This window comes from Oryzias latipes, chromosome 7 (assembly GCF_053564925.1).
Source record: "Oryzias latipes strain Hd-rR chromosome 7, Olatipes_Hd-rR_3.1".
Taxonomy (NCBI): domain Eukaryota; kingdom Metazoa; phylum Chordata; class Actinopteri; order Beloniformes; family Adrianichthyidae; genus Oryzias; species Oryzias latipes.
Window position 1 is genome coordinate 30,695,732 of NC_136243.1, and position 144,179 is coordinate 30,839,910.

The 144,179-nt window shown below is 40.3% G+C and overlaps 2 protein-coding genes and 3 long non-coding RNA genes across 10 annotated transcripts; 3 read left to right on the forward strand and 2 right to left on the reverse strand.

Annotated features, from left to right (window-relative positions):
* Window positions 1–1,967: 1,967 nt before the first annotated feature.
* ntsr1 (neurotensin receptor 1 (high affinity)) lies at window positions 1,968–67,638 on the reverse strand. Its single transcript, XM_023956402.2, has 4 exons — window positions 66,819–67,638; window positions 30,847–31,048; window positions 21,097–21,181; window positions 1,968–3,181 (listed from the first exon to the last, which is right to left on the reverse strand). The coding sequence occupies exons 1-4, from the start codon at window positions 67,473–67,475 to the stop codon at window positions 2,926–2,928; spliced, it is 1,200 nt and encodes a 399-aa protein (XP_023812170.1). The 5' UTR covers window positions 67,476–67,638; the 3' UTR covers window positions 1,968–2,925.
* On the forward strand, window positions 4,280–5,986 carry LOC144993930 (uncharacterized). Its single transcript, XR_013657230.1, has 3 exons — window positions 4,280–4,593; window positions 4,762–4,854; window positions 5,278–5,986. It is a non-coding gene; the product is annotated as an uncharacterized LOC144993930 (long non-coding RNA).
* On the forward strand, window positions 7,221–30,990 carry LOC111947645 (uncharacterized). The gene is made up of 4 exons (XR_013657229.1): window positions 7,221–7,368; window positions 7,472–7,532; window positions 9,720–9,866; window positions 30,851–30,990. It is a non-coding gene; the product is annotated as an uncharacterized LOC111947645 (long non-coding RNA).
* Window positions 67,639–100,201: 32,563 nt separating the features above from the next.
* On the forward strand, window positions 100,202–123,426 carry LOC111947644 (uncharacterized). 4 transcript variants are annotated; one of them, XR_013657241.1, is made up of 7 exons: window positions 100,202–101,286; window positions 101,610–101,676; window positions 116,114–116,199; window positions 116,278–116,329; window positions 116,440–116,594; window positions 121,560–121,617; window positions 123,389–123,426. It is a non-coding gene; the product is annotated as an uncharacterized LOC111947644 (long non-coding RNA). The 4 variants fall into 4 exon arrangements; XR_013657240.1 differs by lacking the exons at window positions 116,114–116,199; window positions 116,278–116,329 and adding an exon at window positions 113,129–113,325; XR_002873507.2 differs by lacking the exons at window positions 116,114–116,199; window positions 116,278–116,329 and having other exon boundaries at window positions 100,206–101,286; window positions 116,443–116,594.
* Window positions 103,803–131,993, reverse strand: slco4a1 (solute carrier organic anion transporter family, member 4A1). Of its 3 annotated transcripts, none has more exons than XM_020704464.2 (12): window positions 131,810–131,993; window positions 118,917–120,001; window positions 116,835–116,925; window positions 116,455–116,576; window positions 116,259–116,370; window positions 114,623–114,777; window positions 113,082–113,340; window positions 111,526–111,688; window positions 110,115–110,290; window positions 109,707–109,771; window positions 109,474–109,622; window positions 103,803–107,687 (listed from the first exon to the last, which is right to left on the reverse strand). In XM_020704464.2, exons 2-12 carry the CDS (start codon window positions 119,770–119,772, stop codon window positions 107,517–107,519), a joined length of 2,319 nt encoding a protein of 772 aa, XP_020560123.1. In that variant the 5' UTR covers window positions 119,773–120,001; window positions 131,810–131,993; the 3' UTR covers window positions 103,803–107,516. The 3 variants fall into 3 exon arrangements, with proteins under 3 accessions (XP_020560123.1, XP_011475116.1, XP_020560122.1); XM_011476814.3 differs by lacking the exon at window positions 131,810–131,993 and adding an exon at window positions 131,334–131,728; XM_020704463.3 differs by lacking the exon at window positions 131,810–131,993 and adding an exon at window positions 121,828–123,323.
* Between the last annotated feature and the right edge of the window lie 12,186 nt (window positions 131,994–144,179).

Consider the following 144,179-nt stretch of genomic DNA (forward strand, 5'->3'; position numbering starts at 1 on the left):
GAGGAGCGCATACATAGGAGCAAAACATAAGCTCTAGTGACCAGACTAAGCACCATCAGGGGCCATGAACTGGGGAAGAATGCTGGAGCTGGATCTCCTTATGAAGGGCTGGTGGATGACAAGGTGAGTGGTCACAGCTAGTACGAGTCAGGGAGCAGAGCAGAGGGGGGGGGGGGGACTGCCAGAGGCACCATGGCAGCACAGGTAGGTCTTGCAGTTCCCTTGGCGCTTTTTGAAAATGGAACGTGTGAAAAAAAAAACATTTTAGAAGAAAAGGAAAACAAAGTGTTTAAAAATGTTGTTTAAGACATGAAAAATATGTTAACTATTCATTTAGTTTTTTAAGATCTAAAAAAATAATGAATTTAAGTATTAAGAGTATTATTTGAATCATATTTAGTTAGTTTAAAAAATCAATAGGGAACTTTATCAACGTTTTATGGGATGATAAATTATAAAGTCAAAATCCAAATCACACAATTACAAAAAAGTTAATTCTAGGTATAAAAACCGGGGAACTTCAATCATAATTGCAGGTTTTACAAAAGGTTTTCTGAACAAGCAAAATTGGACAAAGTTTTAGAAAAATTATAAAAAAAATAAAAAAGGAAAATATATTGTAGCGACCTGGGGGTTAGCCCCGCCTTCTGCCCCTAAGGCTCATGGGAAGTGGGGAGTTTTTGGGTGAAAACCATGAGTGAGAGGACTGGCAACAGAAGTGACTTCCATGCTGTTTGGGCTGTATGTGTGCATGATTAAACAGACTTGATGCTGAAAAGGAATCTTTGGTTCTTTTCCTGTTTAATTCTGCTAGAGACTGTCCAGGGTCGGTGCGGTGAACGGGGCATGGACAACTCTCCAATGAAGCCTCTTCATCTTGGCTTTCGCTTCCCCACTAAAGTGATGTCCCGGATGGGTTGTTACAATGTAAACGAATTAAGATACACTACATTGCCAAAAGTATTGTCTCACTCATTCAAGTGATCAGAATCAGGTGTCCTAATCACTTGGCCTGGCCACAAGTGTATAAAATTCATATTCATTCGTTCCAAAATATTACGCAGTCAACTGTCAGCTCTATCTTAACAAAATGGAAGACAAAATGGAAAACACTGAACAACAGCCATTCAGCCACCAAGTGGTAGACCACATAAACTGACAGAGAGGGGTCAGCGGATGCTGAACAGCATAGTGCAGAGAGGTTGGAGCATTTGGGACTGCATTGTGCCGAGTGTGACGTTTGATGGAGGAGGAATTATGGTGTGGGGTTGTTTTTCTGGATTTGGGCTTTGCCCTTTAGTTCCAGTGAAAAGAACTCTGAATGCTTCAGGATACCAAAACATTTTGGATAATTCCATGCTCCCAACCTTGTGGGAACAGTTTGGAGCGGGGCCCTTCCTCTTCCAACATGACTGTGCACCAGTACACAAAGCAAGGTCCATAAAGACATGGATGACAGAGTCTGGTGTGCATGAACTTGACTGGCCTGCACAGAGTCCTGACCTGAACCCAACAGAACACTTTTGGGATGAATTCGAGCAAAGACTGAGACACCAACATCAGTGTGTGACCTCACCAATGCGCTTTTAGAAGAATGGTAAAAAATTCCTAGAAATACACTCCTAAACCTTCCCAGAAGAGTTGAAGCTGTAATTGCTGCAAAAGGTGGACCAACATCATATTGAACTCTATGGGTTAGGAATGGGATGGCCCTTCAGTTCATATGTGAGTCAAGGCAGGTGAGCCAATACTTTTGGTAATATCGTGTAACTTTAAAAATAGGGATGCGTTTTTAGATGCACAAGCCCACAGTCTAAAACTTGAAATTTGATCTTTTCTGTTCCCCTAGAGACCGCAGAACCTTCTAAAATCAAAAGTATTTTTAAAGTTGTGGAGATCATCGGTTAAGTTTTTTTGAGAAATGTAATGAGTGTGAAATTCAATTTTATTCAACTGAGGAAGCTATACAATTTCTTAAATCCTTTATTTCCATTAATGAAATTTTATTCCTTTGTACATTTTGTGAAACCAAGTATTCATCACCAGGATACAAGACAGGAAACAAATACAGATGTTGAGGTACTGAAATAACCAGAACCTGCCATTGGTGGAACCCACCCAGAATAATTTGAAGTCTGTTTCATTAATGTGTCACTTCTCACAGGTGTCGTTAAAAATGCTGAAAGTCAATGAGAATGACGAAAAAAGCCAGATTGGCTTAGCGTTGTTGGGAGTCCCAGGATGTTGAGGAAGCTGGCAATGGTGTGTCTTTACAGTAATCCTCCTTTGAGGCTGTCACGTGCCTCAGCCAATGATGAAATTAGGTTCTTCCCACATCTTCCTATTAAAGGAAACCTTGGAGGCACCAGTTCCTAAAGTGATCCCTTATTATGTTATTTCCATGTCACTGAAGCCATCGATGTGTTCAAAAAACAATCAACATTTATTTTCAGAAATTCGACGATTTGTACAGGTTGATTTAAACACAGAAAAACTATTTATATAAAATCTTCTCACTTATAAAATCAAAAAGTAAACATCAGTCTTTTGATAACCCCCACCCCCACTCCCATCCCTCACTGGAGGCAAAAGCTTTACTGCAACAAGACATAACAATTAAAGGCATTATCACACACTGATGTGAGCTCAAGCCAAACCTGTTTCTTTGCTTTCTTACATCAAAGTCAGGTTTCTCCACAGTTGCTCACTCAAATAACACAAAGCGCAGTTATAGTACCTGCTGATGACTGATGAGGTAATAGTACAGTTTCACAACATTTTTTTTGGATTGAACAAATATTTTAGGCTGAATTGTTGGATCAATGGAACACTAAATTCATTCCGAATCAAATACAAGCTTTTTATTTGGGTGGACATGTCAAGCGAGTTGTTCCTGGCATTAGAGGGTTAATGGCAGCTTGATTTTCAGTATGCTGTTTCTTTAATCATGTGGGTGGACAGGGTGTGGTTGCTGGAGATACTGATGGAGTGGCGGGTCAGAGGATACAGCTGCCTTTGGGGGGCACGGCGACACGGCATGAAGAAGTACCGCAGCGTGGAGAAGAAGATCTGGCGGTAAGTAGCAGACACCAGGTTGTAGAGGATTGGGTTGATGGCTGAGCTCACGTAAAACAAGACGTTGGTCAACATGTAGAAGTAATGGTAGAAGTCATACAATTCACTGCAAGACAAACAGAAGAAGAAAAAAAAGTTATGTGGTGTTGGTTTACAGTAGTACTTTTTAAAAATGTTAAACATTATCAGTGTCAACACAGACTCTGGGTAAAACACCAATGTTAATGCTTCTTGATATGAGTGCAGCCTTTGGCATGGTGGATCACAAAATCTATCCATCCATCTTCTAAACCCGCTTTAGTCCCGTTGAGGGTCGTGAGGGTGCTGGAGCCTATCCCACCTACTGAAGAGCAAAGAGTTGGGATTGAAGGTATCAGTTCACTTGAGAGGGAACCGAAGTCAAGGATTGATCTATAGGAAGGTTATATGTACACAAGCTCTCAGATAACTCCACCTGGGTAACTCAGCTTTCATTGACTTATGTAATGAAGACCAGGTGGACAACTTCAGCTCACATTGCAATACGGAAAATACATTTATAAGAAATGTCTAAAATTGTTCAACAGGGTCTGAGAAGGCACAGGAGCTTATTAATACAGTGTTCCTCCACGTTTTTGCATTTCTGTTTTTGCGTTTTTCTCGTATTCAAGATTTTCTTTTCAGTTACATTTCTCCTGAGGTTCATCACAAAAACTTGACTCAAGACGCTTGTATGAGACTTTTGTGTCCAAATGAGGTGCTGTGGTTAATAAATACATAGCAAATGTTAGGGTGAGGATAGGGTTAGGGTTAGGGTTGGTTAGGGTTAGAGTTAGAGTTAGGGTTAGGGCGAACTGCCATTTTCTTTCACATATGTCTTCCCCTGTTTATGTTAGTCTAGGGAGGTTAGTGTTTTGTCATTGATTTCCCTTTTCTTTCATTTACAGGTAAGATTTCAGATTTCAGTTAGGTAGGGTTTTGTTTGCTCTTTTGGCCTTGGGTCACCCTGAAACCCTTTTGCTTCAACTTTAAGTTATTGTTGTTTGATATTTATTCATTTCTAAATAAATATGTTATTTTTGTATGGAGACAATCTTTTGGTGTTTTGTTATTAAGTTTAAGTCAGGGCAAAACTTTACTTTTATGTTATGCTCCTCTAGGTCCCCCCTGGACATAAAAAGGGGAGTAACATACATTTATGTTTACGTCCAAAAGAGGACGCAACACAAAAATGAGGCTCCATCTCCCTCCAGTCTCAAAAGCCAGCACACTTAAAGCAGGTTAAGAGATTTTAACTCATAAAAGCTAGAGTATTTACTTCAGAGTGGACCAGCAGTAACAGTGCTGAAATGCATAACAGACGCATAAAAAAGAAAAAAAGAAGAAAAAAAACAGAAAAAGAAAAATTCGCTCAACTATTTTCATATCTACAATTATAAGTAAAATAGACTTTCATATGTTCTGAATATTTTATGTCTGCTGAGGCCTGACAGCAGCAGGGAGGAAGGACCTGCCGGACCTTTCTGACATGCCAAATGGGTGAGTAAGCCAATGCTTTCCGGGGCTCAAACAGTTTAATATGGGGGGAGTCACTGTCCATGACAGCTTCGCCATCATACTTCAGTCACTCACCACCCCCACAGGCTTTAGCCTTCAGCCCCTGACAGAGGTTCAACGGTTTATTCAGTTTTTTCCTTTCTGCTGCAGTGATGCTGCCTCTTCAGTGGACCATACTGACAAATATGACTACAGTAATGATGGAGCTGTGAAAAGTCTAAAGACTCCAAGTCTGTGGAAAAGGTGAGGTCTGTTTTTGGTTCTTCTAGTTGCGCGACTGATTATTCACAGTCCAAGTTCATGTGTTTTTTCAGGTTAACAACCTCTAGCTCGATGTCTCAATGGTAGGGAGGATTTTAGAGGTCTATACTATTCTAGTATAAGTGCAACTAGCCCAAGTTGAGAAGAGAAGCTGGCTGCAGACAACAACTTAACGCCCAGATATCACAGCCGGAAGTGAAAGTCTGAAACAGGTATAGCTTATGTCCTGTCTCCCCCTCTCCATTTTAACTAATTTAACTGCTGACACTGACAGTTGCGTTTTTTTCCTGTTTTAGACTTTAAATCTTTAACACAGAAGATGTCTCTGTTTAAACCTGCCATGCTCTGACCATAAACCCTTAAGCAAGCGATGTGAATCAAGCCCCTGCATGGGATGTCCCACAGGACCATAACTGAAGTGGCTGAGATCAAGAAGTCCTACCAATGGCTAGAAAGGGCTGGCCTACAGATCATCACTGAAGCACTCATCCTGGCAGCTCAGGAACAAGCCCTGAGCACCAGAGGCTCAGATCTACCACACCAGACAAGACTGTGCAAAGAGGTGCCTGAAACAATCCAACACATAACTGCAGTGTGTAAGATGCTGGCAGGTAAAGCATACATGGAGCGCCACAACCAAGTGGCTGGAATAATATAAAGGAACATGTGTGCAGAATATGAACTGGAAACCCCAAGGTCAAAATGGGAAACACCTACGAAGGTGATAGAAAATGAGAGGGCAAAAATCCAGTGGGACACTATCCATGTGAAGCAACATGCACATGTTCACAACATCACACAAAAAGACATTTTTGTTTGTCTTTAAGAAACTTTGTACGGAGTCATGTCCCTAAACCTACTTAGATTACTCAATCGGCGATGCAGTAGGTCTTGCCAAGGCCTCTTAGTGTCCTGTAAGTAATCAAGATTGACTGCAGCTGGTAGCTTCTCTTTGCCAAAAATAGAAATTTAAACAGGAGCTCAATTCAGCTGTGAGAAAGATTGTGGCCTTATAGAGCTGAAGAAACCCTTGTTATATCATCCATCATTTCTACACTCAGAGAGAAATATTTAAATACTTTAGAGTAACAGTGAGTTGGATGTGTGAATTACTCTGCTGTCATTCCAGGAAGAAGAAACAAACCCTCACTCTCAGATGAAAGGAAAACTATCTTAATGCGTAAAATGAACTCCAACTGATTAAATGAGCTTTGGAAGTGTTAAAAAAAAAGCAAGCAACACTTAGTTTGTCTCGAGACAACCAGAAACGGTTTACTCTCTGCACTAAACTTCAGTCGCACTTCAAAGCTTTGAACAAATATTAAAGCCTCACAGTAACAACTCTCTGTGCTGTCTCTGTTTCGTTTTAGTCAAAGAAGGTTGTTTTTTTTTCTTAAATCTACTGAAGCTGCAGACCGTTTGTTGCAGTTTGTTTAACCGGTCTCCAAACTTGAACGAAAATGTGTAAATGGCTTTAGACGCTTTTAGAGTTTGTTCCCCATAAAAACAGAGCCAGGATAATATTAATTGAGAGAGCGTGCAGTAAAACACTAGAAAAATCTAAACACACTTTTATGGATATGTGGAGACATTTTTCTCCAAAGACCAAGTTCTAAACTCTGACCATTTGTGGATATTTGAACCATGTAAAAACTGTTTAATTAAATCTGTGCCTTCTCCCTCAACTATGACCCAACTGTAATATTAAAGTAACTTGTTAAAAGGTGAAACACTTTAAGTATCTTGTGCGGAAATCAAGTTCCAACTCGAAATGTTGACCTTCTTAAAGATTACATTATGGGTGTTTAGCAACAGTATAGTTTTTTTCATGTACCAATCAAAAAAAAATCACATATAACCAGTAATTATGCTAGAAGTGTCCATGTAAGATAAAGTTTTTTGATGTGGACATGAGGTCACAAGCTTTCATCCGCTGAGTTTCATCTTCATTGGATAACGGGGCTCTTTTTGCTCATAAAAAATTGCCACATATTCATATATTTGATAGTGGCAAGTTAGAGGCTTATAGCCATCTCGCCCCAAAAATTTAAATATAAGAAGCATTTTCAGGAGTTTTGTTATACATTTCTGATTCAGATCAACTTTTTGACACAATAGATTAGCAGCTGGGTAGCTCAGTTGGTAAGGTGAGAGGCCACAACACAGGACTCCAGGGTTCGATTCCCAGAGGGGGATAAACAATGATACTGGGTCAATGTTTATAGCAAGCAATAAACATCACCCAGTGAGGGTCCTACTGCCTCCCAAGCACAGTGAGGTGCAAATGTTAACATATGTTTTTTTTTAAACATAAATTAGAAAATAAGCACACACTCTCACTGGCCACTTTATGAGACACACCTGTACAGCTCGTTAATAAAAATGCATTTAGTCATGGTCGACACGATCTGCTGCAATGAAAACCGAGCATCAATATGGGGAACAAAGGGGATTGAAGAGACTGCCCTGCAGGTGTAGCTGAAAGATGCACTCATGGTCTGTATGCAGGGCATGAAGGATTTGGAATAAAAATGAACCTTTCTGCTATGTTTGCAAGAGAAATAATTGAACATGTTGTACTTTTTTTTTATCTTTACAGCAAGGTTTGAGAAAACACATTTTTGCATGCCGGGTTGCGACTTTAAAAGCTACCATAGAAGGTAAGGAGCCTCGAGATGTTAAATAAACTCTGTTGTAAACTCTACCCTCTTCATCTTGTATGAGCAAGCAGCAAGAGTGTGATGCTGCACACACAGCTGCCAGCCCGTGTTATTCTTTGGCCAAAATAAAAAACCTGCACACAGCTCACAGAGAATTTCAAGTAGAAAAAAAAAACAGAGGAAATCAGTTTCTTGCAGTGAGATATCATCTTCATCCCACTTGAAACTAATCTAGTAAAACTATTACTACTCATTTTAACTAAGAACCTCTTCCAATAACATATATTTAAGGGTGAACTGTGGCTTGCTACCAGCCTGGGGCTTTATTAATGCTGTCAAAGCCCCTGCAAGAGGATGGAAGGAAGAAATGTTTCATTTGCAGGAATTAGACTGACTTCTGGGCTTGTACAATTCTAATCCTCAGCTTGATGGAAATGGCACGTGCATGGATCACCATACCAGCAGCTCAGCAGCAGCTGAAAATATTGATCAGGTTTTACTGGATGCGGTCCACAGTGCATGCGGGGGTCAAAAACATTTAACTATCTGACTCTAAACTCAAGAAAAGGGATGATGAAAGATGGAGCCGTGCAGCAGAGAGACATTAGAAAATGACATTAAATGGATCAAAGAAAAGAGGGCAAGGAAAAACATCTACAAGCAGAATATGAGAAAAATCAAGCACATGCAGATGCAAAAGCAAAGACTTCAAAGGGGATTTCAGCCTTAGATTTAACCGGGGGCTTTTCTCACCGACCACTGCATGAAAAAAAAGTTTAAAACTTTTTGACTCAACAAAACAAACTAAGCTGGAAAATATATTTTTTTTATTTGATGTAATATTTCTCATCTTAATACATTTGATGAAACAGGTTTAAAATTACTTTGTTGCACGTATGAAGTGGAATTACGATTTGACACAGTACACGTGCCTCAAGGCAGAGGGCACTAGTGACCCCAGAGAATGTGACAGCGCACCTAAAGAATAATAGAATTAGTGGTAGCAAGTCAAGTGCAGCCGTTCAGTTATTCTTTAATATTGTTTAGCGTAATTTTCTAAATGGAGGATTAGTGTCTAAACACAGGAACTTATTTAGACACATCTCTGGCAGTGATTTCCATGGAGACAGAGAGACTTTTAAAACTGAAGAAAGAAAAGGAACAATCCTACAAACGGGTTCTCCATGCGTTTCTTCAGAAAGCGCGGCGCATGGACTTCACTTTTAAGGAAAAGTAAGTCAATAATAATAGTTTTGGTGATTTTTTGTTTTGTTACAGTTTGTAGACATAAAATGTAGAAATGTAATTTTAAACAACACATTTTAACTTTTGCCAATCAAATGGTGATTATGAAACTCTCTAGGGTTCTTCTTGTTTTTTAACTTGTCCTGTCCAGCTGTTGGACATATTTTACTGTTACAATAGGGAGGGTATGAATCTTCTGACTCATAAGGTGTATAGTTGAGTAAACCCCTTTTGTAATTCAGGCTAAACTTTATTTATTTTTATATTGATGACATCTGTAACCGTTTTTTGTTGGACTGGACGGAAAAGAAGAAGAGGGAAGAAGAGAGAGGAGGGGGGTTAAGGGCATAAAAGAAGGAGAGGGAAAGGGGGTCAAAGAAATAGGAGGATGAATATAGAAGGGCGGGGGGGGGGGGGGGGGGGGGTAAAATCATAAAGCAATAAGCACCAAGTTGTGGAAGTTTCTATAATCATTACTGTCAGGTGAAAGTGTTAGTCAACACGGGCTGGGCCTGTCCACACACACACGGAAATTTTACCATCATACCTGTTTGCTCCAAAATGTTCACATACAGTCATGTCCACAAGTACACAATAAAACTACAATTCCCATGCATACTTATGCAAACAAACCATCACATGTCAAGCATTTCATTCAGTCCCGCAGTGTCAAATGTAGTTTCATTATGAATTATTGTTCATCTGTGAGCCTTCATCGATTGAGTCCATCTTAAACAGACTATATCCATACTTATGTTTCATTTTATAAACTCCTCCAAATCCTGTGCACCAGGAGCCTGTTGGTACTGTTCACATGATGAATGCACAATCCTTTAGGGTGGTCTGACATTTAGGAATGAGAACGTTAGCCTTACAAATACTATCAGATACACTTACTACAGCATGCCAATTAAATGTTCCATTTCTTGACATTCCTTAAAGGGGCTCAAGGGAATCACCTGCGCTCCTCTTGAGATGTTGCCGCTCCTGTCTATGACCCTCCAACAAAAACCGGCAGCATGTGAACTACAGATGAAACCCTTTTGGTGGATCAGAAAGTTCAATCGAACCCCAATGAAGACCAAACAAGTAAGTGAACCCTGATCTGCTGGACTACGGAGGGTCCAATTATGAATGTACTCTAAAGTGGTTACAGCTTATTTTCTTGCTTTTATACCATTCTTGGTTGGAGAATATCGTTTTCACGTGAGCAGCATTTAGAACTTTAGGACTGTTTGGTCCACATCTGTCTTTGCTTTACTTCTGAGAGCTCCATGTGTGAAACTAAGCCTAATCACGCAAAAGACAGATCCAGACAGAGTCCACTGGGCTATTCTAATGCCAAAGCCACCCTAAATATGATTGCAGGTCCACATTTTAGGGATCTGAGACTTGACCTTCAGATAATCTCAAATGCTCAAGACTTGGACTTGAAAAAGGGTAAATGTAAAGAGCATCTCTGGCATGAGAAAAGTGGTTTACTCTATTACACCTCAGGCCTGATGAGATTCCGTGCTCTGCCTCTTGAGTAATTGGTGCTTCTCTGTCTCTTTAAAGCCAACCACAGTTGCTTCAGCCGTAATTAAACAAAAATGTGTTCAAACTGCCTTTTTTCCTCACACCTCCATGTTCCCCAATGAAAGTAAAAAAGCAGTGATGTGACACACAATATTTTCTTCTCTTAGTCATCTTTTGATTTTTTTTTTTTTTATCAGGCTGTCATTTGAAAATCTTTGAAAATGTTGATTATTTTTTCTGTTTTTACATACCAGAATGAAAAAAACATTGTTTATCTGGGACTCAGGCCCACAGGGAGCAGGTTTAGCTGCGTTTGGACTCTCATCTGTTGCTTTTGAACAAAATTTCCAAACTAAACTTGTGACTAAAGCACTTATGATTCAGAATATTCAGCAAAGGCTTTGAATTCTTTAAGTACCATTAGTACAAGTCAATTTCTGGGACTTATAGAAGGGCGGAGTGTAGAATCATAAAGCAATAAGCACCAAGTTGCTGTATTTTTTATTTTTTAGTTATTACTGTCAGGTGAAAATGTTAAAATGTATATTAATAAAGCCCTGAGATTGTGTAGAAGCCCACAGTTACCCCTGATTGCATGGTCCATCTGAGGTGCATCTGATGCATCTTCGTTGCGTTGCGTGGGGAGTCCGTCTCACGATCGTCAACTAGTTTACATTATCTCCGTTGCGTCTCCGGTACATCCCCGGACTGGTTTGTCCTGCCACCACCATGTCAGGTAGCTCGCCCCGCTCTCTTCGATCATCCTAAATTTCCAAAGCAATCAGGCCCCATGCCCTCTTCTTCCTCTCAGTCCTTGTAAGAATGCATGTTTCTGTAAAAATTAAATTTGTCCCAAAGAGAAGCAGGTATAATTTCTGTGTTAATGTACGTTATTGTGTGGGCATGTCACCATAAACAAAATTGTAATTTGACAACATTTTATTTTTAAGTACAAAATAAGTTTGTTTTTTGAAACCCAGACCTGTTTCCTGTCTCTATCTTTTTGCCGCGACCTTGACTCGTCAAACAATTGGAAATAAAACTCCAGCAAAAAGATGTTTTGTGGTGGTGAGGGATGGACGTGAGACGCAGATGTAGCAGAGGCCATGTAAACATTCCTAGTGAATAATGAACTATTTATTTTATTTTATTTTTTTGTCAACGCAACCTAGATGAACCGCAGATGAACCAGTGGAAATCAGCCTTTATACTGTATCTGTGAAGTAGAGCTGCAAACATTTTTAAACCATTTGGCTCATGGGCTGAGGAATCATTCTCTTCAGAGTTCTTCTTTCTCTTTCGGCTTTTCCCATCAGGGGTCGCCACAGCGAATCATCCTTTTCCACCTCACTCTATCATGAACATCTTCTACCCTAACATTAGCCAACTTCATGTCCTCTGTTAAGACATCCATATATCTCCTCTTTGGCCGTCCTCTTGCCCTCCTGCCAGGCAGCTCCATCTCCAACATCCTTCTATCAATATATCCACTATCCCTCCTCTGAACATGTCCAAACCATCTCAGTCTGGCTTCTCTGACTTTGTCGCTAACACAGGCAACATGAGCCGTCCCTCTGATGTACTCGTTCCTTATCCTGTCTAACCTGGTCACTCCTAAGGAGAACCTCAACATCTTCATCTCCGCTACCTCCATCTCAGCCTCTTGTCTCTGTCTCACTGCTACCATCTCTAACCCATAGAGCAGAGCTGGTCTCACCACTGTCTTGTACACCTTTCCTTTGAGTCTTGCTGACACTCTTCTGTCACACAACACTCCTGACACTTTCCTCCACCCGCTCCAACCTGCCTGCACTCGCCTCTTCACCTCTTTTCCACACTCCCCATCACACTGAACTGTTGACCCCAAGTACTTAAACTCCTGCACCTTCTTCACCTCAGCCCCCTGTAACCTAACGCTTCTACCTTGATCCCTCTCGTTCAGACACATGTATTCTGTCTTACTACGACTGACCTTCATGCCTCTTCTTTCCAGAGCAAACCTCCACCTCTCTAGCTGTTCCTCCACCTGCTCTCTACTCTCACTGCAAATTACAATGTCATCCGCAAACATCATTGTCCAGGGAGATTCCTGTCTTACCTCGTCTGTCAGCCTGTCCATCAGCATAGCAAACAAAAAGGGACTCAAAGCTGATCCTTGGTGTAGTCCCACCTCCACCTTGAACTCCTCTGTCTGACCTACAGCACATCTCACCACCGTCATACTTCTCTCATACATGTCCTGAACTACTCTGACATACTTGTCTGCCACTCCAGACGACCTCATACAGTACCACAGCTCCTCCCTCGGCACCCTGTCATACGCCTTCTCTAAATCTACGAACACACAATGCAGCTCCTTCTGACCTTCTCTGTACTTTTCCATCAACATTCTCAAAGCAAAAATGGCATCAGTGGTGCTCTTACGGGGCATGAAACCATACTGCTGCTCACAAATCTCCACCTTCTTCCTAAGCCTGGCTTCCACTACTCTTTCCCACAGCTTCATTGTGTGGCTCATCAACTTTATTCCTCTATAGTTGCTGCAGTTCTGCGTGTCACCCTTGTTCTTAAAGATCGGAACCAGAACGCTTCTCCTCCATTCCTCAGGCATCTTCTCACTCTCTAAAATCCTATTGAACAACCTCGTTAGAAATTCCACTGCTGTCTCTCCTAAGCACTTCCATACCTCCACAGGTACGTCATCAGGACCAACGGCCTTTCCGCTCTTCATCCTTTTCAGAGCCTTCCTAACCTCCTCCTTTCCAATCTCTGCTACTTCCTGCTCCACAACAACCACATCTTCCTCCCTTCTTTCCCTGTCATTTTCCACGTTCATCAGCTCCTCAAAATACTCCTTCCATCTTTTCTGTACACTCTCCTGGGTTGTTAGCACCTTTCCATCTCTGTCCTTAATCACCCTTATCTGTTGCACGTCCTTCCCATCTCTGTCTCTCTGTCTGGCTAGCCTGAACAAGTCCTTTTCTCCTTCCTTTGTGTCTAACCTGTCATATAGCTCATCGTAAGCCTTCTGTTTGGCCTTTGCCACCTCTCTTTTCACTCTACGCTGCGCTTCCTTGTACTCCTGTCTACCTTCCTCAGTCCTTTCTACATCCCACTTCCTTTTACCCAACCTCTTCCTCTGGGCGCATTCCTGTACTTCCTCATTCCACCACCAAGTGTCTTTACCATCTTTCCTCTTTCCAGATGACACACCTAGCACCTTCCTACCTGTTTCCCTGATAATCTCTGCTGTAGTTTCCCAGTCCTCTGAATCATTCTCTTCAGAGTTAACATCTCTAATTAGAATAATAATTACTGGAATAAACCAGGTCTTAACTTTCTTATTTTTTGAGTGAAATTTTAGGACTCACATCTTGAAAGTGAGGTCGGGTTTCAAATTGAGTCAAAACATTTCTGAGTAAATGGGTAAAAAAGTCTAAATAAGTTTTATGACTCCGGAAGAAAACAAAAATTGTAACTCTCTCAAAGATGAGTCTCACGTCCCGCCTCATTTTCACTTTCAGTAAATCAGATATGTCTATCAATTGATAAATGGACAATATTGTGGGCATAAATCCATGGAAACATAAAGTAAGACTTTATGTAGCCAAACTCATGTCAGCAGGCCCACTGAAGCAAAGCAAAATGAAGTTTGAAGAAAAATCTCATTTTCTAAACCTTCAAGTTGATTGTTGACAAGACAACTGCAGAGAATGTAGGCTTTTAAAATTGCACACAAGCACAATTTCAAAATAACAGCCCATTACAGCTGAAAATGAAGACTGCTGCCCTATAATACTGCGGATGCTGAGGAGGGGGGGGGGTGTGACTCATGTGTTGTTTATGACGCCAACATGGAAGCTGTTCCCTGCTGCTTCCAGTGTGCTTGTATCAAAAAACTATTTGCTCCTCAATAATAACTTTTCTTGCAGTTATATTTCTCAATGCAGTTTAAGCAAATTCAGTTTCGCCGTGCAGTCCGAGGGAATACAGCTCCTCGATTTGTCGCTCCCCACATGGCTGTGATATTTAAGTCACACAGAGGTGATTAAACCAGTCTGTGAATGAGGATGAGCAGCTGAGCGATTAACCTTCAACACTACAAATCACAGAAACACCCTGCAGAGATTTCATATAAAGCGTAGATTTCAGACACTTTTTTTTACAGCTTAAAGTAGAAGCAAACAACATTGTAATTTTCCATCTCACTTGATGCATGTAATTAAAATATCACAGCTAAGCTAACCTCTTGCTAAAATACAAAGACATAAGGTACTGACAAGACAGAGCTATCATCTGGAAGCAGGGAGATAAGAAGTTTCAAGGTAAATTTGCATCAGACTTTGATGATTAGTGCTGTAACAAATATCTAAACAGTTGGATATTTGCGATCTGTTTCCAGATCGCTGATTAACAATCTTTATACATATACATGTAGTAAATTACAAACCATATGTGCCACTGTCATCAGACATGAAGATTCTAATATTAAAAGCTAGACTATCAAGGGTTTTTTATAGTTGGAAAAACATGGGACTGAAGTTCAGTTTACAAAACAAAGTTCTGAAAACTGATTTTGTTTTGAATATAATCGAAAATTTTGATTAAAATATATACAATGAGTATGAAATTAAGTTTTACGAAAGATTCAGAAAAAATCTAGGGGTCATGTGACTGTCCGCTAGCATGGCAGAGAATCCGTACCATGACACGTCTGTAAAATATTCATCTAAAGTGCGGGAGTTTTTTTTGTATTTCCACGAAAGATGAAAAAACTCAGTTTATAAAACACGTCTGTTGGAAAAACTGTAGTCAGTTTAGATGAAAGGACTGTGAGTGTTTTCTAGTTGTTACTTTTTTATTTATGTGTCTCTTTGTCTCTATTTACTATCTTCCTGTTATCGATCTACTGGAACTTGATGAAGTAAAAGAAGAAGTTCGGTAGGGCGGTCTACCTCTAATCAGATGATTGCAGGTTTGATTCCCACCTTGCCCGCCCAAGGTGGGACATATGCCAAGTGTCCTTGTGGAAGGTTAGTCCCAGTGTTTGACAGCGGCGGTGCCATCTGTGTGTGAATGGGACTGTGTCTGTAAAGCGCTTTGGGGCTTTAAGGATAATAGAAAACCGCTGTACAAGTATACGCCATTACTCTAGAGTTCCTCCACTTTACACATAGATACTCCAACTGCTGGTGACCTTCATTCCTCTCCTTTCCAGAAACCTCCACTTCTCTAGATGGTCCTCCACCTGCTTTCTGCTCTCACTACAGAACACAATGTCATCTGCAAACATACTGGTCTACAGAGATAATGTGGCCAGGCTGGACATAGTATACTGCACTGAAATTTGTTACATTGTCAAAATTGGCAGACAAACTTAATAGAAAATTTTAAAAGAAAGGCCATTGGGAATATGGAGGTTGTCTAATTCCCCTTTTAACTCTGGTTTGTATATACGATTTTTCCTGTAAGTGAAGATTTAAAAAAAACTTTGATGGCAAAGCAGCTCTGAACAACATTCCAAGTGGTATTAAGAGACTTAATCTGAGCATCAGCTGCATGTCTTAGAGGATGTGTTTAAGCCTTTAGAAGCAGAAGAGCGGAAGCTGACCAATATTAAGGGAGAACAGCCTGTAAATATGTTGCTGCAAAATTGACTTCTCTGGTTCATTGGTAAAAACATTACATTTTGTTAAATTACAAGCCTTAACTATGCAGTGCCTAATGGATTTCCTAATGTCTCTTTGAAAATGGTTGTCAGTGTTTTTTTTTTTGTTTTTTTTTTTAACGCAGACTGTTTTTCCCTTCGTGACACATGTTATCTCTCGGTGGAACAACCTGTCAATGATAATCGAAGATTTGCTTCAGCAAAACAAACAAGCTGAATCAAAGCTGATGCATGGCACCAAAGGGGAGCTAAATGGACTCTTCCTCCTAATGGAGTCCAGTGACTGTGAAAAGAGCATGAAGGCATTAGAGCAGACACACTGCAGCCTTTATGCTGATGTCAGGAAAAGTGGCTTTGGGAAAACCAAAATGCAGAAAAAAACAAAATCTTATAAACAACCACTTAAATACAATGAATGAAAACAGGAGCTGCCGTATCTTAAGGGGGGGGGGGGGGGGGGGCAGGCTTGTCTTGCAGTTCCCTTCAGGCTTCTGCAGCTGCCTTAAGGGACATCATTAAAATTGTACGTACATTATTGTGCGCGTTGTAAGTGTATTGTGAAGTATTTGTAAGGATAATGTAAGTCGCAAACACTTAGTACTTATTAGTTATTACTCCATTACAGTGCAGGGTTACTCCACATTTGGGGTGTGCAGGTGATACGTCAGTGCCCATAGGATGTCCACACAAACTACGCTCTGATTGTCTAATTTCCTTATTTCTAACAATGAGGCTACACACAAGGAACCCTCTAGGAGTGGAAGTACACTTATTAAATCAAGAGCACTCACAGACTCCCTGTGCGGTCCACATGATTTTGGGGCCTCAAAAACAGGAATACGCCTGAACCTTATCTATCTTTCCCTTCCTTTACCCTTGTGTGTTGAATGTTCTGCTCCCCCCTGCCAACTGTCGTTGTGTCCTTGGGCAAGACACTTCCCCTCCTTGCCTCCAGTATGTCTCCACTAGTCTGTGAATGCGTATGAATGTCCTGGTGATGGCCGGAGGGGCCATAGGCTCGTACTGGCAGCCACGCCTCTGTCAGTCTGCCCCAGGGCAGCTGTGGCTACAACAGTAGCTTACCGCCACCAAGTATGAATGAGGAGTGAATGAATTATCGAAACACTTAAGTGCTTTGAGGGTCTGGAAAACCGCAGAAAAATCCAATCCATTACTTTTATTATTATTATTATTACAACCTGTCACCCGCAGCATGCCTGTTAAAAAAATGTTCAAATTTTACTCTAAAGGCTCACAAAGTGGTCTACAGGCTGGATATAGGCACAGCCTTGATATTTTGTGTGGGCCACCTGCGTGACCCATACAAGTTTGCCCATTCTTGCTACCCCGTATCTACCCAAAGGGGCAGTTGTGACTAAGACTTAAGACAGTCCTGTGCGCTTGGTATGACTGGCAGGAGGGATACTAATGACTCTGACTCCTTCATTTGGTTTGGTTTGCTTTTATGCACGACACAAAGTCTTAAAATGACCAAACAACAAGCTTTGTCCATGAAATAAATAGAAGCTCCAAGAAGAACACCAGCAAGTCCTGCTAACTGTCAGATATGTGTTATTTCTGCTGAAAGTTATTGCTGTTATTGCTAAAATAGCAGCAAATAAAATGTCAACCACGTAAGCACTCTACGCTGAAAAATGTGTAAAATTGTAAAAGCGGAGCTTCATCATTTGCAAGATAAGGTCACATTGCAGGACATGTTAAAAAAATAAGAAAAGAAAAAAACTATAAGAATCCAAATGCACATTTTTTATTGTGTTTATGCTTAAACTAAACTGAGATTTTAGTGCATCAAAAAGGCACTGAAGAATTAAATCAACTGAAGAACCAAGACCAAATGCTGACACTATTTTGGTAAACAGTAGTTTATGTTGTCGGCTCTGTCTTCTTGGTTCTATTCAGGTTCAGTCTGCAGGTTTTGTGTTTTCCCCTGATCAGTCACAGCAACTTCAGGGGGGTATTCCAGAAAGCAAACTACCCTGACTTTAACCCTGAACTCTGGCTGAAATCCGCATGAACTTGCTAACTCTGGTTATGTCGGTTCCAAAAGACCGAAAACTAGTTAGTGTAATTACGCTCTACTTGGTAACCCTGGCTTAATGCACGTGCACGACAAGTACATAAAGACATTCTCAATGGATCGCCGATTTCCGTTTCTGGAGTCACCATGGAAACGAGTGGGGGAAAAAAAGAGAGCGCTATGCTTCAGTGAGACGGAGTCTGAGATTTAAATGACAGCGTATGAAGATTATACGTCCATCGAAAAAGTAATTCTGCTGCATCATCAAAATAAAGAGTTTCTGCTTGGAGAAAAAGAACGGACAAAGTAAACACATGATTTTCTATCTCATTTCTATTTTCATTGTGACGCATATATATATATATATATATATATATATATATATATATATATATATATATATATATATATATAAATTTATCCAACTTAAATTAATTCAATTGGTATCAATTCAATTTATTCAACCTAATTTCTTACGTCTACCCAACTCAATATTTACATATTTATCGAACTAAATGTCATATTACTCCAATTCAATTAAAGATTTCCATCTTAATCTATTGTAATTCTTGAACTCTCATATGTTTAAATTTGAGCCTGCAGAAATACTCATTTTTAAAACAATAAAATGAATGAAACAAAACAGATTTTAATCATGCAACAATATACCACATCTCTGAATTTATCTTCACAGCACATCACAGTAGTGGTGCTATATAAACTCATCATCCTCTCCCTCCCTCTCACTCATGGTGCAGTTTTGCACTTTTAGAATTTGACATTCGACATTTTGTGTTTTTGTGCGTATGCCATGTGTGAATTTTCAGTTTCCTCTATACTTTTTGGCATTCGGAGCAGACAGCAAAGAAAGAATTTCATTGTGCAGGGAAACCCGTTTCTTACTGTGCATATGACAATAAACCCTTTGAATCTTGAATCTTGAAATAATTAAATATAACAGTACAAATAACTGAGCAAAACACAGTAAAACAGCTAAACAGCTAAACACATTTGGTCAAAAACCCAAATCCGTCCAGTCAGGCAAAGGAAATGGTATCCCACAATTCCTTGCGGTGCCGATCTAACAGCAGCACCAAAGTTACACCTACTTAATTGAATTAATTTTAATGAAAGTAAAATAAATGTCTGATAACTACGTGTTATGTTTAAGATGACTTAACTAAAAAGATTTTATTTATCTTAACTAAAGCTAATAATTAAGTTAGATCAAAGTAAAAAAGTTTATCTTTCCAACATCCAAACGTGGTCTTATCACCCTCTCATGGTGGAAAAAGTATTATCTGAGCTTCTTCATCCACTAAATCATCTTCAAATGGACACACCATGCTGCTTCACGTCTCTGAAAAAAAACTAGCCTTCCATTAAACCTGCTCCCGACCAGGTTATGTTCAGAGCATGAGTTGCTAGCTGAGGTTGTACACTTCTTTAGCCTCAAACTTACCGTGGGAGCTAGCATAACCTGCTTTCTGGAATACCCCTCTGGAAGCTGATAATCCACAGCTGCCTTCAGTTAAGTTAATCACACTCCATGTATTTAAGTGTCTGCTTTTTTGGCTCATCTGCTTTGTTCTCCCTTTTGCTTCTCCCTCTGTTTCATGGTTTTGTCATACATTTAGTTATTTTATAGAAAGTTTTGGCTTCCCTCTTCTGCATGCTGGGTCCCTCCCCATCAGTTCCTAACAGCACTTTTAGGAGCCCAAAGTCCTTTTTATTCAGTCCTGCTTGTTGAATCTTGTCGTTAAGCTAAAATGAACTAAATTACTAATCATTAACCAAAATGCTGAAGAAAGCAATAAGGTCCAGAATGACATGAAGCATCGTGTATTTCAAACCAAACACGTGTTGAAAAATGACAGTCTACAGTCAAGTCTGCATCAGAATGAAAGGACAAAGAACACATTTCCACAGTTTTTTTTTTCAAGCCAAAGATGCAACTGAAAAAACAATTTAAATGTTTTAGAATCCTGAGGCACACGCACTGTGCTGGCTTCTGTGACCAAAACTGTTTTTATACATCTGATCTGAACTACTTTGAGATGTTTTGCTGGAGATTTTTCCAGCATGGTCACCTGCTTGATTTGGTGAAAAACTTTGCATTTTGTCAAATGTGACTGTAGTCGTTCACATTTAATTGAAAACTGTCTAAAAAAAATAGGCAACAGAAAAGTGTTTTATACAACGTTGTTGCACTTAAAATATTGGAAAAAATTTTGAAACTAGAGATTATTTTAACATAAAAATGCAATATAATTGGAAAGTTTTTCAGTCACACTACAGGCTTTTCCTATTTTTGGGTTGTGTACAGTTGAGTCTAAACAGAGAATTTCAATGTTGCAGCTTAAATGTTATGATCCCTGTGGCATCATCTTTTTTTTTTTTTTTTTTTTACCACAACCTAACCGCAGACTTCAAACAGCAAGAATAAGTTATTTTTTCTGCCAATTTAAATCTGCCATCAGAAGAGAAATGAAGGAGCTGTCTTTGCTTGTATAAAAAGGTTTTCTTGATAATTTAATATTTCATTCATTCTGCCCAAAACAGACATGTCGAGAATTTTTTTTTCATGATGCAAACCAGCTTTTTTGTCCCCGTTGTCATATTGGAGCCGGAGGCACAAAAGCAATAGGATTGAGCATCTGTGTGTACGTAAGGGCTGTGTGTCTATGTATGGGCTGTTTGCATTAGAAATCACAGGAGTGATTTTCAGTGCATTAGATGTAATTTCCTGAAAGAGCCCAGGATTAAATTAGAATGCACTATTTTGTGGCGTTGTGGAGCTAAAAATAGAATAAAAAAGAGATAAAGTAGGAGACAGAGAGATTGACAAAGACAAACGAATGCAATCAAATCCATCTCGTGAAGATGCATTCACCCTGCTGTTTGCAGTCAGTCGCTCCATAAGGGCGAGTCCCAATTAAGGGTCTAGCAAACTCTGCAGCTGTATTCACGTGTGTGTGTGTGTGTGTGTGTAGGTGTGTGTGTGTGTGTGTTAATTAAGCACTTACTGCATAGATTAAGCAAACAAACAGCCGGAGGTTTCATTCATAATAAAAACAGAGAAAAGGCTTACTCACTTTGACCAATCGGAGACGTAACAAAACATGAGGCGGCGAGCGTGATAGGGCAGCCAGCAGACCACAAAGGCTATGACCACCACACCTAAAACAGACAGAGACCATCAGACATTCAATCAAATATATTTTGATTGTATTTGACAAACACTTTGGTTTTGTTAAGCTTTCATTGCATGCATTCGCACAGGGGGTTGACTCGTACGGGTGTTGTGGGTTTTTGGGATGCATGGGACCGTGGAGGGTTGTAGAAGGAGGGGCTGCATCTTAAAGCAACAAACATTTCTTAAACAAAAAAAAAAATTAGCCTATGGTGTCCACAGTGGACAAGCAGGAAAGGGCTTCTTCTTCTTTTTCTATTGTTTACTAGCGCATGTCCACCACCTATAGTTTGAAGAGGCTTGAAGAGCGCACATCACACAATTTGGGAACAAAATAGAAATGGTTTTGTTCATTGTATGTATTACCATCATGTCAGGAGAGTAGTCTTATTTTATCCCTTTTGAAAAACAAACCCAGATTTAATCAGACTTGTTGCTGTGTTTTCGGTCACTAGACAAATCAAATCTATACGTCCCAACCAAATGCGAGTCCCTGATTGTTTAAAGTAAACCTGATTTAATTACCAATGTGCGTTCAATGGCCATGCGCTTTGTACATAAAATGATGGTAAAAAGTTGTGTAGATACGCATGAGATTTAAACACAGTAGCCCCTAAGTTTTCTCCATGTTTGGATAACAGTTCTCTGGAGTCCCAAGGTTGCAGAATTAGCACCTTTTTTAGAGGTAAAACTATGCATTTTGTTGATCTGAGTGATTGGTGGTATCTGTGACCAAAAGGAGAGGAAATCCTTCCATTTTAGTGCATTCATTGTCCATTTTAAATCCAGGCAGCCAGGCAACATTTACTTTTAAAAATCCACTTGGTTGCTGTGTCTACCAAGTTCAAATATCAAAGACCATCATAGGGGAAAATGGGAAAATGGTTAAACACAAACACACTCAGAGGTGAAAGCACTGGGAGAGGTCTGAGCAGCATGACAACTGAATGCATTAACCACCTCGTTCCCTCTGAAGTCAGCAGAGGGGCCATGTAGAGTCTCAGGACAAGGCCAGGATGGCAGGTCTGTCTTTAGCTCTCTGCTCTTACGGTTGTTTTTTTGCACCATCGTGGTGCCAACCAGTTATTTGGTTGTCACTCTAAAAGAAAACTCTTTTGAGAAACCATGACAACCCAACTACAAGTGACAGTCGCATTGTAACTTTGACCATTTGGTGTTGAGCCAAAACATCAGTCCCCCCTCTTTCTTTCTTGTTCCTTTTCTTGCAGCAACAGCAGGTCCCACCTGCAGAGACATGCGGTTTTAACCCTCAGTAGATCCTCTGAGACGGCAGGCACTTAAAGCAAACCAACACTTAGGTATCAGACTGAGGCAGAGCCTGCCTGCGCTGCAGCTGAAGGTCATGTTTAGTATTCAGCGCAGCCTAAACCTCTTGGTTTGAGTTTGAATGGCAGACATCTCCGTACAGACATGTCAGTCCATACAAACACTCTCACGGTTGGTGAACGTTTGAGCTTCCTTGTGCTCCAGATTTAGTTCATACACTGCAGAATTTTTGACTATTTGGGGAAGGGATGCTGGAAACCTATGGACGTGAGGTGGAACTCTTTGGGTGAAGAGAAAAAAAACAAATAATTGATCTATCTTCTTTGTTGGGCTGGTTAACAGGATTTATTCCTTTTTTTAAATATAAATGATCAGCCATATGAAAAGAAATTCTATTTTTTAATCACTTTGTGGTGAATTTATTAGATTAGATTTGTTTATTAATCCCACAAATGGGAAATTTCCTTATCACAGTAGCATGGAGTTTGGCACAAGTATGTACAGACAGTACAAATACACATTTTTGAAAGAATATATACAAAAATAACAGTGTTCTGAAATAATAAACAGGGAAAGAGATGTGCAGGAATATAGAGTCATCTGTATATACATTTTTTGTACAGTGGAATAAAAAACAAAAACTAAAACTAAAATTATTTGCTTAGGCTGAGGTTGAACAGCCTGATGGCAGCTGGGATGAAGGACCTGCGGTTGCGTTCCTTTTTGCATCGTGGGTGCAGCAGTCTGCCACTGAAGGAGCTGCTGAGGTCTGAAACAGACTGATGCAGTGGGTGAGAGGGGTTGTCCATGATTGATGTCAGCTTGGCTAACATCCTCTTCTCACCCACCTCCTCAATGGAGTCCAGAGAGCGGTCCAGGACTGAAACTAAAGCTCTAAGCAGCAGTGACGTGCGGTGAGGTTAATGGCTGGTGAGGCTCTGACGTCATCAGTCAGATTTACAAACATATGAACCATACTGAGTAACTTATTCACCATTTAATTGACAACAGTTAACGTGTTTTGTTTAAAATATTATTTCAACGTGTTTTTTTTCATATACAAATTGCAGCATAGAAAAAAGCACAAACGTTATTATCATCTTACCTTTACTTGTAAATAAAGTCCACACGCCGCTCCTTCTGAAGAAAATGACTTGCCGCTTGCTATCACTTATTCTAGTATTTTTTAGCGTCATAATCTTAGGGCTCACCGGCGCCCCCTAACATGACGCACGAGAATGTCTGGCCTCACCCAGCGGCTTTTTTGCCGGCGTTTAGCGCTCAGCACAAGAAACACGTCCCTCACATACAGTTATTTATAAAAACAAACACTGTACATCATATTCATCTGCTAAATTATGTAAACTCAGCTCTTACAGTACAAGTGATTGAACCGACATACAGAGAGACAGCAGTACCGTCTCACTGCATAGGTATTGTGCAATCCAAGGTGAGGCTCAGCGGGCTGGTGCCTCATCGCACCTCACTTCTTAGTGTCTGAACGGCAAATGCGGAAATTCAGCGATTTTTGAAAAGAAAAAACAGCGCCTCAGCCTCACCTGCCTCTCCTGACTGCACGTCACTGCTAAGCAGCATTGTATGGCCCGCATGTTCCCCAGCCCTCGCCCCCCATTACTCACTCTTAGCTTGCTCTCACTGGCTGAGTGGCTGCTTCAGGCACTATACCCCACCCTACCCTTTTTGATATATATATATATATATATATATATATATATATATATATATATATATATATATATATATATATATATATATATATATATATTTTTTTTTTTTTTTTTTTTTTTGGATTATGGCACCATTCGTTTTTTTATTGGTTTGTTGTTTTTGTTTTTTTGTGTGTGTGTGTGTGTGGGGGGGGGGACTCATCCACTATGCCCAAAATGTATTTTACTGTGTACATTTTTGTGAGTTTTGAGTACAAGGTGGGGGGAAAATTGTCACTTAAAGGCAGCGTAATCAAGAAGATTGCAGAAACAAAATGCTCTTTGCAATCCAGGACATAATTCTTGGCCCCCATTCTCGTCTAAATAGCCAAACTTTAAAGCATTGACAAACTGCCAATTTGATTCCCCACCAAAATCTAAAAATGGGCCTCACTGCATTTGGCACTCAGCATTAAGGGATCACCGCTGGTCAGCACTCCTGCAGGCCTTAACTGAAATACAGAGAACAGTGACTCCCACAACAGGTAGACCCCCACCAGAATTGGATTCAGTGGGGGCGGGGAGCTCTGTCGTTACCGATTACAGAGGGCACGACGGAGACGAACACACAAACAAAACCACTACAAAATCTCTTATAAGACACGCAACAACAATGGCGGACATCCATGAATGAGAAAAAGCAGGCGGAGGAAATGCTTCAGCCTTCAGCAGCATAATTAGCAGCAGCTTGGAGCAACTCGTACCAAAATATCTACAAAATATATCAAGAATGAAAATGTCAAGCTGATATCTGCCTCATCAGCTATGCAGGGAGTCGGGACCCCAAAAGGGGAATTTGATCAAAACACTACCTGTGTACCAGTGATGTGCACTCAGGTAAGGCTTATTATAGCTTAGAAAATACATACATAAAATAAAATGAATTTAATTTTCTAAAATTAAAAATAAAAATCTAATATTTTTCTTATTTATGTCTATCCTTACTTTTTTCTGTGAGGGTTGTCAACGTTTCTTTGGTAAGAAAGTAGCGAACATATGAATTTCCTGTTGACAAACACGAGTGAGCTGCTGGGGAGGGGGGCTGTAAGCTGACTCTAAGCGGACTTACTCCGCACCAATGGTCCCGCCCACAACTCAGAGGCAATTTTTTTTCGCAATGGACTCCTGCTGCTGCAGAAACTGTGTCCTAGTAAATGACAAGCTGTTGAGTCGTTAATAAATCATGTAACCTCTAATGTGCTACTTTTGAGTGCAATCCTGTCTATTTTGCGGTAGCCTATAGTCAAAACCCTGTTAATCATAATCATCCATCTTTTTAAGAAACGGCTTCTTGTCGGTTCACTACGATGACTTTAAACTTTGGTTTACTTATGAACAATGAAACCCATCTCTGATTGGATATTCAGAAAAACAAAAGCTAAAAACAATGTCCTTAAATATGTTGGTTGGCTAAAAACTCCCCACAATTAGCATTGAAAAAGCAGAGAAAACAGCCATTTGAGTGCCGAACCCTTGCGGTTTGCCTTAAACAGATCTGAAGACCCTTTTATCTGCTGATTAAAATGTTAATGAATGTGCTAATGGTGTGTTTTTTGTCACGCATTTCACAGAATAAGTTGAATCATTGTCAGACAGGCTTTTATCAGAGACTACCGAAGTAAGCTTCTCATTATTCCCTCAAGGTGAGAAGTCGCACTAAAGTGAAGCATCCGTTAATTATGGTGGTTCAAGGCCTTTTTAACAGCATGGAGCAGACTGTTGACATTTTAAAAACTTACTTTCATCTTCTGTCTTTTATTGAAATATTATTATCCTCTATTCACCATCGGTCCTGTCCACTACATTTGTCTTCACTGGTGTAATTAAATGTTATCTTCTTATTTTTGCTGTATATTGCATTTCATTATCTGCTTCTTCTGTTTATTTGCTTTTTAGTCTGGTTCTTATTATGGCCCATGTCTTAGTTGTCTTTCTGGTATTACTTTTTCACTTTGTCTTCCTCTCTGCCTCTAGTGTTTTCCTACTTCCTGAGTCTTTTACAGCTTTTCATTAACTGAATAGTCATTGTATTGCTTTAGCTTTGTCAGTATTGTTTTTAATTGCTTGTTTCTAAGCATGCTTTGTTTATCTTGGAGAGTCTGTGTGTTGTTCTGTCTCAGGACCGGGTCACCAAGCGCTTCCTCTTGTCATAATTTCAGCGGAAGATGGTGCAAAGGTCTTCATGGTGGTGGTGCAGCAGAAAAGACTTATCATGCAAAACAAAAATACAATAAGATGACTTTAAATGAAAAAAAAAGATGCTTTTAGCTGCCATTTAAAGAAGTTTAACAGAACAAAGGCCGTGTCACGCAGCCACTACCTACATTTGCTGCATATTGCATGGATAAAAATTCAAAAAATTCAAAGTCATACGTGAATATACATGGAAAAAGTGATAAAAGTTGTGGTTTTTATTTTATTTTTTCCCCAGATGTATCACATATTTTATTTTATTTAACCTTTATTTACCCAGGACTTGTCCCAGTGACATTAAGAATCTTTTTTCCAAGGGAGTCCTGGCTAGGAAAAAACAATAAATTAAATTTACAATGAAATGTTAACATTAAAAACATAAAATAAATAAATAAAAATCAGAGCTTATGTAAAACAGGTACAGTCAAAAGTGACTTTCTCTTCCAATCTCTGCCTGGATTTAAAAATATTCAGAGGAATGAGTTCTTTTAAATTCCAGCTTTTTTGTAGAGTGTTCCATGTGGAGGGGGCAGAAAAGACAAAAGCCTTTTTTCCCAGTTCTGTACGGGCAAATGGAACAGCAAGCAACAGATGGTCATTGGAACGCAGTCCGTATTATTCCACAGTCCTCAGCTTGATTAAGCTGCAAATGTAGGAAGCTAAAACTCCAAGAAGAGACTTGTGAATATAAATAAACATAACATAACATAACATAACATAACATAACATAACAACATAAATAAATGCACCAGTGTGTGAACCTCCTGGTGGACAGAGAAGACCATCCCACTCGAGAGTACAGTTCACAATGATGAGTCGAGGCCTTACAGTTTGTTACAAACCTTAAAGCGGCGTGATACACAGAATCAATCTTACTCAAACATTGAGCTGTTGCATTCATATATAAAAGGTTTCCATAATCTAAAGTGAATATAAAAGTTACGGTGACAAGTCTCTTTTTAATCCCAAATGAAAAACAACACTTGTTTCCAAATAAAAAAAACGGTTTCAATTTTAGTTTCCTAACATGATTCTCAATGTGGGGCTTGAATGAGAGTGCATCATCAATCACTATTCCCAGATATTTGTACACATACGCATGAGGCACATTAAAATCAAGGAAGATGTACAAATAAACCACACAAAGAACGCGTGATAATTGTGCTGTTTATATGCAACTCATTATAGATGAGTGCGTCAATGGCACAATTTGAACATTATATGTGCGCCATATATGCAATAAAAAAGTTATACATCGTGTTACATGCGTGAAAAGTCCGTTAAACATACGTGGAATGGTCATGGAAAGCCACAAAATAGATAATGAATCTCGCAAAAAGACAGTGGGATGGATTCATAATTATGAAGGATAAACAAAGTTTAAAGACATAAAAGGTAAAAGAAGATTTTTCTAAGTAAGGGCGTAAAGACGAAACTCCTTTGAGCGGAAATGGTGAGTGCCGGTGTTCTTGTTCTGCAGCCTGTGTTCTGGTTCTGAAAGGTCCAGAATGTCCTTTGAATCTCCTTTTGATTGACCTGCTTAAAGGTTAGTCATGGAAAACTGGAAGTCTTTTAAACAATCGATTCCCTGAAATCTCTTTCAAGAATCCACTTTTAACGGCTTCAATCAGCAACCTTGCAGTAAACAACGAAAGCTGAAGCTCAGCAGCCAGATAATGAAAGAGCAGCACACAGACAGGTGATTATGGGGGGGGGCTAGGACTGCATGTATCGTGCTAACAGCACCCATGTGTGAGGAACAGGCTTTTTTTGTTAATGCCATTTTAACCTCATAGAGGCTGAGGATGTATTTTTACATCTAATTACTGTTTTATAAAAAACATATTTTAGCTCATTTCTTATCAGGAAATTTGACAGCAAAGTGGATCATTTAGAAAAAGTTTAGTTTATTCACAGGCTGAGAGATCAAAAGCTTTATTGAGCTCACCAAAAACATTGAATCCACTCAGTGGATGAATGAAGAATCCACAGCTGATAAGAGCCTGTCTTAACTATCAGTGGGGGGACAGGAGTCCTCCCCCCTCATCCAAACTGCCTGACATGATGGAGCTGCTCAGCCGAGCACAACATTATTCATTTGGTAACAGAGCTGCTCCAACCTAAACTGCTTTAAATTAGACATTTTACAAACTTGGATCCATCCAGCAGCAGCTTTTCCATCCATTCTGACTTCAAATTCAATCAAATAGGGAACGGAAAATAAGTGGTTTATGCATTTCTATTCTGTTAATCACTGCAAAAGGCTCTTCTTCTCCAAAAAAGGTTTTATTCAAAGTTTATTCATGTTAAGGTTCTTCTTTTTGCAGAGTTTTTGTGCTCATTTTATCTAAATCAGGGGTCTCAAACTCGCACTCTGGAGTGATGTGTGAGCTTTTCAAAGCAGAAATGCAGCTCAGTCCTTAGAAACCGTTCAAATAATCACGTGGATTTTTGTTTCCAGTCGTGTCCCCACAAAATAAAGGCTGATGTTATTCCCACATTCCCCACATTTACGTGCAGCCAAGATGCAGATTGCAGCATTTCTCACATGGATTTTATGTTCATCAAAGGCTAAATGTTGTTAGCGCGTGTTATCCTACTCCTAATCCTGCTTCTTCCAGCTCCATTCTTCCACAAAAAAAGCACTGACCACACGGGTTAAAAATAAAATGATGAGCCAACAGACGCTTCATAATATTTATAACATTAATAAAAGCACATTTAGAAGATCATCTAGTATATTACCGAGCTGCTGCATAAATGTCTATGGCAGCTCACTTTGTTTCCACTTCCGGTATTTTCAACACTACTGAGCATGCCCAAATGATTTACTCCGACCGAAAGTGTGACCATGTGAACGTTTGTTCTAATCGTAAAAAGTTTTTCTGGGCCCATGTACACAGTTGAATTTTAATCCGACCATTGATCCGATCAAGATATTTTGCGCATGTAACCACGGCTAGTGTCAACGGCTCAAACATAACAGCATCCTTATCGCAAAAAAATTGCGACTGAATTGACTTTATTTTGTTGGAGCTGGAAGAAGATCATTTTCTATGGGTGATGTCACACTATCTCAGTCCAGTTCCCATGTGTAGTAATGCTATGATGTCCTTTTTTGCCCTCTTGTTTTCCAGTTGAGGAACTGGAGAGTAAATGAACTTCTTCCATTTGTTATCTTCTGTTTATACATTTTCTGGCTCTCTGTGTAGAGACAGTTTAAATATTGATCAAACACTCCAATGCCACCTATAAGGTTTCCCACAAAAGTCGAAGTTTTCATCTCTCAAGTATCAGCGGGACCTTGTCCCCTTTTAGAGGCCATAGGAGACACCCTGTCCAGAGGCCCACACCTCCTCAGTTGGCTGCAACTGATACACATGACTTTGTTCCTTGCCATCTAAGGAAATTGCCAGCTACAGTGGAAAAGCTTATGATTCAGGATTTTTTTCCTTTTCCTTTGTAACCACAAATGAGGAGAAGAACATTAGTTAATCAGTCATTTAAGACCCTGTCCTCTGTGCTCAGGTCTTTCTCTGGAGAGCAAAACCCCTTATCTCTGATTCAGAGGTACCAGTCCACATCCTTCAAGTGTTCTCCACATTAAGGTTGTGACTTCATTATACAAACAGAAGCCCATCATCTGCAAAAGGATTGAGGTTGTCAAAGTCCGTACACCAGAACTTTTTGTTTGTTGCTCCAAGAAATTCTGACCATGAAAGTTACTTTGTGATTAAAGGACAACCCCAAAGACGTCTATGTTAGGTTAAGAAGTGATTGACAATTCAACAGAATGAAGTTTCCCAGTGACCATACAAGGAAGATTACTGAAATCTTCACTATGGCATTTGTGGTAGAAGACTCCAAACACCCAACATAAGAAACAGCAGGTGATGGCAACCTTAGGTGATCTAAAACAACAAATCAACTGACTTTAATGGGAGCAGAAATCCAAACAAGGACCTCCCCAACATCCACAGCCTCAGGCGCTGTAGATGTTTCTAATTCACCAACTGTTTTATTTCCCTGAGGTGTTAAAACTGAGCTCTGTATGGAATTCTTTGTAAGTAATTTTGCTTTCCTGTCCAGATTGGAAGAACATAAAACCTGATGCCTAAGGAAAAGTACTGTTACTTCTAAAAGTATCCAGGAGCAGTTTTTTCTTAGACTTCTGCTTCACAAGCTGTCATACTTTTTCAGCTTTGATGGCAGAAACTGCTTAGTTGTGACTATTGCTATAAATATAAAAAAGCAGCATCCAACACTTTGCTTTTCCTGATAATAAGTGAAGATTCAGTACAACAGAAATTAAATGTAAAACACATTAAACTGCAAAGTAATATTTATGGAAAAGCTGTAAGGTTGGTGATGGGAGGTAGAGGTGTGTCAGCTGCTGAAACAAAATCCCCATAAAGAGTTCATTTATTCCGTTTCTTTTTACTTACGTAGAACAAGAACTCCATGGCGAAGCGACTGGGCACGGTTGGATTCCACTGTGAAGCTCAGCATGGTGGCGTTCCCCCCCGTGATGCAGATGCGGTTGTCCTGCTCTGCCTCACGAAACATCCGCACCAGTTGATTGGCGATAATTCCATTCAGCACAGAAATGACGACCATCGGTGCCACAAAGGAGAGGAAGGCGTTAATCTGTTAAGAAGAGGATATAAAAACCCAATTTTGGTTAGATGTGACCAATTTTTTCATGATAGATCAATACATTATACGTCAGTATCAGCGGCCGTGCAGCTAAGGCAGACCGAGCAACCTCTGGTTGCAGGATCGCAGTTCCGTTCCCGCCTTGAACGCCCATCTGCGGAAGTGTCCTCAAGCAAGACACTTAACCCCACATCGCTGCTTATGGTTATAGGTTGGTGCCAATGTGCGGCAGTGGAGCCGCCATCAGTGTGTGAATGAACGGGACTGTGACTTCAAAGCACCTTGGGCCTTAAAAGAAGTTAAAAACAAGCATTTTTTAAATATAGGCCATTTACCATTATCACTAGTACAGTAAAATTTAAAAAGAGCATCATAAAAAAAATTGACCATGAAAAAAAAGGACAAAAAATAAAGGGTCCATCATTCATTCACCAAAATCTAAGAAATTACAACAAATTAACATACAGCTGACACAGTTGTGCATCAGTTAATAAAAAAAAATCAATTAATAAGAGAGATAAAATTAGTTAAAACCTGCATGAATATTAATAAATATACCTAAAAAACATCTCATGACCACAATAGAATGAATTTTAAAACATCCAGTGTTCCAGCAGGTGCAGAATTAAAATTTCAATGAAAATTTTGTGCAGTTGGGTAAAAACCATTATCTGTAAATGTGAACTGGACCGAGTCAGTTTGACATCTCCCATAGAAAGTGGTTTATTTCCAGCTCCAATCAAATGACGTGAATGCAGCATGAAGACATCAGTAAGCAGTGATTGGTCTGAGTCACCATTTCTATGGTAACCACTCTCACCAATCAAGACTGAGATTTATGGGTTTAGTGGGTTCGGGAGAATTTGGCAATCAAATGTTTTGAATGTTCAACCTCATACTTGAGGCATCTCATTAGTCATTTTATTACTTGAATAACTTGCACTACAGAAGAAATATCATCAATAATAAATTAGGATTATTGAGAAGAACATGTTAAAAAAATGTAGCAGAGCAAAAATGGTTATTCTGACAAATGGAATGACTGTTTTTTTTCTCAATAGAAGTTTACGGTATTTTTGCCTCAGCCGGTACTTCCTGTTTGGAACGCAAGGGGGAGGAGTCACTCAGTCCAGTTCTCTTACAGTCAGTGCTTTTGTCCTTGTTCATGAAATGGATGGACAGGAATTTCAACATTTTTAACCATTTTATTTAATTCAGTGTGTCCCTTGAACTCATCTCAGGTTGTAGAGTTTTGTTCCCATTATTTTCCACCGGCTGTTAGCTCTGCTATGCCTGAAAATAATAATCGTTGAAGATGAATATGGGACACAAAGAAAGGCGGGAATCAGCGCTGCTAGACAGAAATCATGACAGCCGACTTCATGCTGCTCTTACTGAGGATAATTAAACAGCAACATAGATTAGTGAAGACATCATTTGTTAAGATATCTCCATAATGACTGTACCTGTGACAGCTCAAGCATCACCCCGAGCAGTTTGGCCTCTGGCATTACAATCTCACACAGCTGGCAGTGCTGGTGATTTTTACAGGAATAATTAGGGATGAAAAATGTTAATGGCCCTAATGAACAGTTTGGCAGACTTCTGAGGTTCTCCTGCCTTCTGGACACCCGTGACGGATTAAAGCTGAAAAGGAAAGGGAGAAGAAAAAAAACGGCAAGGTGAAGCTCAACTTCCCGGTGAAGCTCAAATCCAGCCGAGTGGGAGGAAACGTAAGTGAAGCCAAGAAAACTGCTGGGTTGTCGATAATTGAGACTGAAGTGCCGTAAAAATGAGACACTAGAAGTGGGTGAGTGGAGGAGGAAAAAGTGACACGCAGACCCCCCCCCCCCCCCCCCCCCACACACACACACACACACTTCAGTAAGATGTTTACATGTTGGGCTTTTCTGCTTGTTTTCATCTTCTTCATCCATCGCTTTATGGTGTTTGAGACACATGGAGAACAAGACAAAAACGTGTCTAAAGCAGCATCTGAAACCTGGCCAAGGCCGTCTGCATTTTTGGGAAAACTCCCACAGCTTGCTGTGTTGGCTCATCAGGGGATTTGAACTCATGCAGATGATCCTGCTGTTTGGCAGCTACAGGCTTCCGTAGAAACGCTCTCTATTCGCTCGTCAAACCTTTTAGCTTACCAGAAGTATTATTTTTACAACTTTTAAGTTCCTTCCTAATAAATGGTAAACAAATTGAAATAGAAAAAAACAACAGCAAAAAAACGTGTTTTGGGCTGTTTTAACAAGTTTTTGTAGCTTTTCTCTCATGATGGAAGAAGAAATGTATAAAATAATTTAGGATTAAAACTGCTTTTAAGTATTTCTTCATTCAAATCATGATGGATCAGGTATGGTGGCCATGAAGTGCAAATCACAACAAATATCTTGATGCAAAACATTTTAAAGATCACATCAACAATTAAAAAAAGCAAAAGAAATATTTAAAAAAAACAACAACAGCATTTTAGAAAATAAAACGAAAACATTCCCTAAACTGAATCTAAAAAAACAAAAAGGAAAAAAAACATTTCAGAAACTAAAGTAATTTCCACAAAACAAAATGAAATGTTGCATAAATGAAACACAATAAGAAACTGGAAAAGGTAGGTACTATGGCACATCGCTGATTGGATGATGATATGCAGTATCACTTCATGCCAAATAACCTTTCGTTGAACTGATGGACAAACATCATCATGTGATGTCCCATAATACCTACCTTTTCTGGTTTCTTATTGTGTCTTGTTGTTTAGCATTTCGTCGTGATTTCTGTAAGTTACATTTGTTTTCCAAAATGTTTTTTTATGTTATTTTTCTGCAACATAAGATTTCAGAGTTTGAAGCTCTGACAGTAGATGATCCTTAACCCTGGGGAACCCATGGGGTCAAACTTGTCCACAGATTTTGTATTTTCTTTTTTTCTATTTAAATATTTTTTTTTACTGCTGGTAATTACTAATACTGAAAATGATACACAAAAAACTGTCAAATTAACTTTAAAAGCTAAAAAGAAAAATGCTTTTTGGGTTGTCTTAGGATACAAACAGTAATGTTTCTATATTGTTCTCACTATATATCCGTTTCTGATAAAAAATCAACCTTTCAATAACATACATTTCATTTTCCACAAATAACGATTTTAGTATATAATTTAGTATTTCTGACATTAAATGTATTTAGTTTTTGCAATGTTGCTTCATCAACTGTCTCTTCTTTGGCATTTGTAACATTGTTTAGCCGTGTTTACCTTATATTATCTGCCACACATTAGGGTTTTCTTTAAGAGGAGAAATGGGATTTTCCACACTCTATTTTGCTAAAAGGGATCAGGTATCATCCTTTTATCCGTGGGGTTTAATTTGATGTCATCCCCCTGTTTTTGCACTTCAAGCAGATTCCTTGAGGGTTTCCAGTGGTTGTAGAGGGTCCTTTGACATTTTGATCCCGCAAGGCCAAATCAGATGGAATTTCAAACAACTTCTAAAGCTCTAAAACAGAAGATTAATTAGACTTAATTGCAAAAGTTAGATGGATGCTGCAGAATGTGCAGCCTTGAGGTGTCCACGCTACTTTGGTGGAGGAAGTGGTGAAAAAAAAACTCTTGAGTGTTAACACAGAAAAATTCCTAATGAATTTAGACCTCTTTGTCTTTGAGTTTAACATTTCCTGTCATTGTTCCCATCTGGTTTCAGCTTTGATGCTTGTTGGTTCTTGTCATTGTCTGTCTGACGCCTACAAACTGCAGATTCTAGGATTCAGTTGCAGCATCCACGTGTCATTCCTCTGCTGTCCATCATGGTTTCAGATCATCATGGTTTTGCTTCAAGGTTGTTTTTTTCTTCTTCTATTTATTCTGCATTTGGTTCTGCTGCAACAAAAAAACTGTGACAAACGAGGCCGCCTCACCCCCCATAAAGCTCCTGAAAACACATAGCTATAGAGAAATTCAGGTTAAAGTCCTAAAACATTTTAAAATCCATTCATTTCATTCTGACAAACTGATTTCAGTTAAGACAGCCGAGTTTGCTTGTGAATTTTAAAGCTGCTGCTAAGCACATTGTGTTATCAGCAGAAAGTGGGGGTCGTGGTGGGGGCCATATAGTCTAGATTTAAATGTGTGGGAATATGACGGAGTAAAAACAGGCTGCAGCTTGAACTAATGCTTCTCTGATTCACCCGTTCAGGCTAAAATGAAATGTTTAAAGAAGAACCGGAAACAATTTCAGCTCACATGAATGCATTTCCAGAATGTGCAAGCAGACTGATACATTTAACTCTTTCCTGACCAGTTCTGCCTTAAAAAAAATTGATGATAAAATAGGTTAAAGAATCCCATTTGCTTGACACAATTTTGGATTTTTAAAGCCCACAACTTTACAGTTGATGCGTTTGAATTACAAAAATACAATAAAAAAATCAATGAACCATTGTATCATGTGACATGATTGTTTTAAGAGCAAAGGTAACAGGTTTGAAAGTATATAAAACAGAAATTGTATCATTGTATTTTGTTGAGTTTTCTATTATTTTCTTTTAGAACACACAATAGTCAAAAAAAAACCTAAGAGAATGTAAGATTTGTTTACTTTACCAACAAATTTAGATTTGTGGGAAAAATCTGGACCAACATAGAAATGACATGAATGCAACTCTTTAAACAAAAAATTAATAAAATTTAAATTGCTGTTTTATTTTAAATTGATGCTTCTGTCAGTTTTTTGTTTTTATTTTAGCTCAGAAACACCTTGAAGACCCACATCAATGAAAATCATGTTTTTGATGCAGTGTTTTTAACATGTTAAAGTCTGAGTATTTCTTTATTCCTGTTGTGAATCAGGAGCAGATGAAAAGATGCTGTTGGAAAAAGAGTTCATTAGTGATGTTTAAAATGCTCTGCGCGAGCCAAAGCCTCCCTGTCCTTCCACTCTGCTCTGCAACGAGAGAAAGCGCAGGGCAGTTGCTCAGTGGCAACTATCCCGCCCACAACTCAGGGACAAATTTATAATGAACTCCTGCCGCTCTGCAGAAACTATGATCAAGAAAACCACACAAGTATTTTGGTTTTGGCTAAAAGTGACAAAATCATAATTAAAAAAAACACTGGGAACTGATGTGGGGTCATAGGACGTATGTGTTAACGGAGGGGGAGGGGGAGGTTAAAGGGTGGGTGGTTTTTTTTTTTAATGTCTGTCTGTTTTTGTTTTTAATTGCTAAGCACTTTGAGCTACGCAATGTATGAGAAGCGCTTTTATAAATAAAGTTTGATTTGATTGAAATGGATCTAAATAGGATTGGAGTGGGACTTTTGAACTTTACAAACAGAACATTGCTTTCATTTCTTATTCAATCAGAATCACAAATATATATATATATTAATTATAATATATACGCTGGATTTCTTGGTTGCTTAGTTGAGAAATTACTTTTCTAACTGTTCGTTTTTTTATACCCGTCTAGCTATCATAGGCTTAGAATGCATTAAAATGCCAAGAGCCAGTGAGACACACCGATAGACTATGAGTCAATGAACCTTCTCAGAACATTTTGAAACAGCTATGATGTTTGAATTTCATCGTTCATGTGACAACAGTGTTTTGATGCAAGCTGTGAATCACTCCACTTCAGGACGAGGGACACACAAATCCAAAGTCTCAGTATCATTTCCCCATCACTACGATTCCTGCCAAAGGCTCACTTTCCATCCATCACCACCATTCCTAGCAAAAAATGTGCAGCTCATTTGTCATCCATTAGTCCTAAAACCTGTTGTCTTATTTGATAGATTGAAAAGGCAGAGTCAAAGGACATTTCCTAAAGAAGTCTTGAAATTGAGTCATGACATTTTTGCTTAGAGACCAACCCTCCAGTCATCTTTTGATCTTTTTTAAAAGCGTTCCCAGTGGTCTTTTAATTAAGATTATGCTGTTTTTAGTCAAAAAAAAGAACAGATGCCAGCTCGGATGAGGAAAACAAAGACGCACATTGAACAAGTCTGCCAATAGATGCATCAGAATGGAGACGGGGCAGGGGGTTCGTGGCGTGCCGACTGTGGCATCTACGAGAAATACTCAGAAATACGACTTTAAGCCTGAATTTCTTTATATATGTCCTCCATCATTAGAAAATTACCACAATTTAAAAAGCACCCTTTTTCATTGTTGTGGGTCTCTTCAAAGGCTAAGCCCAGATTCCATGACACAACCTTAAGAAAACATCACTTGGATAAATAAGAACCTCTTCATAGAAACACAGCTGTACAGTCATGGTTCATTTGCATACATCAAGTTGCAAACAGTGTGAAGGGAGTGATTGGTAAAGTCTGAGCTTGAGATTGCAGTCTGCTGATTGGTCTATAAAAAGAGCAAGATAGAAATTTGAAAAGGATAAAAAAAACACCAAGGGAGCTGAATGACTGCAAATAGTAATCGCTTGCTTGAATTTACAATGGGTTAAACGTTTTACGCAACTTTGTTAGTTATTTTAGGTTACAGCAAGACCTACAACACTTTGGGCACATTCACCGGCGTGTTTGGCTCTCGGTTGTTCCACGTTAGAGTTTGTTCCCATGGACTTGCATCACTTGCAAATGTACTACAATGCAAACCAGAAAGGAAGCACAAAAAATCAGGGTTAACTAAGCGGAAGGCATAAAGATGTGAAAAAAGCAACTACTTTTTATCTTCATTCTTCTTTTTCTTTTCCTTCTGTGACATCAGCATTTGAGAACAAACCAAACCAAACAAATTCCTAAAATGTCTCTGCAGACATTTAAATTGAGTCAGCAGGACTATCCTAACACAAAAGTCCCTCTGGAAAACAATGTTTGACAGTTTTTCATCGTGCAACTCGTTTTAGGTTGTAAAAAAAAATCGTTTTCTCAAGAACAGCATTCCATAATTACCAGTAACAGTAAAAGGCCAGACTCCCAGCGGCTTTAGACTGCTAAACGTTTGATCACAATACTCACTGTACGGCTTGCTCTGATGTAGGCTCCCGAGAGCTCTGCTTTCAGCCTGAATGAGCCTGACAACACTCATGAGAGACAGTATTCGCTCAGATGGTGTTAACAGCCATGCTTTCATGTCTGGGAGCTGCCTGCAAGAATAAGGCAGCACTGATACTTATCTGCCAGCCAAAATTTGTCTTGAATGCTCCATGAAAACGGCTCTGTTTTCAGAGCCTCTGTTCGTCAGCTCGAGTGTGAAACTGTCAGGGAATCTCAAAACAGTGGTTTCACTGGGAAGTTACATTTTTTGTTTGAAAATGGAAATAGTTTCCACAATAATCATACATAAAGAACAAGAAATTAATTCATTCAGCAGACAAACAGCAGACAATACTACAAATCCTATATGAGACAAACATGACTTTGAACAACATGTAAATAAATCTAAAGCTGCGTTTTGACAGCAGATCATGGATCCAAAGCAGACACACATGTTTTTGCATGTTTGGACCTGACTAATGTACAAAACAACATTTTTTATTTTCAAACGCCTTACAGACCCAGATTCCTCTTATGGTCCCAGATGAACAGGGTCAGAATGTGGCTAACAGTAAAGCAGTAACTTCTTCTCAAAGACCCACTATGATGAAAATGGTATTTTTTGTGTTTTCAACTTGTGGCGTTTTGCAGATGATTGCGGACATTAATAAAAACAATTAAGCTTAAATTTCTGGACATTAAGTATGTTAAAACACACAAGTTTCTGAATATATTGTGCATAAATATTACTAAAAATTTTTTTGGAATGAGTGACATACACAACTTTATTACAGCACAAGGTAAAATGTTACTGGAATATGTAGCTCTGTAATGAGTAACTCCTAACAAAAGACAAATTAATGAACTGTGATTGAAATATGATGGAGCTGCTTCACACACTGTATGAGAATTCATGTGGTTTGTGCTCAAGGTATAAGCAAACACATTTTCTCTAATTGCAAAACTGGCGTTAAAAACTGAAAAAGGTTTGAGTTACATTGAGAATTTTTAAACCAGGCTCACAACTTAATTACAGATTAAATTTTATGCATTATGTCTGTCAAAAGCACTTTTTATTTGTTGTGAGGATTTTGCCTCTTTGTTTATTTTCAGTTGTTTTCTTGGTTTTTGTCATGGTTAGTTTCCAGGTTTGTGTGCTTCCTCCACCACACTCACACCAGAATCAAGTTGGTAATTACCAGCAGCTGTATTCATTAAATTTAATGATCCTCAGTGTATTTAAGTGTCTGGTTTACAATTCATGTGCTTTGTTACATTTGTCTCTCGCCTCAGTTTGTTCATTTTCCAGTTTGTTTATCTGAATCTTTAAAGTTTTTTGGGAAATCTTTATTCAAGCATGTAAGAAATGAACAAATGAATTAGAATAAATAACCACAAGAAAATAAGAACATGTTCTCACTGACAAAAATGAAGTGCTTATTCTGATCAGTAGTGATGGAGAAACCAAAGTTTTCTGAACCAAAATGTATCAAATTGTATTAAAATGGTCCAGGGTTGAAAGGATTTGACACACTGAGCCTAGTGACATCTCTTGAGCCAGACTACAAAATAACATCAGAATGGAACAAAAAAGACCAGCATGTCATGAGTCAATGTGTGTTAAGTCATGTATAACTTTAGAGATTTTCAAAATCTGTTTCTTTCACGAAAAATCATAAAGCAGTTGTCACATAGTGAAATTTCATGTTTAAATTAAAGCTACAAGTAGCATTTAGCGGGCCCGAGCACGTGCGACCGCATGGCACGAGCGACCGCCCCGTGAGCAACGCCCTGCTCGAGCCATTCTCGTCGTTTTTTCTTGTCCATTCTGGAGCTCCAAGCTATTGTTAATACGACAGCAGCCTGGGGGGGGGGGGGGGGCTGTAATCAGTTGCCTTAAGGGACAAAGACTTTTGCATATAGCATGAAAAAAATTCAAGCAATGATGATAATTGCTATCACTGTCCCTAAGGATGAGAACAATAGAACTCATTCAATTTCCACTACAATGTCTAGATGAGTGTCAGCTATGTCTGATAACTTGGCCAATTAGCTGGACCGGGATCTTGCAAAGTGCAGGTGGTTAACGTCCAGTGTGATGAGTCTGTGGACGGCAACAGTACAGCATAGCTTTTGGTTTCCACAAGAGAAGAACTCCTGACACATCTGCCCTAACAGACAACTACAAGAGGAGTTGAAATGTATAACACGGTGAAGGAGTTTTTGTGCAGAAAAAGGTACAATTAGAAAAGCTGGTAGCAGTGACTGCAGATGGGACTCCTGCTATGATCAATAGACAAACAGGTTTCATCACTCACTGTAAAGCTGACCCAGACTTTCCAAAATGTCTGCATTACTGCTGCGTCATTCACCAGCAGGCCTTATGTGCAGAAGTGATTGGCTCTGGACATATAATGACTCTTATTCTGAAAATCGTAAACAACCTCAGCTGCAAAGCAAAACAGCACAGGATTTTTAAGGTGCTATTGGAGGAGATGTCTGTTGAATATGGTGAATATGAACATTGTGAATCTGAACTTGCATTCTTGACTGACATTACTGGAAAACTAAACCACTTGATCTGCGAGCCTCAAGACAATGGCAAAACTATTTTTTTTTGACCAGCCTGCCTGAGCCAGTGTTTTTCTTGTGGGGATCTTTTCTGCCAGGGCTTGTCAGCTTGGTCAGTGGATGTTGCTGCAGTTGTCTACCTTGCTGGGACAGCTGGAGTTAAACACAGCAGCTCACGGCTGTGAAGTGGACCCCGTTGCTGTCCCAGTCTGGATGGGCACTGTGGCGATGTTCCAATGGCCAGGCTGGCTCCTGGTATAAAGAGATTCCCAAATACCATTTCCTAACCGCAGAGCCAAGGATGTGTTTACATGTTTAGGTCAAAAATGTGATGAACAGCTTCATGTTGTCTAAACATGCCACCCTGTTATTAATCCAGTTGATATGGTTCTCCATCTGTGTCTAGGTGATAGAAAAGCATTTTTTTTTATATTTACAGCTCTAAGCAAACAAACAGTTGTCTATATAAAAGAGCTTTTACAATTGTGCACTTTTAGCAGGTCTCTGAGTTCATGTGACCAATGTATGGTGGATTTTCACAGACCTTGTTTAAAACTGAAGGTGAGAGAGACTTAGAGAAATGGCTTCATTGTTCTGGAGTTCTTTGTTTCATCCACAGAAGAGTAGAATTGGTGATTGATTTTGAAAAGCTGCTGAAAAAAGTATATTTTTCAAATTGCAATTTCTAACTTGGGTTTTACATTTTGTGTTCCATTTTTTGTGCTTTAATTGGGAAGCATTTGTTATTTGTTTGGTGTTTTTAAGGTTCTGCAAATATACACATCATTTTTTAGAGACATTTGTTATCAGTTGTGTTTGTTGATTTGTAGTTTAATTTCATTGGATGTATAGATGTCGTGTGGGGGGGAGGCTCGACAGCAGGTAGGACCCAGGCGCAGAGACGGGAGGCAAACGGGTTCAGGGCAAGTGGGTTTATTTAACTAACAAAAAGCGCTGCAGAGCAGGATGACAAAACTAAAAACAAAAACTTACTGTGGCATGGCAAGGGACATGGACGCCAGACAAGAAGACGTGATCAACATGAGCAGAAGTTAATGGACCAGCACAGGAGGAAGGCAGAGACAAGACTTATATACAGACAGGGCAGACAAGACACAGGTGAACACGATTAGGGCAGATGGGGACCAAAGGAAGTAAAACTCAAGAAACATGACAAGACAGGAAACCTTTCAAAATAAAACAGGAAACAGAACCAAACAAGACAGAACAAGAACTAAAGCGAAAAAAAAGACAACAAACTGAAACCATGACAATAGAAAGGAAAAGAAGTTCAAACATTGATTATAAAAAAGGATATAAGAGATAAAAAAAAAAGAAAAAGGAAAAGAAAAAAGATAAAATATTGATTTAATTGCATTTTGAATGAATAAAAAACAATGATTAATAGAATCAGAATCAGGAATCAGAAAAAGTTTTATTGCCAGGTTCAGTAGAGCGCACTTTACAAAACGAGGAATTTGACTTGGTGTATAGTGCAATTAAGAATAAGTTAAAAATTAAGTTAACAACAACAACACACTATATACAGTAGAGTAAGGTGAATTAAAGTGGGAGCACAGATGGGCTGGGATGGTGGGGCCTGTAAGTGGCACCGACAGTCCTTTGGTGGGCGGGGGGGGGGGGGGGGGGTCACCTGGGGGAGTTGGGGTTCTGTTCAGCAGGCTGGCTGCAGTGGGGAAGAAGCTGTTCTTGTGGCGCGAGGTCCTGGTCCTTATGGACCGGAGCCTCTTGCCAGAAGGGAGGGGCCGAAAGAGATTATGTCCTGGATGAGAGGGGTTGGCTACAATCCTGGCTGTCCGCCTCCAGGTCCTGGAGATGTGCAGCTCCTGGAGAGACGGGAGGTGGCAGCCGATCACCTTCTCTGCTGAGTGGATGACGCGTTGCAGCTTGGCCTTGTCTCTGGCCGTGGCCGCAGCGAACCAGACTGTGATGGAGGACGTGAGGGTGGATTCGATGATGGCGGTGTAAAAGTCTACCAGCATCTTTTCAGGGAGGTGAAACTTCTTCAGCTGCCTCAGGAAGTACATCCTCTGCTGGACCTTCTTAGTGATGGAGCTGATGTTCTGCTCCCACTTGAGGTCCTGGCTGATGATGGTTCCCAGGAAGCAGAAGGACTCCACAGAGGTCACCGGGGAGTCACAGAGGATGACAGGGGGAGGGGGGCTGGGGCCTTCCTGAAGTCCACTGTCATCTCCACTGTCTTCAGAGCATTAAGCTCCAGGTTGTTAGCGCTGCACTATGACACCAGCCTGGCTATTTCACTCCTGTAGGCCGACTCATCTCCGTCAGAGATGAGGCCGATGAGTGTGGTGTCGTCAGCAAACTTCAGGAGTTTGACAGACAGGTGACCAGCTGTGCAGCTGTTTGTGTACAGGGAGAGTAACAGGGGTGAAAGGACACAGCCCTGGGGGGATCCGGTGCTTGTGGTCCGAGTATCTGAGACGAGCTTCCCCAGCCTCACATACTGCTGTCTGTCCGTCAGGAAGTCTGTGATCCACCTGCAGGTGGAGTCAGGCACATTCATCTTGGAGAGTTTTTAATACTAAAGATGTATGAAAGACATACCGAAAAAATATGTCTTTCAGTGTTTAACTGGCTGTCTTTGGATTATGCATGCCTGAGTAATGACCATTCTTACTCCTCATCTCTCTGTTCAATGCTTGCTAATTTACATAGCAGGGGTCCCAGCAGGAGGGGGCGGGGTTGTAACACGACTCCTTCAGCAGAGCCAGGCTGAGAGAGGCTTTGACATGTAAGATGTTAGATGTTAGAATGCCAGATGTTAGAATGACCAGTTCATTTTATATCTATGAAAATATTCAGGGAGCTATGGGACATGTTCAGCTTTAGGTCTGTGAAAATTGGTGTCGATTGTTGAAACATAAGTTACCATAAAAAAATGTTTGTTTGGAGTCTAGACAGATTTAACACAGGTTTTGGGATGAAAAGGATTTTTTATAAATCATCTGTTACACTTTTAAGTCTGAAAAAAATATGGAAGGCAGCAAACACAGATCCCTACCGTTTTTAATTTTTTTGTGCTGATATTTGAAAGATAAGTTATGCAAAAAAATAGGTGTTTGCAGTTTTGCCTAAAAAGACGTTTTCGGACCTTTTTGGATGTAATGCTCTCTAAGATGTCACCTGTAACTTCAATCATTCTGAATTTTTTTAGGAAGCAGTAGCACATAAATGCCTATGAAAGTTGAATTCTTGGTGCTGATAACCTAAACAGAATTTATGCTAAAAATCTTTGTTCAGTCCAAAATTTCATTAAAAAAATCAAGTGATGAAGTTTCTCGTAGACCCTATAGTGTTACATATCAAAGCTGGAGGTTATTAAAGGCATCTAATTCTGAAATCTCAGCTTCCTGAGACAAACGGCTGATTTATAATAAATTTCTATTATTTGGGTGCACATAATCGACCACTTCCTGTTACGCAGGCACCGTCAGGTGTACACCCATGAAACTTTACATGATAAGAGAGGACCCTTCTGAGTATCTCCAGTTTTAATTTCATGCACATCGGACAAAGCAAAGAGAAAATACAGGGCAGAATGTGCCCAATGCAATAACTAGGTGGCGCTATAGAGCTCGTCCAAGATTGTCATATCCATGGGTTCAGAATGGAAGCCTCATTACCTCCATTGAATTTCAGTGAGATTGGACAAGGAATGTGCACGTGAGAGCAACTTTTGTGTGCACGGCGAGACGCCCAACTTCGCCGCTCTGTCACGACCACACCCCTGCGTTGAAAGTTATGGCTTTTTATCAGAGTAAACTTCAATGGCTTTTCAACAGGTGGACGTCATTTTGAGGTGTGTCGGCTCATCCTACTTGGAGCAGTGATGCTCCAAGTCAAACATGTCATTTCCTGCTGCCAGCAGGTGGCGCTACACTTGTTCCAGATTCTTCCACTGCAGATGTGTTCAAAGTCAGACTACAATCATGCATATCAACTTTGGATCAGATTGGATTTTGCATGGCTGAGTAATGGCCATTTTTCTTTTCATGGCGTGTTTTCAAAATGACCTCCAAGTTCGACGCGCCGCCACGGTCACAAACATCCGTAATACCTTTAAAGCTTCGCAATTTAACATCGGACATGTGTTTAGTTTACAAAACCAAAGTTTGGAGTCATTATTCATAAATCTCTAGGAGGAGTTCGTTCTAGAACGAGGCCTACAAATGTCCAAAATAGAGCAAAAATGACATATTGACACCAATATAGCAGACTTCCTGTGCGACTGACAGCTTGGTCCCAAGAGACTTTTTTGTAGGTTTCCATCTGATGAACATGTCCTGAAAAAATCAAGCTTGTATGTCAAAGCATATGCGGGGGCTCGGGACAAATGTCACTGTAGGTGGCGCTGTCGAGCTGTTTTTGTGCGCCCATGCCAATCTCCTGTAAAATACGAAATTTTTCGCGACTCCTGATGTGTGTGCCAAATTTGGTGAGTTTTGGGGTATGTTAAAGGCCTCAAAAAGGCAACTCTTCCGTCGGAAGAAAAAGAATAATAATAATTAAAGCTACAAGTAGCATTTAGCGGGCCCGAGCACGTGCGACCGCCTGGCACGAGCGACCGCCCCGTGAGCAACGCCCTGCTCGAGCCATTCTCATCGTTTTTTCTTGTCCATTCTGGAGCTCCAAGCTATTGTTAATACGACAGCAGCCTGGGGGGGGGGGGGGGGGGGGGGGCTGTAATCTGTTGCCTTAAGGGACAAAGACTTTTGCATATAGCATGAAAAAAATTCAAGCAATGATGATAATTGCTATCACTGTCCCTAAGGATGAGAACAATAGAACTCATTCAATTTCCACTACAATGTCTAGATGAGTGTCAGCTATGTCTGATAACTTGGCCAATTAGCTGGACCGGGATCTTGCAAAGTGCAGGTGGTTAACGTCCAGTGTGATGAGTCTGTGGACGGCAACAGTACAGCATAGCTTTTGGTTTCCACAAGAGAAGAACTCCTGACACATCTGCCCTAACATACAACTACAAGAGGAGTTGAAATGTATAACACGGTGAAGGAGTTTTTGTGCAGAAAAAGGTACAATTAGAAAAGCTGGTAGCAGTGACTGCAGATGGGACTCCTGCTATGATCAATAGACAAACAGGTTTCATCACTCACTGTAAAGCTGACCCAGACTTTCCAAAATGTCTGCATTACTGCTGCGTCATTCACCAGCAGGCCTTATGTGCAGAAGTGATTGGCTCTGGACATATAATGACTCTTATTCTGAAAATCGTAAACAACCTCAGCTGCAAAGCAAAACAGCACAGGATTTTTAAGGTGCTATTGGAGGAGATGTCTGTTGAATATGGTGAATATGAACATTGTGAATCTGAACTTGCATTCTTGACTGACATTACTGGAAAACTAAACCACTTGATCTGCGAGCTGCAAGACAATGGCAAAACTATTTTTTTTTGACCAGCCTGCCTGAGCCAGTGTTTTTCTTGTGGGGATCTTTTCTGCCAGGGCTTGTCAGCTTGGTCAGTGGATGTTGCTGCATTTGTCTACCTTGCTGGGACAGCTGGAGTTAAACACAGCAGCTCACGGCTCTGAAGTGGACCCCGTTGCTGTCCCAGTCTGGATGGGCACTGTGGCGATGTTCCAATGGCCAGGCTGGCTCCTGGTATAAAGAGATTCCCAAATACCATTTCCTAACCGCAGAGCCAAGGATGTGTTTACATGTTTAGGTCAAAAATGTGATGGACAGCTTCATGTTGTCTAAACATGCCACCCTGTTATTAATCCAGTTGATATGGTTCTCCATCTGTGTCTAGGTGATAGAAAAGCATTTTTTTTTATATTTAGAGCTCTAAGCAAACAAACAGTTGTCTATATAAAAGAGCTTTTACAATTGTGCACTTTTAGCAGGTCTCTGAGTTCATGTGACCAATGTATGGTGGATTTTCACAGACCTTGTTTAAAACTGAAGGTGAGAGAGACTTAGAGAAATGGCTTCATTGTTCTGGAGTTCTTTGTTTCATCCACAGAAGTGTAGAATTGGTGATTGATTTTGAAAAGCTGCTGAAAAAAGTATCTTTTTCAAATTGCAATTTCTAACTTGGGTTTTACATTTTGTGTTCCATTTTTTGTGCTTTAATTGGGAAGCATTTGTTATTTGTTTGGTGTTTTTAAGGTTCTGCAAATATACACATCATTTTTTAGAGACATTTGTTATCAGTTGTGTTTGTTGATTTGTAGTTTAATTTCATTGGATGTATAGATGTCGTGTGGGGGGGAGGCTCGAGAGCAGGTAGGACCCAGGCGCAGAGACGGGAGGCAAACGGGTTCAGGGCAAGTGGGTTTATTTAACTAACAAAAAGCGCTGCAGAGCAGGATGACAAAACTAAAAACAAAAACTTACTGTGGCATGGCAAGGGACATGGACGCCAGACAAGAAGACGTGATCAACATGAGCAGAAGTTAATGGACCAGCACAGGAGGAAGGCAGAGACAAGACTTATATACAGACAGGGCAGACAAGACACAGGTGAACACGATTAGGGCAGATGGGGACCAAAGGAAGTAAAACTCAAGAAACATGACAAGACAGGAAACCTTTCAAAATAAAACAGGAAACAGAACCAAACAAGACAGAACAAGAACTAAAGCGAAAAAAAAGACAACAAACTGAAACCATGACAATAGAAAGGAAAAGAAGTTCAAACATTGATTATAAAAAAGGATATAAGAGATAAAAAAAAAGAAAAAGGAAAAGAAAAAAGATAAAATATTGATTTAATTGCATTTTGAATGAATAAAAAACAATGATTAATAGAATCAGAATCAGGAATCAGAAAAAGTTTTATTGCCAGGTTCAGTAGAGCGCACTTTACAAAACGAGGAATTTGACTTGGTGTATAGTGCAATTAAGAATAAGTTAAAAATTAAGTTAACAACAACAACACACTATATACAGTAGAGTAAGGTGAATTAAAGTGGGAGCACAGATGGGCTGGGATGGTGGGGCCTGTAAGTGGCACCGACAGTCCTTTGGTGGGCGGGGGGTGGAGGGGGGGTCACCTGGGGGAGTTGGGGTTCTGTTCAGCAGGCTGGCTGCAGTGGGGAAGAAGCTGTTCTTGTGGCGCGAGGTCCTGATGGACCGGAGCCTCTTGCCAGAAGGGAGGGGCCGAAAGAGATTATGTCCTGGATGAGACGGGTTGGCTACAATCCTGGCTGCCCGCCTCCAGGTCCTGGAGATGTGCAGCTCCTGGAGAGACGGGAGGTGGCAGCCGATCACCTTCTCTGCTGAGTGGATGACGCGTTGCAGCTTGGCCTTGTCTCTGGCCGTGGCCGCAGCGAACCAGACTGTGATGGAGGACGTGAGGGTGGATTCGATGATGGCGGTGTAAAAGTCTACCAGCATCTTTTCAGGGAGGTGAAACTTCTTCAGCTGCCTCAGGAAGTACATCCTCTGCTGGACCTTCTTAGTGATGGAGCTGATGTTCTGCTCCCACTTGAGGTCCTGGCTGATGATGGTTCCCAGGAAGCAGAAGGACTCCACAGAGGTCACCGGGGAGTCACAGAGGATGACAGGGGGGAGGGGGGCTGGGGCCTTCCTGAAGTCCACTGTCATCTCCACTGTCTTCAGAGCATTAAGCTCCAGGTTGTTAGCGCTGCACTATGACACCAGCCTGGCTATTTAACTCCTGTAGGCCGACTCATCTCCGTCAGAGATGAGGCCGATGAGTGTGGTGTCGTCAGCAAACTTCAGGAGTTTGACAGACAGGTGACCAGCTGTGCAGCTGTTTGTGTACAGGGAGAGTAACAGGGGTGAAAGGACACAGCCCTGGGGGGATCCGGTGCTTGTGGTCCGAGTATCTGAGACGAGCTTCCCCAGCCTCACATACTGCTGTCTGTCCGTCAGGAAGTCTGTGATCCACCTGCAGGTGGAGTCAGGCACATTCATCTTGGAGAGTTTTTAATACTAAAGATGTATGAAAGACATACCGAAAAAATATGTCTTTCAGTGTTTAACTGGCTGTCTTTGGATTATGCATGCCTGAGTAATGGCCATTCTTACTTCTCATCTCTCTGTTCACTGCTTGCTAATTTACATAGCAGGGGTCCCAGCAGGAGGGGGCGGGGTTGTAACACGACTCCTTCAGCAGAGCCAGGCTGAGAGAGGCTTTGACATGTAAGATGTTAGATGTTAGAATGCCAGATGTTAGAATGACCAGTTCATTTTATATCTATGAAAATATTCAGGTAGCTATGGGACATGTTTAGCTATAGGTCTGTGAAAATTGGTGTCGATTGTTGAAACATAAGTTACCATAAAAAAATGTTTGTTTGGAGTCTAGACAGATTTAACACAGGTTTTTGGATGAAAAAGGATTTTTTATAAATCATCTGTTACACTTTTAAGTCTGAAAAAAATATGGAAGGCAGCAAACACAGATCCCTACCGTTTTTAATTTTTTTGTGCTGATATTTGAAAGATAAGTTATGCAAAAAAATAGGTGTTTGCAGTTTTGCCTAAAAAGACGTTTTCGGACCTTTTTGGATGAAATGTTGAATAAAAGTTCACCTGTAACTTCAATAATTCTGAATTTTTTTAGGAAGCAGTAGCACATAAATGCCTATGAAAGTTGAATTCTTGGTGCTGATAACCTAAACATAATTTATGCTAAAAATCTTTGTTCAGTCCAAAATGTCATTAAAAAAATCAAGTGATGAAGTTTCTCGTAGACCCTATAGTGTTACATATCAAAGCTGGAGGTTATTAAAGGCATCTAATTCTGAAATCTCAGCTTCCTGAGACAAACGGCTGATTTATAATAAATTTCTATTATTTGGGTGCACATAATCGACCACTTCCTGTTACGCAGGCACCGTCAGGTGTACACCCATGAAACTTTACATGATGAGAGAAGACCCTTCTGAGTATCTCCAGTTTTAATTTCATGCACATCGGACAAAGCAAAGAGAAAATACAGGGCAGAATGTGCCCCATGCAATAACTAGGTGGCGCTATAGAGCTCGTCCAAGATTGTCATATCCATGGGTTCAGAATAGAAGCTTCATCATATCCATTGAATTTCAGTGAGATTGGACAAGGAATGTGCACGTGAGAGCAACTTTTGTGTGCATAGCGAGATGCCCAACTTTGCCGCTCTGTCACGACCACACCCCCGCATTGAAAGTTATGGTTTTTTGTCAGAGTAAACTTCAATGGCTTTTCAACAGGTGGACGTCATTTTCAGGTGTGTCGGCTCATCCTACTCGGAGTAGTGATGCTCCAAGTAAAACATGTCATTTCCTCTTGCCAGCAGGTGGCGCTACACTTTTTCCAGATTTTTTCACTGCAGATGTGTTCAGAGTCAGACTACAATCATGCATATCAATTTTGGATCAGATTGGATTTTGCATGGCTGAGTAATGGCCATTTTTCTTTTCATGGCGTGTTTTCGAAACGACCTCCAATTTTGACGCGCCGCCATGGTCACAAACATCCATAAAAACTTAAAAGCTTCGCAATTTAACATCGGACATGTGTCTAGTTTACACAACCAAAGTTTGGAGTCATTATTCACAAATCTCTAGGAGGAGTTCGTTCTAGAGCGAGGCCTGCAAATGTCCAAAATGGAGCAAAAATGACATATTGACCTCAATATATCAGACTTCCTGTGCGAGTGACAGGTGGGTCCTTTCAGACTTTTTTGTAAGTCTCCATCTGAAGAACATGCCCTGTAAAAATCAAGCTTGTACGTTAAAGCGTATGCGGGGCGTCGGGACAAAAGTCACTGTAGGTGGCGCTATCGAGCCGTTTTTGTGCGCCCATGCCAATCTCCTATAAAATACGAAATTTTTCGCGACTCCTGATGTGTGTGCCAAATTTGGTGAGTTTTGGGGTATGTTAAAGGCCTCAAAAAGGCGACTCTTCCGGTAGAATAATAATAATAATAATAATTAAAGCTACAAGTAGCATTTAGCGGGCCCGAGCACGTGCGACCGCATGGCACGAGCGACCGCCCCGTGAGCAACGCCCTGCTCGAGCCATTCTCGTCGTTTTTTCTTGTCCATTCTGGAGCTCCAAGCTAATGTTAATACGACAGCAGCCTGGGGGGGGGGGGGGGGGGGGGCTGTAATCTGTTGCCTTAAGGGACAAAGACTTTTGCATATAGCATGAAAAAAATTCAAGCAATGATGATAATTGCTATCACTGTCCCTAAGGATGAGAACAATAGAACTCATTCAATTTCCACTACAATGTCTAGATGAGTGTCAGCTATGTCTGATAACTTGGCCAATTAGCTGGACCGGGATCTTGCAAAGTGCAGGTGGTTAACGTCCAGTGTGATGAGTCTGTGGACGGCAACAGTACAGCATAGCTTTTGGTTTCCACAAGAGAAGAACTCCTGACACATCTGCCCTAACAGACAACTACAAGAGGAGTTGAAATGTATAACACGGTGAAGGAGTTTTTGTGCAGAAAAAGGTACAATTAGAAAAGCTGGTAGCAGTGACTGCAGATGGGACTCCTGCTATGATCAATAGACAAACAGGTTTCATCACTCACTGTAAAGCTGACCCAGACTTTCCAAAATGTCTGCATTACTGCTGCGTCATTCACCAGCAGGCCTTATGTGCAGAAGTGATTGGCTCTGGACATATAATGACTCTTATTCTGAAAATCGTAAACAACCTCAGCTGCAAAGCAAAACAGCACAGGATTTTTAAGGTGCTATTGGAGGAGATGTCTGTTGAATATGGTGAATATGAACATTGTGAATCTGAACTTGCATTCTTGACTGACATTACTGGAAAACTAAACCACTTGATCTGCGAGCTGCAAGACAATGGCAAAACTATTTTTTTTTGACCAGCCTGCCTTAGCCAGTGTTTTTCTTGTGGGGATCTTTTCTGCCAGGGCTTGTCAGCTTGGTCAGTGGATGTTGCTGCAGTTGTCTCCCTTGCTGGGACAGCTGGAGTTAAACACAGCAGCTCACGGCTCTGAAGTGGACCCCGTTGCTGTCCCAGTCTGGATGGGCACTGTGGCGATGTTCCAATGGCCAGGCTGGCTCCTGGTATAAAGAGATTCCCAAATACCATTTCCTAACCGCAGAGCCAAGGATGTGTTTACATGTTTAGGTCAAAAATGTGATGGACAGCTTCATGTTGTCTTTTGATGTAAGTTTAAACCTAAACATGCCACCCTGTTATTAATCCAGTTGATATGGTTCTCCATCTGTGTCTAGGTGATAGAAAAGCATTTTTTTTTATATTTAGAGCTCTAAGCAAACAAACAGTTGTCTATATAAAAGAGCTTTTACAATTGTGCACTTTTAGCAGGTCTCTGAGTTCATGTGACCAATGTATGGTGGATTTTCACAGACCTTGTTTAAAACTGAAGGTGAGAGAGACTTAGAGAAATGGCTTCATTGTTCTGGAGTTCTTTGTTTCATCCACAGAAGAGTAGAATTGGTGATTGATTTTGAAAAGCTGCTGAAAAAAGTATCTTTTTCAAATTGCAATTTCTAACTTGGGTTTTACATTTTGTGTTCCATTTTTTGTGCTTTAATTGGGAAGCATTTGTTATTTGTTTGGTGTTTTTAAGGTTCTGCAAATATACACATCATTTTTTAGAGACATTTGTTATCAGTTGTGTTTGTTGATTTGTAGTTTAATTTCATTGGATGTATAGATGTCGTGTGGGGGGGAGGCTCGAGATCAGGTAGGACCCAGGCGCAGAGACGGGAGGCAAACGGGTTCAGGGCAAGTGGGTTTATTTAACTAACAAAAAGCGCTGCAGAGCAGGATGACAAAACTAAAAACAAAAACTTACTGTGGCATGGCAAGGGACATGGACGCCAGACAAGAAGACGTGATCAACATGAGCAGAAGTTAATGGACCAGCACAGGAGGAAGGGAGAGACAAGACTTATATACAGACAGGGCAGACAAGACACAGGTGAACACGATTAGGGCAGATGGGGACCAAAGGAAGTAAAACTCAAGAAACATGACAAGACAGGAAACCTTTCAAAATAAAACAGGAAACAGAACCAAACAAGACAAAACAAGAACTAAAGCGAAAAACAAGACAACAAACTGAAACCATGACAATAGAAAGGAAAAGAAGTTCAAACATTGATTATAAAAAAGGATATAAGAGATAAAAAAAAAGAAAAAGGAAAAGAAAAAAGATAAAATATTGATTTAATTGCATTTTGAATGAATAAAAAACAATGATTAATAGAATCAGAATCAGAATCAGAAATCAGAAAAAGTTTTATTGCCAGGTTCAGTAGAGCGCACTTTACAAAACGAGGAATTTGACTTGGTGTATAGTGCAATTAAGAATAAGTTAAAAATTAAGTTAACAACAACAACACACTATATACAGTAGAGTAAGGTGACTTAAAGTGGGAGCACAGATGGGCTGGGATGGTGGGGCCTGTAAGTGGCACCGACAGTCCTTTGGTGGGCGGGGGGGGAGGGGGGGTCACCTGGGGGAGTTGGGGTACTGTTCAGCAGGCTGACTGCAGTGGGGAAGAAGCTGTTCTTGTGGCGCGAGGTCCTGGTCCTGATGGACCGGAGCCTCTTGCCAGAAGGGAGGGGCCGAAAGAGATTATGTCCTGGATGAGAGGGGTTGGCTACAATCCTGGCTGCCCGCCTCCAGGTCCTGGAGATGTGCAGCTCCTGGAGAGACGGGAGGTGGCAGCCGATCACCTTCTCTGCTGAGTGGATGACGCGTTGCAGCTTGGCCTTGTCTCTGGCCGTGGCCGCAGCGAACCAGACTGTGATGGAGGACGTGAGGGTGGATTCGATGATGGCATCGTAGAAGTCTACCAGCATCTTTTCAGGGAGGTGAAACTTCTTCAGCTGCCTCAGGAAGTACATCCTCTGCTGGACCTTCTTAGTGATGGAGCTGATGTTCTGCTCCCACTTGAGGTCCTGGCTGATGATGGTTCCCAGGAAGCAGAAGGACTCCACAGAGGTCACCGGGGAGTCACAGAGGATGACAGGGGGGAGGGGGGCTGGGGCCTTCCTGAAGTCCACTGTCATCTCCACTGTCTTCAGAGCATTAAGCTCCAGGTTGTTAGCGCTGCACTATGACACCAGCCTGGCTATTTCACTCCTGTAGGCCAACTCATCTCCGTCAGAGATGAGGCCGATGAGTGTGGTGTCGTCAGCAAACTTCAGGAGTTTGACAGACAGGTGACCAGCTGTGCAGCTGTTTGTGTACAGGGAGAGTAACAGGGGTGAAAGGACACAGCCCTGGGGGGATCCGGTGCTTGTGGTCCGAGTATCTGAGACGAGCTTCCCCAGCCTCACATACTGCTGTCTGTCCGTCAGGAAGTCTGTGATCCACCTGCAGGTGGAGTCAGGCACATTCATCTTGGAGAGTTTTTAATACTAAAGATGTATGAAAGACATACCGAAAAATATGTCTTTCAGTGTTTAACTGGCTGTCTTTGGATTATGCATGCCTGAGTAATGGCCATTCTTACTCCTCATCTCTCTGTTCACTGCTTGCTAATTTACATAGCAGGGGTCCCAGCAGGAGGGGGCGGGGTTGTAACACGACTCCTTCAGCAGAGCCAGGCTGAGAGAGGCTTTGACATGTAAGATGTTAGATGTTAGAATGCTAGATGTTAGAATGACCAGTTCATTGTATATCTATGAAAATATTCAGGGAGCTATGGGACATGTTCAGCTATAGGTGTGTGAAAATTGGTGTCGATTGTTGAAACATAAGTTACCATAAAAAAATGTTTGTTTGGAGTCTAGACAGATTTAACACAGGTTTTTGGATGAAAAAGGATTTTTTATAAATCATCTGTTACACTTTTAAGTCTGAAAAAAATATGGAAGGCAGCAAACACAGATCTCTACCGTTTTTAATTTTTTTGTGCTGATATTTGAAAGATAAGTTATGCAAAAAAATAGGTGTTTGCAGTTTTGCCTAAAAAGACGTTTTCGGACCTTTTTGGATCAAATGTTGTCTAAAAGTTCACCTGTAACTTCAATCATTCTGAATTTTTTTAGGAAAACTAAACCACTTCAACTGTGATCTGCAAGGCAATGGTAAAACTATATTTTTTATGGAACAGCCTGCAGTGTTTCTTGTGGGGATCTTTTCTGCCAGGGCTTGCCGGCTTGGTCGGTGGTTGTTGCTGTTACCAATCCAGTTGATATGGTTCTCCATCTGTGTCTAAGTGATATAATCAGAATCAGAATCGTTTATTGTCATTGTACATGGGGATACAATGAAATTGCAGCAGCCTTGGAGTGAAGGAGTTACATAAAATAAAAATAAAAATAGAATAGAAAAAGAAATACTGTATTTACAACTCTTAACAAAAAATGAACAATATGGACAGAAACTGTTAAATATTAAATATTTGTGAATAAAATAGAAAGGAATTACATGAGTTGCTGTGAGCACAGCTTAATAAATATCAAGTTATTGCACAGTGACCCGGTTAGACAGTCAGGATATTGCACGCATTGTAGTAAAATTAGAGTGAGGTGTGGTTGGTGGACGTATGTGCATTCCGTATGATAATTGCCTATGGAAAAAAGCTGTTTCTTAGTCTGTTTGTCCTGGTTCTGATGGACCTGTACCTCCTTCCAGAGGGCAGCAGTTCAAACAGAGGGAAAGCAGAATGGGTGGAGTTAGTGGTGATGCTAGTCACTCTGCTGATGCAGCGAGACTGGTAAATGTCCTTCAGTGAGGGGAGGGGGCAGCCGATGATCCTCTGCGCTGTCTTTACCACTCTCTGGAGACTCTGCCGTTCTGCTTCAGTGCAGTGGGAAAACCACACTGTGATGCCATAGGACAGAATGCTCTCAATGGTTGAGCGGTAGAACGTTACCAGCAGCTCCTGGCTGACGTCGTTCCTCCTAAGTTTTCTCAGGAAGTGCAGGCGTTGCTGGGCCTTCCTGATGACAGTCATGGTGTTGTTAGACCATGTGAGGTCAACAGAGATGGTGGTGCCCAGGAGGGTGAAGCTGTGGACCCTCTCCACACAGTTTCCATCGATGTAGAGTGGGGGTGGATCTGTTCTGTTCTGCAAACTGGTGGGGGACGAAGATTGGAGGGAGGGAGTCTTTGATGTGTCCCAGGAGCAGCCGCTCCAGACACTTTGTGATTACAGCAGTGAGTGCAACTGGGCGGAAGTCCGTGAGGAAGGCTGTGGATGAGGACTTTTTGGGTATCGGGATGATAGTGGATGACTTCAGGCAAGCAGGGATGAAAGCCTGAGCTAGCGACAGGTTGAAGATTTTTGTGAAGACCTGGGAGAGTTGATCGGCGCAGGCCCGCAGAACCTTTCCGGGAACTCCATCAGGTCCCGCCGCTTTCCTGGGGTTTACCCTGCTGAACATCCGTGCCATCCGTGCCACGTCCATAAAGGCATTGTTTTTATATTTAGAGCTCTAAGCAACCAAACAGTTGTCTATATAAAAGAGCTTTTACAATTGTGCACTTTTAGCAGGCTGAAAAAATTATCTTTTTAAAATTGCCATTTCAAATTTGGGTTTTAAATTTTGTGTTCCATTTTTCTGTGCTTGTATTGGAAGGATTTGTTATTATTTTGTTTAAAAGTGCTACATATTGTATATACACATAATTTATTTAGAGAAATTTGCTATAGGTTGTGTTTTTTGGTTTTGTAGTTTAATTTCATTGGATTTATATTAAGGAAAAGAAGTTGCAGCATTGATTAAAAAAGGATAAAAGAGACATTTACTGTCTAAGTCTTATGTTACATCTGTAGAACTGTACTGAGAGTTGGGTTTTGTTTTGGAGCACATTCATATGTTTTGTTTGTAAAAAAAAAAAGATAAAATATTAAGTTAATTGCATTTTACATGACTAGAAAAGCAATGATTATTCATAAAAATCTATGAAAGACATACAAAACAAATGAAAAAGCAGTCTGCCCTCCCTCTTGTGTCTAAACTATTGTCACCTCACTTCTGGGTTAGTTAGCATATAAACAGGCAGCTGGTGTGTGTGTGTGTGTGGGGGGGGGGGGGTGAAATTTGACTCCAGCAACAGGAAAGATTGAGGAGCAGGCTGCAGCATGAGAAAAAGACTGAACCATGTAAGAGGAAATGACATCCTACAGTTGACCAGTTCATTTTATATCTGTAAAGAATATTCAAGAAGCATTTAGACATGTTCAACTATATGCGTGTTAAACTTGGTGTGGATATTTGAAGCATAAGTAATTTTAAAACACACTTGTTTGGAGTCCAGACGGAAAAAGCACAGGTTTTGGGATGAATCAGGATTTTTTTAAAATCATCTGTTTCACCTGGACTTCTGAAAAAAATATGGAAGGCAGCAAACACAGATCCCTACATTTAAAAAAATAAATGGTGTTGATATATGATGATTAAGTTATGAAAAAAAATAGGTGTTTGTAGTTTTGCCTAAAAAGACGTTTTCGGACCTTTTTGGATGAAATGTTCTCTAAAAGTTCACCTGTAACTTCAATCATTCTGAATTTTTTTAGGAAGCAGTAGCACATAAATGCCTATGAAAGTTGAATTCTTGGTGCTGATAACCTAAACAGAATTTATGCTAAAAATCTTTGTTCAGTCCAAAATTTCATTAAAAAAATCAAGTGATGAAGTTTCTCGTAGACCCTATAGTGTTACATATCAAAGCTGGAGGTTATTAAAGGCATCTAATTCTGAAATCTCAGCTTCCTGAGACAAACGGCTGATTTATAATAAATTTCTATTATTTGGGTGCACATAATCGACCACTTCCTGTTACGCAGGCACCGTCAGGTGTACACCCATGAAACTTTACATGATGAGAGAGGACCCTTCTGAGTATCTCCAGTTTTAATTTCATGCACATCGGACAAAGCAAAGAGAAAATACAGGGCAGAATGTGCCCAATGCAATAACTAGGTGGCGCTATAGAGCTCGTCCAAGATTGTCATATCCATGGGTTCAGAATAGAAGCTTCATCATATCCATTGAATTTCAGTGAGATTGGACAAGGAATGTGCACGTGAGAGCAACTTTTGTGTGCATAGCGAGATGCCCAACTTTGCCGCTCTGTCACGACCACACCCCCGCATTGAAAGTTATGGTTTTTTGTCAGAGTAAACTTCAATGGCTTTTCAACAGGTGGACGTCATTTTCAGGTGTGTCGGCTCATCCTACTCGGAGTAGTGATGCTCCAAGTAAAACATGTCATTTCCTCTTGCCAGCAGGTGGCGCTACACTTTTTCCAGGTTTTTTCACTGCAGATGTGTTCAGAGTCAGACTACAATCATGCACATCAATTTTGGATCAGATTGGATTATGCATGGCTGAGTAATGGCCATTTTTCTTTTCATGGCGTGTTTTCGAAACGACCTCCAATTTTGACGCGCCGCCATGGTCACAAACATCCATAAAAACTTAAAAGCTTTGCAATTTAACATCGGACATGTGTATAGTTTACAAAACCAAAGTTTGGAGTCATTACTCTCAAATCTCTAGGAGGAGTTCGTTCTAGAGCGAGGCCTGCGAATGACCAAAATACAGCAAAAATGACATATTGTCATCAAAATATCAGACTTCCTGTGCGACTGACAGCTTGGTCCCAAGAGACTTTTTTGTAGGTTTCTATCCGATGAACATGCCCTGTTAAAATCAGGTTTGTACTATAAAGCATATGGAGGTGCTCGCGAAAACAAATTTTGCAGGTGGCGCTATCGAGCCATTTTTGTTTACCTATGCCGTTCTCCTATAAAATATGAAATTTTTCGCGACTCCTGATGTGTATACAAAATTTGGTGAGTTTTGGGGTATGTTAAAGGCCTCAAAAAGGCGACGGAAAAGTCGGAAGAATAATAATAATAATAATAATAATAATAATAAACCTAACAGATACAATAGGGTCCTTGCACTCCGTGCTCGGGCCCTAATAAACATTCGAATTACAATAGGGTCCTTGCACTCCGTGCTCGGGCCCTAATAACTCTTACAGATACAATAGGGTCCTTGCACTCCGTGCTCGGGCCCTAAATATTGTAAAACAAATACTGTTTGTTGGCAAGATTAGTTTGAAAATTAAATTAGATCTTTAAGATACCAAATTTCATTAAAAAAAACAATGAAATCCTTGTGCAACTGATAAAATAATATATCGGCCGATCTTTGCTGAACGTGTGTATAGATGTATTTATATGAAAATACGTAACCAGTTTTCTATAATTACCAGTAACAGTAAAAGGCTCCAATGTAAATCATGTTTTTGGTGTTTTTAACATGTTCTTGTTGCATTTTTCTGATGATAGAGGACATAAATAAAGACAATTCAGAACGAAAAAAAAAGGTCATTTGAAAAAGATTGTATTATTGACCAAAATCTGCTGGGCGAGCCATAATTGTCCTGCTCCAAATAGATCTATGTACGTCTTTCTTTTCCTCGTCTGAGCTGGAATCTGGATCAAAACTGTAAGTCTGGATAGCTGCAATATTGCTCATCATTTTTGCTGCACCACTAATTTTAGGTTGGGGGTGTGAGGAGCTGTGAGCTAACTGGAGAGCAAACAAACAACTCTGTTACAGAAACTCCAAGGTGAATTTCTACACAACTCCTGCTACTTTGCAGAAATGGTGTCCTAGAAAACGACCTTTTATTTTTATTTCTGGCTAAAACAGCATATTCATAATTAAAAGAACACTGGGAACATTTTCAGCTCAAATGCTGATAGGAGTTGGACTTTAGCAAACAACTTTTTTCTAACTTTTTACATAAACAGCAGATTTGTAATCCACTAAATTAAAGGCTTTCAAAAAATTCGACTGGATGAATGATGAGTTTGTGTGATCCCAGTTTATGAACAATTTTTATGGCCCTTCTTTAAATTATGTATACAAATTGCAGTGAACTGTGCATGTAACCCAAACTCTTTGGACAAAATTCCATATTAGGCAAAACTGTTGAACTGTTTAAAACTCACGGCTACTGATATGTTTTTGGATTTTTATATTGTTTAATATTATTGTTTAGCATTTAGTGGCAGGTTTCCAGAAACCATAACTCCTAGAAATCTAAGTTAACTCAGTTATAGTGCACGCGATCACAATTGGAAGAGGCTTTGTGCGAAATGTCAAAGTGGTACAAATCTCACAAATCTTGCTTCAGACTTTTTCTTTCACAGCTCTATTTCAATAAATGAAAGACTTGATGTTATATAATTTCGGCCAGGCACAATTCCACCTTTATGATCAATTTTTAAACGGTTGGCATTTTTGTGAATCAAAAATGCCTCAAAAAGCTTGTACAGTTAGCTATGAGTGCGAGAGTTTTGAAAACGGAAGCCCAAAATGCGTGTTTACATAGTCTTTTCTTTGGAAGTGGTCTTTCATACCCTAGTTCCCGATCCAGGTGTAAACGTAGCATGAGAGACTCTTCAAACCTGCTGTCCCTGAACAAGTCCTTGACCAACAATCAAGGTGGAGTCAGACCAATGCAATGTTCAACTCCTTTACCAGTCCTGAGTCTTCACAGTTCTGGTTCACCAATCTTGGACTGACTGATGAGATTAGTTCTACTCTGCCTAATTTTATGTTGTATCTAAAAAAGGTGCAATATGAAGTTTATGGCTTAAACATTTTCAGAGCTGTTTGAATTCAAAAGTAGAGAATGTAATAATTAGCCAAAAATGTCAAGCAGGCCAAATGGTTATGGCACATTTTATTTTAATATTTCTTCTTTAGGAAATGAAAATGGACCCCCTACCACCACCCAAAAAATAAAAAAAAAGGATTAACAAAAAAAGGAGTTTAACTTTGTTTTAGTCTTTATTCCCACAGTCAGCATGTTTTTCTCAGTGGAAATGGATTTTCTTCTGGCACACTAATCCCATGATTGCCTTGACCCGGGCCTGCAGTCGTTAATAAATGTATCTATCTCACTTTGACCAGAAAAATAATCCAAATATTTACACAGTTCTGACACTGTTTAAACGAAAGTCTGTTCGCAGGCTGCAGGCGAGGAGTCGTTTGACAATCAGGCTCTGACGTACGCGGCTGAGGCCTCCCTCTGGGAGCACAGAGCTCCACCATCAACATTTCACTACTCAACAAAGAGAAGCAAACTACCCACCATTACCTACAATGGTAGAATCATTTTTTAACATGTTTAAAAAAACATTAAATACAATTTACTGTAAAAAGGTTTCAGATTTTCTTTCTGTGAGATATGCTGCAGTTTTATCGTTTTGACCACCAAATTTGCATCGTGACCGAGTGAGCTCAACAGGCTGCGACTGAACGAGAACAGTTGACAACAGTTTCACGACATGAGAGCTGCATTGCTTTGAAAGTTCTGCAGAGAACAAATGCAGTCACTGATTAATGAAGGTTGTGAAAGCAGCCTCTGCATTTAAACCTTTGTTCACTGCAGAACTTTGAATTGATATGAGCCGTTTTGGTGCAGCAGTTTTTCAAGTTGCACACGTTTCAAGATGAGATTGAGGAGTGTGAATCAGAAGCTAACTTCAGCTTCATGTTTTTAGTCTTTGCAGCCAAACTGACACAGTTTGGGTTTTGTTGCACTTTTGCAGCTGAAGTGCAAACCACACCAACCAATCACTCATTTTATGCTTTATTACGTTGTGTGTGAATGTGTGTGCGGGGGGCCGCGTATTTGTTTAATAGGTTGTTTTTTTTTGTCTTGCCTTTTGCTTTTTAAATTTGGAAATTGTTTCAAATGTGAAGCACTTTGAGCTACTTTTTCATAAAAGTGCTCTACAAAGAAAGATTGGATTGGATTGGATCACGACATTTAAAAAAGCTTAATCAAAAATAAAACAACATTACATTTTTTTAAATTAAAGCAAAATTCCAGAAAATGAAACATTTCGGGAAACCCAAAAAAATTTATGAGAAGAAAAATCAAATATTAAAAGATTAAACCAAATAAGAAATTGGAAAAAGTAGGTATTAGGGGACATCACTGATGTTAAAGGAATATTTTCTGTCTACAGACAAAGCCATAACAAATAACTTCCTGTTAAAATGGTGAACAAACATGATAATTATTTTTGTGTTTTTGTTTTGTTTGCGAAACATTCCCTTTTTTATTTTGAGTCAATGATTTTTGAATTCCTTCTTGGTTTCTGGAATTTGGTTTTGGAATCTGAAATGTAATGGTTTTTTTTGTTGTTGTTTTGCTTTTTTAATCGTTTTTGCTTTCTTCTTCCTGTTTTGGTCTTTAATACATTTTGGGCTGAGTGATTTGTTGATGCAATTTGGACTTGTGTGTTTGAAATTTGCAGTCTGTTGATGCATCTCCACGACTGTAGAGTTGCACTTTTATTCCAGAATTCCCCAATATTTATCATTCAGTAGAATCTTCATCTTCAGATCTGTTAAAAGAGCTGGAGCTTATTTTCTGCAACCCGTATGTTAGATATGAGCCGAGAAATGACGTTTTCAACTGAAATTCTCTTTAAGCCTAATCAGAGCTATTAATTTTTCCAAAGAACAAACGAGAATTATTAAAATTCATGAGAAAGGTTCTGCCCTCAAGGTCAGTTAATCTAATGGCAAATGTATTTAATCAGAGTCAAAATGATTATATTTTTCAGCAGACGTTCACAAAAAAAGAAATGACACTGTTAAGATCTGATATAAAGCAGCCCTTCATCTCTTCATATGTGAGATAAAGAACACAAGCAGCAGCTGAATGTGTTTTTAACTTTGTTCACCAGACACTTACTTCGCCTGAAAAAAAATCAGAGTGGGAAAATGGTTACCCGATGAGAATTAAATTAGGAGAAATTCATTTATTGCAAAAAGAACAAATTTAATACCAGAACGAATTCAGAAGGTGACTCAGGGGTAAAAAGATCTGTGTTTACTTCAGCAAACAGCACAACGGTGAGGTTATCTATCACTCGTTAGCACACACAGCTAATGCACATCTCAAGTAACCATCTCAACAGGTGCCATTAAGTGTTGCTCCAGCCAAACATGCTAATATTTGAAAGCTAAAACGCACTCATATGCTGATGGTGCTGGAGGGGTTTTCAGCTCCTGCAGCTGCGAGGATGAGCTGATTCTGCTACGGCCTGTATAAAAACCAAACATGAGGTGGACGCAATGCAGACGTTGGAAGAGAAGAGCCACCCCTTGATTCACGAGCGGCTTAGAGATGCATGAACTACAAATAAGCCCTGAACAATATGAATAGTTTCACAACAGCAAAGCAACAGCAAAGTGAGGATTTAAAGATCAATTATAGGTTCTAAGATTGTGGGCTAAAATTCATAATTATGTCATAGAAAAGATTAACGTTGTGTCTGATCTTTTGTCTTTTAATTATGATTGTGCAGTTTTTAGCAAAAAACCCAAAAAACGCTTTTTTGCAGGACATAGTTTCTGCAGAGCGGCAGGAGTTGTGTGAAAATTCACCTCGAAGTTGTGGGCGGGACCGTAGGCACAGAGTAAGATCCACATTCCAGCTCACACAAAGAAAACAAAGACGAACATGAGTTTATTTGACCACAAGTGGATGCATTGGAATGGAGCAGAGCAGGGAGACGGTGGCCCGCCCAGCATAACTTCGACGCCACAAGTAAGCTCATTTTCGTTTCTTCTCCTGATTCATAATAATTTGAATAAAGAAATGGTCATAAATACAATTTCAAACTTAATTTTCTTAATCTATGTCCTCCATCATCAGACAAATGCTACAAGAACATTTTTAAAAACACACAAAAAAGCATGATTTTCATTAGAGTGGGTCTTTAAAACCCCATTTATCAATGAACATTTAAAATACAAAAACTGTCTTGATTTGTTTACAGTAACATCTAACAACTTGTGAGAAAACAGTCAAGCAAACCTTCCAAAATTAAAAAAAATTAAAAAAGCAAAGCACACTCCAGATGAAGCATCCCTATCATCACTGAAGGCCAGCTTGCACCTGGGAGACCCAATACAGCAGGGGTGTCCAACTCAAGTCCTCAAGAACAACCGAGTTGGCTCTTTATGGGTGGTGATTTTTTAACCAGGAGCAGCAGCGCGCCCCTTTGCTGAGGAGACCCCCTGAAGCCAAAGCTCTGCCGTGGCATCGATCCTCCACAGCAGCTGAGAAAAAGGTACCTGAGATCGCCGTCAGTTCTGCTCTCACCTAGACAGGGGCATCCGGTGTGGGAGAGTGACATTTTTAGATCCCTTCAACACCTTTTTTGCTCCTCAGAGACAAACTGACAGAGGCAGGAGTGGAGTCACAGCTGGATTGCAACAGACTTTGAACAGCAGGGACATCACCACAGGACCTGCCCCAAGAAAACACCACAGACAGAGGAGGTTTCCAGGGGCCTGGGCCTCATGTGAAGCCATGGATGGAGTATGTGGAGTTTACACAGACTTATAAACAGCTGCAAGTGCAGCTGGATAGTAAATTGTCCTGCCAGCTCTAAAGAAACATAGACAGGACTTCCTGTTTTTCCAGAAATCTACTTCACATATTTATTTTTTTACTTGAATTGCATCAACTTTCTTTGCTGATGCTGGATTACCATGAAGCTTTCGCTGAATAGAATTCAGAGTCAAGAATGCTCGTAATACTGCAGGTGTTGCTACACTGACTAACGTGGAGGAAAAACACTCATGAAAGGAAACCAACACTTCCTCATGGATGGTTCTGACGGTTTGCAGTACAAACACACTGTGTGGAAAAGAAAACACTGTCCTGTGCCTCCCCATTCTCACTCAGCGTGAGGCCACTTCCACCTGCAAAAGCCAAAATAAAATATATATTTCTTTCTCCAAAAAGTCTTCAGGCTCAATCACAAGGTCAACAGTTCTTTATAACGCAGGTCTAATAAATGTGTCTTTCATAAAGGGGCGTAAAAATTCCAACAAAAAGTCAACATGACACCAAAGTGTGAGTATAAACCAAAATAAAATACAAACAATTGCAACGTGGCTGACACCAAAGTGCTGTGTGGGAAAACAATTCAAGGCAGATAAGAGCTGATGGCTTCAGCTCTGCCTGACTAAATCGCTGTCTTGCAGGGATGCTGAAAAGAAAATTAGAAAAAATTGTGAGACTTGAAAGGAAATGAGAAATGAAAGCCTTCATAGGGAGATGCTCATTGTGAAGACTCTTTAACTGTGCACGACAGCTCACGTTCCATTGTCTATTTGTCCTTGAAACCTTATTTTTCTGTTCACATTCTAACAATAAGAACACCGTGAAACCATTTGGGTTTTCACCGTGGGACTCAAAAACGGGGATTCATTGCGGTCTTTTTTTTTTTTAAACAAATGGAAGCTAAAGGTGTGGTCAGACAAAAGAAAAACCTAATAAATGAAATTCAGAGAACAAACAGAACTTGATCTCTTTTTGATGTGAGGAATGGTTCCCAGGAGAACTAGTTTAAAGACCAACTCCAATGAAAATCAAGTTTTTGGTGTTTTAAGCACCATCTTGTACCATTTTTCTGATTATGGAGGACACAATATAGAGTATTACTTTAATCAAATCATTGGGAATCAGTCGCAGGCGAAAAAAATGCAGGTTGAAAAACCTTTAGCTGCGATGTAGGAGCAACATTGGGCAGATCTCCATTCGGATGCATCCATTTGCAGCTAACTAGATCCATGTAGGTCTTTGTTTTCCTCTTATGAGCTGGCATCTGGCCTAAAACTGTACGGCTGGATAGCTTTGAAGTTGCTCACCATTTTTGTCCCCATGGTAATGTTATATTGGGAGTGTGAGGGGCTGTAAGCTAGCAGGAGAGCAAGTAAGCAGAGAGCTCTTCGCAACGGGGAGGGGGTCCACACCTACAGTCCTGCCCCCAACTCCTGCCACTCTGCGAAAACAATGTCCTAAAAAAAACAGTTTTTTTTAATTTGTCTAAAAACAGCATAATCACAATTAAAGACCCACTGGTAATGCTTTGAAAATAGATTAAAAGATGATCGGAGTGGGACTTTAAATGGATCAGAAGCGGCACAGAGCATGCAGGCGCTCAAAGCATCAATACTTGTACAATAAACTGTTCCAGTGTCAGATTTGGTAACCTACCTGGCATCAATCACCATTTGAAACAAATGGTCTTGAATTTACCTTGTAAACTTTTCCAAACATTTTCAAACCAACATGTTGTTTCCTGTGTGTTAAAATTTTCCATTTAAGCAAATGGGTTTCCATTTACGAAACATCTGATTTAAAGTAGAACGCCAAAGAAATGTCAAGGTTTATTTTTGTAAAAGGCTGAAACAGAATCCTTCTCTTTTTATGAGCTGAAAACCTTTACCTTTGTCGCACATAAAGTCTCACAAGAGCGTTATGTTATTTCTGATGTGCTGTACTTGTGGCATTTTTCTGATGATGGACGACATCTATAGAAGAAAATTAAGCTAAAAAATCAACATTTATTTTTTTCAAATCAGAGTGAATCAGGAGCAGAAGAAAAAAAAACAATTTGTAAAAGAGCTTATTTGTGTCCTAGAAAAAACACTGAGTAGGCCACAAGCTCCCTCTTAGCTCTCAGCAACAGGGAGGGGAAGAGGGGACGGGGTTGCTCCTCATCAACAGTCCCTCCCACAACTCCTGCTGCTCTGCAGAAATTATGTCCTAAAAAAAGACAGTTTTTTTTAAATTTATTTAGGCTAAAAATGGCACAGTCAAATTTAAAATAGCACTGGGAACGCTTTGAAATTGTTTAAAGTTTGAAAGGAAATTTTCTTTAGGTTTCATCTTAAAGGAATAAAGAGATCTGTAGAGAACCAAATCTTCATTTTGGTTTCCATGAAAGATGAATCACTGAATGAGAACAAAGCCAATTCCACGAAGTTTAGGCTACTCATGTCTCAGAAAAAAACAAAAACCATCTATTATTAACAGAAAAAACATTTTCCCGTGTTTCTGCACTCAAAAATGTGGCAAAATGTAAACTGTTTCATATTTCATTACCTAAAAGTCTGAAAGTGAAGCTGGAGGGTTTAAGTGTATTTCTGGTTAATGAATCCATGTTTTATTAAACTCATAGATGTATTTTAAATAGTTTGGAGAAACTCTGCTTCTCCATCTTCTCTTTTTGAGGGTATGAATGCGCGCAGATGGGAGCAGCCGTGCGTAAAGGCTGGCTCGGGTGTTCCAGGGCGCGCTCATCTTTGGGATGGTTCCTTTATTTCTTACGGTTAAATGAGATGCTTACCTGGAGAACGGTCTTCATGGTCCCATGAGGCACGATGGTGGTGCAGATCTCTTCGTCTTTACTTATAGTTTGACCCATGATGAAGAGCATGGGTGTGGAGAGCGCGAAAGACGCGAGCCACATGGCGCTGATCAGCTTCTTGGTTCGGCTCCGGGACATGATGCTCTTGGCTTTGAACGGGTGGCAGATGGCCATGTAGCGCTCCACGCTCAGGCTGGCGATGTTGAGCGCCGTTGCGTACGAGCAGCTGTCCCGCAGGAAGAAGTAGCCCCTGCACACGGCGTCCCCAAACACCCACGGGTGGTGGACCCAGATGAAGTTGTAGATCTCGATGGGCATGGAAATTATGAGAATGAGCAGGTCCGACACGGCGAGGCTTGCCAGGTGGTAGTGCACGGTGCTCTGGAGGTTCTGGAGGCTCTTCTTGGACAGCAGGGTGTAAAGCGTTATGGAGTTTCCGAGAGAGCCGACAGCGAACAGGGCCACGTAAATGACGGTGACGACCACCTTGGAGTAGATGTCCGTGTTCACGTCCAGTTCCTCCTTCCCTGCTTTAGCAGTGTGGTTCTCCAACACGGATATGTTCCCCAAAAGTCTCTTGGCCAGCGCGCTGAAGCCGAACAAGCTGCGCTCCGACAGCGAGGAGTTCACATCCATCTTTCTTGGTTCACGCACAGACCATGAGCGCGCGGTTTGTGGGAATTCAAACCGGGAGCGGACCTTTCACTTTAGCAGTGTAGGACCTGTCTGTCTGTCTGTCGGTGGAGGTTGGAGGAGAGCCGGCTTTTATACTTGGCACAACTGGAGGCGTGAGAGCAGCTCCCGCTGCCGCGGTGACGCGCGCGCACGGAGGGCGAGAGGAGCCTCTGACTCACGAGACTCCTGACATTTTACTGAATTTGGAGAGGAATTGTTTTAATTAATAATGTTGAATAATGAATAATGTTGAATTTTGCTATTATAACTGACACAGTTTATATATAAAAGCGTTTGTTATACTCCACAAAGATTCCCTGAAGAAGAAATAGTTCTTATTTGATAAGTTTGATAACAGATATGCTACCTGCAAAGGTACATTAAAACCAAAATGAGCACAAAGACAAAAGGTCTGACATTAGGAAACATCTGGATAAAAAGGCCTTTCTGGAAATCACTTGACATCTGGAGTTAAACAGACTGAACAAAATGAGAGTAACAGTCAAACACGGAGGTGGGGCCATGGTGATAAGGGTTCGGTTACTGCTTGTCACTATTTAATCAGCCCTGGCATCAAAGGGTTAGCTGGGCCCACCCATTCACGTATTATACACACGCCCCAAGGACAAGGCTGCCACCATATTGTTTCATTTTTTTACTTTATATTGTTATTTCTATAAGATTGCCAAAAATGGACATTAGTTCTTGGCCAAAATAAAAAAAAGAGAAAGTACAGAATGCACAAACAGAAGTTAAAATACTGAATCTACTTCAGCACCAGCAAGGCAAGTGCAGCTAAGCGCTGTGGCAACGAGCATGTTAGCTCCGCCTCTCCACTCCACTGTCCACCACCGAATCCAGAACAGACTTTCACCTACAGCCTCTGCTGCAGGGTCTGCCTTTCCCGAATTGGATTGCTCAGCCACGAGCGAGTTTGTAGACGACGTGGACAGCCCTCAATCTTTGTGTACCAAGCCTCGCCATGACTCGACTGTCCACCACTGTATGGCAGCAGAAGCATTAAGATTCAGCCTGATCAAGTGAGCATAAAATCTGATCCAGCGTAGTATTTCTATATTTTCTATATCTGGAAAGAAATGCAATTTCTCTAGTTTATGGTGCTAAAACAGACCCTGGTTATAATACTCGGTAAAAACTGTTGTGCTGTCTTAGATGACCCCACCCTTCCATTGACGTGTTCTCCTTACCATGACAAAGGTGGATAATGGTGGAAAGATTTCATGTAATCCATGGACACCAGTGAAGATCACAAATCATTGAAGAAAAAAGGTTCAGAGCACAGTCTAGTGGGTCTGGATGACCCAACTCCCAATGTAAAAGTGCCTAGGATAACACAAGGGTTAAAAGCTATCTGATGAGACACTGAACATTAGTTCTTGTTTAAGTTGTAAAGTCTCACATATTTTCTGTTTTTTCCTTTACCATCTCTCTGTCAACACTGATGCTACGTTCACACCGACCTCTGCTACGAGGCTTCAAGCGACCACATCCACTGAAAAGTCTATGTCAGTGCGCGTATATGCACGTTTCGGGCTTTTCTGCATTTAAACTCTTTTTCGTTTTTAGTCCATTTTCAGGCTCAACATTCAGAACACTCATCAAATGAAAATGTGTTGAAAGTTAAACCATTTGAACTTTGACCAATCAGGGACTCAGATTTGGTATATGGATGGCGTCCTTTTTAACTCAACCATTTGAAAACTGATCATGGAGGAGAAATTTATAATTGCAGTTTGTGCACAGCCAGAATTATGACACCAAGTCTTTCATGGAATAGAGCTGAGAAAGAAAAAACCTGGAGCAAGATTCATGAGATTTTCACCACTTCAATATTTCACACCAAGCCCCTTCCAACCGTGAGTACATGCGCTGGTATCGGGCACCAGCCTGGACAATCACTTACTTAAGGAGTTTTGTTCATGAACCATTTTTATTAAAACAAAGTGATTTTTATTTGAATATTTTTTCACAATTTCTTTCTTTCCTAAGCATCATGCCTCTCATGAAATCTGTCTACTTGATATTCAATCATAACTCCAAACTTGTGTTTTCGCTCATCATTTTGCGTCTACATTACGTTTCAGAAGCTCAATTTGCTGAAAATAAAAGGTAAAGTTTAAAGTCTGTCTAAAAACAGACACAATTATGAGTTCTTCTTTCTCCGTTCAGTTTCTGCCTGACAGAAGTAATGTCAGACGACAGCTGGAGACCCGGCTCAGAGCATCAAGCTGTTTTCAGCTGCTTCTTCACTGTGAGATGCAGAGAAACGTTATCGCTGGACAGGCAGGGAGGAAATGTGCTCTAATGATAAGTTGATGAGAGCTCCTGCAGCTGAAAGCAATATAGCAGCACCGCTCCACTCCTTTATGTCAGTCAAGTTCTCACTTAGCAACTACTTTTCCCATTGATTAACACCCAGCTGAGCACTGGAACAGTTTCAATGTTTTACATGGAACGACATGCACTGCTATATTACGGGTAACATAACCTGTTCTCCGTGGAATCTTAAGGGTAAAAAATATGTCTCATGTTCCTTCTGAGCATTTTCTGCTGATTGTGGGCCGTCATATATTCTTGTAGTCTAGGATCTATTTATGAGCAATCATTACTTTTTTTCCTCTCACCCTTTACTGTTGATTGAGAACGACTTTTTCCTGTTCAGACTGAGATCTGATTCAGAGAGAAAGACTGTTTCAAAGCACAGGTGTCAAACTGCATTCCTCGAGGGCTACACGTTTTCCAACTAACCTGCCATTGTATCATCTTCTTTTGAAAAACACACCTGGTCCAGGTAATCAGAAGCAGGAAGGGGGACAGAGTTTCTGAAAAAAACCAATAGGATGCTGACCCTCGAGGCCTGGAGTCTGACACCCCTGATATAAAGAGTGAGGCAGTTTTGAAAGTGTGATATTGAACAAAAACTGGCAAACGTGTGCAGCGGCAGAGTGGTAATGCACACATCTGCTAAACTAAAGGCATATCCTAAATAGTGCAATTCAGCAAAGTGGAATAAAGATATATGATTCTAAAACATAGGAGTGTAAAGATTCACTTTTTGATTCGATTCATATAATTTCATGTTATTGATATGATTCATAGTGGATATCGGGGCATTTTGTACAGTCCGATTCAAGTTAAAGCCAAAGTAACTTTATTGTCAAAATCTGCAATGTTGACACATACATAGAAATTGAAATTTAGTTTTCTCTTCAGCGTCAGTTTTAAACGGGGAGACAACTTCAAATTGTCTCAACTTCAATTGCCTCTACTATAAATAGTAGAGGCAATAAATAGTAGAATAAAATAACAATGTAAAATTGACAGGAGAAAATAAAGTGGCTGAAGTATAGTTCCTTGTTTAACTTACATTTTTCCCGGCACTGGAGGACTAGTGGAAGGTGCAGTTAGTGCTGATGAGGTAGGTGACATGTGTATGTTAGGGATCAGCAGAGCAGGAGGGCAACGGGGCAACAAGAGGGGAGGGGGGCCAGGGCTGGGAGAGAGTTCAGCTTCCTGACAGCCTGGAGGAGAAAACTGTCTCTGAGTCTGCTGGTCCTGGCCTGAAGACTGCGTAGTCTCCTCCCGGATGGAAGCAGACTGAAGGAGCTGTGGGATGGATGGGTGGGGTCATCTGCAATGCAGAGGGCTTTTCGGGTGAGGCGGGTGTTGTAAATGTCCCGGAGGGAAGGAAGGGGGTCACCGATGATCCTCTCAGCTGCCTTCACGATGGAGGGACTTCCGGCACGACGCGTTGCAGGCGCCATACCACACTGTGATGCAGCTGGTGAGGATGCTCTCCACGGCGGCTATGTAAAAAGTGTGCATGATAGGGGGAGGGACTTTTACTTTCTTTAGTTTTCAGAGGAAGTGGAAACGCTGCTGTGATTTCCCAGCCAGTGATGCAATGTTCTCCGACCAGGAGAGGTTGTCTGTAATGTGCACACCCAGGAACTTGGTGCTGCTCACTCTTTTCACCGTTGAGTTGTTGATGGTCAGAGGAGCATGCTGAGTGTGCGCTCTCCTGAAATCTACAACCATCTCCTTCGTCTTCTCCACGTTCAGGAGGAGATTATGGTCTCTGCGCCAACCGGCCAGGTGGCTCACCTCACTCCTGTAGTCTGTCTCATCGCCGCTCCTGATGAGACCCACCACTGTAGTGTCGTCAGCAAACTTGACGTAGAGGTTGGAGCTGTGTGTCGGTGCACAGTCGTGGGTCAGCAGGGTGAAGACCTACAATGGCTCCAGGACATCTTTGGGCAAAACTTCAACTAGTGTCACTCAGATATAAATACCTGAGTACTGAAAAGAGCAGGTGAAGCTTTCCACATTCCCTGTATGCCTTGCAAGATAATCAAGTGTAAATGAAAGATGCATACAAACAAACAGGTCAACAAGAATGAATGTCAAATCCGTTCACACTTTAGTTTCCTAAAGTTCAGCCCACTGATGTTTTTCCACATCCAAAGAATCCAAAGGGAACGCTATTAGAACACTTTTGCCACTCTGTATGGTCACATGACTTTGCTAAATTTAAGGTGTTTCCACGCGTTGGACTGTCATGATGGATTGATCAGTTTTTTCTGTCATCACATGTGTGTTGCCCACAGTGATTCACTTGGTCATTTTTACGCTATATAGTAAAATAAACCTGCTGTAACTCAATCTAAATGGTATTTTTCAATATGCATTAAATTGGATCAATTTGAGTAAAAATTGGTTTTTAATAGTATAGATCAATTTGATTAACAACTTGCTTCAGACAAATCGATCAGGTTGGATTGTAAGAATATAAATCGATCAATCAATTAACTTAATTTCTTGCAGGAAGGGTCCCAATGCCTTCATGAAGATATACATTTATATTTTCCCCTTTTACATCAAAAAAGCCTTTTCCAGAGTGTCTTTCAATATTCGGCTTCCTGGTTCCGCGTAATAACTATAAGTGTTCAAACCGAGTTATTTTCAAATGCCACAATCCATCCTTTCCTAAAGAAATCAAGCACTATTGTAGTTCACCTTTTCTACATTTTTTAAAGCTTTGAGGATACATTCATCTTTTTAAAAAAGGCGGAGGTTTTAATGCTGACACGTTTTTCTTTGAACCAAGATTTCTGTTTTAGATGGTTAAACACTGCACACATAAGACATCAAGTCAGGAAAGCCAAGAGCAATGTGGTTACACTTTGGATGGGTTTCCAACACAAGTAATTAACAACACAAAAAAAGGAAGCGAAAATGTGACAAAACTGAGACAAGAAACCAATGTAAATGACAAACTGAGCCACCGACTTCTGCAACAAAAAGCCCAAACCAGAAACGTCCAGATTGACGCTCATTTGAGGCTTTTCATCATATATACTGTATATATACGTGCCTCAAATGCTTGAAATCTAAGACTCCACGTCATGTTCAGACAAGTTATAAAAGATCAGCTTAAAAGACAAAACATCAGCATTATGAAAAAAATAGGAATTTAACTTTAAACGTTTGAAAAATATACAAAAAGTTAAACTACAATAGTACTTGATTTCTGCAGTAAAGGATGGATTGTGGCATTTGAAAATAATAAAAGACTCGGGTTATTACACGGCACCAGTAAGATGAATATGAAAGACACACAGGAAAAGGCTTGTTGATGTAAAAAGGGCAAATGCACATCTTATGAAGACATTCTGACCCTTCCTGTAGGAGACACCTGGGGCCTCATTTATAAACGTTGCGTACGCACAAAAGAAGGCGTACGCCACTCTCTACGCAATAGTTGAGATTTATAAAAAGCAAACTTGACGGGAAAATGTGCGGTCCTTCACGCAAGCTCTGACCCAGGCGTACGCACAAAAACGGGTGAAATGAGAAACGGCGACACCGTCGGCAGATGGAAGAAACACGTGAAAGTGAAAATGACAATACTGCCTCTCATAAATAACATGAAGACTTCACAAAGAAAGTCTTACAATTAACAGCTACACAAACACCCGTTTGATCGATCAGCAGTGAAACAAACAAAAAAAAAAATTAAACGAAAATTACAACAGAAATTCAAATGAACACATATTTGCAAAAAGAAAAGTGAAATATGTTCTGCAATATTGGCATGTTGTGCAATTCATCCTCATAAATAATATAGTTAACAGAACGAAATAATGTACAAAACTGATATTCTCGTCAGTGTGTCCGTCTGGCGGAGCAGATGTAGGTGCGGGCGTGCGGACGGACGGACAGATGCATTAATTGTCCACTAGGGAAAGTTGTTTTCATATTAAAACATTTCTTCATAAGCTATGGAATTATGGTATTCATGCATATGCCTTTAGTTTGTTTTATTTTTGATAAAACAATGTATGGTGTATGTCTCAACCATTCAGAAAGCAACAAGAAATTACATTTGCTAAACAATTTCCCATTTCCACGTCGATTATTACCGACATCTGTAGCTTGTCAGATGCAATTAAATGGATGGAAATAAAATGCCCCATCACAATGCGTAATGACGCACAAAAGCTGCGGGCTTTTGGGCCCGGCGTTACAGAGGAGCACTCGGAGGAACCACGCGTGTCACCCGGTGAATCTGGCGCTCCGGTGCCCCGGTGCCCCGGTGCCCCCCCCCCCCCCCCCCCTCCTCCCGATGGAGCGCTAGAAGTTTTTTCGCCTTGACTTTGATGTCCGACCATTTCTTTTTTATTTCGGCCACGGTCCCAGGTTATGAGGCTTCATCATTTTCGGCGTCTGCCACCGTTTGCCACTCACGTGCCTTTTTGGCATTAGTAATGCCCACACTGTGTCCTCCAAACAACACTTTTCTCCTCTTTTCCACCTCGCCAACGATAAATTCTACTTCACATTGAGTGAAGTTACGTTTTTTCATTTCCTCTCGGTGTGTGCCATGGTTTCGCAATCGATGAATATTTATTTGTGGGCGTTTCACGACTATTTATGGGCAACTATGGGCGTGTCATAAAGCCGCAAAAGCTGCGCTGCATTTAGAATTGGTTGTGATTTATTAAGGGAAAGATGCGTAGGATGTGCGTGCGCACGGTTTTATAAATCCGAATATTTCTGTGCGTACGCAGGTCATATGTTTCATCCGTATGCCACTTCTGACGCAAATCCTACGCAAAGTTTTATAAATGAGGCCCCTGGACCGCCTGGTGCTAAAAAAGGTTTTTCTCATTTTGACTTTTAAAGTTGGGGGCAGCGTGTGTCTGCAAGCCATGCAACTGGTGGCTTTCATTTATCTTTTCATCTTTGTTCTGCTTTCATACATTTGCCCAAAATCATTCATCATTAAGATTGATTATTTCTGCTGGTCAGTAGAAAGTTGTTTTTATTGGCAGAATAATTCTTGCAGTCTACATTCAATGCCCACATCCTTACTAACCTTCCAGCTGCTGTCTTTTATGTTGCTACTCAAAGACTTTAACCCATTTAGTCAAGAGATATGAAATCCTTCAGCTGTCCACATTTGCACATGTATTGAATTTGCAGAAAGCTTGCGTCTTCTAAGCTGTAAAAACACCGGGCCCGTTCGAGAGCTGCTGACCTGTGTAGGCCTCATGTAAATGCCAGCAGAGTGATTGCAAGCGTAATCTTTTTATCCCAGTCTTACAGTTTATGAAGAGGACGTGACACGGAGGTGCAGCAGCATCTGCATGTTCTGTCAGCATCAATTCGTCGCCACAGAGGACGGCGCTCGGAGAGATGAAATGCACCGGTGATCAGAGCCATAACATGAGGTCTGCGTGCAGATTGGGCCCGTTACATTTACATTCCTGCATTCTGTTAGAGAATCATTAAGCCTTTGAAGGTGCAGCTTGCACCTGCTCACTGCTTCTTATTTTCCTGGATCTCTCCTAGATCCGAAGTTGAAAATACAAATTAGCCATAAATAATTAGGTAACATGTCAGGTACAAATTGGGTATAATGTTTTAGAAGGTTGAGCGGATGTGAGGATTACCGTCTGAGGAGCTCCGAGGCAAAGACTCTCACCGGAGACTAATCTGTGTTTAAAGATGCCGGATCTGAAGCAGGTTTGTGGAAAAAGCTAGAATGAAAAAGTAAAAAACTGGAAAAAAAAAACTAAAGTAAGACAAAACTGGACACATTTTACAGAATGTTGATTTTATACAGATTGGGATGAACGAGTAAAGGAACCTAGAAGAAAATGGGAAGAAATCACACAATTCAGGTTTTTAAATTAAATCAATAGAAAAAGAATAAAAAGCAGAAACTTGTTGTAGGAGATTCTTTAAAAAACACCAGGTTCTATCAGCTTATAATGTTTTTAAAATGATTAGAATTAAACAGTAGACAACGTCTAACAAGTCAAATACTTTATAAGAAGTCATCATTCCGCATGTGTAAACAATGGTCCAGCTTTTCTATAAATACTCTTAAATCATAAGCATCTGTTTTCTGTTTTATCATCCAGAACAATGGATTGCTTTTTTATAAAGCACCTAAAAATGTTACTCCTACCCTTGTTTTCAATTTTTTTTTAGCATTTTTGTTACTCTTCAAGTGACTGCTTCAAGTGACTGCTTCAGAAAAACCAACACAAAACCATCAAAATAGGCAAAAAGGGGTTTAGAAAGTAACCTACAGTAATACACAATGAAAAACTTTCTGATAACTGAAAAAAGGTTAAACAAAGCAAGATGCAAACAAATTGAGGTAAATACAAATGTAAGCAGAACAATGCTTAGCAAAAGTAAATATTGCATGGTTTGTTAACAGCAATCAGGTCACAATAATTAAAGAATTTGAGGAATAATTTAAAAACTCAATTTAAAACATATAACTTTAGGAAAAAAAGTGATTAATTGCATGACTATTTTCTACACTTGATGGATACAATAGAGACTTGACCTAAAGGCAGCCAATTCTTTAAAAAATTCAGAACAATGCCAAAAATGCAAAGTTACCTGAAGAAAAATTCAGACTGAAATGTAACGTTGGAAATTGTTAAAAGGTCTATGTCATGCTGTGCTTAAGCCTGTCAGAATAAACTATATCCATATGAGAATATATTAACTTTGGGACTCTAAAGAATCATTTTTGTGTTATTTTCCGGAGTTCTTTTCCAATCCATGAAAACAAGCAACATCCAAACCTTAACACAGATGTTTATATAGTGGAGCCTTACAGAAGCGTTTGGGCCGATCACCACTAGCACCGCTCATTGTTTTGGTGAAACTGCAGTTTTCCAGTGATTGTTATTAAAATGTCAGGATCTTAAGTATTGAATAAAACAAAAAGTCTTACATTTTTTGGCGTTAAAACAGGAATGATGTTGTCAAAAATGCATTTTTTTTCTAAGGCAAAATTAAATCAGACGCCTGAAAAAAACTGTAATTTTAAAATAAATTTTTTTAAAAGTGTAAAAATTTAATTTTATTAAGAATATGAAAAATCTGTCATGATGAAAGCTGTAAGATAACTGAATGGAAGCTGCACCGGGACACGCAATGACAAAAATCCGGGATAAAAAGCCAAACTGGACCAAGAAAATGTCAGCAGCTGAAGCGGCTGAATTATTCAGTTAAAGGTAAAAATCCTAAATTTCTTGAAATCTTGAACTATGGACAGATTTCATGAATGTCAAGTTCAACTTCCTGACATCAAAACAAGTTTGACAACACAAAGTGTGCAGAGGTAGTTAGATGGCAAAGAGATGAGAAGCTTCTCTAAATGCCACATAAACATCCACTCACCTTTTTGGAGCTTCAGCATCAATGATTACCTCTCGACTTTTCTTTGGGGAGTTTCTTTGAAACAAAAGTGAGGAACTTCAACTGTTGGAGAGCAGAGGTTTATCCCACAGAAGAAGAATACTGCTCCTCCTCAGAGCCTGCTTTCATCTCATTGATTTGCTGGACGTGCAGCTTTTCTCGTTTTTGTGCTGCAAACCACTCAATGGCGCGTGCTATTTACCAAGAAACTGGCATAACTTTTTTGTCTTTTCACTGATTCAGTTGAAAGATTTGTTGTGAGAAGGAGTCTGTTAGCATGACTCAGCAGGTTGTTGGAAATCATCAGAAACAAAGCAGTCGGATGACAGTCCAGCTGCTTCATCTTTTTTGCTGCAGAGTACCTTCAATGTTCTTTTCACTTCCGGGAAGATGATTGTGGCTCACAGTTTAGACGTGTTTCATTCATATAGAGGGAAAACATTTCTAACTCACAGGTGACCTTCATGACCCTGTGTGGCTACATTGTTTTTGGTTTTGCAATCTAGTTTTTTTTGTCAGATTCGGCTTTTGAAAACATTTGTTTTTTGCCATACATGCCACAAATCATTGTTTGGCTGTTCTTTAGCTGTTGTTTTTTCTTTAGCCCAAAGCTTTAGTTGGCTATATGATTTTTTTTTCCTCTTTCAGGAATCCCGCCCTCTAGTCCAGAAATAGAGGGATAAAGGGGAGAAGTTAAGAAATTTAACAGAACATTAGGTATCCTTCAAAAGCCTAAATGTTGTCTGTAGGAACCAAAAGGAGTTCATTTGGTAGGAGGCAGTGGTTGGGAGAGACTCTGGTTTATACAAAGAACAAATTAGCTTTGCTGGTTGTCAGGAAATCATTTTGCTGTTGGGCCTGAACTTTTTTTTAACATTCAGTTGAAGCAAGTTTGTTGGAAGAAATGTACTGTTTTCTATTGCTAATATAAAATAACAGTTACAGCATTTAACTACGATACCCTTTGCTCCAGAGCGGACGGATTCAGATGAATATAAAGACCATCTTATTTTCTCACACCATCATGTCAAAAAGGTCACACGAGTGTTGTGAATAAAGACAAACTGAAAACAACATGGAATGTAAGCAGCTTTAGCTTGACACCAGTTACTAGTGTGTTTATTTGTTCTTCTATCCATCCATCCATCTATCTTCTTTCCCTCATTTGGGACTAGGTGGTAGGTGCAGTAGTCTGATCAAAGATCTCCCCGGCCACTTCTTCTATGTCCTCTAGAGGAAGTAGACGGGTTTTAGCCAGCCAAGAGACACAGGCTCTGTCCGAATTCCCACCCTGATCCCTAACTACCAGAAAACGATATATTGCAGGACAATCTAGTGCCCTGGATTTAAAAAGCAATTTGAACACCATGCTCACTATAAATATATATATATATTTTTTTAGTCAAAGAAAAAAACGATGAGCGCCAAGCCGCTGCGTGTGTACACACCGCCATCTTACAGACCTGTTAACGGTGGACAGGACGTCATTGATTTCACGGAGTTAAAATCTAATCCATATGTGTTTAGCGACAATCATTTATGAATCCACTGTCCTCTGAAGATAAAATCATTGATGGTTTACTGAAAAAATACATTTAAATACATTTTTTTTGGCAAAAACTGTTAAAATGCAATGCATTGTGGTCTATATTGGCCGATCTAGTGAGCATCGATGCACACTGGCTTTTTGCAGCGACTTCTGGGAAATTTCAAGGGCACTCGATTTTGGAATTATAGATCCGGACAGCACTGCAAAATGGAAAACGCAGTATATAGTGCACTATGTGATGAGTATAGGGAAGGAATTCGAACAAAGCGACAGTCTGTCCAGCATGTCCTGGGTCTTCCCCAGGGCCTCCGCCCAGTGGGACATGCCTGGAACACCTCCCAAGGGAGGCATCCAGGAGGCATCCGAACCACCCGAGCCAGAGCCACCTTGACTGGCTGCTCTCGATGTGGAAGATCAAGCTTCTCCCCCCATCTTGAGAGGACTATTGTTGTAATGCTGGGCTATATAATTTGATTTGATTTGATTTGATTTGATTTATTGATTTATTTCAAGCATTGTAGTCAAAGCAATAAAAAAAAATTACACATATTTATCAAACTCATTACAGAAATGATGAAATGCATAGATTAAAAAGACAGAAAACAAAACAAAAATGTCACTTAAATCACATTAGCTTAATTAAATACAGTGATCATTAACTAAAGTATAAGTAGAGAATGATTTATTGCTGGAAAAGGAGTGGGAAGAAGCAAGCTTATATAATCCCACCCCTACTGAGTTCATTCATTTGATAGTTTTACAGCGTTTTAAATCCGGTTCTGATCAGATAGATTCTCTTCAAGTAACAAAATACAGTGCCTAGAAATGATTGATGATCTTCAGAAAACATTCATTCATGATTTCAGTAAACAGTAACGATACCGATATGTAATAATGATTGATTATCATTAGAACACATGATAAGATTAAACCAGAAATTATTGCTACACATTGCAGATCAAGTAAATAAAATCAATAGCTTATTGATTGTAATTTAAACATTTCAGTAATCATTATTGCACATTACAATGTAACACTCAGTGGTTGTAATTAAAAGAGCTTTGATTATTTCCACTTGAAGTGGAGTGAATTGAATTGAATTGAATTGAATTGAATTGAATTGAATTGAGTTGAATTGAACTGAACTGAATTCGGGACCTCGTTCTGTTGGTCATGACCCAGAGCTCATGACCATAGGCGAGTGTTGGAACGAAGATCAGCCGGTAAATTGAGAGATTTGCTTTTTGGCTCAGCGCTCTCTTCACCACAACGGACCGGTACAGCGACCGCATAGCGACAGTCACCACTCCAATCCAAACGTCAATCTCATGCTCCGATCATCCCTCACTCGTGAAAATGACCTCAAGATATTTAAACTCCTCCACCTGGGGTAGGAGCTCTCCACCCACCTTAAGAGGGTGAGTTCAGGAATAAGTTATAAACTAAACGAGTAAAATGGGATTTATGTCACTGACTGCTAATGACTGCTACCAAATGACCTTGATCATTATGCAGCAATCGCATGTTCACAAGCACGATTTGCAAAGGTCAGGTTATGCAAATTTTACAGCTCCATAATTAGTTAAACTCCAGAAATGTTTCCTAAACAATCAGCAGGGATGAGATCCACTGAGATGCTGGCAGGTAGTCTGCAAAAATCTGGAAACGGACGCCCACAACCAGGAGAAGCCTCTTTAAGTAGCTGCACGCTGTCACTTTTAAAAATGAGGGAAACACTGAACAGAGAGAGTGTAGGGAAAAATGTGGCTAAAAATGCCTCATCATCATGAAATCCATCCCCTGAATTTTGCTAGTAAAAAAAAAGAGAGATTTTCTTATTTTTCATAGAGATGAAACGCAGCCTTCAGGGGGCACAGGCGGATTTAGCCCCAGGGTGAGAGGGTTATTTACTGTGCTCATTTCTGGGGGGGTACAGCCTTCACACGAAAAACCAGCAAACGCTGGAAGGAAGCATTCAATCTGGTGAAAACATAAAAAGATGATCTGAAAAGCTCCTGGATTTAAAACCTCTGAACAGCCTAAAATGGCTCAAACACAGAAAGAAGAATTCTACAAAGGTCAAAGCGTTGCAATAAATGCTTGTGTGCTGTGACATAAACCAGCCAATGACATTACGGTCTGCAGAACATTCGGGCCAGTTTCTTTGTAGCGCTTGATGGTTTTTGTGGCTGCACTTGGGGACACTTTCAAAGTTTTCCCAATTTTTCGGACTGACTGACCTTCATTTCTTAAAGTACCGTAAATTCCGGACTACAAAGCGCACCCGATTATTAGCCGCACCCACCCATTTTCACGTGTTTAACTAATTTTATACATACACAAGCCGCGTCGGGGTACAAGCCGCATGAATTAGGCAATATTGTCATCCTGACAGATCACTTCCTGACTCAGAGTGTAAGTCTGATTCATGTCTTTGAGTTTATCTGCATCTGCCAAACAGTATGCACCTCTATTCTGTTCACAAGTTCCTCAGTTATGGTTTTTATTTTTATTATTTTTTTTTAACTTATTGACAATCTAGGTATCACACATAAAATTACAAACAGTAACCATATAATCAACATTACATCCCTCAGTTATGATGAGGAAATTTACATCCCCGATCCCCCATTTCCCATGAGTCTTAGGGGCTAAAGGCGGGGCCAACGCCCGGCTCGCCATTCTGTTGTACGTGTTTAAGAATGAGCAGCAGTGCATGGAGGGGTGAACGGGTAAAGCTCTCCTTCCGCTTGTGTCGCGGCAGCGTTATGGGAGTAACAGGGCTGTTTAAAAAACACGCTAGTAAAATAAAGCAGCGACGACTGAAAAGCGCGCGCCTCAGCGCGATACGCGCGCCTCCTCGCGGCGCGTGGGTCAGAAGTTTCCTTCCACAACAAACACTTGCTCCGCGGACGCCTCGAGTAAGCCCTGGCTGCAGCCTGCAGAATGGCTCGACGCCTCTGCGCTCCGCGCTCCCGCGCGCTCCTTGTCTCCCCTTCCTATCTACTCCGACAGCTCTGGCCAGCGCGGCTACAGGGAGGAGCGCTTCGTCCCCATTGCGCCGGTGGACGGAGCAAATCGTGTCTGTGCAGAGCAATCGGACTTAATACTGTACGTTTTGTGTATGAGGGGCGGATGCGTTGTTACGTGTGGGAGCCTTCAGACTGCCATCGGCCCCGCAGCTCACACGACACGCAGTCTCCAGCTCACACGGAGGCTGTGAGCGTTTCAATGCAAATCTCTGCTCAGTCCTTAGTAACCGTTAACACGACCACGTCAATTTGTGTTTCCAGTCGTGTCCAGACAAAATAAAGGCTGATATTATTGCCACATATTTACGTGCAGCCAGCCGAGTCACTATGACTCAGAGGTAAATGCACTCCTGAGCATGCGCTGTTCTCTCCGTCACGCAGCTGACCGGCTTTTCCAAACCCGTTGGTGATTTTTTCACGCTGCTTTTAACGATTGCTTTTAACTTGAAAGCTTCATCATATTGTAGCGGCGATCACGTGCACGTTGGGTCTAATGGCACCAAAGGATTCTGGGATGCGGCTGGACATGCGTGTTTCGTTTTGTTGAACCATGACTGAAGTGTCTAAGACCTGAAGTCAGGTCCATGCTGTTTGGCTGCTTAGAGGTGTGTTGAAAAACAAATGACTTGTGTTTGATGTTAGAGAATTCAAACCATTCACTGTGTCCAAACATACGTACACGGCGGCCGCCAATAAAATCCAATAATTAGCCGCGTCACTGATAAAGCCGCAGGACTGTAAGCGCAGGAAAAAAGTAGCGGCTTGTAGTCCGGAAATTACGGTAATGATGGCCACTCGTTTTTCTGTACTTAGCTGCTTTTTTCTTGCCATAATACAAATTGTAACAGTCTATTCAGTACGACTATCAGCTGTGTATCCACCTGACTTCTGCACAACACAAATGATGGTCCCAACCCCATTTATAAGGCATGAAATCCCACTTATTAAACCTGACAGGGCACACCTGTGAAGTGAAAAACATTTCATGTGACTGCCTCTTGAAGCTCATCAAGAGAATGCCAAGAGTGTGCAAAGCAGTAATTAAATCAAGGAAGAACCAAGAATATGACATATTTTCAGTTGTTTTGCACTTTTTTGTTATGTATACAATTCCACATATGTTAATTCTTAGTTTTGATGCCTTCAGTGTGAGTATACAATTTTCATAGTCATGGAAATTAAGGAAACTCTTTGAATGAGAAGCTGTGTCCAAACTTTTGGTCTGTACTGTATGTGTTTAGGTCAGTTAGGTTGCGGTTGTGAGGGTCTGTAATCTAGCAGAAGAGAGTGTAAACAGACGGGGTTTCTTCTGCGCCAAAAGTCCTGTCCACAACTCTGAAGTGAACTACTGCCGCTCTGCAGAAACTACGTCTTAAAAAACAACTCAGGTTCTTTGATTTCCCAAAAATACGGCGTAATCTTAATTAATAGACAACTAGGAACGCTTTGAATATATATCAAAAGATGGTTGGAGTGGCTCTTTTAATGTAAACCATCCCTTCATTAATTACCACTACTTAAAAAACGATTTTGGCTAAAAACTTCATAATCATAAATAAAAGACGACTGGGAATGATTTGAAAATAGATAAAAATATAGTTGAAGTGGGACTTTAACAGAGTTCTTTTACAGAAGTTTTTTTTCATCATCGTGTTTTTTGGACCTGTATAAATGGCACCATTTTTGTCTGCCAGAGTGGAATTTTCACGATATATTCTGCACCACATCTCCGTGGATACGTCAATTGTTTAAAGCCAGCTGGTCTGCAGCCACTTTTCCACAAACACACGCTTCTTCTGCAGTTCAGACTCCTTACGTTTCTTTAAGGGAAGATAAAAAATAAATGAATCAATCACTGGAGCTTGCTTCTTCTTCTGCATTTTTGACACTTGAGCCCAGAAAATCTTAGGTGCTGCAACTTTTCAACTTTTTTCTTCAGTGATTCTAAAATGTCTAAAGGTGTGCATGTGTTTGTGTGGCCCTGCACTGGACCGGAGTCTTGTCCAGGATGTCAGGTGCCTTTGTCCAAATCTATAGCTGGGTTGGCTCCAGCAACCCTGTGACCCCAAACAAGATTCAGCGGGTTCTGAAGATGAATAGAGGTGAACAGAATTTGATAGGATGATGTGTGTGTTTTAAGTAATTTATTATTAATACGGTATTTATTTTTTCTAAATGGCATGCCTATGTTCTCAAATGATTAATTTGGATCTCTTAAGTGCAACCATGGCTTTTTTCCTTCTAGACAAAGAGTATTATATAAAATCATTGTTTAAAAACACAAGTCATTTGGTGTTTCTGTTTCTGTTCTTTAAGGATTTAAATACTAGATTGAAAATTTATGTCATTTAAAAAACAAAAATGTTTTGCTTGTTTTTCACCCTCATAGAGTTAGCAGGCTACTGTTTTTGCTGGGGAAAACTTGAATTTCCTTATGCAATATGGTGATAATATCAGAGAGAAGCTGCATCAAAATCCTAAGCAACAAAAACAAATTCTTTAGTATTCATAGTTTTCTTTGAGACAGCTGAGCTCGAGTGTTCTGGTTCGTCTACTCAAAGAACAGAAGGCCGAGACACATGAGCATTTGTTTTATGACAAAGTCACCTCTAAAGTGTAAATTCAAGAAAAATCATGACCATTTGTTTGAAGATTAATCAGGAGCAGACACTGCATACGAAGACAGACAAGCTTCAAAACAACAGATGGATTTCACAGTCCTACAATTTTCAAAAAAATTGTAATTCCAAGCTTCCAGTTAATAACCAGCACTAATTATAACAAACAAGCACGCAGAGCAGCACATCTGTTAGAGGCCATCGCTGAAAGTGTTTATTAATATCAATTTGTTCACAATCAAATCCATGAAAATCGAAGCAGATTTGGCCTGAAATCTTTGCAGCTTTGTTTCATCGCAGGAAATTAAAATGGACCATGTCAGTTTGACTGATTGAGAAGGTCTCTGGCTTCTAAATACACTAAAGACTTGGTTTCTAATAACAACAAGAATATCATCCAGAGTTCTGCAGCATGTAAACACTTCATGCACAATAATACCATCTGAAGAGACTCGCCGGTTCGCCTCGATCTCTGACAACAATGCGACTCGTTCCATCAGCTGACAGTTTATGAATAAAATTGTCTCTTTATTCTCTCTGCTCTCTATGCTCTGGATGTGAAAAGTGCTTTAAAAAGTCTCAGCTCTACTTATAAAAGGACCTATAACAGTTTTTTTCCCTTTGTTTTCACACAGATGTTTCAAACATATTATAGACATGACAGTATATTTGACAGAATCACCGGCTATTTGCTGGGCCAGAATAAAAATGTGTTTTTACTGCAAACGTTGATGACAGAAAATGCCCTCCATGATGATGTACTTCATCTTCCCTTTTTGTGCAGGAGGTTTACATTTAGATTCTACATTTGTATTCAGGATTTAGATGTTTAGCCGCCGAGGCCCTGCCTTCAACTGCCACCTAAACCACATTTCACCGGCCTGAGCTTTCTTGGAGGTTGTGGGGCCATGGAGGAGTGATCCCACATCATCTCTCCAGGCTGGACTCAACTGGGATCACCTAACATCTGTCTATGATCGGGGCTGGAGCCCAGGACAGCCAGGTTCCTGGGCGTTCTCGTAGTTCATGGAGGGGCGATTTACAGTATCTCACAATCAAGGGAAGATAGGAGTGTAAGCGGCATCTGCTGTTATGCGGTCGCTGTGCTGGAGGAGGGTTGATGGGAAAAACAAACAAAGGCCTGCAGGATCGGGGGGGGAGAGATGCTGAAAAACACAAACATTGTACCTTGCTTCGATTTAGTTTGATTCTTCAGGGGTAAAACTGTTTGGATTTTAACACAAGTTTGGAGCCTCAGGTCACAGAGATTTTGTTCAAGGTTGCAGCATCATTGTAGCCTAAAATATATATGCATATATACATACATATATGGCTGCACCTCTCTGTCGGACGATCCCTTCATCAACATTTTCATATTTAAGTCATAGAAATTGTTTACGAGCTACGATATTGAAGACCCTGAAGACGCAAGCGCGTACCCGAGGATTCAATCAACACAATGCACAGAGAACACAAGATCCAATCAATACAGCACAACACACTTCTTGCACGCCTTCACACACACAAATTTGAATACTCCTTATAATCAAGAACTTGGACATTTTAGGTATGTCTATTTCTTAATTTTGCAAACCAAGCCTTTGTGCCTGTTAGGGTACGGAGAAATGACGCTTGCAAGAAATGAAAGACATTGAAAATTAACGCCCTTGTGTTTGAGGGACAAGACGATTTATAAAACATTTCAGGTTAATCAGCCTTCATTTATAGAGCCCTCTTCTTTCACACGATAACACACCGCTGATATTTGACTCAAATTTCAACTAAACTTTTGGAAGGCAGCAGAATATTCAGCAGTTCAATGAAAACGTGATGAAAAGCAACATCTTTAAATACTTTGGTAATTGATTACCATCCCAATGCCTTAAAATAATGGGAAGTAAAGTTTAACTACTTAAATGATGTTGATGGTTTCATGGTAGTATCATCAAAAGCCTGCTTGCACATGTTGTTCTCTTTTATAATTCTAAATATGCAAAGGTTGTCTGCAGATGCTCAAGTGAAAGGAAGGATTTTATGAGTAGATGCTCACATTTAACGTCAGAAGCATTAAAATATAGTGTCTGTCTGTGTTCTGCATACTCTTAAAAAGATGAAAAATGACTAATTAAGTACATAAGTATGTGTATTTACTCTCCCTTCTTTCCTTCATATCTTGTTTCCCAGCAGAACATGTGCAATTGGCCTCCATCTTAATCTTTACTAATCCTTGTCACCAAATGTGAGACATATTTACCCGTTAAGACGTTTTAATGAGTTTTTAGATCAAAACAAATAGAATGCGTTGGGTAAACACGACATTCGAAATACTCTGACCCAATCAGACTCATTCAGATCCAAATTTTCTTCTGATTGAGATAGGTGGGTTATGCCGATTGCTGATCCGATCGTGGTGCACGTAAACAATTTATACCGATTGTGGGTCACCACTGCGCTGGATTACGTAATGCATAGATGCTGTGGCGCTCCAGAGGAGGCTTTGGAGCGCGGACAGGACCGTCCGGCTGCTCAGCGGAAGCGAAGCATGTCTCTGAGCCGAGCAGCCGGACTCGTAGCTTCGTGTTAGTAGGCAGGGGAGGGAACTCTGTTATGGCTGCTCTTCTTGAGCACGCTGCCGAACCCAGGAGAACCGAGCAGAGGAGCGGCTTTGGGACGGTGTGTGAGCTGGCGGAGTGAAAGAAAAGGAAACTTCCTGGTTGAATGAACGTCAAAATGACAAAAAAAAGACAAAGATTAAAATAGAGGCTGATGTTATGCCCACATATTTATGTGTATAAACGATGCACATAGCCCGCACTGATTTTAAATGTGTCCAAGGCTAAATGTTGTTGTTGGCACATATTAAACTAACCTTATCTGTTGTGTGCGGCCAATAATTTAGATAATTATGAGCGTACAGGCACTTAAAAATAATAAAAGCATGTTGAGAAGATCATCTCGCTCTATGCCACAGCTTTGTTTGGAACTCACTTTTTCTTCTTCTATGGCCGTTTCTGGTATTTTAGTTAATTCTTCGTATTATTCTACGTAATACTTCAAAGTGATTTATTCCCATAGAAATTGTGGCGTATGTAAACGTTTAATATAACCGGATAAAGTATTTCAGGACCCAGGTAAACAGTTCAATTCCAATCAGATCTTTCACCCAATCAAAGATTATTTTGCACATGGAACCGCCGCTATTGGTTCTCAGCACAACAGCAGTGGAGCAGGTGTGAAACCTGTAAGGAGTATCAGCAGAGCAGGAACTGGTAGTACCGTCTCACAACATTTTGCATATGAAGAAACATTTCTGCTTAATTTATTCATTCTTGTTTCTGTCTGCATCATCTTCTTCATTCTCTGAGGCTTTTTGTTTCCATTCAATAGTCGGCATCATTGAGTGGAGCTCTGCAGAAACCCTTTTCTACATTCTTTGAAGTCCTCCTTCCAGCTCCAGCTTTCACTCATGAGCGTATGCAAAGTGCTCCTGTGGACTGTTTTCTGAGGTGTGAGGATGGAAAATCTTCTTGCGCCCCCCCCCCGGTCTGTAGAGCATCTGATGATGCAGTGACTGCTGTTCCATGTCACCTCCAAAAAACCAAACATTTTACTTTATTTCATCCCTGTTCTTCTCCTGTACGAGGCCCAAACCCTCAGACCATTGCTGTTGATCACAATCTGTCACATTATGGGTTTGGATTGGGGGTGGGGGGTGGGGTGGAGTAAAGACTATGACTGCAGCTCCTGCAGAGGATGAGAACATGTGGAGATTTGACTCTTTTTAACATCTTTTACACACTTTTTCACACAGACACTTTCTTTTCTCATTTAAATCACAACTGAGTTTTTTTTTTGTGGTCTGCTCTGATTGCCAGGTGAAAAAGCTCACCTATCCTCCGATGCCACCAAACAACAGAACACTGGTCTGTTACAAATAAATTCCAGTGAATCCACAGACTCCCCAAGTTTACCCTCCACTGAAAAGTGAAAGAAAACTAGAGGAAGAAGGAAAACACATCAGCTAAAAGAACAGCCTGTGTTACTCGTTTCATCAAAAAACTCATCCGAATCTTCTGTAATGTAGCGTAATCATGTTAACTACGAGGGCTCAACAAGTGTGAATAGTGGTCGTTAAAGTAAATTGGGCATTTACGTTTACAATAGGGACATTTTTCTGCCTCAGACAAGAATGAAATATTGCTGTCGTTTCTAGCAAACACTCATCTCTGCACGAGCGCAGACAGCAGTACGTGTAGGAATGCTTCTTATATGAAAAATGTACGTGTTTATGGCTGTGTGTGTTTTGAAGTGATCATATGTGAGAGTAAGCTTGAGTTTGAACAGATTTGCAAGAAGATGTGTCTGTTTGTTCCCCCAGATGTTTGTGCGCAAAAAAAATGTCATTTCTGATTGTTAGCTCTGTAAAGCAAACAATTTCTATCTGTCAAATAAATCAACAGACACAGTTCAGTTTATGGTCAAATGTAATGTTCGACTGTTCAGCAGACTAGAATACAAGGTCTAAGAGCATTAGGAGTATAAACAAATCTACAAAAGTTAAAGCAACTAAAGGCTGATCTGCACTGGTTCATCTGTGTTGCGTCTCTGTTGCGTTGCGTTAACACACAAAAGAAAAGAGTTCATTAATCTATCAGAATGTTTACATTGCCTCCGTCATGTCTGCGGTCCATGTCCATCCCACCGCAACGCAGAAGGTCTATTTCCAGTCCGTTGACGCCTCCATTCGTAGTAAAAAGCCGGGAAACTGCTAACAGGTCCGGGTTTCAAGATGCAAATTTTAATTTCATATTTACGGTGACGTGCTCACGCTATTACGCATGTTAACACTGTGGATAATGCCAGCATGGATGACGAAATTGTGGAGGTTTGTAAACATTACATCATATATGGCACAAAACAGGTATTTTACAGGGAATCAGGAAGGACAGGGCATTTGATGGTTTAGATGAGAGCGGAACAAACCACTGGACACTGGGGTGACAGGACAAACCACTCTTCCCTTTCCTCGACGTTTTCCTTTCCTAATCCTCCTGTGTTTCTTCGTTCTCCCTGGTCTTTACAGATGCTTTATCAGAAAAAGAGTAGATTCAATTCAATTCAATTATTTTATATAGACCAATATGACGACAATAGTTTTTTCAATGAGCTTTGTACTGGTAATTGTATAATAAAAATGAAATCATAAAGAACATGAAGTAATAGAATTCAATAGGTAATGGATAAACAAAAAATAAACAGTCTAGGCTAAACTGGGCATCCTGACCTTAGACCTTCCTTCTCGGTGAGGAAAACGTCCTCAAAAAACAGATTCCAGAAAAAACAGATTAAACCTCAGGGGTGTTCACATAAAGGAGGGATCCTCCCCCAGGACGGAGAGGTGATGTTCCAGTACTCTTGGAGAAGAGTTCGCTTATCTAACTCTACAACTACATGTTTGAATAGTCCAGCAGATGGGCTTCAAACAGATGAGATGGGGGACAGCTGGGGGCGCTAGACGAGGTCTACGGCCAATTACAGGAGCAGGAGCACAGATGAGCCAGAGGTGAGGTCCACAGCCAGGTACAGGAGCACAGACGAGCCAACTGGAATCTGGATGTAATCCTTAATGCAACAAAAACCTGTCAAACACGAGAGGCTGTGAGCTCCTGTTACTCAGCCACTGGACAGAACAGTTAATAAAAACTATTTGTGGTTGTTAAAGACATTGATGTTTGATATTTGCTGTTGCGACCAGATAAAAACCAAATGGTGGCTTCTCACTTGTTTTGGAATATAGAACAAGTAAATTCTCCAGGTACTGTGAAGCTGAGCCGGAGTTGCGTATTTATAGACGTGCCACAGGCCATGTGGACGACAAAGATTCAAGATAATTCAAACTTGCTTCACCATAGTGTGCCCAAAAAAGAAAAAAATTATGACCAGCAGAAAAGACTCCAAAAATGATTGAAATGAATACAAGAAAAAAACCTCATGTGAGATAACCATTTAAGGTGAAAGGTGCAAAAACCAGGTTGGAAAAGGAGTGCATCTGGACAAAAGAACCTGGGAAGAACAGTCGCTTGGTGTTTGATGTTTGTAACCATGGACACACGTGTTTTCTTTTGCTGCAAGGCTAATGAAAAAGGCTCAAGGTTGCTTCAGTGTTCATTCCATCGTTTCCTCCTGGCTCTTTGAACAGAGCAGCTTTCCATCAGGCAGCATTGGTCTCTGCTGCTGCTGCACACAAACACAGCCTGATTCATGAGCCTCTGTTCAAAAGCTTTGCTTCTTCTTTGATTCACTGATGTGGTGATATTTCCTCAGTAAAGCAGGTTTTGGGATAATCTTCCAACTCGACGTTCTGTGACTGTGCATGTCCAATGCCTCTGTTTTCCATCAGGGATGGAATTATTGCTCACTAACTCATGAGGATGAAAACAGAAATGAAAAGTTTAAAACCTGCTGGAATTGACTCCAGCTTTCCCAGAGGTTTGCACAAAATTCTCTGTTTTTTTGGAAAAGCTTTTACTTTAAAGATCCGCCTTTACCGTTTCAAAATCTAACAAATAAAAAAAACACTTTTCATGTTTCTGTCACTTTCCCTCTCACATTGCAAAAAGAGCCTAATAATAGCAAAAGAACACGGATCTTAGGAAGAAAATCACCAGCAAATTGTAAAATGATCTGTTTGTGCAGCAAGTTTTTTTTTAACAAGAAATCTTATAAAATATCAAAATCTAGAAATGAGGAGTTCCACACAAGCATTCAGTAAAAAAAATAAGCTTAATAACTAACTGTTAGATACAATTACTTCAAATTGAATTTCAGACAGCCCCATGAGAAGGATAGTTTGTTCTCAATGATTTTCCCAGTCTGAATACACCCTTAGTCTAAATTGTCAACACTTATTGAACTTTAAAATTGAACCCAAAAATTATAGAACATTTAGAGGTTCTTTTTAAGTCTTAACCCTTGTGCTATCTTAGATAACCCCACCCTTACATTGACGTGTTCTCCCTACCATGACAAAGGTGGATAAATGTGGAAAGATTTCATGTAATCCATGGACACCAGAGAAGATCACAAATCATTGAAGAAAAAAGGTTCAGACTACTGTCTAGTGGGTCTAGATGACCCAACTCCCTATGTTTAAGTGCCTAGGATAGCACAAGGGTTATATCAAGTTTTTCTATTTGTCAGGAGTTTGAAGCAAAAAGATTTCGACTCATTTTAATTATAATTTCCTTATTTTTAGATTCTAGATCTTAATGAGACAAAATATTTTTAACTTGGCTTTTGGGAAAAGCTTGGAAAGGTGTGCAGCAAAGAGAAATGAAAACAACTTAAAACTTGCATCATAAACTATCTTAAATGTCTAAAAAAAGGTTTAAATCTTTGCAAGATTCAAATAGTTTGTAGGGCAACAACTCAGTTTTTCTTCCGTTCTCCCGTAATCACTCTGCTGTATTTTCATCAGCCTCTGCTCTTGTTAAAGTTGACCAGAATACAAAAATCATTAGCTTAGCATTTTCAAACTTTAGTGTCAGGAGCATGAATAGTTAATGTCAGTGTGCTTGCAGGAACAGCAGGGGTCAGTATGGTGCCTTCGACACTTCCTTTCATGTTTTCTTGTTTATCCACTCATGTCTTTTCCCCGGACCAAAGACGGAAGTCAAACAAAAATGTCTGTCAGCTTTACAGAGGAATTCAAAGACTGACAGCTTCTTCCTGCCTTTTTTGGTTTTATTGTATTTTTTCTGTAGTATCCTCAATGGTTGACATTTGTCCTAATAGTGCAGGTCATTTCATAACCTGCCCTTAAACCTCTTTAGGTTTTAGCGTCTGACTGTCCATCTGCATCAATTTGGTTCTTTTGTTTTACGGCTTAAGTTTCTAGTAATTTGTTCTGATAATTCCTTTCCAAAAATATAACATTTCAAGATGTTTTGTTCTTGCAGTGCTATCTTCACCCTTGTACTATCCTTTGGGGTCCAGATGACAAAGGTGGATAAAGGTGGAGAGGATTTCATGTACACCAGTGAAGATCACATATCATTGAAGAAAAAAGGTTCAGCACACTGTCTAGTGGGTCTACATGACCCAACTCCCAATGTTAAAGTGTCTAGGATAGCACAAGGGTGACAGAAATGTAATAAAATGAATAACAAACCTGTAGCCCTGATACCAACAAAAACTAAACAATATAGACACGGAGATGTATGTGTGTATTTATATACAAATAAATATTGATATATGTTTGTATTTTTTCATCTTCTTTTACTTTTAAATCTTGTATGTTTTCTAACCAATTAGTGACTAATTATCCTAGTTTGATATGTCTGTTTTTTTATGCCTATTTAACTGCTGTAGTTAGTGTGGCAGTGTAAACTGAGAGTGTCACAATTCATTTTAACAACAATCCGATTCATAACATAATTAGTGGTTGACGATTCATAGGCAATTTTGGTTCATTTTGAACGATCCGATTCACTGACCTAAATGGATCCAGGACATATTTATTCAATCAGTGTGACTCAGAGAGAAATTAAATACCTGCTACTGAACAGTGAAGGTAAAGTTTTCCAGATTACTTGAATTTCTTGCAAGATGAAAGGTGTAGCTTGAATATGTAAACAAACAAATAAATAAACAAGAATGATTGACAAATCCATTTACATTTTAGTTTCCTGAAGTTCAGTCCACTGTTGTTTTCTGCATGATCACACTTTGCTAAATTCAAAGAGTTTCCATACATTAGACTGGAATAACGGTTGATCATTTTTTGCTGCATCACGTGTGTGTTGTCTGCTATAATAAACTTGGGGTGAGGATTCTTTTCTTGGTATTTTTTTGGTGTTTTTTTATCATGTTCTGTTTTCCTCGTCAGTCTTACCAGGTTCAGGCTGATCATCCACAGCTGGTCTTCATTTAGTGAATCACCCTCAGTGCATATAAATGTCTGGTTTTCAGTTCTTCAAGTTCAGTGTCAAGTCGTCTGCTCTGCATGGTTTTTCAGTTTATTTATTAAATGTTTGACTTTCCACCACTGAGCCTGGTTTCCTGCATTTTGGGCTCAAACACTACCAGTTCTGGACACTTGGTTGTTTCAGCGTTATGGTAAAACAAAGTGCCTCATACCAAATTGTAGTTTCAAAGATACGTTATTTCATTTTAAAACTATTTGTTAATTGTATAATTCAATTAACAACTTGCCTCAGCGTCATCTGGTTGGATAAATTGATTCATCTGTGCGCCCCCAGTGTTAAGTCTACTAATAAATCTGGCATTGTGGGATTTTGCATTCATGCATGGAATTTCACTAGAAATAGAAGTGCTCTTTCTCTGTGGGGGGTCATACCACTCAGTCTCCTCTGCAGAGTTTCTTCTAGTGTATTGGAGAGGAGACCCTGCCAAATAGCTAAACCTCTGATTCAGAAAGATTTTCATTCTGGTTGTAGAACAGTCTGCATTTTAGACAAATGTTTGAAGGTTCATGGGAGCTCACCCCTCCAATCCACGTGTGTTTTGTACATTTGAAAAAAAGTGTTTGACTTGGTCCCTTGCAGTGTTCTGTGAGAGTTGTTTTGGGAAACATGGACTCCATTTTCTTTCTTTTTCTTTTTTTTAACTTGTCCTGTCCAACAGCTAGGCAGACAGATGAGAGCTGAGGGCCTCTTGTGTTGGACATATTTTACTTTAACAAGAGGGGTTATTAATCTTCAGACAAACCAGAGGTATGTCTGAATAAACCACTTTTGTAATTGAGGCCAAACTTTATTAATTTCAATCACGTTTGAAAATCTTTGGTGTTGGACCGGACGGAAAAGGAAAGAGGGGAAGAAGAGAGAGGGACGTTAGAGAGAGAGGGGGGGGGGGGGGGGGGGTAGGAGGGTGATAATAGGAGGGGAAGGGGGGTAAGACCATGAAGCAGTATAAAGCAACAAGTTTACTGGTTGTTAATCATTATGGTAAGGTTCAAATGTAGTACAAAAAGGGCGGGGCCTATCCACACACACACTCAAATGTTATAAACACACCTGCTAGCTGCAAAAATGTCCACCTGTCGACATGTACACAAAACAGATAGTGTTCACACACGCATACTTATGCCTTAAAACCAACTAGTGTGAAATTTTTCAGTCATTCAATCATGCAAACTGTTAGTGCAAAGGTGAACTAACACCTGTGCTCAGGTGAGTGTTTATGTTCTTCTAGAATGGATGGTGGAACGTGACAAGAAGGAGGGAGGGTGCCCAGCCATCCCCACCCCAAGACCCCCACCGCAGCAGCAGCGGCAGCCGGAATCCCCCCAACGCCACACGGGAACCGGCAGGGAACAACTGCCGCCCGGGCGACCAAGCCCGCCACCCAGGCCAGGGCCAGCAGGACCGCCGCAAGGCCCCCAGAGCCAGAGAGCAGGGAGGCACGGAGGGAAAGAGAGCGCCGCCCCAGCCCAACCAGGAGAGCAGCCCCCCCGCCGCGCCGGGAGCGCCCAACGCAGGGCCCCACCGGAGAAGGACGCCCACAGCCCCAGACGAGCACCCCACCACCACCCAGGAGTTCCGGGCATCCCCCCGCCCCAACCCCAGGTACGAGCCAGGACCCCCCAAGGGAGACCCGCTCCGCACTCCAGGCAGCCATCCGCCCGGCCCACGGTTGGTCCAGGGAGGAGCAACGCAGGGGCCCGCCGCCTCCGCCCAGGAGGGGGAACCCCGGGGAAAAAGAGGGCCCACAAGGGGTGTTGTAAATATTGCCCGACAAGGCTCGGCCACAGTTGGAAATTTGGCGGGGCCCAGCGCTCAGGAGCAGGGACCAGAACCCACCCCCCAGGGACACGAACACCCCCGACTCAGATGTAATGTGAACCCCCCCACCGCGCGGAGAGAGCACCGCCGGGCCCAGGAAGCCGGTACCCCGGGGAGACGGCCGCCGTTGCAAAGGGGCCCGTACCCCTCACCAGGGAAGAGGTAGGGGACAGATGGTCCTAGGTCCCACCTTCCTTGCAAAATGTGTGTGCGTGCATGTGTGTTTGAGGGTGTGTGTGTGTGGATGTGTGTGTGTTTATGTTGGGATGTATATATTGAGGGGGGAGGGGTGTGTGTACTAAGGGCGGTGCAGTTAAAATTGGCGAGTAGGGCACTAAGGGGACATCTCCTGATTACTCACAGTGACGTCCCCTCACCCTCCCCACCAAGGGGCCCTAAATGTCTAAGGTGCGGTTAAAATTGGCGGGTAGGGTGCTAGGAGGACATCTGTTGCTTGCTGGCAGTGATGTTGGTCTGGATGGAAAATGGACTCCATTTTCTGTACAACCAGAGCAGGACTTTGGTTTGTGTTTCTTTGAGTAAGTTGAACCACTTCCCCATGCATGTTGGCCTCCAGGAGGGATGCCTTTGTTCTCCATTCTGGTCATCAGTTTTTATTTTCACCGAATTTCTCGATGCTGCGAGGATTGAGAGGACGTCTGATTTTAAACAACAGCATTTCATCTTTGCTTTTTGCAAATGATGTTGTCCTGTTGGCCTCTCAAACCAGGACCGTCAATCTGTACTGCAGCGATTTGCGGTCCAATGTGAACCTGGTTGAAGGAGAATTAGCAGCTGCAAGGCGCAGGCCATGCGTCTGAACTGGAAAAAGATAGTTCCTCTTCTCGAGGCAAGTGGAGGAGTTTAAAGGTTCTGTGTCATGCTTTACTCAAGCACACTTAAGAACAATTTTTTATTTAAAAATTAGTTATTTTTCCAAGTTCTTTTCCAACCCAAAAGTAGGACGACTCGATCTGAGGCACCGCCGTTAACCCCTTGCCGGTGCCGCCCATTTTGCAAATATGAATGTGAATATTGTGCATATAAAATGGAGGCGTTTTGCTGATCAATCCTAGTTCCACTGAGAAGGTGTGTGTGTGTGTGTTAGCCTGGGGGCGGGGCTGGCAGTGCAGACTCTTCCTAGCTGTTCCTCACTTTGTGGCGTCATAATGTGATAACTCACTCGTCTTTGTGGATTGGGAGGGGCTGGTGCTCAGAGCGCAGATTTTAAGAGGAACTCTCAGAAATGCGTGAATGGATCAAAATACCGCTTTGGGGTTGAATGGGGAATGAACATTATGAAACACTGAGAAGAGTCAGTTGAAGGGGCAGTTGGTCCCTTCTTTTGGGAGGTGTACGAGGCATGTCCCACTAGGCACCTGAGAGACCCCAGTTCCTCCATCAGAACTGGAGGACATTTCTGTGCATCTTTGGGGCTGCTGCCCCCTACACCCCAGCTCAGGATAAGCAGAAGATGAATGGATGAAATTCATTTCTTTTGTAGTTTTTATGAGTCACAAATAGGCCTGCACAGTATACCGCAAATTTATCGTTATCGCAAGATCAAGCTGTGCAATATGCATATCGCAAAACACAGCAAAAATTGCAATAAATGGTAACCTTAAATGTGCTAAAACAATCTTATGGCAGCTTAAATTATTTAACGAATCAAATAAATCCCTTTATGCATTTGACCAATCGGATAGACTCTTTAACGTTGTTGACCAATCAGATGGAGCCCTTTTATGTTAGATGTTCCATCCTATGTCAACGAGGGTCATTTGGAGTACAATTCTTAAACTGTTGCAATAAAATGGGAATGATGTTTTTGGTTGTTTCCCTATTTGTTTATATACCGCAAATTATATCGTTATCGCAATATTAATCCCTCATATCGCATATCGCAAGTTTTCTTCATATCGTGCAGCCCTAGTCACAAACTCGAGACATGAATGTCTGACCCTGCATCCACGCTTTGCAAGATGACGTCCGACTACTTTAATGCTTTTAAAGTTGGAGAAAAATGAGTCCACTGGGATAATTACCTCACCATGCTTCAGTGGCTGAAAGCAAATGGAAACCACAAAATAATCTCCCTGGGTTTGTCGTAGTTTTCATGTAAAATAGCCATCCAGCCAGAAATGTAATTTCAGAGGGTTCAGTGGTTTTATTGACAGCCACTATTCTCTGAACAAAATTCTTTTCATAAGTGGTTCCAAAGATATCTTGAGGACATAAGAAAACATATTTAAAATGTTCAGCTTTGGCCTGTAGGTAAACATGTGTAAGACAGAGAAAAACGTTAAAACCAATCCACAAATAAAATCTCCCATGAGGCTGCAGCTGCCATGGCAACTATTATGAGTAGAATGCTCTTAAAAATGCATCATAACTAAAATAGAACACCAGAAACATTATTACAGTTGTGATAATTAATACCCATTAAATACACACATAAAACCACAGTTTTACCCTGGAGAACCCACCGGCTCAAAATTGTCACTGTTTTTTTTTGTGATTTCATTTTATTTTTTATATTTATTTTGATTTTTTTTTTGCCCACTGTTAATTGCTGCTTCCCAAATTGAACAAAAACATTTGTGAAATTAGTGTTAAAAGCCCTGTAAAAAATTGCTCTTGGGTTCTCCAGTGTTGAATGATGCTTTACACTACTGTCTTAAACTTTAGGATTTCAAAAGTCATTAAAAGAAACCCCCACATTCATCATTAGCCTGTAAAAAAATCTAAAACAAAGAACAGTCTGACCATAAATGAACTCTACTCACTTGTAGATGTACTGAAGCTGCGTTCACACCGAGCACGATTCGTGTGGCAGAGCTGAGCATTTTCAATGTTAAGTCAAAGGTCCAGACGCAACCAGTCTTCCTGCAGCGTGATTTGAGCATCAGGCATGGCACATCAGTCCAGCTGAAGCGCAATTTGAGTCTTGCGCCGTGATTTGGGCATCACCATCAAAAGGTGCCTTGTGCTATCCTATGAGCCCACCCTTGCATTGATGTGTTCTCCCTACCATGACAAAGGTGGATAAAGGTGGAAAGATTTCATGTAAACCATGGAACCCAGTGAAGATCACAAATCATTGAACGAAAAAGGTTCAGCGCACTGTCTAGTGGGTCTAGATGACCCAACTCCCAATGTTAAAGTGCCTAAGATAGCACAAGGGTTACACGTTGGATGTGGGGGCCAGCAGGCTCCAACTTCTTTTATTGAGGCTCTGATTTGCCAGTTTGCAACTTGGACTACAGAATACGATTAGCAAGAGCATGTTAAATAAAAAAGGTATCAGAGCAAGAATGGTTATTCTGACAAACAGAATGACTGGGTAATTAATAGCTGTTTATTTCTCTATATGGGATTTTTGGCCTATCGGTGCCAGTAGCTACTTCCTGTTTGGAACGGCAGGGAGGCGGGGTCACTCAGTCCTGTTCTCATACAGTCAATGTGTGCAACGTTAAACACATGTAATTTTTCACTTCAGTAACTGTTGTCCTAATAAATACTATACATATAATGAGAGAAGAAAAACAGAAAAATTGCCTGTTTTATCGCATTTTCCTTTTATCTTGCTGTTTTTTTCCAAGTCTCTTAAAATGTAAATTGTAATTTAATTATACATCTTTTTAATATGTTTTTCCTAACTCCTAATTCCCGTGAGCATAACCTGGTCTCTTTGGTGTTTTTGGTTAAATTTCATTAAAAATGTTATGACGCGGTGATAAAGGCTCACCGTGCTTCCACAAGGCTTCGATGTTGCTTTTGAAATTCTGGATTTGAAGCCCTCTTTTAAAGCTGAAGCAACACAAGTTGATCTTCTGAATGTTAAATGTGTCCATGTGACGGATGCTATGAGCGACTCGAAGCTCACATAAACCAAAAAATAGTTAGATTTACTCCTCATTTTGACTTTGGTGTTCGTGTCCTGCTGTTTTATTTCACAGCAACAGATAAGACCCTTCATCTCTGTTCATTATCGACACTTTCAAAATAAAATAATTATCCGTGACTGAGAGGGTTTATCTTAAAAGTGCTGAGCGTGCACATTATGTCCTTCCTCTATTTGCTGCTCCCTTTGACAGTGACACCCTCCTCCTCCTCCTCCTCCTCCACTCATCTTCTTTGACAGAAAGTAACTGAATGTACCTTTGAAGTGTGTGACTTTGCCCCCCCTCCCAGGTCCTCGCACGTCCATCAGTCTCAGTAAACCCACAGTGATGCAGCAGAGAAATGAAATGAATAATCACAGTCATTTTTTTATTGTTTCACTAAGAGTCTCCAAAAATGTACCTCCAATTTGTGTTTGAAGAGGGGTGGAGGGGGGGCTTTCATGATTGTCCCTTATTGTTGGAGTTATTTGAAGCTTGGAATTCTTCCCCCCATACTACAGTTTTCATCATCTTTCCTGCTTTTGCTTGTCTTCACTTTGATCTGAGGCCCTTTCAGAGGTTTCCTTCTCATCTGAATGATTTTCTGTAGATGTGGCGCGATGACGATTTTCTTTACTTGAGTCTCTGTTAGAACCAGGAGAGTTGAGCATGTCAGACCCCCCCATACACACATACACAAACACACACGCATGCACACACAATCACATTTAGATGAAGAGCTGCATTGAAGCTTGTATAGTTTTACTGAAGGCATGTGCACAAAGACCTTTAAGGTCTCCTTTGTGTTCAAAACCCATCCAGGTGATTCTTTTTCTTTGTTTGCTGCCATCGATTTTCACCTGTTTGAGGATTTTTCTGTTCTATTTTACGCTGCTGATGTGTTTAGCTGCTTTCACATGTACATTATGCACAAATTCCAAGAGGATTTTTAAAGACTTAGTCAGATGAAAATTGTGTTTTTGGTGTTTTTATGATGTTTTTGTATCATTTTTCTCATGATTTGAGTATTTCTTTATTCAGCTCCTTGTGAATCAGGAGCAGATGCAAAGATGCCGTTGGAGAAAGCTTGTAGCTGTGACATTGATGCTACAATTGGCGGGCCACCTGCTCCCTGCTCCGCTCCATTCCAACGCCTGCAGAGGACTAGATCCATGTACGTCTTTGTTTTCCTCGGTTGAGCTGCCGTCTGACCCAAAACTGTTAATTTCCCTTTTTGTTGCAGCGATGATGTTAGGTTTGGGGCTGTGAGGAGCTGTAAGATAGTGGAAGAGCATCTAAACAAACGGATGATGGGAGATTAAGGCAGGCTGACACTACATCAACAACCTGCCCACAACTCAGAGGTGAATTTCTAATGAATTACTTCCGCTCTGCAGAAACTATGTTCTCGAAAATGACACAGGATTTTTTATTTTTGGCTAAAAACGGCATAATCATAATTAATAGACCACTGAGGACGCTTTGAAAATAGATCAAAAGGTGATTGGAGTGGGTCTTCAAATGTAAACCATCCCTTCATTACTTACCACCACTAGTGTTCCAGTCACACATGCCGTAGCTTCAGTAACTCTGCAGTCTTTTTAGGGGGAACATGGAAACATCTCCAGACCAGCTGAGCTCCTCCTGGATGATCAAGTGTCTTCAAACCTCCACAGGAGACGCTCTGTGAAGGAGGCTCATTTCTGTTGCTTCACTCTTTAAACACTTGGGATATTTCCTCAACCCAACTCTTGGGTCATTCAGTTTTTGGTTACTTTTTGGAGCAACACCACGTTTTTGGTTTACAGTGCTAAACCAAAACCATTACCACTGTAAAATTTTAACACAACATATGCTTTCTCTCTCTCAATATTTTTCTGAGTTAGCTTAGGTGTTTAAGTGTTGGGTGAAAAATAACCCAATTTAGGGATTTTCAACTACAGAGTTGTTCGTGTTCTACTCTGGATTTTACTGGTTCTCCCCAATCATTCAGCTTCCACTGCAATCTGCAATCAGGTGTGGAAACAGGTGGTTTGTGTCTGAAATCAGGCAGACTCCACTGCCACCAATGGTTCAAGCAGCAAAAATGGGGTCCTGTGTGAAACTAAAGCTCCTGAACCAAAAAAGATTCCTGGTAAGATGTGTGCTTCACTTAAGGTGTTTGTGTGGTTTTGTGAAGATGCTGTAAATGGATTATGTGTATGAGGTTTTTCACCCACTTTAGACTTTTTTTAAGTGAAAGGAGGGATAAGCTGTGAACAACAATAAGCTGTAGAAAATAAAAGAAAAACAACCCTCAAGTGGGGTGCAACGGGGTCAAAAGAAGATTTGACATCACAGACTGTCATTGGGAAATTATTTTTTCTACAAAACTCAAATAATTTCAAAAGCAAGAAATACATGAAAGTGAATAAACTACATGATCAGACAACAGTTTGATGAACTCCAATCCTGTAGGATGACGACAAACAAGCAGCTGCTGCAAAAAGGCTTGACTGAAACCAGGAGAAGACTGACAGGAGAGGTCAGTAACAAACACTCTATGGATTAAGAAGAAACTTGGACCAAAAAACAAAAACTAATTTTAAACAGAAAAAGTAAAAACTCAACAAGTTTCAGTTTGGGTTTCATCTTCACAAAAAACAAAAAAAAACAAATGTACTTCTGCTTTTCTGCTCAGACTTCTTTTTATCCCTTAAAGACCCACTACACTGAAAATGGTGTCTTTAGCAAGTTCATGTGACATTTTTCTGGCGATGGAGGAAATATATAAGAAAATTTGGTTTAAATTGCATTTGAGTATTTCTTAATTAAATTGTTGTGAATCAGGAGCAGATGAAAAAAGATTACGCTGGACCTGCACACAAGTGGATCCATGTACGTCTTAGTTTTCCTTGTCTGAGCTGGAATCTGGATTAAAACTATACAGATGGATAGCAGCTCCAATATTGCTCTCCATTTTTGTTGCACCGCTAATGTTAAACTGGGGATGTGAGGGACTGTAAGCTACCGGGAGAGTGATAAACAAAGAGCTCTCAGCAACAGGGAGGGGAAGGGGGGCAGAGTTGTTTTGGTCCATCGGTCCCGCCCACAACTTAGAGGGAAGTTTCTAATGAACAGTCGCTCTGTAGAAACTATGTGCTATAAAATGACTAATATTTTTTTCCGTTTTTGGCTAAAAATGGCGTAATCATAATTATAAAACCACTGGGAACGCTTTGAAAATAGATCAAAAGTTGATCACAGTGGGTCTTTGAACAAAAAACTTATGGACAAAAAAGATTTAGAAGTTACTCCTCTTTATGGGAGGTGCACACTTCAGTTTCATAACTTTGTATATGCAGCCAACAGAAATAGTGTAAAAGCATAAAGATTTATTTTGTTGGTAGTGCGTCATGCTTAGTTAAACACCCAGCATCCAAACTCCAGACTCAGAGCTGAGAGAAAATAGATTTAAGAGTACAGCCAAACAGAGAATCTTTTTATGTTTTAATGACCTGAATAGAATTTGTATTTAAACATTTTATCTGTAACTTTCATTCTAGAGCTGAACTTTCTCTTCTTGAAGGCATCACTGAAGGTGCTGTGGCTCCACCTACAGGAAGAGATTCCTGTGGATCTTAAATGGAGCGCATGTCTGTCGGTTCTCTTGAGTCTCTAACCTTAAGGCTTAAGGGACGTCATGAAAATGGAAAGTACCAATGTTGTGCATGTGGTAAATGTATAGGGAAGTATTTGTAAAGATAATGTAAATTCATGAAAGTTTGCAAAGTCTGCACAATTTTGGGGGTGGAAGCAAAATAATTAAAAACGCATGGCCTCACTTATCCTGTTAAGTGTTCGCTTTGACCTGTCGCTCGCAGCATGTCCGTTAAACGTGAAGATGAACTTTTCGCTCAATGGCCACACTGAGGGACAATCTTAAACGTTATGGGGGCCGCCTGGAGGTTTGTGCATTTAGTCTCATATTTAAACCACACACAGTTCACTTATTTTCCAAAATTGAGGAAAACTCTGATTTCTGTTACAGGCAAAAGGACAAACTGAAAAACAGCTAATTTAAAAATTAAGACAAAAAACAGGCATAACACGTCTGAACTGTTTAAATCCACAACGCACTCTCTTTTTGTATTGTCTATTTGTTTAAAAATGCTTTTTCTAGTTTGTTCTATCATGTAGTACAATTTTCCTTCAAAAATTGATTTCTCTTTATAAGAAGGCACAAAGTGAACAGCCTTGGCTCCATCTGCCTATGTTGACCCCCTTCTCTGCCCTGCAGTGACACCTAGTGGCGAGGCCACAAACTGCAACCAGTTGAAATAGGCAAAGAAAATTCTCCTGTAATGTCCTCATCTGTATCTCCATTTACACCATGACAAGATAAATTGCGGTTATATTTTTTTCTCATTCTATGGTGGGACATAATTGTGAAAAACCAAAACAGTTTTCCCTTTAACAAACAAACCCACGAAAATGAAAGAATAACAAAAAAAAAAGAAAATCGCATTAAAAATGTTCAAGTTTCCTAATTTTGCTCTTCCACTAAAGTTATAGAACGTTTACAGTGAAATCCTCCAAGTTTTTCTCAATGATGCACAGAAAAGGTTATTTCATATTTGTGGAAAAACAAACAAACAGACACACAATGTATTTTTTGTTGTTGAAATCTGTTTAATTAGAAAAGTCTTAGAAAAGCTAAGATTTTACTTTTGGTGCTTTCATTACAAAAGACTGAAAGTAAAATCGGTCTGAACAGGTGAGAAGTGATGGAAAAAACACGTCGACAGGAACACATCATCACATTATTGTACAGAAATGATTCGGGGCAAAACACAACAGACCATAAATGGCAAAAACGGCGGCGCTTCAAGGCCAGCCTCCGCTAAGCTTCCACAATGACCTCATTTTACAAAAATACAGTCAACATCATGAATAAAACACTCGTTTTCAAAAAGAAAAACTGACATGGAGAGAAAACATATAAAACTTCACATTCTTCACGTTCTTCTTCTTCTGAACATTTCTGGATCAGATGTGAGCCAAACTCAAAATGTCACAGTTCTCATCGTGAACCAAAGGGTTTTTTATTCACAACCATTGCAAAGTGTTGAAAATAAATTACATCATTTTGTTTCTTATAAAAAAAAAAGTCCAATATATAAATACGGTATTTCCAATATTACTAATTTAAATCACATTTATGACAAATAAATAATAAAATAAATATTTGGTCATTGCAGTTTTTAAAGAAATTGATGACTTTAGCCTCAAAATTTCAGTTGAATTGTATTTTGAAACCAAAATAACATTTTTGACAAAAGCAAATATTCTGTCAATCGTATAACAAGTCAACTTTATCCTCATAACATCTTGTTTTTCTTAAAGCTATTTTTTGTTTTTGTTTTTAAGGGGTTTGTATATTTTCCTGAAGACACTCATCTTTTCTAAAAAAAGATTTTACACTTTCATTTTTTCTTTAAAAATAAAATTGTAAATTAATTCTGAAATAATGTTTCGCCTATAGTCTACATCAATCCAGAAAAAACTATTTCAAGATTTAAATTGTATAGGTGAAATTTAACTCCATTGTCAAAAATGACACGATAATAATAAATGTTTAAGACTTGTTTTTAACTTGATAGGATATTTGCCTGCTCTAATCTTCTTTTAGCTTCATTCTCAACTTTTCATTTTTTCATCAAAAGTGGCCCTAAAATGTTTGTTCTGCTAACATCAAACAATCTGCAATATATTGGAAAAAGTGCAAAATACAATAAATAGGATTTATAAATAAAGTTTGTCATTAATAAGTGAAGCCACGTCTGCAGAGCTGCAGTACTGACTGGATGAATCCTAAACAAAAGCGCTGGATCTTTTCACTTTTAGCAGCTCAAACTCCTGAAAAACAGCTTCAAAAATAACAACCAATGAAAAAGCCACAATCAGAAACTGACTTCAGAGAACAAGAACAGATTCTTTTGCTAATTCTCTGGCTGCTTCTGAATAACATTTTATCCGCTTTGGGAATCTAATGGCATTTTCCAGAAAAGCTGAGATTTCAGCTTCAGGGAGAACCTACAGTATTACAGTATATCAATAAATATAAAAGACCGTCAGCTGCTTTGCAAAAACAAAAAAATCTTCATCCGGTTAACTAAACGTTGTCCGATTTGTTGCTTTTCGTGAATCTTTGGCTCATTTGTATTCTAGCAGTGACGCACATTTCTATGACGGCATTAACACCTAAAGATAAAGAACTTTCCCGTTCTGATCGTCCCAAACTAGCCTGACAGCATAAACTCACCGCCTTTTCCGACCTCTTTCCCCAACATCACTGCTAATAATCCAGACACAAACAGATCTGATCTCAATTTTGTGAACTGGTGATTTTTAGCAGCAGTATTTTAAAATTTTGAAATTCTTTTTTCTTTCATTAAAGCTAAAAAAGCTCTGCTTTATGGATTTATTAATTATAATAGTTATACCTACAAGAATGTCACTTTTTTCGTAAATTACAGTTGAACAGTGTTTTTCTTTAACTTGATCAATAACATTTGATTTGTGTTTTTAAATGCATAAAAAGCATAAAACCGTCCTAAATCAAGATCAGGCGTCCTCTAAAGACCTGCAGAGACTTAAAGAAGTTCCAGTTAAAAGAATCCCTCGTGTCAGAGTTTATTTAAAGTTTTGTTTCTGTTTGGCTGAAAATTAAAAGTTTTTTCGGAAACACGAGTGCCACCTGAATTAAACATTTGGCAAAATATGATTGCAGCATTTGTCTAAATGTTGGTCATTTTTGTTTATGTAGATTCTCATTCATTTTTTCTTTACCAACTACTTTGACTAGCCTTAAGAAATGCTGTATTTTAAAGTGCACTTATACCATTCTCCTTACAGAAAGGCACCATAACTAAACGTGTGTGCAGATCTGTCAGTCACAACACAGAAATGACTTCATTTAAATCTGTTTTTGGACATGAGGCGGATGTGCAGATCCACATATGGGCTAAATTTAAAGATTCCCTCCGATTTTCTGCATTAATGTTGTTTTTTACTTAATGGTATAATATGAAACGCAGTGTAAGTACAGTGATTACTTCACCAATAATCAACCAACACAGGGTGAGGCTTAACATTTAGCAAAGTCGTTTGCAGCTGACGTTGCAAACGTGGGATAAAAACGGCACAGGTAAAGTTTGGGTGAGGCATTTGTAAAAGGATGGAGTCGTTTCTAGAGTTTCCGTTGTTCCTTTCAGGTCTTTCTGGTGCAGGAGGTGGTGAAAAAAAATGCAAAAAGGCACAAAGACTGCAATTTTCAAGCTGTTCTCAAACATTTCAGATCTACCAAATGTCAAGCTTTATCTGTGCACCAATCATTGGCCAATAAAAATTCCCATTGTAAAGCACGGTGGGGGTAGCATCATTCTAAGGGAATAACAAATGGGGACCAAAAACTACTTAAATATCAGTCAGGTTTTCATTAGCGCATTTTAACGCAGGGAATTTCTATACGTTTCATTAAAAATACAAACATTTGCCAAAAAAAATCAATTGCCTCTCCTTCTTTATGCCATAAAGGCTTCAAAATCCCAAACTTGCGTGTCTTTGACCAGCACTCTTGCTAATGGGGTAAAATAATTTGCCCACTATAACCGTCCATAGATCCTTTAAACACAAACGTTTTCCTCTTTCTGCTCTTTTATGCAATTACAAAGAAATGAAAGTTCACGACTGTTTATTCACTTAAACCGGTGTTTTTTCTTTTATCAGAGGTTTATTTAAAAATCAAAATCTGAAGACATTCGCTTCCTTTTTTTGTATCATAGCCACTCACAAACATTCAGCCAAGACAGGAGTGAAGGGAAACGAATGACACAACCTCATAGAAAATCTGCAGAGAGACCTCAAGTTTGTGACCAAACTCGAATTTCATTTGTGTTTTGAAGCTCACGTTGGTAGAAAAACATCGAAGAACAGTGATGTGTTTGACCATTGACCAGCTCTGACCACTACAGAGCGCCTGAAATGGTTTATACTCAGTTTGTCGGCTACATTTGTGCTGGCTTTGCAATGACTTGCAGTAATTCTCTGGGTCTAACAGAGCAGCTGAGTCATTCTGATTTTTTTCCTTATTTTTAAATGTGCAGTTAACTTCATCCATCCCACGTTTTTGGCTTTTAAAGGAAGACGTACGTGTTGACAGCAGGAAACATAAAGTGGCGCCCGACCAGAGGCACACGGGTCGGAGTGCAATTTTCTCCTAAGAGAGCAGCAGCTAGAATTCATCGTGTGTGGAAATGTGCGCGTAAAGGCTTTCCGGCGTTGTCGTTCCATCCTTTAAAAAAACGAGACTCGCTTGTGATGTCATGACCTGGCGTGCAGGTTGACGATGACGCCGTCCTCAGGCAGCTCTTTGATGGGCAGGTCGCTCCTGAGTCCGATTCCTTGGTCGGTGCTCTCACAGCTGCTCTGAGGCGACTCTGGCGGGGGCTGATACAGGACACTGGCCAGCAGGAAAAAGATTGCCCCCAAAGCCTAAAGTAGAGTTCATTCAAATGTCAAACAAAGATACTTTTCCTTCTATACATTATGAGTCTACAATTATGTAACTTCTGGCGAGGTGTCCTTTATTAAAAATTATTGGATGACGTGAACGTGTGAACCGTCCGATGCAAACGTCCATAAATGTCTGATATTGGACGCCTCAAAGGGCTTATTTACTTACTTACCAAAGAAAATTTAAATCAATTATTTGTACTTGAATCTTTTAACGTTTAAATCCTTTTTTTGCAAGAGGATCAACTGATACAGTGTGACGCGCTACCAAGCCAGCATCGACCTCACTCTGCTGCAGCCCAGGAAAGGGCCATATAAGGGCCGTGTCACAAAGCTACTTTGTACATTTTGGACTTTTTCCACATATGACATTTCGGTCTTTTTTGATAAATGCTTGAAATACGTAATTCATAAGTGTTTCTTGTGTTCATCATTTGCAGATGACCATCGAGAGTTTCAGCCCAGGGGTCTTTACGTGAATTCAGTTTTGGCTGTTCAACATTTTTGATCAAGAATTACAATTAACGCGTATTTTACGTAGTTTATATGCAATTATTATGTAAATCTTGAGAAATTGCGTGTGATTTTTGTGAGACAAATACACAGATTTGTGAGTTTCCATGACTGTTCCGCATTTCTCTAACAGACTTTTCACGCGTGTATAACTTTAATATCACATACACGGAGCACACAACACGTTAAAATTACATAATCGACTGACTTTATGTTGATTTCCGTGTTCTTCGCGTGTTTTATTCGTTCTTCTTCCGTGGTTTTAATGTGGCTCATTTGTTATACGTCTGTGAAAACTTCATATAAAGAACCACAACTTTTCTCACTTTTTCTCACGCATGACCAATTTCCATCCAGTCAATATGCGCAAAATATACGTGGTGGCTGTGTGACACGGCCTTCAGATAAGTCATGACGAGTGATCCAAAGCATCATTTCGGTGGGAAAGTTCAACCCTCAACCACTTGTTTTTGTCCAGAGGATAAAACAAAAGTTTGCTTCAAAGTCCACAAATAATGTCGCTTTTATTGAAGAAATATGCACCATTAACTATGATTACTAAATTTGTATCAACATATCATTTATGTCATTAATTAAAAAGATACGTAGAAACGCGTACTTAGTCCATATTAACCAATAAGGTAAACAATTTGGAATTAAAGTCAACATTACGGTAAACATTAAGGTCAAATTCAATGGAGATACTGGCATGTCCATCATAGAGCCATTTAAAGAATAGAGATTGAACATATGTGGACTCTGACCACTGCATCAACCTGTTCAAATTTTAACTTTATTTCTAAAGCACTTTTCATGCTGCAGCAGCAAAACGTGCTTTACAGGTTTAAAACTCTGTAAAATGATAAAACACACAGAATGCCCTCAGCACCCCCCAGCACCTAACAAAAATATACATAAAAGGACTCATGAATAAAAGTAGATAGAAATGGAAACCAACATGGAAACTAGGTTTCTGTTGCGCCGGTAACCGACTGGTGTTTAGCGCAACGAAATAGAAAATTTAGCCTATTTGAGCAGAACTTCTTTTTTAGGTCTCCGACACCCTGCAGCCAATCAGAATCGAGCATTCACCAGAACCATGGTGCAATTTGACATTTTCACATTAAGATATTTTTTTTTTTATGTAAAGCGTTTTGCAACTTGTGGGTTTTATATTTTTTTATAGAAATATTGTGATGAAAATAAGTCTTTGAGCTGAATGAATCTGCCTGCCATGTGTGAAACGCATTACCTTGTAGATTATTCCCGCGACCAGCGTGTACCGGCTCATGGCTGCGTTGTGGTAGAGGTAGCAGGAGCCCGGCTCGCCACACTGATCCTGCCACAGGACGCAGGAGATGTCGATCACTGAGCCAAAGGCTATGGGTCCTGGAACGCCACCTGGAGCAGAACAGGAGAGTGAAGATTTAAAACTTCTCAAGTTGGAACAGAAATAGACATTTGAGGATGGAAGGGGATCTCTACCAAGCGTGCGGACGACGATCCACTGGATGCCCAGAGCAAAGGATCGCTGGCTGTCCGGAACACATCTAAGCAGGAGGGTGTGGAAAAAGACACGATTGAAAATTAAAGAGGAAATAAACAGCAACCTTTCCCACTTCAAAGAGCTTCTCAAATAATGTTGTAACTCCTCTGATGGGGCGTGAGCATCATCACTACTGTTCCCCACATCAGAGGAGGGATGCCAAAAAACTGATGCTGTTCTGGAGCGGAAATGATGTCACCCCATGTCAATCATGTCCCGGTAGCCAACCGGCTCAAGCCCCACCCCCACGTCAAATTAGCCTCGACTCCAGGACTGTATTTTATTCATTCTCAAAGCTTAAAATTAGTTGAATTTAAAAAAAAAAAAACAAAGAGTTCTCCACCCACCTGAGGGTGGCGGTGAGCGCCGGGATGCTGCACAGGAAGGTGAAGCCAATGACGACGAAGAAAAAGGAGAGGAAGATGCTCATGTGGTGGCAGGTGCTCCCACACTTTCCTGCAATGGCAAACCCCTCTTTACCCCAGGATGTGTTACCGACGACACAGCTACAACCAGAAAACACCTGAAACACAACCATAGAGGAAAAAAACTGTTATATCTTCCAGAAAAAAACTGCATGAGCTTAATGACATTTAACAACCTAAATGAAGGCCAGCAACACAAACAAATGTTTAATAAAATATCAAACTTTTTTTTATCCATCCATTCAGAAGCTTTGTTAAAAATAAAATAAAAATGACTAAAAAAGTAAAACAGGATGAAAACGTCAAGCAATCCTTAATGCTAAAATAATTTATGAACAGTAAATTTAATAGAAAACATTTATCAAATTCAAGAAAAGGTAAAACTTAAAATCATACAGGCCAAGTATGTCTAAAGAAGTATAAGATCACAAACAAGTCCAAAGGAAAATTAAATAAAAACAAAAGGAATTGAAAATGAAATTTAAATAAACAACAAAAATACAATCAAAAAATAGAACCAAAAATATTGTAATATCAGCTCAGAGGATGAATTAATTGATTAAAAAAAAGCTGAAAATGTTTAGGCTGAACAAAATGCGACTAATGCCGCAAAAAACAAAAAAAATGTTTTAGCTCTGCTTAAATGCTTTTAAAATTGGAAAAAAGACAAAAAGTCTAAATGTCCCAAAGATAATTTAAAAGTAATTGAATTACAAAGATAAATAAATGGAGTGCCAAATGTGACTCTGTGGGTTCCCCAGGGTTTATAAAATAGAATAAAATAGTATTCCAAAGGAAAGGCAAGTGCTCAACTGTTTGCATTTTCATACATCTGAAACTAAACATAAAACAAAAAATGTACTAGTAAAAAAATAAAATTCAAAGATTAAAATATATTAATTAAAAATGGTATGAAACCAAAAAATATTTAAAAATTAAAATCTAAAACCCATAAAAGCAATCAAATTTAATTAAGTTGAAGTTAAATTCTAAAAAAAATAACCATTTTTTTTAAATGAAACACTGAATTGCATTTTAAATGTTAAATTTATTACACAAGTTATAGTATTAAGGATTTAAAAAAAATAAAATGGTACTAAACTTTCCTAATCACATGACAAATGTCACATTGAGAATAAACCCATTATAACAACAATTTGTTTTTACAGTTGCTTTTTTGAACCCAACCATACGTTTTGCTAATTAACCAGCAAATCTTTCTGCATTAACATTATATTTATGCAAATTGCAATGGTCCGGACTCATTTTTCATGTAGAGTCATCATCAAATCTGTTTTTCCATTTCTGAGATGTCTTGTGTCTAAATGTGTACCTGTTTCCCCGTGGCCTCCTCTGTGTGGTTGATGGATGTGCAGCCGGCGTGACAGGGGGAGTAGTACATGACATCATTTGAGCCGCACACGGGGTTGTACACCTCCCTGACACAGTTACAGGCAGCATTACAACCCACAGTTAGACTTTCATCTATTGAAGAGCTGCAGGGAGAGAAAAAAACAAGAAATGCTGTTAGATTTGGCTTGTTTTACGCACGCATAAACATGTAGTGTTGCTGATTTAAGGTGACTGGGAAGAAGCAGCTGCAGATGGAGCAGTTTAACCCTTTGTGCTATCCTAGGCACTTTAACATTGGGAGTTGGGTCATCTAGACCCACTAGACAGTGCTCTGAACCTTTTTTCTTCAATGATTTGTGATCTTTACTGGTGTCCATGGATTACATGAAATCTTTCCACCTTTATCCACCTTTGTCATGGTAGGAATAACACGTCAATGTAAGGGTGGGGTCATCTAAGATAATGCAAGTGTTAATCGGGTGAATGTCAGCTTTAGCATTATATCTGTTTAAAGGCTGTTTATTCCAGAGGACAAATCCTCCAAAATTAACCATAAGATAACCAAAAAATCTACACAGAAAAGATGCAACTTCACATAACAGGCTTGACTATTCAAAGAAAAAAAATGGGAAAAGAAGCAAAATAAAATGAAGTGCATTATTTTTTGGAAAATTCTGAATAAATTACATTTAAAAACTATTATTAATCCCTTTCTTTTACTAAGAAATTCAATAAAAAATAAAACATAACTTACATTTATGAGTCTAAAAATGTGTCGCACTATTTTAAATTCAGCTTATAATACATTGAAAAATATCAAACTTTTTGTAAGGCATACAAAACAATAGTAGTTTATTGGAAATTATTTTCAGCACAAGACAGACTGGTTGTAGGATTGGGTTCCCTTTTAAAAAGAAAAAGTTAATCTGGGAATATATGTGGGATGTGTGTAAACTACATGCCTCCTGGGTTTTCTCCTCAGATTCATTCGGGAGCTTAGCAGCATTTTTACAACAGTATCAAGGAAAGATTGCTGCCAGTTAGGGTCCATTTCTGTCACTTTTTGTGACTGTTGTAGCCTAATTTCACCCAAAAGCAGGAAGCAATTATTCCGATCCAGTCAGGAGTTGACCTCCAAATGACCTGTGACCCGTGTTTAGAGCAGCACAAAAGCACATCGTTACAAAAACACACGGAAACCGCTTTTGTTAAAGACATGCATGTCTTTTCATGTCAACATGGTCATTGTTGGATATATTTGTACTTTTTTTAAAAGCATAACTTGCACAAAATAATTAATTTTGAATACAAATATATAGATATTTATATCTATATATTGAATTATAAAAGTAAAACAAAGTGATTTCTGCAGAAGTTACTGTGGCTGCAATGGGAGAGGAACTTGAATTTCCAAAACAAAAGGCTAAATGTCACTTTGACAATGACAAATAGACAAATGACATAAAGAAAACTCCATTCTGCAAATGCTACAGGTCAAACCTGAAGGTAACAGATGGCCTCATTCCTTCTTCATACCTGTTTAAATGCTCTGGAATGTCGTACAAGCCTTTGTATTTCTCCAGTTGATGCTGCTCCGCCGGCGACCCGTACGGGGCGGTGACGCCAGCCATAGGCACGTTGGGACAGTGGGTAAGGAAGATGAAGATGGCGAGCAGACTGACCGTGGCGCACATCATGCAGAAACGAATGATGCCTCGACAGCGCAAGTTCAAACTCTTCACTATGTAGCCACCCAGGAAGGTGCCACCTCCTCCTGCAGGTACCACCATGTACCCTGAATGGGGGAGACAAAACTGGTGAAGTCAAGGTCTGATGGGGGAAAATGGGAAGTAACAGCATCTCTAAAAAAAAACAGCCGTGAACTGATTAATTGATTAGTCTGAAGCAGGGGTGCCCAAATCCAGCCCTAAGGAACGGCCTCCAGCCGGTTTGCCTTATAGGCTGATGGAGGGTCACAGAGGGGAGCATCTGCAGGGGAGCACAGGTGTGTCTTGCAGTTTCCTTGTGGCTTTTAAGGCCACCTCAAGAGACATAATGAAAATGGAACATACCATTGTCCGCCGTGTAGTAAGTGTATTGACTAAGTTACACACACTTATGCCCTGCGGGTGACGCTGTGGTGCGTCAAATTCTATTCATTGGTAAGGTGTGAGCAATGACTCGCAATGAGTTATGGGGTGTGTGGTGTTGCGTAAGTGGCCGGAAGACGGCCGTAGGATGACTACAAAGCTGATTGCCTAATTTCCTCATTTTTAACAGTCACGCTACATGCAAGGATGGCCCACTAGTGTTGCACAGTCTACAGAATCTCTTAAAGTCAAAGAGAAAAATATGTACGACATACCTGCATCTCACCTACTTCCCTCTTACTTTACCCTTGCATTTTGTTTAATTGTTTACTACGACCTGTCGCAAGCAGAATGCCCAATAAAAAAAAACATGAACAAATATTTTCACTCTAAGGACTCACTGAGCGATCTACAACTTTGCTATTTTATGTGGGACACCTGCGTTTGCAGGTTTGCTCTTTTTTTGCCTGCTGACAGCCTGTGTCCACCCGTAAGGGCAGTTGTGACTGTTAAGGATTACTTATTTAAGCTTACTTTTGTTTAAAAAAATAAAGGAAATTCCAATTTGATTTCGTCCATCTTTAATACACGACCCCCCATTGCAACCCATGGGTTTAACATTTATACTTGCTCCTTGGGGTTGGTTTGCACAACAAAATGAATGGAGCCAAATCAGTTCACTAACTAACCACTGGGTGGTTGAACAAGTGAAGTGAACAGAATGAAGGGGTTTTGTCCTCTATCTTTGGTAGAAACCAGGGAGTCTTTCCCCAGAAGGGAAAAATCCTCATGGTGATATTTTTGCAGCTCCAAGTTGGATGTATTTGCTAATTAAAGACAAGTATCCAACTTAATGCAATCCAAATACAATGGAAAACATCAAGTGAGATTTCAGAGTCTAAACTTTAACTTTCGTTAATCCGCTTAATACAGACATCTAAAAAACTATTTTTCTGCATGACTTTCACACTTTCTTTGCTCACTCACCAAACCACGTGGCAGCTTCTGATGCACTGAGACTAAACTGTGACTCCAAGAACTTTGGGCCAAAGGTGGACACGCCAGCGATGAGCGTGGCCTCAGTGGCTCCGGCTAAGCACAGGAAGAGGAACGTTGGGTTCTTCAAGAGAAGCAGCACAGATCTGTAAAAAGACATCCGAGGTCAGCAGTCTGTTGCTGCTGCGACAGAGTGAAGTCAAGTTCTTAAAGCAGTCTAAGGCAATCTGGCTGTTAAGAAAACCCGTCCAGATAAACTCAACCAGATCCAAAGATATCACTATGTTGCATAACGCGCTGTGGGGGGTGACGTCATGCTGTGACCATGAGTACAGTAAACGCAGTTGTGGACCATAAGGTCCAGCATTTCCCCTTTTGCACTCACCAGTGTTCTAATGAGGGTTAGGCTGAGCTGGTTAGTACTTAAGATAACCACATGGTGATTACTCTAAACTCTTGAGTGTGTACACAGCACTTATCTCTGCACTTCTTGCACAACCTGATTAGTTTTAAATCTAAAGCTGCTGTCACATGGATCTGTCCAAGTAAGACTGAAAATGTTTGGTCCTTAAAGTAAACTAATTCCTAAAAGCCTCTCCTCTACTTTGCCCTTCTGTGCCAAAGTATGACAAAGCAGCTACGAGGATTTTGTGAAGCTAATAGCTCCACATTGTCCACATTGACTGTTTATGAGAACTGGACTGAGTGAGTGTGATCTCACCCATAGAAAATGGCTAAGTTGTTTGTTGGACGTGGGAACCAGCAGGCTCTACCTACTGTTATTGAGACCTCTGATTGGTCAGTTTGTCTAGAATAACATGAAATACAAAAATAAACTAGAGGGGAGGAGTTACTCTGTCCAGTTCTTGTATACAGTTAGTGATTGACCGTGCACCGATTTGAGTTAAAATGAAATGAATCCCGTCTGATGAAGGCAAGTACTGTTGGGGTATAACTTTAATAGACAAAGCTTCAGAGACGCTCGGAGCGAGTCGAGGAGCTATGAACATCTGGTCAGCTTCCCTTTTTTTTTTTTTTTGTAAGTCCATCCAGGAAAGTGTTTTCATTCTTTTGAATACTGTATGCATTTCATGTAATTCCAGCGCACACTGAATCAGAGAAAAGCAGCTTTGCGCTGAGATTATACTTTCTAGCAATGTTTACACAATCAATTCAGCTAAGTCTGTCGCAGAGAAAAGCAGCCTTGTGCTGTTATGCAACACTTGCGTTAATAATGTGTTCCATATCGGCTTTGGAAACATTCCCTGCAAAGCCACTTTTCTCGAAAAATGTCTACAGAAATGTGACAACAGTCACATCAATTAGGGAGGTGTTGATGGGAATCATTGCGTTGAAATTTGATGAGTTTTTTTTTTTCCTTAAAGCTATCTTAGAAAACTCAAACATACAAGGTAACTCAGGATGGTAAAGAGCTAAATAAAGATGCTTACTCTGCTTTTTTATTCTCTGCTCTTTCCGAAGACCAAAGGTGTCTCTAATATGCTGAGAAGCTGACAAACAACAGGATCAACTTATCTATTTTGTTTCATTGACACTCAGAATTCAGGGTATAACAAAGTTTGTATTATCTCAACCTGTTCCGTATTTCCCTCCATCTTGTGTTTACCTTGGCATATCTTTGACAGTCTTTCCAAAGAGCGGGTCTGCGGCTGTAACATGGCTTCCATCCTTCAGCTGGTGGGCCTCAGACACCCTCATCGCCACGTGCTCCTGGGAGCCTGGAGAGCACAAAGATAAAAAATGCTGGAGTGCTGGGATATAAACTGAATGGGGCTCTCGTTGTCCAGTAGACGGTTTGATACCTGGCAGCTGTCGAGGGTAACCGAGGATGGGAAACGCTACCAGCAGAGCTGCAGCACCTCCGGCTAAAAAGCCAATCCACCAAGCGCCAACCCAGTGGGGGTTATCTGGAGTCATCTCTGTCCTTTGACACGAGGAAAAGGTTCAATTAACTTTCTTTTATCCTCAAGCTACCCAGTTTGACTTATGTCAACACAAACTCAGTGACCCCACTGTGTTACACCTAAAATACACCAAGAAGAAGTAGTTTGTTTGCTTATTAATTCAGAAGACCTAAATGTTTTTCTGAAACTGGGGGGTTTATATTCAGGTACACACCAACAAGGTAATGTTCACATACATCTTTTGCAGTATAGTTATTTCAACTTCAAAGTTCACTCACGTCAGGTGTATTTCTGTGTACATGTTGAGGAAGTATCCTCCCAACAGGTAGCCAGCTGCTGGGCCTAAAATAGCTGCTGTGTAGAAGATCCCTGGGGGGGAGGAGACACAGAAACAGAGCTGGGGTGTGTTGGCTCAATGATTTTAGCACTGACTTCCTGTTTCCTATCAAATTCCTGTCCTGCAGGTTTAAAGGGATTCATTGTTTTCTGCATGAGCTTTGTGGTTTCAAAAAAAAGTTTGTTGCATGAGAAAAAAAATTTTCATATATGAAGCATTTATCTACTGGACTTCACTTTGTGTGAATCAGAGTAAATGTGGAATGTTGAGGATGTTAGGCAACATGAATTTCAGCGATTAAAATGGTTAGTCTGGAGAATAACATGATTAAGTCAAGATATTTTTCAGTAAAACTGAACACGATCTACTTTGCATGTAAAACACAAGACAGACTGCATTTTACATTGGGTCTAAACACGATTCAGCATAGTGAACAAACCTATAAAAATGGAATACATGGGCTATGTCAAAGCCTACCTTAAGAGCGGTGCCTGCTAGTTTTAATATTTTAACAAATCGTGCATTTTGTGGTACAAGTACTAAATTTAGCATGAATGAACTTTGGGATCCCTTCTTCTAGAAAAGCACATTTGCCACGCGAAAAATCCAAAATGGTGGCCATTTGTAAAGATGGTGACCATACTCTCAGTTGCTATTTGCAAGTCTCAACAATATGGGCTGTTAAAGTTACAGTCCCACTATCTGTCACACACTGAGGTGGGTTGCAGACACTGTACCACAAGGCCACTGAGCTGCACAAACAGCACTTTTAACTTTATTTCATGCTTTTATGTGAGTTTTCACACTCTGCTAACATTTATTAAATGTACCTTTTGTGAAAATATTTTATAATTTTAAACATTGTTGTCATATAGAGTTTGATGTACGATCAAGGTTCTTTTTAACTATCAAACCTATTTATTTTTATTTTACCATTTTGTAAAAGTCTTAAACCAACCAGCAGCCCTGATCTAAATACAATTTTAAGTTTGGCTGATCATTTTAAAATCTGACACAAAAAGTTTTCCATGTCTAAGTCGATTTGAAAAAGAACTCGATTGTCATGTAGAAACTACACTGGGCCGGCCAGCCTCCCTGCTCTGAGCCATCAGCAATGGGGAGAGGAAATGGGGTCGTTCTGAAGCCAACTCAGAGGTGAATGTCTAATGAAGTCCTGCTGCTCTGCAGAAACTATGTCCAAGATAATGACAGCTTTTTTATTTTTTTTAATTGGATAAAATGGCCTAATCCTAATAAAGACTACTGGGAACACTTTTATAATAGCTCAAAAAAAGGACCGGAGTGGAACTTCAAGTTAAAGTAAATTTGCTGGATTTTAAGTCACATTGAAAATCAATGAATTGTCTAAAGACTTGACTGATATAGGATAAAATCTGGTGAAAATGTGGGGACAACAATTTATTCAACTACTTCCTGGGAGGCAAAGAAAAACTCACAGATTACCCACTCAATGTGTCATAGATAATCCAACAACAGCATAACAAACTAGGTTTATGCAAACCTTTGAACACCAAATTTCTTTTTTTTTTTTGTCTGTTTCAAATGCATCACTTTTGAGTTTACTTTAGAATTAACAAACGTAACGAATTTCCTCAGGGTCGACCTGTGACATATGCTAATGAACCTGATGGGAGTTAACGTTGCCTTCAATGCTAAATTAGAACATAAATCCAACTGATTACCAACCTGTTTTGTCTCGCGTTTCCCATTACTTAATTTTTTCATTACATGAGCACCACATTTCTTATGTTTTGGCTCAAACAAAACACAGGATAACCTACAATTAAAAACATGCCTCGTTTTGAAACATGTTAATTTTTAAACAAAAAACTGTAATAAAACCTGTAGGACCTATTTTGGCAATGACTTTTTGCTTCTGCCTTCAAACGACAGACTTAAATTCTGTGGTTTCTCCTTTTTACCCAACTGTTTTCCTGTCATAAGTGTTCTGATACTTTTGTTAACGTTAGGTAAGATGTAGTGAATTGGTGATGAGTCTCACCTATATAAACAGGAGCGTAGTTGGAGCTGACGTTCTCATCCAGATACGTGACGCCTAATGTGTAGAGAGGAGTGGCGCCCATTCCGTGTAGAAACTGTCCCAGCATGAAGACGAAGCTGTAACTGGACAGCCCTCGTTCCTCCTTGTCCTTGCACGGGCTGGTGCGATTGGCTGAGCACATCCCCGTTTGCTCGGGTAGACTGACCACGTAGGGTGGTGTGGTGAAATGAGGCAAGGCGAACACCAGGGAACCCAACGCCATCACAAGTACTCCCCATCCCAGCCAGCGGGGCTTGTGCCCGATCCCACCGAAGTAACTAACGAAGGCCAGACAGAGGCACGCCGCGATGTCGTAGGAGCTGGCGATGAGTCCGGCCTGATAGCTGTGCAGCTCAAAGCGCCGCTCGATGGATGTGACCACTGTGTTAATGAAGCCGTTGATTATCATCCCCTGAAGGAAAGAGGCCACACAAAGGAAGAACAGCACCCAACGAGGGGTGTTGAAGACCTGGAGGACTTTGGGCGTCAGAGCCCCCCAGCCACAAAGTTGATCCAAGTCAACGGACATGTGCTTGAGCCCAGTCTCTTCATTAGGTTGTGGGCCATAAAGCTGCCCAGGGAGTAAAGAAACCCCAGTGAAAATCTGGGGGGTGGAGCCATTAGTTCTAAAGCTACTAGGACTTCTTGGGTCAGAACCAACAGGGCTCCCTGTTGGGGAATCCACTGGACTAGTGGTCTCCAGAGACAGACCCCCATTAAGAGGACAGTCCTGTAAGTCCAGAAGCTCCTGTTTGGAGCTAAAAGAGGCGCTGGCATTTAACAAGACTGGCATTACCCCTCTGAGGGGGTGTGGCATACAGTTCTCAGATGGGTTTGGGAGAAAAGATGTGCAAGTGACCACAAAAAAAAAAAACCAAAAAACAAAGGAAAAACTGTGGTTCAGGGTCAGTCTAATGATTGAAAAATCCTGTCCTGAATGCGACGGCTTAGGAATTCTTATGAGTGCTCAGATTTTATAGCTCCTGCTTATCTGTGGAATGTGGTGGAAAAACAGAAAAAACAGTCTCTGCAGCGGCAGTGATTTTCTGTGAAAAGAGAAGAGCGAAAAATCCATAAATATTAAACTGAACTTACAAATGAAATTAAATATCAAAGCAAAGGAAAAGGACAATATGGAATCATAGCCATTTGACTTTCAACCCTTTGGCAAAAACTGCAGCATGCGTTTAACATAAGAACTTAAACAGATAATTGCAAAGCTAGTTAAAGGCGCTACCTTTGTGCAGAACAGCATGTAGGAGTCTGACTACATTTTACAGGCCTTTGGTCAGAAGGTGAATCAACGAACTAACAATCCTCAACATTGAAGTCCCACTCTGATCTTTTGATCTATTCTCAAAGTGTTCTCAGAGGTCTTTTAATTAGGATGATGCTATTTTTAAGCAAAATAACTTCAAAAAATCATTTTCTAGGACATAGTTTCTGCAGAGCAGCAGTTCATTCGAAATTCACCTCTGAATTATGGGCAGGATCATTGGTGCAGAGCAACCGCGCCCCGCCTTCCCCTCCCCATTGCTGAGAGCTCTCTGTTTACATGCTCCCCTGCCAGCTTACAGCCCCTCACAACCCAAACCTAACATTTCCGGTGCAACATGAAAAAAAAGACGTAAATGGTTCTAGTGAGTCGTTTACTATTGGATGCATCTGAATATAGCAAAATAAAGAATAAATATTTATATTTTTCGTTTGCTCTGGATTCACAACAATTTGAATAACAAAATATTACGAAATTCAATTTTGAGATTAATTTTCTTTGTCTTCCATAACTTTAAAAATGCCCCAAGAACATGTTAAAAAACCAATTTTTATCGAAGTGGGTCGTTAAACGACCCCCCACCTCGACATCAACTAACCTTTGCAGGTATCGGTCAATGTTAAAATAAATCGTGGCATGAATTTCTATTGAGGTAATATTGTGCCTGTAAATTGGAGTTGCAATATCCATGTTACTGTAAGACATCACTACCACTTTTTCAAAAATAGGCTGAAGGACTCATGATGACTATGGAATGACCAATGCGTAATTTTCTGGAAACAGTGAAGTTTTGTAAAAACAAAACCTACAGAGATGATGCAAGAAAACTGAACATTTGACTTTTGGGGGGGGTTTAAACCAGAATTGAGGTTAAAGGAAAATGTTACAAGAACAACGGCTCAAATTCCAAATTTAAAAAAGAAAAAAAGCAAAGAAATGAAAAAATCTTCAGGTGTTTTTATATTCCACTGCAGTACACATCAGTAAAGGGGAAACCGTTTTACAATATTCATAGCGCTTGGGGTTTAAACCTGCCTATCAAGTAAACCATCAGTATCACCATAAGCCTGAGCTCTGTGAGTTCATGACAAGTTTAAAATGTACAACGTTTGAACTCGACTGTAAAAAAAAAAAAAAAAAAAAAAGTCATGAAATGCATAGTTGGCTTTAAGAAAACCAAAACAGTTTAATTAGATGAAGAGGTTTCCTCGTCTGCATGCCCATGTTTGCTGAACATTTACACCTGTAGCTCCTGTTTCCTGGTTGAATCTGTCCTGTTTTCTGGGGATTTTCCGCCTTTTTCAGCCTTTACTGCTTTTTCTTTTCAGGGTCGGGAGACTCGTCTTCTCACAGCGTGAACCTGACCATCTCATCCAATTCAAACAGGTTCTTCGTTGACTTTTTCTTTTGTGTACACACAAAACTAATGAAGACAAACAGTCAAGTCTTCCTAAAAGCCTGACGTTCACTGTGTTCAAGCCCTTTAATAAAAAAAAATCAGAGTTGAAGTTGAGAGGGAGGCTCAACACAAGTTTTACTACAATCTCTACAGTTGGCAGCACTTGAAGTTTTATCAAAATCGATGGAGCCTCCTACCTTCATTCCTGGATTTAACAAGCAGTCGGTAGAAAAACAAAGACTTCACACAGATGGAGGAAGAGACTTGAATAGAGGAGTGAAAGGATTCCACACTGCGCCTTAAGCCTGTCTGTCAAAGCCTCTTATAGTCTAACGCTGAAGCAGCACAACGGCCAACCCTCCCCACCGCTGGAGGGAAGGAGGAAGCGTCCAGCCCACATAATCCACCTGAGACAGTTGCTCACCTGAGCTCAGGTCTGACCTGTGCAAGTCTGGCAAGAATGAAAAAGGAAAGAGGATACATCCTTAGGGTTTTTTGCTTGTAATCTTACACTTTAGTGTCACTTAAAACAGCTTTTGTGTTTCAACACTGCAAAAAGGGAATCCTAAAGTAAAGAGACCCTTCTTTCAAGACAAAATGTATTATTTTCTGTTTTACAAGAAAAACAATCTTGTCAAAAAAGTTGTACAAGGAAAAAATAATCTTAGTTTAAGGAAAGGTCTGTGACTAGAAATGTTGCTGATATAGAAACTCTTGGTAAAACCATTTTTCTTTCCCCATGGGCAGATTTTTGTGCTTATTCAAAGAAAACTCACAATTTAAAGATTTTTTTGACTTCATTGTAGGAGGCTGCTTTTGCTGTGAATCATTTAATGTACTAAATAGAAATTAGCTTTAAGATGTGTGTGAAAAGGTGTTTTACAAAATTTGTCTGTGACTGTTTTTTTTTCATTTGGCCCCGGTTTGATAAAGAATACTAGTCGACAAAAGTCTAATCTAAAAGATCCACTCAGTAAAAAACAAAGTGTGTTTTTGGTGTTTTTAAAATGTTCTTGTGGCATTTTTCTGATGGAGGACATTTATAAAGACAATTAAGATTAAAAATGCATTTCTGAGTATTTCTTTATTCAAATAGTTGTGAGACAGAAATAGATGGGGAAAAAATGTGAATTAGAAAAATACCTTTTTTGTAGCCTAGAAAATACGCTGAGCTCCCCGCTCCGCTCCATTCTGATGCATCCACTGACAGAGAAATAGATCCATGAGCGTCTTTGTTTTCCTCGTCTGAGCTGGAATCTGGATCAAAACTGTACAGCTGAATTGCTCGCCATTTGTGTTGCACCAGTAATGTGTTTTAGTTGTGAGGGGCTGTAAGCTAGTGGGAAAGCGTGTGAACAGAGAGCTCTCAGCAATGAGGAGGGGAAGAGGCGGTGGGTTTCTCCACGCCAACAGTCCTGCCCCAAACGCAAAGGTGAATTTCTTATTAATTCATGCCGCTCTACAGAAACTATGTCCTAAAAAAGACGACATGTTTCTTGGTTTTGTCTAAAAACAGCATAATCATAATTTAAAAAGACCACTGGGAACACGAAGTTAAAACAAGGCTATTTTGTTGCAGCTACACAGTTTTAGGTCAAATAACCCTAAAAAGTAGAGGCAAAAAAGACGTTTATTCTACAAATAAACTCCGTTAAATAGAAAAAAGATTCATCATAAATGTATTTATTTTGCACAGACGTCAAATTGAGGCAACTTTTTGATTCCTTTCATGACTGAATCCTTCTGTTCTCTTTTCAGGAAAAGGGTGAACACGGAGCGAGCGCCCAGCGTCAGGTAAGGAAGTGTTGGGTGGTGGAAGTGCCTTGAAAGTGGAGCCGTTCTGTTAACAATGAACCACAGTGAGACTTCACCTTCCTGTGCAGCTGTTTGTTGTTCTGGGGCTAAAAATGCAGAAGTTCTGCTTTATAATTCTCTGTCCTGCCTTCTTTCGGTCCTCTTTTCAAAGTGGGATCAGAGTGAGGAGTTGTGATATTAATAAGCTCCTTGATCCTCAAAGAAGAAAGTTATTTGCTTTGGAAAGGAGGAGGTTTTTTTTTTCCTGTTAAAAACGAAGGCCTTTGAAAACTGTCCCAAGTGGTTTTTCAGATCATTTCTGATCTACTGAACTTAGATTTACCATGCAGCGTTAAGTCCACTAAGAACAGGAACCACTCGCCGTCACACAATGTCACAGGAAGACTCAACTCGACACAGGAAGAAGAAACCAAACCTTTTGTTGAAATGAGGGCAAAGCAGCGCTAAGATTCTGTCCGTTAGGCTGAAGGTTATTTTCAACCACGTGTATCTTTACTGTCTGTTAAACACATGAGAGCTTCTTAAACAGTTGCCTGCATCTTTAATTACGATGCACAGATAAACTCCTGCCTGGGACTTTGTAAAAAAAAAAAGGTTCTGTCTCGTTTTTTAATCTGTTCTAGACTGAACACGTTTGACATGTAAATATATAAAACTCTTTTTGAAAAAAGCCCACTCTCAGCCGATTGGTCGGCAGTGGTGGCCTGATCAGGCTCCACCCACTGACCTGCTTCAAAGCTTCGCAGCTGCAGCATCATCATGAACATAAACCCAGCAAATCCAAGAGAAGACCTGCAGCTTCTGTTTCTGCTTCTTTTTGCAGCTTCTTTTTAACCATACATGCACTGAAAGTACTTCCCCTCTAGCAGCTTGCTTAATGAATAGTTTCAGAATTACATCCGTACCCATGGAACCTCACAATAATCTTATGCAGCACCAGAAACACATCCATTTGATTTTTTTTTTTTAGTTAATATGTTTGTTTTACTGAATTTAAACACCTAACAGGAAGTAAAACTTGCTTCACTATCTCTTTATGCAATTTCAACTAGTAATAGAAATTCCCTCAGATTCCCACACCTGATCTTTACAAGCTTTGCAAAAGTAACAACGGAAAAAACAAAAATTATGGGCCCACAAGAAGAACTACCATTCCCTTAGTTTGTTAACCTGCAAATGTTTGTCATCAGATCCAAAAAAAATCACACTTCAGGAGAGAAAAACTGTCAAATATTACTTCCATTGCAAAGTGTAAGAAATTTTTCATGGACTAAATTAGTTAAATTTAAAGTTTGTTGTACTTTTAAAAATCCAGCAACGATCATCTTATGATCTATTTTCAATGCTTTCCCAGTGTTTTTTTTTTTATTATGATAAAGGCATTTTTTGACAATCAATCCCGCCCCCTTTCCCCTCCCTCTTTGCTGAAAGATCAAAGCAGGGAGCTTGTGTTCAGTGTATTTTCTACGTCACAAATGTGATCTTTTTCAAACAGCATTTTCCATCTCCTCCTGATTCATAACAATTTCAATATAGAAGGATTCAGAAATGCAAGTTTGAGCTTCATTATCTTAATAGATTTCCTCTGTGGGGAAAGGAATCTTTCAAAAAGAAACGTATTTATTAAGTTGTTAACCCTCAAAAACACGTCACGGGATCGCAGGCATTTACATAGAGTCCCTGAAACATGGATTGTTCCGTTTATTAATTAAACTAAAATAGAACTTTTTAGAATGGTATTGATCCCATGATGGGAAAATTATCTCGACAGCCATAACTCTGTTGAAAATTGAATAAAACTAAAAGGTTTGCCAACATCCTGGATGTTATGATGTATATAACAAAATCATAAACATTATCGATTTTCATTGAAGGAAGTTTTAAATGCAGAATTAGATTTTAGCAAAGTTTTAAAATCAATTAACAAGAACTTTTAAAAATATTTTAAATAATTAAGTCTTTGTCCATGAGGTTTTAAGCATCACTTCAGTGGGAATTAATTGTATAAAATGTCATGCTAATGCTAAAAATGGCAGAACTGATGTAAAATGGAGCAGAAAATCTTGTTGTAATGCGAGCGTCCCAGAGCAGTCTGACGTCCCTCTGCTGTGAGCGGGGCAGCCCTTCGGGGCCCCTGTGGCTCTGTGGGACTTTAATGAAAGGGGATGCCACAGGCGGGGAACCAACAACGTTCCTCTGCTTGGCTTGCACTAACGGGATAAAAGCCGACAATTCCTCCAGGTAGTACTTTTAGGGGTTTTCAAGGGTTTTTAACTGTGCTGTTTGTAAAAAGTCTAAGTGCATCTCAGAGACACGATAGTGATCCACGTGTTTCTGCTCAAAACAACCCAAGCAGATCTGAAATATCACCGTCTGCACACAAACTATACAATAACATCCCTTAGAAAGGTTTGGGCCAAAACCTCAAATCGGTCAGCACTCCTTCAAAATAAAAGCTCCCCATGCTGAGGTCACGCCACACATAACACCACCAGCCGTGAGCCAGAAAACAAATATTGATTTGTTTGTTGCTGATAAACGCTAACCTGCTGCTGATTCCATGACTGTGACGAACATCCTTATAGGACAAAAACATTCTCTCACTGCCCAGCTCTGAACGTACAGTTACCTTAAGTGATTTGTTGTTACAGATAATAATAATAATAAAGTGCATCAAATGTCCTCTCTGTCAGATGAAAACATTTGCCTCTGTCTAGAGTGACTTTGTGTGAAGGAAAAGATTTAAAATATTTCTATTTGTAAAGAATCTAGGCTGTAATAAACCATCCATACTATTTAAACCGGGGAGCAGAATGAAGGGGGTTATTGTCTAGGCTGAATTTGAATTCTTTGCTGAATTATTTTTTACGACTTCATGCTCTTGTACAGTTATCGGTATGAAGCCCATTGAGATGACTGTTGTTGTAATATTGGGCTATATAAATAAAACTGAACTGAAGTGAATAGGCTGACATCAAATACAAAAAGGTTTATTTCTTGGTCAAAGAAAAGATGCAGATGACAAAGAGCTGCCAAAATGTGACTATTTTAAAGCTCTAGGAGTTTTCTTTTTTTTAAGTCTCTTTTTCTACCTAACAGGACAGTATTTTTTGTTTTTTAAATGGAAAAAGGAAAAAAACAATCATCTAAAAAAAGTGTGCATAAGTCCATAATCACTAAAAATATCATATGGCCTTTTTTACAATCTGCTTTTTTATTTTTATTTTTTTCCTCCCAGATTCAGATTCAGTTTCACCTGGTAATGATTTTGTTAGGCCCTCAGTGATTTCCTGAGCATGAACATTTCAGGAAGGGGTTAACGTGCTCTGGCTCCATGTGTTTCTGTGAATTGGGTCAGAGAATGTCCTCAAATGAAAGCGCATTATTTCTGCGGAGCGCTCATTATCACACCGTGAAAATCACAGGGGAAGACTGAAGGTAGCGTGGCGTTCTGTGCTAAGTACTCCCTGTAGTTTTACTCCACACATGGCTGATTAAAGCGCCAATAAAGCATTCATTTCTTGCAGCTGTGTTAAGGTGAAGATGGGGTTGGATTCCGGTTTCTATGTGGAAAATGAGTCAGCATGAGGTCACGCTAGGGACTGAACGTGTCTAAATGGGAACCACAGGATCCAAACCAGTACACCTATGCAAAGAGTCCCACAATCATGTAAACTCAGCAATTTTAGTAAAAAAAAGAACAGGGGGTCAGGATTTCATTATGGCTGCTTTATATGTTTTAGCAAAATTCCTCAAAAGCTGGGACAGATACAGCAAACAGATGCAGGTAACCCTTTTTCCTGCAGTGTTCAGCCACCTTATCTAATAGTAAAACTGCGCAATAATTTCAAAGCTTCTCTAAGTTTAAGACAAATGGTATTTTGGGTGTTTTTAACAAGTTCTTGTAGCATTTTTTTTTTTTTAGAATGGAGGGCATGTATGAAGAAAATTCAGCTTAAAACTGCTTTTCTGAGTATTATCTGAATTCAAATCCTTGTGAATCAGGAGCAGATGAAAAAAGCAGTTGGAAAAAGCTTGTAGCTGCAACACAAGTTACTACGGCGGGCCACAAGCTCCTTGCTCCACTCCACTCTGATGCATCCACATGTAGACAAATAAATCCAAGTACGTCTTTGTTTTCCTCATCTGAGCTGGAATCTGACTCAAAACTGTAAGGCTGGATAGCTCAGATTTTGCTCACCATTTTTGTTAAACTGGGAATGTTAGATTGGGGTTGTGAAGGGCTGTAAGCTATTGAGAGAGCAATGAAAATGGGGCGGGCTTACTCAGCAAGGTCCCGGTACTTAAAAGTTGATCATTTCAGAAATGATCAACTTAATCACGACTAAAGAAAAAAGTTAAGGATTCAGTCTCCAAACCAGAACCAAGTTACTCGTGTAAAACTCCACTGAGCTATTTTGCAATACTTCAGAAAAGCTTCATGTCAAGCAAAAACACATCAAAACTTTCCGTTTATTAGAGCATATCTTTCTTTTGTTGACCGATTAATGACAGGATTATCTAATGTTCAAAATAATAAATAATAATAGAAACAAAAACAGTCTGAACAGCGGAAAAAAACAGAAATGTATTGTTGCTGTGAGTAAACAGACGTTTCTTTACATCTTTGTTTTTTCTTCTATTTTAGTGACTCTCCTGCTAGTTTATATCTCTGTTATTTTCCAACAGCCACCGTCTTCGATAAGAGCGGAAGGAAAATGAGTAACTCTCATCAGGCTCTTCCAGGAACCCCACATCAGTTACGTCTTTCTTAATTTAGCCACTTGACTCAACAATGCATATCTGTAACCTCATGCTGACTCAGTGTCCGCCTGATAAATTGTGTTCACAAAATGATAAAGTATCCACCAACCTCTATTTGAACTGAAATGTTAAATTGTGCTTTAAAAAAGAAGGTAAAAATCTGTTTTGATTAGTTATTTACAGTTTTAGCTTTAAATGGCGTCCTTTGCACACAACATCAATAACATTTCAAAAATGACATCAAAGACGTACATTTTTACAACAGACAACTAAACTGACTTCAGTATTATTCTTTTCTTTTTGTAAAAGTTTGAAAACTGTATTTGGGAAGTAATGGAAATGTTTTCAACAAACTTTCATAATCCATATCTTAAGTGACAGTACTACAGAAAAAATTCAGGGAGGGTTTGTAGGATTTTTGACTTAAAAATGAGTTAAGTAATGTCAAACTTTGGCCTGAAGATGGCGCCTCACCAAAAATCAGAGGTGACGTCACACAGAAAACAATTATCTCAATAGGCCTCATTTCGGTTGCTAGTGGAGGCAATTTGGTGATGTTTCCCATTTAATGAAGGAGCTCCATCCATTTTTATACATTTTCTAAATCGGCTTAATTGGTTTCAAGGTTGGGGTTGCTGGAGCCTATTCTATCCACTGCTTGGCAAAGGTGGAGTACACCTGTTGATGGTGTATGAGAACTGGACTGAGCGATCCTCCTCCCTGTCGTTCCAAAAGGAATCACCGCTGGCTCCATGAAGCAGTCCTTGGTAATCCTATTTTTTCCCCAGGATATTTTCTTCTGTAGTGCGAGTTAATCCAGTTATAAACTGGCCAATCAGACGCCTTCAATAAAAGCAGGTGGTGCCTGCTGGCCCCCACGTCCAACGTTCAAAATGTTTGACAGATTTTGTATAGCCTGCTTTCAGTGGCAGGGGTGTGAACTTTAAACACACTCAAGCATAAGTGGTTGCCATGGAAACTCAGACCTACTCTGACCAATTACTGTCTGCTGAGCACCTCTGGCTCCAACATGGCAACATCCGTATTGTGAAAAAAGGGCGACTGATATGACCTGGTTTCAGTAGAGCAGGAAGTGAACTGTTTTCTATGAGTGACATTAATCAACACTCACTGCGTACACACCCTGAATGATTTGGCAATTTGTGCAATGATTCAGAATTTGACTATCCCAAATTCTGCTGGATGTTTCACCTTTAATCAACCATAAAGGAGACGTCAGATCACTGTTTAGATGCGTCGCTTTCATAGCCGTCGTACACATCTGTAAGCCGCTCACCCAGAAGCCCTACTCCGTTCTGCACCGTCTAGCCCTAAATGCTGATTTATTGCAGGTTGTACTTTTTAATACAGCCGCAGCTGCAGTTCCAACCATAAGGAGCGGAACTGCAGTGTTGCCAAACTCTGGTGTTTGGTCAGAGAGTGACATCATAAATGCATCTGTTGATAATAGTCTGGAGGACGGCGGCGGTTGTGGTGTCACGCATTAGAATGGAGACAGTGTTGCCTCAGAGTTTTGTGCTGCCTTATTTTAACAAGCGTACCCACTTTGAGGCTGGATTCTAAGCTCATTGAAATTTACCTCAACCCAAGGAATATCGCCAAGAGTAGAGACAGACGGTAGAGTCCAGAGTCATCAACTCTGTCAGTCATTCCAAGTCTCACAACTGCAGACACTAGTGGTTTCTGCTGCTCTGAGCTCCCCAAAGGTGGAATCAACTGGAGCACTTTATTCTTGATGCTAAAAACCTTCTGCCGGTTTTTATTCATTCAAAAAGTCTGTTTAACTTTTAACAGAGTTTAAACTAGATGTTCAATTTTTGCTCGCCATGTTCCTCATCTGTAAGTTATTATCTGAACAAAAACTAAAAGTTCTGAATGTGACATTAGCAACTCTAACCCTAAGAAAAGGTAGAGACCACCAGGAGTTGCATGCTTTTGTAACATGCTAATGCTACATTCATATGCCCCTCCCACAGCAAAACAGCCAGTGCTGACTTCTGGATGATGATTTTCTACCTGACTTTTAAAAACTCGGCTGCACGCCTTTTTACTAGAACCAGAAAGAAGAAGCACATGACTCTGATTTTGAAATCTTTGCACTGGCTTTAGGATCCCAGTCAGCTTTAGGATCGATTTTAAGGTTCTTTATCAGTTTACAAATGTTAGAATGGAACTGGCCCCTCATTTCTATCAGACCCTCATTTCTTTATGAGCCTCCCAGAGCCCTCAGTTCTGCAGGCGGTCCCAAAAGTCAGAACAAAAACCCACGAGGAGGCCTCACTGTGGGCCTGTGGAACAGCCTGTGGAAGTGCTGCCTTCACTCGCTGTGGAGGTTTTTAAGAAAAAACTTAAAACTCGTCTTTTTAGTGAAGCCTTCATGTCGTTTTTACTTGTCCACATGTTTTTTGTTTGATTTTATAAATCTTATTAACAATAAATTCAATTGGATTTTATTGTACTTTTGGGATGTGTATGTGTTGGCCTCTTATGTGTTTTTATTTATTTTATTATTATTAATAGTAGCAGTAGTATTTTTTCAATATTTACTATTTTATTTTTTTAATCTTATATCAACTTTACTATGTGAAGCACTTTGAAATGCTTTGTAGCAGGAAAAGTGCTACACTAATAAAGTTGACTTTGAATTTAAATGTGTCACAAACATGAGGTCAGAGTTCACGTGAGTTCAAGCTGATAGTTTAAACTGATGCTGGCATTGCCTACATTAGACCGACACGGAAAGAAGGAATGACACAAATAATCTCCCCTGAAAACTAAATTGCAGCTCAACAACATTAAAACAGTCGGAGGGGGCAGTATTATAATAAGGGGTGACTCTAGTTGACCAGGTTGGCTCTGTATTTGTATGCTCCTGAAATCAACGTGAGATGAAGGAAGCCTCCAGACCCTCATCCTGCTAACAGATGCTTTAAGGTCATAAATTGGATTTTCTGAGTAGAAAAGTAGGAGCAGCTCTGCTCGGAGGAAAACAGAAAACCAAACAGGTGAATCGCCTGATAAACTTGTAGTGCTCCGAAAATGACGGGCTTCCTCCAGGAGGCGCAGAAATAAAAACAGAAAAAGGTCAAGTTTAAGGCTGTACCTGAAAGCGCGTCTCCGCTCGTGTTTGCGTTTGTGCGTGGTCCTCTCACGCAGCCGTTAGAGCAGCAGGAAGCCGAGTCTGCGCCACGCAGGACTACATGAACGCGCGTGTCAGTCTGCTGCGGTTTGTAAATGCAAATGCAGCGACGGAGGCAAAGCTGTCTCATCCGGGTCCACGCGCGATGCTCTTTCTATGCGGATGCTGTTGTTTCAGCGCAAATGTCACGAGGAGCCAAAAGATTTTCCACTCGGTCGGTGGTGCCTCGCCGCGTGACTGCGTGGAACATAATATGAGGCGAATTCACGCAGAGGACGACAGGCCGCTGGTTGGCTCTCACAAATGCATAAATAATGATCGGAATTTCTCCCAAATTGACTTTACGTTCAGTGAAAAGTAAGCAGATTAAAGTATTAGTGGATGCTGAGCAGCAGACGGCGGAGCATCCATCAGACACGCATCACATCTATCAGCCTTACCGTCAAAAAAGCGCCTTTATCCTCCTGTTCTCACGGACGCAGCTGTCCTTCCGCAAGATAAAAGACAAAAGATGCAGATTTTTTCCTCTTCTTGTCTCCACGTTGCGGGGTAAATCCCCTTTTGCATCAGCGGTGCATCTGTAGCTGCCTGCAGGCGCTCAGTATGGAGTGCGATTGGTCACAAAATCAAGTCAGTTTTTTTTTTTATACACGTTTAAAAAAAGAGGGGGGGGGGGGGGTCATTCAGAAAACTTAAATAATAATAATCAATAATTATAATTCTTAATTCCCTTGGGGTGTAAATTCCCAAGAGGAAAACTAGCTGTAATTTGGAGCAGTAGTATGGAGGGTGTGGGTACCGGATGTTCTCGGGTTGCCAGATGTTCTCGGGGTCCTTCGGGGTCCTTCGACCAATGATGACATCACACTATTTGATTGGCTGTAAGTTGCAACGACCAATGAGTTAACGTCGCTAAGTTTTTTAAAAAAAACTTTATTGACAATTGCAGTATCATACATTAACAATGACAGTAACATTAACAACGAACAATAACAATGTAATGAATATTGCTTCGAAGATCAGTCACCATTGCCAAACATAACATATTAACATAGAAAACAAAGAATAGAGGGGAAAAAAGAAACAATGAAAATAACACACAAATAAATAAAAACATAAGTAAAATAAAGTAAAGGAACATAGAAAAAATCTAAATAGTCTAATACTAGTTAAGTTGTGGGTACTCGTGAAGTTTGTATTTCTGAACAAAACTAAGCAATTTCAAGCCATTCTTCTTTTTCATATAATGAAGTGATTGAAAGTAAAAACAGAGCTCTTTATTAAATGTTATAAAAAGTGGTTTGGTCTTCAAAACTTGACCTCACCAAGATGGCGGTGCTCTCCTCCCATGGGGAACCACGTGATGTCTCCTCTAGTGATATAACTCATTGGAAGGACCCCGAGAACATCCGGCAACCCGAGAACATCCGGTACCCAGAAGGGCACTTGATGCCCAAATTTAATCAATTCAGTCTTAAAGGTTTTAGAATGGAGGCAACAAAAAAACGCCGAAAACACTTTTTGAATAGTTTTGTTTTACTTCTATAATTAAAGCAAATATAAATAAATGAATAAATAACAATAATAAATAAACAAATATTTAAAGAGGTTCAAAAAATTGTATAGTTAGTTACGATTTGTTGTTTAGTGCTAAAATTAGAAACCTATAGAAAAAAAAGGAAAAACGATGCAACTGACTTAAACTATTGATGATGGTGTGATCATAAATAATATTTTCTTGTGAAAAGGGCTGCACGGTGGCGCAGTGGTTAGCGCTCTTGCCTCACAGCAAGAAGGCCTCCGGTTCAAGTCCTGGCTATGGGACCTGAAACAGAACATCAATGGGGGACCTTTCTGTGTAGAGTTTGCATGTTCTCCCCGTGTATGCGTCGGTTTTCTCCAGGGTCTCCGTCTTCCTCCCCCCTTTCAAAAACATGCTTCATAGGTTAAATTGTCCATAGGTGTGAGTGTGAGAGTGAATGGATGTGTGTTTGTGGACATTCTACCCTGCGACAGACTGGCAACCTGTCCAGGGTGTCCCCTGCCTTCACCCACAAGTGGCCGGGATAGGCTCCGGCAGCCCCGTGACCCCGAAAGGGAAAAAAACGGTTAAGAAAATGAATGAATGAATGAATAAATTTTGTTGAAAACGTTGATTATTCTTATGACTGTCATTTTCATTTTTATTTCAAATGTTTCAATTTTGTAAACCTTGTCAACTATTTTGTTATTTTTTATTCGTAATTGTGTTCAGCTTTTCTACTTTATCATAACTGTTTAAATTTGAGCGTTTTCACTTTATGTGGGTAATATGGAAATTAGGGTATCAATCTGATACCAAGTAATTCAAAGGAAGTATCGATGTTGGTGATACTAGCTACTAGCTCAGGGGTCGGGACCTTTTTGGCCGAGAGAGCCATAAACGCCACATATTTTTAAATGTAATTTCGGAGACTTAACCTCTTTTAATTCGGATTTTTTTTTAAAATCCGAATTATTTGCTAGACCGTTCACATTTCCAAGTAAATACGAACTTTTGTGATCTCCAGTGTGACCGTGACACGACCCAAACGAGACGCGCATGCGCAGAAGCCAGAAGAATACTCAACGGTGAACGACGTCACTTGTTGTTTGGGGAGCCAACGTTAACAATGGATGTCAACAACAGTGTTGTCAAAAGCGGAGCTCTTTTTGGAATATTAAATTTATTTTCACGAAGGAGCAGCACAATTACAATCTTCTCATTTTAAGAAGGCATTGGAGTCGGGATCGTCTGTACCCACTGTAGTGGAATAGGAATGTGAATGTGTTGGGGCCGCGCCCCCGCGTGTGTGCAAGCGCGTGCCGCGATAGACAAAGGGGGGGGGGGGGGGGGGTCAGTGTGGGCGCGCATACATGTTGTGTGTTACGGAGGACGGTAAAAAAAGAAGGTTTCCCCCAGAATAAATGCCATGGACTCTTTATTAACCCGTTCTGGAGAATCTAAGGATCAGAACAGGGAGGAGGAGGAGGATCACCTCGGGTCCCCCGCACTTCTGAGCACAGTCGGAAAGGGGAGAAAGAAAAAAAAGTCATCGCGGGAAAGGTTCAACGCTACGCTCTGCCATTTATCTGGAAATTTTTTCAAAAACCGCCCAGTTGCAATAAGAGCCCTGGAGTTTGGCCTGAAAAGAGCGATCACCCCAAATATTAATCCAATCAGTGACCTCTCTTCCCTTCCACTGACTGATCTCAGCAGCATCGTCCACCATGGTTGATGTTTACGTTCTCGTTCCCGCCAACTTCAACGCAAAATGATGACGTTTGTTGCGGGTCGATGACGTACGATTCGGAATCAAGCCACCTGGCCGGTCAGACGGCGGTCGCAATTGAAAAGAACGGCTACAATTCGGAATCAGGACGGCAAACCCACGGGGCCTGGGTCGCAATTGAAAAGATCGGATCTGTGTCATTCAGACTGGCATGAAAAGATCGGAATTGGGCCGCTTAGGGGCAAAAAATTCGGAATTGGGTCGTTTCAGCCTGCAGTGTGAACGTAGCCAAAGACTGATCACGTGCAGACGCGGAGCCAAACACACACTCACACACTGCAGTGAGTGACAGGCAGCGGGTTTTCCGTTTTTACAATCCCTGCGCGATTCACCTGCTGCCTGTCCCCCCCACTCCCACCCCCTTTTTTGTCAATAATGTGTACTATAAAAAAACAGGAAAAGACTTTCATAAAAATGTTTAACTTAGTATAACAACCTAAACTGAAGATACATCAAATATTAAGCCATGTAAGGGTCAGGGCTCCAGACTAACTTTTTTCACTAGGAGCACAGTGGCCCCTAACTGAAGATTTTAGGGGCGCAACCAGAAAATTTAGGGACGCATACCGTAAATCAACATTCTAACCAAATCTACTAATTTCCACTGTATTACTAATAAATACTTTAATAATAGATGCAGAAATTACAATGTGCTGTTTCAAATTCAGTGTCACATTTTATTCTGCACTTTTGAAGATGCAACAAAACAAAAGCATCGCTGTCATGACAGTACAAATTTATCTTTGTGACACCAAATAGGTGCAGCCAAGATGCACAATAAGCGTGTTTGAGATCACCCAGGTGAACTCAACGCTGCGCAGATCACCTGGTGTGTGACATATATTTTTGTTTTTGCTCCAACATCAATCGAGAAAGGGGTGGGAGCAAGGGGCAAACCTACCCGGACACAGCTGGAAACTGAACTGACTGAAAGCTGCTCTACAGACTACAAAACAATGCATTATGGGACATGTGTCCTGATGGTATTTGTAGTGGAGTGATTAATTAAAATAATTTAAAATACCAATTCATTAAAAAAAGGCTACATACATCACAAAACATTAAAATAATCATAAAATATATAATAACACAGATCATACTAAGGGGGAGAAGAATATTAAAACTAAATTGAATGTTAAGGACAATTCCAATTTCCTGTTCTCCTTCAGTCTTGCTGCAGATTCGCTTTCATCTCACAGCCCCCCCCCCCCCCCCCCCCCCGGTCTCCCCAACGATCTAGGCGAGCCGCTGGTTCATCTCAAACACGTCACGTCGGTGTGCTGCCGTAACAACCGCGCAGGACCGTTTTCTGCGCCGCCGTAACCGTAACCAAAACCTAAACCTTCCTCCGGTTCTGTGCGGCCCAGAGAAAAGTTCAGCACGGACTGCATGTATTTAGAAAATTACGAGCGAATAAATACGTTCTAAAGGAAAGTAAGGAACTCCTTAATGTGGTCCGGGGAGGGAGCTGTCAGGTTTCCTGCTTTCAAGCCCTGTCATTGTCCCGCCCCCAAGAGTCATTTACCCCACTGTGATTGGTTGGTCAGCTTCGCGCACGACAATGAAAAAGTGTCATTCATTAAAACTGGCGGGCTGCAGTAACATTAAACCTTCATATTAAGGCGGGGACCGCAAAATATCATCTTGGGGGCCGCAAATAGCCTGTGGGCCGCGAGTTTGAGACCCCTGCTGTACACTCTGGCACTGGTACACTAGCCGCAGGTGGGAAGAACGAATCAATAGTTCGCTTGCTCATAGCTCAGACGCACATATCAGGTTTTGATATTTGTCTCTCCGTTTCCTTCCCACAGATGTTTACGCGCACTCGATTATCTCTAGGCCCCTCCCTCTACACGCATTTTGGCCACTCACAGTGGCTGTCCCTATTCTTCTCACACGCAGTGGCCGCCTCGCACACAGGCATCACGCGAGAGTGTACGTGCTCGCGTTTCATGAGTATGTGCGCGAGTGTGTGTGTCTGCCTGCGTCCGTGTGCGCTTGCGTCTCATTAATTATTTCATTGATCATTGACGTGCCCCTTCCACGTTTAATGTATAAAAAATACGAAAGGTGGGGGAGGCAAATTTACTGGTCGCGCATGTGCGACTGGATGTAAAATTCAGTCGCACACTCTCAAATTTTGGTCGCAAAATGCGACCAATTGCTCGCAGTCTGGAGCCCTGAGGGTATATTTATAATGGTTCATTAATTTTTGCACTAATGATGTAGGTCTTCCTTCCATAGAATTCTCTTCTGTGTATCAGTGCATTTCAATGGTGACATCAGTGCCTGCTGCTCCAGGCTTCTGCAATTTGAGGATTTAAGTGTCAAATTCTGTCCATATCCTGCCTTTTGTTGCAGCTGATGTAGAAGCTCCTGCAGGGAGACGGCAAGTAGTTGCAGGAGTTGCTTAGAGCTGGAGGCAGAGCTCGTGCTAGATTGAGGATTGATTCTGAATAAACTGAGAAAGAGACACTGCTTGCATGAACTGGGTGGGAAAAAATAAGTACTTCACTGTATGTATTGAAGAAAAACTGTGAAGAAAGTATCAGAAGTATCAATATCATCACACTTTTAATAATACTTACCTTGGTATCGATAGTATTGATACTTAGAGAAATACACCCACCATTAGCTACCACTGTTGTCAGTGTTTTCTGTAAATTTTCTTTCAGTGGTTCCGAATTGCAGATTTCATGTGATGTCTTTGTCTCTTAAGGTCAACTTGGTGTTTTCCCACTTGTTAATATTTTTTTTGCCACAGACAAAAAGTATAAATATTAACTGTGTTCATGTATTTTTTGTTTTGTACATCAACCACTACACTAGAGCAGCTTCACTGACGCGCTCTGGCCACTGAGAGGCAGCAGGGAGCAAATAAAAGAGTGATTCAGCTCTGATGTAATCTGATTACCTAACGGTCAGAAAAAACTAACCATAAGGGTAAATATTTTCTGTATTCTGCTAAAATCAAACTAAATTTAAACGAGTGATTAGTGAACAACTGGTTTAGTCATCCAGACTTTGATTTAAAATTGTATACAGGAAGTATCAACAACAGTAGTGTTACAACTAAGACATTCAATAAAAATAATAAAATACATTTCTAGCAGGTTTTTATTGAGCAGGGTAGAAGAGGAATTCATAAAAATGAAGAAACAAGCAGCAACAAATTATATCAGTACAGACACAATAAACAACATGCCATGAAAACAGGATTCTTGTGCTTCATTTATTCACTTCCTGCTTTGCTGTCAAACAGACACAATTATAACCTATGATTGTTGTGTATCTGGTAAAGTCCCACTCCAATCATCTCGGGCCAGTTGTTCAAAGGTAAACTGATTGGATTGGATCAAATCTTGAAAATGGGTTGTTCAAAAGGGAAAGAAGGAATCTGAAATCAGATTAGATCACAGAATCCAATCCTAGTTCTAATCTGGATCAAACCTTCAGTTTGTGTTGTTCAAAACTTGTCAGTAGGATTTGGATAACTTTGATCCAAAAAAACTGGATTATCCTGATCCTGACAGGGGGTAGGATTTAAACGTGGATTCCAGGAGGGAAATGTAGAAAAACTTTAAAATTTGTCAAATAATAAATTTGTTTCATTTAGTGTTTATACTTTTATTCATATTTTGCACTTGACTTGTGTAACCGTTGTAACAGTGATGAAGTAGATGTAGTAGACATAGACTACCAATTAAGCTATTCAGTAAAGTAAAAACAACGAAATATTAAATAATCCCCAAAACAGATTTCAATAACAAACAAAAGTAATATATTCAATTCATCACCGTATATTAATTTCAAAGAAACAATCATCAAAGATAAGCCTGTCAAAAATAATGTCTAACGATACATCCCTTACTATATGTCCACTCAGTCCCTCATTCTGACAGAATGCCAGACGTTGGTCTGGTTCTTCAAATGGCTCAGGTGCATCATAAACATCATCACAGAGAGGGACATTGCGCCTGGTAATGATGTTGTGCAGGACGATACATGCTAGTATTATGTTGCATGCTCCCTGTGGTTCCACTCGCAAGTAGTTAAGGCATGCAAAGCGCCTCTTTAGAACTCCATTTAAACGCTCAATTGCACATATTGTTTTGCAATGAGCAGTGTTGAAGCGTGCCTGCGCTGGTGTGGATGCTGCAAGAAAAGGAGTTATCAGCCATGGCAGGAGTGGGTAGGCACTGTCTCCTAATATTATGCCATCCGGTCGGTTGGTTTGGAGCTCTCTGTATAAAGCACTCTCTCTCAGGATACGTGCATCATGAACAGACCCAGGCCACTTCACGACACAGTTTGTGATGATGAGGTCAGCATCGCCCACAAGTTGGATGTTGATGCTGCGCCTGCCCTTTCGGTTGATGTACTCCCAATCCCTCTCATGAGGTGCTTGGATATGCACATGAGTGCAGTCAATAACCCCAATAGTATTGGGCATGTTCCCCAGAGTAAAGAACTTGTGCTTGGTCTGGGCAATCTGGACATCATTTGGAAATGATACAAACGGATTCACCAGGCTGGCCAAAGCAATTGACACAGCTTTCACTACATCACTCACAGTTGATTTGTTCACTCCTATATTGTCACTAACTGCTTGGTAGAAAGTCCCAGATGCATAAAAGCGCAGACCAATGAGGACCTGTTGTTCCAAAGACAGACTGTGACTCCTTCGGGTTCTCCGTTGAAGTTTTGGCATGACAAGGTCTGCAATGTACTTAATATCAGCATTCCCAAAGTGAAAGTGAGCATACAGTTCTTCAGTGGTGTACTGCTCCAGTGGTTGTGCACGCTCAACATACACCCTTTGATGGTATCCTCTTCCATCAAAACCGTGGTAGCGATGGACAATACCTGCCATGTCAGTGCCTCTCTCTAAGTCCTCTGAGAAAGGCTGAATATAAGATGGCTGTCAATTTCCCACACACCAATTGGCTGACGTGCTGTGGCTTGTGTTCAATTAAATCAATCATGCCCCAGGCCTATAAATACTGCGTTCACTGCAACAGATGAGGTGGAACCATGGACTCAAAAGGACCTAATTTCACTGTTGCAGAAACCCATGCACTGCTGGAGGGTGTTAAGTGCCATTATGCCTCAATAGTAGGAAGCTCTGTTGCGGGTGGATTGGTGACTAACAAAAGGAAGAAAGACATTTGGGTTGAAATCACCCAGAATGTGAATGCAATGGGGTCTGGCAAGAAAGGGACCTTGGAGCAAGTGAAATTTAGATGGAAGAATCTGAGGGCCAGTACAACAAAGGACCTTGCTGAAGCCAAAAACCCCAAAACAGGCAACAAACCCTTTAAGAAAGGTGAATACACAGATGTGGTTCTGGACATTATTGGAGGTGAGAACTCTAAAGCTCTACACAGGATTCAAGGTGTTGTAGGGGATGGTGAGCCTGCGATTGTAGAGGAAAGTGAGCCTGTTCCTTCTAATGCAGAGGAAACATTCATTCTGGATCTCAGCCCTGTTATTGAAATTCAACCTGGACCCTCACTGGTAGAGCCAGCAGTCACAGGAGCTCAGAAAAGACCTTTTAAGCATCCTTTGCCGAAAAAAAAATTATGATGCCCATGAATTACTTCTAAACGAGAGACTGAAAGAGCAGAAGCACAGATACTCCTGGCAGAGGCACAAATCAAGCTGACCAAACTGCAGCAAACCAAAGCAAAACTGATCCGCCTCCTAAAAGCAGAGCTTGGAAATGCTGGTCTCTCCTCCTCAGATTAAAAAACTCCCTGAACATTCTTTATTTTGTTAACTATTGGACATTTAGCCATTTTTTTAAGACGTTTTCAAAATATCCACAATGTATTTGTTAATGTATATACCGTATTTTCCGGACTATAAGTCGCTCCGGAGTATAAGTCGCACCAGCCCAAAAATGCATTAGGGCTGCAATATCGATGGAGAGTCTTGATAGCTCATGCGCGATGAGAGCAGAACGACGTTCGGGACGACTGCCTGCATCCAGCATGGTTCTGATGTTCCAACATGCCACTTTTAAACCTTTTACACCTTTTGAGGTAGGTGGGAACCTTTTTTTCCTTGATGTTCGACCGCTTCGAAGATGCCCGTTGACCGCGGCTAGCCAACAGGGTATGGGAGGAGATGAGCTTTGTTTAGGCCACCTTTTCTAGGCCCCTCTCCATGTGGAGCAAGCAGTGCGTCCCTAAAAAAGGCTGCTTGGTCGTTCAGGGTGTTGCCGAGTGTTGCCGTCATCTCCTTGCTTCAGCAACAAGCGACCAGTATCCTGAACCGCCTGCATGCAGGATTGGAGCTGCGGCTGCCAGTGGCATCTTCCACCTGCCGTTTTTGCCCCTTTCCCATCGCTACAGGACTTGAGGAGTAAGTGGCACATGGACGTGGACTTGTCCTTCGAGCCTGCGCAGTGGGATTTTAAGGTGAAGTGCAGTGTGCGCGGTACTGGCCCCACCCTTTACACCCGTGGTTCGTCTGTCGTGGCCTAGCAAGCTGGGACGGTGACAGCGAGGTCCACGGATCGTAGGTTTTATATCAGACTGTCCGTGTCCTAGCCTCTGGCTCAAAAACCTTCCTCGGAGGCGCGAGAAATATGTTGGCCGGTGACCTCAGGATGAGGTTCATACGCCCAGTGGCACATGCCACAGAAACATGATGCCGACCAGAAATCGATGGATCCCATGCAGACATTTCTGGGATTGAAAGATTTATCGTTACCCTGATGAGGGAGGCTAAGGGTGTACTAGCACTTGCCCGAGGTGCACACCCAGGCTAGTGGAGGGAAGGAGACGCCTTACTACTCCATTCTAGTCTAGCTCCAAGCTAGAACTAGCCACTGCCCATAAATGCATTATAAAGTAGAAAAAAACACAGACAAGTCGCACTGGACTATAAGTCGCATTTTGATGGGAAATTTATTTGACATAATCTGAGACCATGAACTAATAACTTGCACAAACTCATATGACACAATCATAGCAGACTGTTTATCTCATAATTTCACAGTAATTCTTTCGATTACTTATTTATTTATTCCTTTCATGAAGCATCATTAGCCAACTAATACTCTGTTTTCCTCCTGTATTTGTAGAAACAGTTGTCATTTTTATTGCATTTCTGAATAAATGAAATCATTGGAAAATAGAATATTATGTTGTTAGCCTTCAAGATCTTACTGTAAAAAAAAGTTTGATGATTCTCTGAGTCACTTAACACAGTGTTTTTCAACCAGTGTGCCGCGGCACACTAGTGTGCCGTGGGAGATGGTCAAGTGTGCCGTGGAGAAATTGCCCTCATTAACTGATCTAAAAGCAATTACCATCTCCAGGAAATCAGCTCTTTGTTCATCCAAACAGGCCCTGATAAAACACTGAGTAGTTAGGAATATAAAATATCTTAAAATTACTTTTTCTTTGTGTTTATTTAATTCTATTAAAGAAATTTTGATAAGAATGACGCTACCGCGATTTCCCTGCAGCTATGACAGTTTGCGGAAAAGTCCAGTCCCTTTAACTGTCTCCACCAATCATTCTTGAAGGCTTAATCACATGTCATCAGTCTGACCAATCAGAAGTGCTTAAAGTCTTCACTTCCTTGTTCTTAATTCTGCTGATAAAGTCGCTCAGTTCTAACAAAAATGCCAGCTAAAGCTCTTCTTTAGCGGTGTAGCTTTCCACAGAGTCCGGTGTCAGACCGTGAAACAAGTGGACAATACAATGAAGCTCAGAGACGCGAGTCTTTCTGCAAGTTTTCGGCAGTTTTCACACTACATCTCCCATGATGCATTGGCTTAAAGGTGTCCCAGCGCAGTGTCCCAGCGCACAATGAGTTGTCCTTGCGAAACGCCTTGAAACAACAACAAACAAACAGTTTCTAAATTTTCTAATTTAACTTTCATTTCATCTCTTAGAAAAAACAGCCGCAACTTCCTGCTTTTCCGGCCACAATTATCACAAAAATGCACGTGAGATTGCGGGGGGGCTGTCGATCACTACAGACCATGAATCTCTGTTTTTTTTTTTTTTTTGGATGCTGGTGTGCCGCGGGATTTTTGTCAAGGTTAAAGTGTGCCGTGGCTCAAAAAAGGTTGAAAAACACTGACTTAACATACTCTTAACACTTAACATACCTCATACATCAAATTGACCCAGGAACATCATCTCTGTTCCTCACAAATGAACATAACAGGAGGGTTAACAATGTATTTATTTCAATTTAGTTATAATATAAGTCGCTGCGGAGTATAAGTTGCACCCCTTGCCAAACTATGAAAAAAAGGGCGACTTATAGTCTGGAAAATACGGTATATATATTTTTTTGAGACTCAGATGAGGGGTCATAACAAAAATTTTGAATGGAAGTGGATGTTTGTTATTTTTGTGTTTTGTCTCAAAATAACAAACTCTTACAGTGACCCCATGTTGGCTCTTCTACCTGTTCTTTACATAGCTGGTAGCCCGTGTTGTGATATGTTGTCCCATTTAGAGCACAGGTAATCTGGATTTGGTAATCTTGAAAACTGTGTATCTGGATCAGGGTGATCCAGTCCAATATTGCTTTGAAAAACCGGCATAAAAGTAAGACGGATTACCTGATCCTGCATGGGAAAAAATGTGATTTCCAAATCCGGATCATTTTGATCCAGATTAAACTTTTTGAACAACTGGCCCATGATTATACATTTTCAGAGCATTCCCAGTAAGCTGTAAATTATGATTATCCTGTTTGCAATATAAAGTTTCTGCAGAGCAGCAGTAGTTCATAGCCCCTTACAACCCCAAGCTAATATTAGCATTGCAGCAAAAATGGAGGGCAATATCAATTCTAAATAGCCGTACAGATTTGTGTTAGCATATTTGCCCTTACGTACCCTTGAGTGTTCACTAGGACCTGTTGGCCTCAGCATACCCAAAGACAAAAAATGTCCAATAACATTTTTACTCGACAGGTTCACCAAGTGGTCTACAATCTTGCAATTTCCAGCAGGTCACCTGTCTGCCCCCTAGGTTTTTTTGCCAGCAGACAGCCCCCATCCACTCATTACGGCAATTGTAAAAAAGGCCTTCCACTCAGACGGCGTCTGGAAAGCCAATGAGACCAAACTAGAATATGGTTACCACAAGGGCCAACATTAGGAGAGCAGCTTAGAGGTCAATTACATTCTTCTGCAAGAAAGGCAGACTCCACTGCTGAGTACTGTCAAAGATGCAGTAGATGATAAAGATTCACCATCATCTGACAGAGTTGGAAAGATGTGAGAAGTGATCAAAAGGAAACAAGCATTTTCTGCATCATTTAACGTCATATGATGGCTAATAACAAATGTAATGTCCAAGTCTGTTTCATCATCATCATCATAGTTTTATTTTTATTTTAAGGGCAAATTAACAAATTAAGAGACTAATTCACTTCTCTGTAAGAATATTCAAATTATTTTTGCTCTGCTCTATTCTATTTCTATTCTGTTCTGATTATTTTTTGTATTTTAATTTTTTTTCAG

What these genes read in the sequence shown, in the direction of transcription:
- slco4a1 (XM_020704464.2), bottom strand. Translation starts at nt 119,772, where the DNA reads ATGCCACACCCCCTCAGAGGGGTAATGCCAGTCTTGTTAAATGCCAGC. An exon ending in ATTCCAGAGCATTTAAACAG is followed by an intron (nt 111,689 to 113,081) that starts GTATGAAGAAGG and finishes CTCTCCCTGCAG; the next exon opens with CTCTTCAATAGATGAAAGTC. An exon ending in AGGAGGCCACGGGGAAACAG is followed by an intron (nt 110,291 to 111,525) that starts GTACACATTTAG and finishes GTTGTGTTTCAG; the next exon opens with GTGTTTTCTGGTTGTAGCTG.
- ntsr1 (XM_023956402.2), bottom strand. Translation starts at nt 67,475, where the DNA reads ATGGATGTGAACTCCTCGCTGTCGGAGCGCAGCTTGTTCGGCTTCAGC. An exon ending in CCATGAAGACCGTTCTCCAG is followed by an intron (nt 31,049 to 66,818) that starts GTAAGCATCTCA and finishes TCTTCTTAACAG; the next exon opens with ATTAACGCCTTCCTCTCCTT. An exon ending in CCATGGAGTTCTTGTTCTAC is followed by an intron (nt 21,182 to 30,846) that starts GTAAGTAAAAAG and finishes TGTCTGTTTTAG; the next exon opens with GTGTGGTGGTCATAGCCTTT.